Source organism: Pseudonaja textilis, chromosome 2 (assembly GCF_049901715.1).
Source record: "Pseudonaja textilis isolate UNSWEBS1 chromosome 2, rPseTex1.2, whole genome shotgun sequence".
NCBI lineage: Eukaryota > Metazoa > Chordata > Lepidosauria > Squamata > Elapidae > Pseudonaja > Pseudonaja textilis.
In genome coordinates this window covers 92,768,900-92,913,078 of record NC_141991.1, presented here as the reverse complement: position 1 = coordinate 92,913,078, position 144,179 = coordinate 92,768,900, and positions in this window count along the sequence as shown.

Genomic DNA, 144,179 nt, shown 5'->3' with positions numbered 1-144,179 from the left:
ATCTTCAAGGTGTCTCCTCCAACAAATTTTTAAAGGTTTTTTTTTTTAGTCCTCTCCTTCCCACTTGTAACAAAGAGCTTATTTTTACCTTTAAAAAGCAGGTTTTTCTGTGCTCATTTGCTTTCTCCGTAAGGAAGGGGAGTGAACTTTCCTTCAGCACTTTTGCCGCTGTAACAACTTCTTTTGGAAACAAATGTATCAATCCGAAAGTCAGGTTTTCAGGGTATTTTAAAAGTAACTTAATGTCCCGGCTCAGCCAAGAAAACTTCTCCTTCTGGCTCTTCCTCCTGCACAGTCTTATCCGGTTGAAGATTCCTTTGTGGCTGCCATTTCTGACAGCCGCTCCACCGCCTCAGGAAAAAGGAGTCTAGCCAGCTGGGGAAAGGGGGTGTGATATCCCGGATCTCCTCTGTCTTCTGCTACCCTTTCAGGGTAGCGACAAACCCCAAATCAAGTTGGATCGGGGGTACCTCAGCAGCAAGCACAGTAGGGACCTACAGAGAAGCGGATTCCTGCCGCCACCAAAGCCTTGCAACCGGAAGTCCAACCTTGCAACCAGAAGTCTTTTTCTCTGGTAATATTACACTAATAACTAGAGCATATAAAACATTTGCTAGACCAATACTCGAATACAGCTCATCAGTCTGGAACCCACATTATGTATCTGATATTAACACAGTTGAGAAAGTCCAGAAATATTTCACAAGAAGAGTTCTCCACTCCTCTACTTGTTGCAGAATACCTTATGCCACCAGACTTGAAATTCTAAAACTAGAAAACGTAGAACTATGCTGGCTTCGGTCCAATCTAAATATAGTATATAAAATCATACATTGCAATGTCCTACCTGTCAATGAATACTTCAGCTTCAACCATAACAGTACAAGAGCACACAATAGATATAAACTCAAGGTAAACTGCACCAAACTTGATTGCAGGAAATACGACTTCAGCAACAGAGTGGTCAGTATCTGGAATACTCTACCTGACTCTGTGGTTTCTTCCCCAAACCCCAAAAACTTTAACCTTAGACTGTCTACTATTGACATCACCCCTTTCCTAAGAGGTCTGTAGGGAGCATGCATAAGCGCACCAATGTGCCTACCATCCCTGTCCTATTGTTTCTTTTAAAAAAAATTTCTTATATGTATTCATGTATTCATAACTATGTTTTTACTTATACCTATTATCATGTAAGCAATTGACAAACTAAATAAATAAATAAATAAATAAGGTTTAAGCATGATGTACCACCCAAGTACTAATGGAGCAGCAGAAAGAGTGAACGCATCTGAGGAACTTTATCTGAGATGTTATGTCTCTTATCAGTAGACAAATTGGGCAAGTGTCCTCCCATTTGCAGAGGTGGCATATAACAATGCAGTGCACCAGAGTACAGTGTTTAGTCTGTTTAAGGTTGTGTATGGAACAGATCTAGTACCAATACCAGAATGGCCTTAGATGCCGAAGGTACAAGGTACATTAAAGGAGTGGTTGGAGAGTATTCAAAGTACCAGGGTGGTAGTAAAGCAGGCATTAGAAAATGCTGTCAATGTGTACAAGGCAAGGGAAATAAACATAGGGTAGAAGGAAAGCCATTCAATATAGGAGATTATGTGTATCTTTCTACTAAATATCTAAAAAGTACAGTGCTGTGTAAGAAGATGGGTCCTAAATATGTCGGACCATTTCCTATAAGAATCGTAAATCTTGCAACAGTTGAACTTAAATTGCCTCCTTTATTAGGAACGATTCACCCTGTGTTTCATAGTAGCCTTCTAAAGCCAATAGACCAGAAGTATTTTCCACAGGGACAGATCCCACCTGGACCCATTAAAGACAATCATTATGAGATTGATAAAATTCTAGATTCATGGCAAAAGCGAGGCTTTGTACAATATCTAGTAAAATGGAAAGGGTACCCTCTAAGTGAGGCATCATGGGTGACGGAGACAGATTTACAAGCTCCATATTTACTCAGGAAATTTCACACCTGATATCCCACAAAAGAGGGAGGACCATTGTGCCAAAATAATGGATAAAAGATATGCTCATTTATTTGATTGTATTCATTTTAGATGAATCCTTGGTAGCGTTGTCTGCATGTCGAGCCTCACCATGCTCACCAAGAACTGTATTGATCTCCACGTTGCTGAGAGGTTACTCTTTATCGCAGTCTCTCTGATATCTCTCTGTAGCTGGTGGATGACATTGTCTGGAAGCAACTGCTAAGGAATGGTGTCTCTGATGTTTCTCTGTTGCTGGTGGATGACTTGTCTGGAAGCGACTGCCGAGGAGTGATGTCACTGGGACACACTGCGGACCTACAGAAGCAGAGGAAGAGTGCAACTAGCAAACATTTTTTTTTTAATTAAAAGACCTTAATGTGCATAATTAAAGGTGGAGGCTGATGTGAGCAGGTTGGGGTTTGTGCGGGTGGAAGGTGGTTATTTTGGGGTTATTCAGGTAGTGCTGGGAAGCAGATATTCTCAGTGCTACCTTCACGAGGGCTTACTCGGTGTTTATGAGTTGCCCCTTTCTTTGTTGTGGATCTTGTTGGAGATTGCTTCCGATAAACAAACTGAGTTTGAGTGACTTCATTTCCTATGTTCCTATCTACCAGACCTGGCCAAGACATTGAAAGTTTGGTTAATCCAAGGGTCTTCAAACTTGGCAAGTTTAAGACTTGTGGACTTCATCTCCCAGAATTCTTGAGCTAACATGACTGGAGAAGGAGTTCTGGCAGTTGAAGTCTGCAAGTCTTAAAGCTGTCAAGTTTGAAGACCCCTGAGTTAATTTTTTGGGGTAACACCTAAGCAGAAAAAACAGCCTACTGTTATATATTTTATGTAACGTGTATTACATACTCATTTCATACAGATGGGTAAATCAGTACATTTGATGTTAAGTAATTGGTTTGTTTTAAGCACTATTTAATAAGACTGGTTCAGACATAATGTTTCAGAAATTCCAACAAGAGATCCACAGGTCATAGCAAATCCAAACCTGAGCCAAGTATGCAATGGCTTAAGGCAAACAAATATGCTGATTCCAACTTTTTCAAAACAAAATATATGTTTACCAATAGCAACAAACTATCTTCCATAACATCCCTTGTAACATCCCACTCAGGTCAATTCTACTTCCTATAGCCTTTATTTTTGGTTCTTCTGATTCAGGTCTCAACTGTTTTCCAGCACAAACTTCTGAGACGAATCCCAGAAGGCCAGGTTGGCCAGGCCAAATTTGCCTGAAGACAAAACTGGAAGTTTTAACTAACAGGTCAAAGTGTCAGAGCTATTGGTGTGCTAGAGAGATTGATACATTTTCAACACAGAGATGAAATAGTGGGAAACAAAAACTAGAAAAGTAACTTGGAGTAGTGAATTAGCAGCAGAGAAAAGAATGAAAGAACTCTTTGCCCTGACTTTTCAGTTTATGCAAAGTTTTAAAAAGTTTATTATCTGCATGTTTGAAGTTGTATATATTCAATCCAATTAAAAGAAAACACTTTGTTAATTATATAAAAAAGGATAATGTAATATCTGGCAGGCAAAACATATCCTAGTGGACATCAGTGTAAAAATAAAATATATAAAATAATATAGTCAATGATTGTAACAACATTTCACATTATAAAACATTTTCAGCGTGTATTTAAGAAAGCTAGTACTGGTAACCCTCTGATTATGACTAGTTGCTTAGTAACCACTTGAAATTATAATGGACCACCAGTCCTGTAGCTGGGCATCAGTCCTGGTCATGTGATCACATTTTGGGCACTTGGTAACCAGCCTTCAAACCTGAAAGGTCTTCCCCTTAAGCCTTCATTTATGGTCATCTACAGAAATCTGGACTCGTGCAACTGCAATTCATGGTATTTTTTGCTTTTACTTCTGGTTTCTGACCAAAAAAAAGCCCATTGTGAATAACGGGTTCACTTAACGTCCATGATGTTCACTTAATGACTGCTGTATTCACATAATGACCACTGCAAAAAAGGTACTAAAATTGGACACCATCATGTGATTACCTGCTTAATGACCATCATGATTTACAATCATAATACTTTTTAGGGTTCCAGTTAACACACCCAATGGAATCAAAACTCCAAGGCAGACATCTTAATCAAAGTGTAAATTTATTAGGCATGTCATATTGGCACATCTGGGACAATATTGGCACAACCCGACTCTGGAGGACCCGAGGTTTTCCCCACCCAAATCAAACCCGAAAGGTCTTCCCCTCTAGTCCCAGATCCATCACATGGTCCAAACAGGTTGCAGTCATCATCTTGCCTGGCTTTGGTCCACACCTCTCCAACATCTGGTAGAGCGTCCTTGGCTCCCAAGGGAAAGAATATTGTTTTGGCTACACATCCCCAGCTATCTCTATCTTCCCCCTTTAGTTCTTATAGCTCCAACCAGCCTGGATGTGGCAGCCCTGAAGATGCTCCTAAAATGGCTTCAGCATAAAAAATGGCTTCAGAGCTAATTATGGTCATAAATCAAAGACTATCTGTACAATAGATTGCTTAAGGTGTTAAGAATGGCAGTGGGAATACCCTGGATGTGGTTTACCTATAGCTACCCAATGTTTGGGATACCAACTCTTTTATCAGCCCAGCCTGTCTCACAGGAGAAATAGGCGAGGAGGGCAAAGTATATATGCTGCCTTGAGGTCCTGTATAAAATGTGGTCTGCAATCATCCTAATAAATAATTAAGCAAATGGTCATAAATAAAACCAAAGGTAGTGTTTTTCAGAAAAAAATGATAACTCTTATTACTACCTCTTACTGCTTCCTTTACCAGCACTAAAGCTAGATGTTTTATGAATTTAAATTATATTACAGAAGCATTTGATCTATGGAGTAATAGTATTTTCAAAGAACAGGTATATTTTCTAGTTTGTTTTCACCTTACAAACTCACTCTTTAAAATGTGAAGATGTTTATCCACCAACAGTGATAAGCATTTTTGTCCAACAGAATTTCAACTCAGAGATGGATTTTGTTCCTTCAAAGAAGGCTTTACTGAAGAAGAAGGGAGAGGAAAGTAGATTGAGAACTTTATTGAATCCCTATGAAGCACTTAAGCAAACATTTACCCTTGATTTGACTGGTTCCTTTGAGGGATAAAGTAGCTTCTATGATAGTGCAATTGTTCAAAGCAGTCATGGCCCAACATTATTCTGCCTGAAGCAAAGTCCTGATACTCTTTCATGATAAATCTACCCTTTAAAAAAACCTGGATCCATTGTTCAGACCTATATCTGTTTTTTTATAGTAGTACTTTGTGAAAGTAGGACATTTCAATATACTATAAGCTACGGTCAACCGGGTTCAAAGTAATTATAGTGTCAGAGTTAAAAGCACAGCTAATAAAGCAATATAACATCCCAGTGTTTAATAACTTTAACAGCAATAGGAAAACACAATAAAAACTACTGATTCATAATAAATCAACACATGCTAATCCTAACCCTGGAAATATTTTCATAGATCTTCCTGTGTGTCTCTGTGCATATGCACATAGACATGATAGATAGATGATAGATATATAGATATACAAATAAAAGGTTGTGATGTGTTTATTCAGAAAGGTTTCCAACAAATTAACAACTTAACTGAACCAACAAATCAAACTATTTTCTTTCCAAAGAACCATATCAATGTGTTACCTTTTCTCTATCTCTGTTATGCCTACAATGTAAGCATTTTGCTACACTTATCCCCACATCCTTGGGACATAGCACTTTCTTGACATATGAATTTTTCAAGTCATTCTTATTCACAGAATCTTCTTACTTAAAACATTGTTTCATACACCCACACTCATATTTAGACCCTGCAAACATGGTGTGTGTGTGTGTGTGTGTGTGCGCACGCGTGTGCTTTCTTGGTGGATGATCAGTATACAAATATTATTGATTTACAAAGTAAAGAATATAATACAGTTAGAATCACAAATAGAGAGATTAATATACTAGCTGCATTTCAATATCATAAAAGTATTTGAGTTTTGTTCTAGATTATTAGTTTGGCCTCAGTGGAGAGTTTTTCCTTCTGAGTCAGAGAAGTTTTGAGTTAAGGGAATTTTAAGAGTTTCTTTGTTTGGTTTGGTTTTGTAACCTTGCTCAATCCTGTCTGAGCTAGTTTTCTTTTGGTGTCACCTGAGTAGTAGTCAGAGAAAGAAAAAAATAGATGCTGAATGTCAGATCTGGAAGATTATAGATTTAATAATTTTATATTAATGTATCACAAATAAGGAAAATATTAAATACCATAACTTTGAGTTTGTTTTAGAAAAAAAATGCTGGCAACACTTAAAAATCAAACATAAAAAAGATGACATTTGGAAAGATTAAAAACTCAGGTAGATTTTCATATAATAATCAAATCATTTATCCAGGGTTCAAAAACAGTAACAAAAGTACAAAATTTAAAATACCAGGAGGACCAAAAATACTTCAAAATTGAAACAATTTGTGATGAGAAGAGAATATCAACAGGCTTTTACAAGCCATAGCTATCGCTAGAAAGTTAGCAATCTTTATAGATATATAAAGTGGTACAGATATAATTTGGACAATCACTATAAACTTTATAGAGATTTGTCCAAATTAGGTTTTTGCAGAAGGAAGATTTTAATTTCTTGATCAAAGAGACAACTAAAATGTATAATAATTAGATTTATAAGTGCTAGACACCGTGGTTAATAGAATGGGTAGCACAACATTGTTTTGGACCAAACACCCATGTGGTTGCTTTTATGGGATTATAGGAATTGCTTATTATCTCCATAAATTGAACCAATTTGAGTCAAGATTAAAAAACAACAACCTTCCTCTGTATGAAATTTGTAGGTTATCATTGCTAGGAATCATCCATGGAGAAACTGAAACTGAATCATAATAGTGAAGGATGGTTTTAGATATGTCATTTGGTTGATCTAAATCCCAAATCTTCTCAGTTAAGCTCGTGAAACTATTTTCTAGACTAAATGATGATATTGGTGGAGTGAAAGCCTATCAATTTGCTTGCTCGGAGATGAGCAAAATGTATCCAATAGGATGAGACAAATCCAAGAATTTAGTATAGTATATAAAATGAATTCCAGGGAAAAGTTCCCCATGGACCATTATCAGTGGATAAACTGTTCCTAGTGTCTCAAAGTAATTGTCTGATAAAAGATGTCTCCTTTGATTAAGCGATTTTCATGATCTAAATATTTATTTTTCAAAATAAATAACGTCTATTTTCCTAATTGTTCAGAATCAAGACTGGAGACTATATAGTGAAAATCAATATCAACATTTGTGTGTGTGTGTCAGTGGGAGTTAGGTGGAGAAATCTTAGGCAAATCTATTGCAAACATATGACTATTGTTTCTATTGCCTAAGCAGCATAATTCCTCAAACTATATCTTTAAAGTAAAGGAAATAAATTTTATAAAAGTGCTAATGAGGACCACAAGCTCCTTAAAAAGCTTAACTTCTAACCTCACATTTTTAAATGCTCTTCTGCCCATAGTTTTCACTTTCAGTATAAGGAAGAATGCCAGATTCAGGAGCAGACTGAAATTCCAAACAGCATCAAATTATTCTACTGTTGTTATTGCTGCCTGCTGTTGTTGTTAGTATTATTAGTATTATTAATAATGTTTTCAGTTACATGCAACATTGGACAGTTCAGAATATTGTAGAATCTGCCTCTTTCAGATTGACCAAAAAAGAATAAATAGCCTTAGCTTATTTATGTCAACATATATGGTCCCAGTATGATGACACAAATAGTGAACAAGAGTGAAGAAGTATTTAAGCTATCAAATTTAAAATTAAAATTAATTTACTGTGAGCTAATTTTTAACTGCAATATGCTACTTCTATAGATTGTATGCTAATTAGTTTGTATCCAGCATTACATTATATTTTCAATTGTTCTGTATCTTATAGTTAATATATATCAAAGTAAACATGAATGATATATGTCATTTGCTCTGTCTAAAAATCTTGATTAATCAGAAACTTTAATCTGAGTTATTAATTTCTTTCCAAGCCATGACATCAATCAATCAGTCAGCAGCTGGTACTGTCTTGCACTGAAAATTATCTTCTTTTTTTCTATTTTGAAATGTCGATTTTCTTAGCCAGCAAGGGGGAAAATAATAATATAAAACTTGCTTATTATGACACAATACATTAGAGGACTGGTTGTCTGATTTTTGGATGGACATTAAAAGTTACATGGATGAAATCAAGTGAGTTTTGTTACAATACCTTTCATAACTCTATCCGCAATAATATCAAAAATAAGCAACACACATCATTTCGCTATGCATAACATAATGTGACATTGTGAATCTTTCCTTTTTTTGCATCTGTGTATGTATGCCTGTGTGCATATTCCATTTCAGCATTAATAGATGTCATATATCAAGATTATGAATGGAAAGAAATATAAAATTGAACTGTCAAGATCCTGTTGAATAAGACATGCATATAGTGGCAAATCCTGACACACATATGAATGAATAGGAAGCTAAGGATGTGACCCTTAGGAATCAATGTAGAAAATATAATTTCTTCAGGGTGCACATCTTTACTGCCACTTGTGACAAGGGAAGCCCTTGATCTGAAAGCAGTTTTAACTAGTCCACATAGAATTCTAATTCTTATTCAACTAAAAGTATCTTGTCTTACCAGAGTATTTGTCAGTTATTTGCAGAAGGATTGGACCAGGGAGCAAACATTCTGGCAAATAGAACTGCTGTTACTACTGTTCTTACTACGGTTCTTTTCTCTATCATTGCATTTGGTTTTGAGAAAAAAATAGAACACAAGCATAACCAGCCTCCAAAGCAATTTCCTAATTATTTGAAGTATTTTAAAGCTTAACATAAAAGCCAGGCTGATGTAAGAAGCTCACATATCAACCAGTTATTTTTTAAAAATTTCCCTCACACAGATACATACCTACACACACACACACACACACACACAGAGAGAGAGAGAGAGAGAGAGAGAGAGAGAAACTATGATTCAGAATAAATCAGTCTTGAGAGCCTTGGTTGTTTATGATATGGACATGCATCTATATAAAAACAAAACTTCTATGATATACACATGTAGGACATCTACTACATAAAGTTTGAGAAAGCCCCACTGAGAAACTCTGAGAGAGTCTCATTTAAACAATCATCTGAGGTCCTCCTTTGAGCAAAATGGCCTTTATGTGATATTGTCCATATCATTTGCTGAAAATTACCCTGTATTGATTGATTGAAAATAAGAATGTGACTTCAAGAAAGAAAACGACAGGTGACACATTGAATTGAAAATTGCTATATAATGATATACCTGTTTCTAATTCATAAAGTTAGCAGTGGTGCTATTTTCTACCCACAGCCCACAAAATGGATACCATGATGGATTTTTGCTATTCTTTAATGACTTCAATGTTTTCAATATTTTATTTTTAAACCTATTACGTATGTTTTTATGCTAACTTGTTTCAATCCTGTTACCCTGGATATTTTTTTCTTACCATGATTTTTTGTAGCATGCCACATTGAGTCAATTTGTTGAAATTGGTGGTATAATAAACAAACATAAATCAATAAATTCATATTCAATATTTTAACCAAACAATAAGCGTGTATTCCTTACCCTGGAAATTACAATATTATTTAACATACTCTGATTTCCAGGGAGTTCAATTTGTCCCTTATTGTCATGATGCAACCACTAATTGTGCATATCTTCCAATGTTTGCATCAAAGCAGGGTAAGCATTGATAATGGATTAGCATCAATCCTGGCTATTTGCTATGTCTTTTAAAAACAAGTCTTTTATGTTCATATTTTACATTCTTATGCCTAAAAACTATGAAGGGAAGCACTTAGTATAAGAATTGTTTGCAAGGGAAGATTTCATCCTAGTAAGTGAGGTTCCAGAACCATATTTTACAGTGTAATAACTCTCTGAAGTATCTTGGGGTAACATTGGACAGATCATTAACCAACCAACCCCATTTGGAAAAAAACAGCTGCAAAATTGAAAAGCCGCAACAATTTATTGAATAGAAAGGCTGGAATATCTTGGGGTACAAATCCTAACACCCTACTATAACAGCCTGGTTTATTTCACAAGTGAATATTGGGTCAGCATGCAACTTAGCAGTTTCTGTTAAGTCTGGGCGGTGGGTCCCAAGGAGAGACGAGATTCGAAATAGTGACAACAGCTCTTTATTAGGAAACCAGATACTGAGACAAGACTCCCAGCCGAGGCAGCTCCTTTTATAGAGCTGGCTGCGGCTAGGCAGCCTATGACATGCATTTGAGCTTGCTGCGCTTGGTTTTACCCAATCGCGGCATCCGAATAAGAACCAATCAGAATGCTTAGTTTTGTCCAATCACGGCCTGGCTTTTCCAGACCAATAAGAATGCAGGCCTACAAGCCTGTTAGTATGGAACAGTTTCCACACCCAAATGGTCGATGTCCAACGCCATCAGACAATGTGTATCATTTCTGCCACATTGCATCCCACCCCTGTGCACTGGTTACCAGTACTCAGCAACATCATACACCTGACATTAGAAGATAGCAAGCTCTTGTTCGGCTATGGTCAAGGATGCTTAACAAGAAAGCTCTCCCTGTTCACCAGGCTAATGCACAGTCCATCACAAAATTGACATCCCATAGGTCAGCATGGAAAGCAGTTTTCACTTAATATCTACCTAATTTAACCCCAAGAATGTCTAGAGAGAGGAATGGTCCAAGTTTCCTTTTTGCAATCTGACTATTAGTGATCCTTCTACTAAGCCACCTGGTTTTCATTTGCTTCACTCTATCTGGACTAAACTGAATAGAATTAGATGTGATGCTGGAAGAGGTTCCTCTGCCTTATATCAATTGGGCTGAAAAAGTTCCCCTTGTTATGATTGTGGTACTAATATGAAAACTACTAAATATATTGTGCAAGATGTATGTTCTCTGGTTCCTTAGAAGATCTACATGAAGCAACACCAGTAGTGATCACCTGGCTAGCTGAACTGGATATCCAGTTATGAGACCACTTCCCTATTCTCATAGAAGTTTTGTTTATATTATATGTATATGTTTACTTCTCTTTGTCATATTCTCATCATATGAAAAATAATAATTTAAAAAATCATAATCATACTACATTGTTCAACCAGCAGCATTTTTGTCATTAAAGTGAACTGCTAATTTAAGGTTAATAAATAAACAGAATACAGAATTCTTATACATTTATAATCTTCAATCTTCATCATAGGTATCTCAAAGAATGAAACAGTATCTATGCTGGATATATATGTTACACTAAACTTCACATTATTGGCCACAATGCAGAATACTCATAGCTAGTTGGTCTTACATTCTACTTTACTAATAAGTGTTATTACTTATGGCTGGAATGCTTTGAAAATTTGGGAAGTGGATTTTAATTTCTGGTCCAAGGAACACCTAAGCATTCTCAGTTCATTCATTATCAATGCAGACATATGCACAAACTGAAGTACTTAATGATTCAGCTTTTTTCCTACTAACTAGAGTTGATCATGGTAGTTACTGGAGTGATATTGCTGATCTGAAACCCCATTAGGAACTCTCTTATTGGTCAAGTTAGCAAAAGTCATTACTTGACTTGAAAATAATGATTTGCAACCATAGTAACTTCCTCTAATGTTTGAGCAGAGGCTATAGATCAAGGACAAACAGACTCACTAAATGAATGGGAAGACATTGTTTATCAAGTAGGAACAGTTTACTAAGTATTATTGAAGCATCATTTCTCCCTTTTAAGATATAAGATTTATTTTATAAGCATTTGTGTGTGTTTGAGCATTCTGAAACATCCACAGAGTTTTTACAAAAGAAAGTGCTTTTGTCCATCCTTGATGCATAATATATAGTATGAATCAATTCAAATTGCACTTGGAAGCAGACTAAGAGATAATACCAAATGGATGTAGCAACAATACTAGTTTGGCTCTATTTTTCTATGGTCATCCAATTTTAAGGTTTCTCTAAAAAAAAAAAATGATGCTCATTTATTTGTTTTTTATTTTATTTTAAATCTTCCTGCACACTAAAAGATCAAGTTGACTGTATAAAAATACAGATAAAAAGCAAAATTAAATTAAATTATGACACATTACAACTGATACAGCATTTGACCCAGTATTTAAAACACATCTCTAATATGAGATAGATAGATAGATAGATAGATAGATAGATAGATAGATAGATAGATAGATAGATAGATGATAGATAGATAGATAATTCAATAGGATGGATGGGTCAGTGGGTGGGTGGGTGGGTAGATGGATGGATGAGTAGATGGAGTATATATAAGAGTGTGGATAAAAATGGCATCAATTGTTGGCAGCATTAAAGCACAATTGGAATTACAATGGTGTTTCTTAAAAGAATTCCACAACAGGGGGTAGCATGAAGGAAATCAACATCTTGCATTTCCCCCAAAATAAAGAGATAAAGAGAATAGTCTCTTGTGGATATTTACAAGGATCTTGTAAATACCCTGTCCCTAATCTGTTTGTTGTTTTATGCACCATAACCATTTCTGATTTTTGTCTATAAATGAATCAATAGTCTCTGTCAATAAAACTTTCAGTAATAGTCTGAACTAGCTGAACTTTATTAACATTTTCAAAAGCAGCAGCACATTGAACTTGTTATAATAGTCAATATGAAATTTAAAACACATACTCACATCTCACCCTGATAAAAAATAACATAAATCAATGTATTTAGAAAATTAAATATGGAAATACCATCTAGCATGGTTTTGAAATTAGAAAAACTAAATTCAGAGTTTTATCCAGTAGGGCATCCAAGGAAACCTGAATTTGGAAGTTCATGTTAATTGATCAGGATGAAGTGCAATGCTCATTTTGTAATTTGGTCTGCAAACTACATGTAAATCACTCCAAACTATCTACTGAATTATCTTTTTGTTTATTTGTTTGTTTTTGGTCAAGATAAAGAACAACTCCTCCTCCCCACTATTAGATATCAAAGGAACCATTGTTGCAATTCCATTAAGACCATTAATTAAGAAAACAAGGCTCTATTTTTCTACTGATAGTAAGATGATTTTCAAGCTTTCCCAAAACTGCACTAAGTGTATTATTAGTGAAATGTGACTCAACCTGAACAAGTAAAAGACTTTCACACAATAGACACAATATTTATATGTAGCTATAGAAATAGAATAATAAAGCGGTGCTGTGAGTTTGATGTTAGGTAGTGTCAGGTATTTCTTTCTCTTGTCTGCTGTGAACTCTGTGTGGGCATCAGGAAGGACACCTAGTCAGTAAATGCTCAGCTCCAACCAGTCACCCTGACCCTGTCCCAAAGCAAGGGATTGCAGGGTTGTTAAAAGAAAGAGGAAAAAATAGAGATAGAATAATAATTAAAAAATCAATTGAAAAACATTAATTGATTAATTAATTAAATAAATGTGTATATTATCTCACTCCACTGATTCTGGATATTCATAAAAAGGAAAGGAAAAAAAAACAATAATACAATATACTAAGAAAACAAAAAATCAACAAAATACAAAACCCAATACAAAACATAAACTTTATGTAGAAGGGGCCTCAGACACTCTAGCCAAAAGGCTGGGTAATGTGCTGTGTTTTCGAGCCCCCATGAAGCACTAGCAGTGTGGGAGCCATCTGGCTTTCAAGTGGAACCTTGTTCCATAGGACTGGTATTGTGACAGACAAAGTATCTTCCAGGATTCCTCAGCAAACACTCAATTCAAAAGTACTCAGCGATCTTCGATTCCTCCCATCCTTGACCAGCACACCAGAAAAGAACTCATTCCTCAATGGGCACTAAGTTCAGGAGCACTCTATTCAAAAGCGCTCAATGATCTGTGACTCAACCCATCCTTGCTAGAAGATAAGGCGGTCGGGCTCACCAGTACCGGGAAGCTCAACGATCATCCTTGCAGGGTGGTGAGACGGTGAGATTCATCCCATCCTTGCAGGGCTGTGAGCACCAGGAGCTGTGAGTCAGTCTTCAGACATTTGCAGCCAGGTTGTGAAACAGACTGCTTCCCCCTGCTGCCCCTCCTTTCCTCTTCCCTCTTCACCGAATTGCAAATCCGGACTTTCTCTTTAAAAGGACAATAACTTTGGACTTTCAATAAGTAGGGAAGTATTGTTATAACTGAACTCCTGCAAATATTGGAAGCAATTTTATTTCCTGTGATATAAGCAGAAGTATATTGAAGCCAGGAGTGAATGCTCAATACAAATCTGAGCCTACATAGTAAAAATATAAACTGTTCAAATTGCCAGTGCAAGACTATCTTTCTTTCTGTTTCTCTTAAAAGCAACAAACTTTGAAAGTGTATTTAAATTAACTAGGAGGGGGCCAGAAATCCCATTCATCAAGGGAAAACAAAACAAAAAGTTTCCTAGTGCCTCCCAGTGAGGGGCCAGAGATCCCCCCTTCAACATCTTTGCATCTTTACTATCTCAAAAACTCAATCTACAAAACAAGAAAGAGAGTGTAAACCCTTGCTCATTGATTGTTTTCAAACAGCCCAGAAGAGCCCTCCTGCCAGTTTATAAAGGGTTATAAACTTATTCTCAGATATCAACAACAGCTCAGCTAAACAAAGCAAAGCATTAACCCTTTACTTACCAACTCTCAATACTACTTCATACTACTTATTTTCATTATCTCAATAAAATCAATTTTTTTAAAATAATTATTTTTATCAAATGATCAATTGATTTATTGTTTTTTTGCTTAGTATGATTGAATGTTTAGTGCATATAGTGTAATTACTGAATATTTGATTAGTAAAATCAGTGATTTAGTGAATTTAATTGACCAGTGTAGTAACTACTGTAATAAATTATGCTGTTTGTTGCTTAGCAAAATTGGATTAGACTGATTTAAATAACCAATTGATTGATTGATTAATTTTTAGTAATAAGCAACTTTTCTTTTGATTTGTTCTCTAACATATCAATTAACATTTATTAATTACCAACATTCATTAAGTAACTGTCTACCTATCACATTAACTAGGTATTGTAATTGATTACTATACTATTGCCATTGACCATGCCAGCCAAAAACTCCAAACTAAAACAAAAGAAAAATATCTCTACCAATGACCTCCCAGACTCCTGCACAAGTTTCAAATGTCTTGAAACCATCTATGAAAGCGAACTTTACATCAAATGCCACCTCTGTGATAATCTAGTCCACCCTGCCTGCTTAAACGCAACAAAAACCTAGTTGATATGGTTAAAAATTCAGATACACTCTTTTTTCTATGTCTATCATGTCCTCCTAAGCTAAACAAACTGAGTACCCTACCTGACAGAGTTGAAAGCATAGAATCACTCATTCACTCAATAGAAGAATGCTTAGCAACACATTCTGAAACAACTATACAAGCAAGCCTAATTTCTCTTGGAAAAAAAATACAGCACAGATAAGTGAGTGTTGTGACTGGAAGGACCAATCCTGTTAGGATCTTTGAATCTAATGACTGTTTGAATTTCAAAGTGGAGTCTGGAAGGACCAATCCTGTTAGGATCTTTGAATCTAATGACTGTTTGAATTTCAAAGTGGAGTCTGGAAGGACCAATCCTGTTAGGATCTTTGAATCTAATGACTGTTTGAATTTCAAAGTGGAGTCTGGAAGGACCAATCCTGTTAGGATCTTTGAATCTAATGACTGTTTGAATTTCAAAGTGGAGTCTGGAAGGACCAATCCTGTTAGGATCTTTGAATCTAATGACTGTTTGAATTTCAAAGTGGAGTCCTAACAGTTTTGCCTGCAGTTTTGAATGGAAGCTCCAGCGAGGAGGACTTGTATGAATCAGCAAGTTTTAGTGAGTGCAATGAAGAGGAGGAGACCAATGTTACAAGGGAGGACACATTTGATTTGCAGGATCGGCCTGGCTCAGAACTTTGAATCTAATGACTGTTAGATCTTGGATTGACGTCAGATCCAGGAAACGTAATCTGATTGGCAAGCCAGCTAATTAGCACTTTGCCTTGATGAGTATAAAAGGACACAGCTGAGCTTGCGCCTCTCGCCAGGAACAAAATGATTAATGATTGCTTGGGATGAAGACATTTCAGTTTGGGAGCCTCCGGTTTCTTTGAGTTCAAAAAAGGAAAGAGTTCTGTCTATTTGACTTTTGAAGAGGAGTCTTGACCGTTCCTGTCAGCAGTTATAGTTTGATTTGATTGTGAAATGGCTGTTTTCCGTTTGTTCGTTTGAATTTCCAAGAGGGGACATAACAAGTGAGTATCTATCTTCTCAAAATCAAATCCCACAACAACCACAACCACTACCTCAACTACAATCACAACTACAGCCAAAAATAACCACCAAACCATAGCCACAAACAATTACTATCCCTTCAAATAATTCCACAAATAATATCTCCTTACTCGTCAGAGACACCATGGAACGTGAACAGAAATGTCCAAATTCCATCTTATTTGGTCTCGAAGACACCAACGAATCAGATGACATCACCAAAGTTCGTGATATCATAAGCAACTCTAATACAACAAACATTTCCTCTGAAGATATTATTGAAATAACCAGACATGGCCAAGGGTACAAATACAAAGACGGCTCTGTGGCCCCAATATTTTGTAGAGCTGTATGCAAAAATGAGTCCAGAAAATTAATATTCATTCATACAATAAATGCCATTGCAAAAACCAATCCCAAATACAAAAAGCTTCACTCAAGACCAGACTTATCCATACTGCAAAGTATCCGCTCCCATGAACTCCGCACAGAACACAAATAAATCTAGACAATGGAGAAAAGGACCTATACATTGACTACAAAGCTTATTGCATCAAAAGAAAGTCAAACAACCCACAACTCTATATCCAACCCCACCCCGTCCAATCCAACATCACTCAAAACTAGGCATGCATGCCCCTAATTACCTCTATTCCAACTACAACTGGCCTTAAATACAAGCTACTCAATGAAAGAAGCCTGGTACATAAAATGCCTTAATTTCTCCTCTTACTAAATATGGCTAAATTCAACATTATATTTGTCTGTGAAATATGTCTCAGTGCATCTCTCCCTGACTGCATTACCACAGTAAGAGACTATCATGTTTACCAATCAGATTGAGAAATCCGTAGAGGAGGTGGTATTGTTATCTTCTATAAAAAGTCCCTACATCTAAAAAACATACAAATTACCCAGGAGCTTGCTATTCCTGAGACCATCATCTGTGAATTGTCCTTAAATATCACATTTTGGTTCTTACTATGTTACAGAGCCCCTGATTATGACATCGAATATGCAAACAAGCTAAATACACTACTAACATGGGCAGCATCCTGCCCACACGCTTTTATCTTTCTTGGCGACCTCAATCTACCTCATATTAATTGGACCCTTAATGAATGTACAACTGAATCCACACATGTAACCTTTTAAAATGCAGTAATAAATCAGGGACTAGAACAACTAGTTACCAACAACACTAGACTTAACAACTGCCTCGATCTCATCTTCTGCAATAGTTTGAATTCAATTTACAGAATACAAATTAAAGAACCCTTTCCAACAGTGACCACAACATGATTGATTTTTGTCTCAACATACATCCACACAAAAATAATCACAATGATGGAATCCCCAATTTTAACTTCAAAAAACTGTGATGTTATAAACAATGATCTCTCATGATTGGCAATTTCTATTCTCTGGATGCAATACTATAGAAGACCATTACAACATATTTTTACATGAAGTCAAAAGAGTCATCAAACTATATGTACCATTAACAACTCCCAAAACCAGAAAAAACAAATTATACCAAAAAATAAGGAAGCTTCAGTCAAATCACTTTGGTGGAAAAACAAATCAGCTCATGTTGCCAACTTCAAAAACTGATACAAAAAAAATATGCCATCAAATAAAAACTGAATGCACCAATTATCACATTAAACAAGAAGAAAACATTCTATGCACCAATTCCACCTACGCTTTCTACAATTTTATAAACAACAAACTACAAGACTCAAGGTCCCTTCCACCCCTGAAAGGACTGAATGGTAAAGACTGCAATGATGACACTATTAAAGCCAACCTCTTTAACACATTCTTTGACTCAGTATTTGTAAACAGCAATGGATCATGCCCAGTATTTCCTAGTTGAATCACAGACAACTAAAATAATCTAATCCATATCAATTTTACAGAAGATTAAACAAGAGCACCAATTCTACCCATGCTTTCTACAATTTTGTAAACAGCAAACTAAAAGACTCAAGGTCCATCCCACCCCTGAAAGGACAGAATGGCAAAGACTGCAACAATGACACCATCAAAGCTTTAATGATATCTTTAAACACATTATTTGGCTCAGTATTTGTAAACAGCAATGGATCATGCCCAGTATTTCCTAGTTGAACCACAGACAACTACAATGATCTAATACTTATCGATTTTACAGAAGACATTGTTCAAAAAGCACTACACAATCTAAAACCATCTCTATCTATTGGACCAGATGGAATATGTGCCTACTTCTTAAAAAGCTACCCACTGCCATAGCCGAACCTCTAAGCATAATCTTTGAAAAATCTTTCAGGACCAGCTCCTGTCCAAAGCTATGGTCACAAGCCATGGTCATCCCCATCTTCAAAATTTTCAGCCTAGTTGAAAATTACAGACCAATCTCTTTATGCTGCGTCACCTGTAAAGTCATGGAATCAATTATTAACCAATCCATCATCCTCCACTTAGAAAAAAAACCCTACTCTCTAATAAACAATTTGGTTTTAGGAAAAAACTATCATGTAATCTGCAACTCTTACACTGCAAAAACATATAGACTACACAACTTGATCAGGGCAAAGCAATAGACACAATCTACATAGACTTCTGTAAAGCCTTTGATTCAGTGGTACACGACAAACTACTCCTAAAACTAAAATCTTACGGTATCTCTAGACACTTGCATGACTGGATAGAAGCATTCTTGTCAAACAAACAACAAATAGTCAAAATTGGGAGTGTCCTATCAAATTCCATACCTGTCAACAGTGGTGTCCCCAAAGGCAGTGTTCTAGGAACAACTCTCTTCATGCTCTATATAAATGACCTCTGTGATCATATTAAGAGCAACTGCGTTCTCTTCACTGATGATATAAAGCTATTCAATACCACCAACAATACTGCTATCATTCAAAAAGACCTTGACTATGTATCAGAATGGTCAAACAAATGGAAACTTCAAATGTCAACAAATAAATCCTCTGTCCTACATATTGGCAAAAAAATAATAATCAGAAAATAAAATACAAGCTGAATAGTCAAGACCTTGTTAATGATCCAAAATCTGTCAAGGATCTTGGAGTACTCATCTCTAATGATCTAAGTGCCAGAGCCTACTGTAACTACATAGCCAAAAAAACATTAAGAGTTATTAACCTAATCCTGCATAGCTTTTTCTCTGGTAATATCACACTACTAACTAGAGCATACAAAACATTTGCTAGACTAATACTTGAATACAGCTCAACAGTCTGAAACTGGCTTTACGTATCTGATATTAATACAGTTGAGAAAGTCCAAAAATATTTCACAAGAAGAGTTCTCCACTCCTCTACTTTTTGCACAATTCCTTATGCCACCAGATTCAAAATTCTAGACCTAGAAAAACTAGAACTACACTGCCTTCGGTCTGATCTAAGTATAGTATATAAAATCATACATTGCAATGTCCTACCTGTCAATGAATACTTCAGCTTCAACCATAACAACACTAGAGCAAACAATAGATACAAACTCAAGGTTAATCGCACCAAACTTGATTGCAGGAAATACAACTTCAGCAACAGAGTGGTCAATGTCTGGAATACTCTACCTGACTGCGTTTTTTTTTTTCCAAACCCCAAAAACTTTAACCTTAGACTGTCTACTATTGACCTCAACCCTTTCCTAAGAGGTCTGTAGGGGGCGTGCATAAGCACAACAATGTGCCTACTGTCCCTGTCCTATTGTTTCTTTTATTTGTTTTATTTTTCTTATATGTATCCATGTATTCATAACTATGTTTTTACTTATACCTATTATCTTGTAAGCAATTGACAAATATAAATATAAATAAATAAATAAATAAATAAATAGTTAGGATTGTTTAATCCAAGTAACCCAGAATGTGCCAAGCTAAATTATATGAACAGATACTCTGGGGGATGTCATATAATAAAATCACTTCCCAACTTCACACAATAAGGCAATACTAATTTTGAAAGAAAACAAGCCCAGCAACCAAACATATTTCAAACTACGTCTTGTGGTACAAACTATATATTCAAAATTAAAACAAATGTTTCTCACCTAGGAACTGCCAGAGTTAATACATTTATCTACTAATTAATTAAAAATGTCTTTCATCCCCCTCTTTATGCCATTATGCTTTCACAGAGATAGAGGGAAGGAAGTTTATTCCAAAGAACAGAAATAAGATCCTATGTGGAGAGATAAAGAATGAACAAGATTAGTTAGAGAAATAGGACAAAAATATAATGGAGGTTTGAAATCACTTACAACTGTGACTTGTAAACACGTGGACCATTAGTTTAAGCTCATATAGGAAGAGAACAATGGTATGATATATCATAAGAATAAATGAAAGGTCCAGAAAATCTGGAATTATATTATTCAAAACTAAATTCAGAAAATGGAGTGACAAACCATGGATACAGATGGGGATTCAGGATTGATCTCTTGAAGGATGTCATTTGCAGCTATGTTAATCCTGTCATGAGACCAAACCATAGATCCCAATATCACTGTTTACCAAGTGACTTCCAAAAACACTGTTGAGGTAACTCCCATTAGGAGAATGAGCTCATACAGGGAGATGTAGTGAGAGTAATGTTGAATAATACACACACAGCACACAGATACACTGTACAGTAAATGTAGGTTTTTACTTCCAATAAATGTTTAAGCAAAGTTCAATCACAGTCCAAGTCATTCATGGTTAAATCAGTCAGTTTTCAGTCCAGGGATAATCCAATAACAAAGTCCAGTATCAAAAACAGTTCAGGAACAGACTTACATCAAATCCAAGAATAACAGTCAATTAGGAGGAACGGCAATACTCTCCAACAGAAGGAAACAGAGACACACTCTCTTCTGAGACTAAAACTAAATAACCCAGGTTTCTGGCTCCATTATATGGCCATTTGAGGAACCACACCCAATTTTAGCATTCTCTTAAAGTCATAGTATTAAAATGTCTATCCTAGTTTATATATTTCCAACCCAAATAACTGTTAGGTGACTTACATTCCTAACAAACACTAATAGCAATTTCAGAAAGTGCTATTTCAGTTAAATGCCTGCATAATATAGATAGAGGAGAACATTATATCATAAATAAAGAATCCATTATGGGAAGGCAGTTCTCACAAGGAAGGGAGCAAAAAGAAGAAAGAAAACTGACAATCTCAACTCCATTTCCCTGCCATCAGAAATGATGAGGTTTCTTAGATGAGAAGCAAAATGTTTTCATGTTCTTTCTCAAAAAAAAAAAGAGTTAATTTGCCTTTTGAAGAAAAACAACAACTTTGAGACAACTTAGTCCTGGATGACTGAGAATTTTTACAGAAGAAAGGAAACAGACACAAAGTCTGGTAATCTGAGCACAAGAGTCATTACAAGGAGAATTTCTTCAACAGAGGATGAAGAAAGGTATAGTTGTTTATATTATATTATTTATATTTCTATTAGCAGCCAGTGAGATGAACAACATTATTTGAAAAAAAAAGATGTAAAAAACTAGCATAAAAGAGGGAGGGAAAGGTATCAGCAAATAGTATAAAAACAGCCTTGCACTCTTTTGAACTTCATCCTCAAAAAGATAAATGAATTGAAACACAGATGCAGTAGAGGGGAACACCTATTTCCTCCCTATTGCAAAAGAACTAATGAACAATATTTCAGAAGTCAAATAATACTTTATTGTAGAATTACTAAGAACCATCAGGAAACAAGTTTCAAACTCAATTTCATTGAGGGCCACATCAGCATTGTGGCTGTCTTGGGGTGGTGGTGGTTGGATGTTTGGGATGCAATGGGTGGGTGTAACCAGGTTGGGTATGGCCATCTCAACATCGCTCGTGTCAGGTGTGGGGCCTGTGGGGGATTGGGTAGGACTGGGAGGGATCGAGGGATATCTGGCAGAAGGGGGAGGACCCAGTGATGGGACCTGATCTACCGGAGAAACAAAAACAGATTGAAGGGTTGCCACGAGGAAGCCCAGCCAGTTGTCATCATCACCATGGTTTGACCCTGCATGCTGTCCCCCACCATCAAACCGTGATCTTCCACAAGACTGCTACCTGCCACTCCTGCCCACTCACTTGTGAAGGCCCAGCATATGGGAAAGGCAGGCATCCCCCATCCCCAAGAGCCAGATGGGAGACAGCAGCCTGTGCAGCCTGCGCAGATGGGTCCAATCCTGTGACCACCAGGCTGATGCTTGAGGCAGCACATGGAGGCACCAGATTATGCCTGCCAGATGCCCAGGCAGCCATGCGGCCTCCCAGATATGCAGCTTCCTTGCTACATCCCAGCTGCAGCAGCCATGGGAAAAGACAGATTGTGGGGTTGCACTGAGGCAGCCCAGCCAGTCAACGCCACATTGCAGTCCCTGCGCACTCAGCTCTCTCCCTCAGACCTAGTCCTCCAGCAAGCCAGCCACTCCTCTCACCCCCAACGGCCTTGGCAATGGTAAGGTCCAGGAGCAGACTTGCTGGAGGATGAGGTTTAGATTATTAACTCTCTTGGAGCACAGCCTTGAAAAGATCACCACCCTTGCAATCACGTTACAGCTAAATATTACCAGATACCAGTCTGGGCATCATTTAAAATTACCTCCATGTAATTAGGTACAATAACACAAAAATGTAGTTAAAAGATAGGTACATTATACGACATATGCTAACAGCTGCAAGGATTTCGTATGCACAATTTTGGAAGGAGAAAAGGATACCACCAGAGGGCATGTTTATAAAGAAAATAATAGATTATATAGAGATGGACAGGCTAATGTTGAAATTAAAAGACAAAGATTCAATATATTATAGAGCCTGGGATGCCTGGTATGAGTTGTTTAGAAATAAAAGGAAAATAGAATGGCAATTATGAAAAGAATGAGAAAGTATGTAAATATGTATATATGTTATAGAAAAGATTGAAGTAGATGAAATATATTGACTTGTAAGATGTAGTGGTAATGGAATAAGTAATCATATATTGAAAAATGTAAGGAAATGTAAAAGATGTTGATAACAATGCATATAGTATTATTTTATGTTTTTAATCTTTGGAATATTAATAAAATATATTTTTTAAAAAATTACCTTCACCATTATAACAAACAATATTTTCCTCAATGACTTGAGTTAATTGTCTCTTCAGAGAGATCTATGTCTACAGTCCTCTTCAACTCATGCTAAGATAATATCAGTATAAGTGTTGAAGTTTACTATATTCACAACATAGGGTTAAGCACTACCAGAATTAATATTCTCACCTTTAAAACACCTTCAGAGGTGCAAAAAGTCATGCCAAAGCACAGCAAATCCACACCTTTATGACAGAGAAATCCTAAGAATATTTGTATGGCTATGATTTATAGGTTTTTTTTTTAACAATCCCTGATTTACTGGGCATGTAAAGGTGAGGATCAGAACTTATATAGCCCTATATAAGCCCTATATATTACATAATAATTAGAAGAAGCTGTAATCAATGGAATGTGAGAATTTTTAACCACATTTATCAGTCTTTTTTACCAATGGGTTTATCAGTAGAACACATAATATGCTTGAGCTTCTAGAAACTGATATAAACCTTATTAAAAATAAAGATTTATAATTCAACATAAAAGCATCATATATCTATAATAAAAAAAGAAGTAAAATATAATATTTTATACCAATCAACTTATAGTTACTCAAGGCCAGGAGCCTTTCCCAATTTCAAAGGTTACTAGTTAATTACTAACTTTTTTATCTTTTTCTCATCAAGTGGCTGCATTTACTAGATTTTTCTTCCCTTTTCCAATATCACAAATCAAGTACAATAAATATTCAGGTTTTAGATACAAGAAGCTTATTAAATTAATAAGCTTGATAATGTGATAATGAGTTTCTTTATTACTCAAGAGCTGAATAGGTTGCATAAAAAAATAAGCAACATTTTAAATATCTTTTTTAAGGATGTAAATGTTATTTCTTTTTAAAAGAAATATATACAGTACAATAATACTGCCTCACATGTATGACTTTTTAGCATCTTACAACAAATAGTGTCATTTAATAGAATCCTAGCTGATTTAAAAAACTAAAAATATAGACATCCACTTCTATTTTCTTAATAAGCTCACTTAGTCAGAGATCATTTAAAAGATAAATTTGCAATGTTATCAAATAAAATTTAAATGCATAAGCATGACATCTAATCTTGATATGTTGATACAGTTGGAGTAACATTTGTTATGAGATGTTTCCAGTGAATACGATAGCTCTACTGCTAATTTTATTTTTTATCAAATAGGAACATATTTCTACATAATGTTACAAAGTCTTGCATTGATATTATTAAAACTTACAAACCCGTTGAACTAAAGTGCTTACAGGGACTCTTTAAATATTTTTTTACATTATTGCTATTGGTGATTTCAATGAAATATTAATTGTATAGGATTTCTTTCATATATGTATATATTGTTAGACATGCATATATTAATGGTGTATGATATTTTGTAACCTGTTCTTGGTCTGTAAATAAATAAATGGTATTTAAATACTATTTTATCCCTGTAAGTTTGTTTTCAGTCTTCGATCATATTTGACTGACTGATTGATTAGCTGAGCATTGTAATGTCTCCCTTACTTGCTTTCAATTTAGATGCTAAAACTAAGATATTGGAAAATAATCCAGATGAAAATTTCAGTATATGGAGGTAAGGAAAGTGTATTTATTTTTTAAAAGGATTAAAATAATATCTACAAAATTAAATACACACATGTAATCTCAAATAATATTACAAACCTAGGAAAAATGTATATGTTATGTATAGGAAAGAAGGCATGGGCAATCTAGAAATGGGTAACAGAAGAGTAGTAGACCTTCAAACACATAAAGAGTCTTTGGCAGCTTCTACTTTGCAAAGAAGCAAAATCAATACCCAGGATCAATTGTTGATATGGGCAGCCATAGAAAATAAATAGAATGTCTGGCAGACCAATTGGGTCAAAAGAGATTGTCACCCAGTCATGTCAGCCTCCTCATACATGCATCATTAATTGTTTGGATGGAAACTATTGAATTGGAATAAACATGAACCCATGATTTTCCAGACTGAACACCTAAAGCCATTTTCATGCTATAGTGGATGGGCATTAAGATACAATGACTGGGCAATGAGATAGTGGTATTGCTTTATACCTGGAAATGGTTAAGGGGGCATCCTTGTGCACAGCAAGGAGATTGTGTAGTTGTGACTTCAACTTGAATGCTACTTTGGTCTAGACATCTTATTAATTTTTTGAAACAAAATTCTCATTATTTCCATCCATAGATATTTTGTTTTATAAAGCATTTATTCTAGCGTTAATAAAAATCAATTAATGAGTTAAAAGCAAGATAAATATTTTTCATTTTTGTTGGTTATTCTTAGGCATAGATATAATGTCTTCTTCTGTAGCAATTGCAGATTCTCCTTTTAAAAGATAAGATGCCAGCTTGCATTTTTATCATCTTCTGCCTGTCCAGATTAGTTGACACCAGTCTTCTTTGATATGTAGAAGAAAGAAAGAATTGCCTGTTTTTGGCTGAAATGGTGACAATTAAGCAGATATCAGGATAAAACAGTTGTAGATGGATATCAGAATATGTTGGTTCCTTGCCTCCTATATTGCCAACTTTTCCTAAACATTTCAGGAAATTTATTTACAGAATGTTTTCCTTAGATTATTATTTAATCAGTTTTACTATGATTTCTTTCAAAACTAGTTTTCCCCTATTCCCACAAAGCTTAAAGACATGACACTAATTTGATACTAACTAAAATTTTATTGCTGAAGTTCCTAATGGAATTCCTCTTAACAATAATATTCTATTAGCAGAATAAACAATGCAGGGTAAACACACAGTGTAGGACTCTGCCTTCCAACAGCCTTATCAGTAGTGGTGATTTAAAAAAATCTATATTCACTTCCATGTAACAGAGTAATGGTGGCCAGAGAGACAGAGTACATAATTTCCTTCTAACATGTCTCCTTTCTATAGGAATGAGGGGAATTCTGATGAATTTTCTGCAACAGAAGTTCTTAAACCATTTCACTTAGTTACCTCTTTCCTTGGTCTTAATTAAAGTCATTATTCCTATCTAAAACAAAAACAAATAAAAACTTAGTTGTTTTATCCAAACATCTCAACAGCAGCACTCCCAAACAAATAATTACGAATTCTCCATTATTCCCAGGATATGTTCAAATTACTGTCTTGGGAGATATTACCCCAATTTTAAGAATCATTAGTTTGTAATAGTGATTGTTGTTACTGTTTTCATTATACGTCTTCATGATTTTGCTTTCATTTTATTTACAGCTCACATTGGAAATAAAATGGTGTCTTGTAATTTTCATCTTAAAGCTTTCTTTCATTATTCCCACAGTAGTATTGTCTCTCATCCCCCTACACCATTTTTTATTGTGGTCATGATCTATGATGCTTCCATGATTATGAGATGGATAGTGCAGTTAGTGGTTGAGTTACTACTCTGTTTAAGCTGCAGTAACCATGACCCTTCCTTTAAGTTGCTGGGAATTATCCTCTGTGGCTATTTTAACTTTGGAAGCAGGAGAACACATGGCTTCCAAGAAGCAATTGGCTACACCGAGTCTGACAAATGATAGTTGTGAGTTCCAAAATTTGTTGAATTAATTATAGAGATGATGAAATTGAGATTATTATTCTCAAGAAAGTTACTATTAATTATTTAATGTATGGGATAAATAGTTGGGGAACCTAGGTCTCCTCTTTTTCACTCACTTGCAAATACATTATTTTAGCATATTATTTCATGGAAGTAGCACATGAGAGATCCTGAGACTTTATAGCATAGCAGATTTGTGGAAATTGTGTATGACAATCAGCTTACTAAGTAGCAATTCACTATGACAAACTGAAGCACTTGAAGAAGAAACTCTACTAAACTAAATAATGTGTTACTAGAACATAAAATGAAATATATTTCACATATTTATCCCCTGTATCGTAGATTGTCATTTTACTTTATTGGAAGCTGCTTCCATGTGTTTTGAAAGGGCCATCCAGGAAAACAGTGTAAATTCAAAACTAAAATACAATGTTATAGAATTATAATTTGATGAATATAATCAAATATTACTCAGAAATTAAAATTTATTTCAAAGACATACTATTTAGCCAAATACATGCTTCAATCCTTATCTTCTCATTATGTAAATGGATGAAAAATATGTATGCTAGTTCAGACAGAGTTACAAAGGGTTTACATGCAAATGTATGTACCATCTTGAAATTAGTCAATTCTTTATATGGGTTTCCTGGGAGTAACTTATAAATAGCATAACATATTCTCGATTAAGATTAAAAATATGTATCAGTTATCCCTATTCACTATTTTGCAATAAATACAATTTGATAGAGTGTATACTGTAGTAGAAAAGCATTTCAGGATTCTGGAAATGTAGTACTCTGAGAGATGGCTGCAATTGCTGGGGGTTATAACTAAGCCCAAGACTACACTTTTAAAAGAAGACGTGTCTATGTCACAAGTTCTATTTACCTGTTTTTGAGCGTTTTGTTCATGATCTATGAATATGTATGAAAGCAGTACAAATGACGCTGAACTGATTACTTCAAATTCATGGCACAAAAAAAGACTTGAATAGCTTTAGAGAAAATGGCAGTTATTTTTAAGGAAATGATGCTTTAGAAAGTTAGAACATTGTAATTGTTATCAAGAATCTTGGCTTCAGAAGATATTTTAAACAGATCACAATGAATCGTCTTTGTAAGTTTCCATAATAATCACCAGAATGGGACTTGTATTGCAATTATAATGTTGCATTTAATGGCAAAATTCATTAGGAGCAAATAAATGCATTCCTTTTAACATAGCAACAAGGAAGGGCATTTTTCCCTTGGAGGCTGTCTATGGATACATCTGCAAGCATATCTGATTTATATTAAGATATGAGCAAGGGCACCCCATACTCAAGAAATATCTTTCTTTTAGCAGCTTGACTTTATTCTACATGTTGTATCTGAGCATCTGGTATATTTAAAATTAAAACAACAGTAAGTATTTGAGACCAACTTTTATCTTATAACCACATGAGCCTTTTGTTTGATATTGCAAACATTTTACAACACATGTGACAACACATGTTGTCAAGTGATTATAAGATAACAGGTACATGTATAAACATAGTTATGAACACATCAAATGGATACATATAAGAAAAAAACAATAGGACAGGGACGGTAGGCACCTTGGTGCACTTATGCACGCCCCCTACAGACCTCTTAGGAAAGGGGTGAGGTCAATAGTAGACAGTCTAAGGTTAAAGTTTTTGGGGTTTGGGGAAGAATTCACAGGGTCAGGTAGAGTATTCGAGACACTGACCACTCTGTTACTGAAGTCGTATTTCCTGCAATCAAGTTTGGTGAGGTTTACCTTGAGTTTGTATCTATTGTGTGCTCTTGTATTGTTATGGTTGAAGCTGAAGTATTCATTGACAGGTAGGACATTGCAATAAATAATTTTATGTACTATACTTAGATCAGACTGAAGGTGACGTAGTTCTAGGTTGTCTAGGTCTAAAATTTCAAGTCTGGTGGCATACGGTATTCTGCAATGAGTAGAGGAGTGGAGAACTCTTCTCGTGAAATATTTTTGGACTTTCTCAACTGTATTAGTATCAGATGCAGGTCCCAGACTGATGAGCTGTATTCAAGTATTAGTCTAGCAAGTGTTTTGTATGCTCTAGTTAGTAGTGTGATATTACCGGAGAAAAAGCTATGCAGGATTAGGTTAACAACTCTTAATGCCTTTTTGGCTATGTAGTTACAGTGGACTCTGGCACTTAGATCATTAGAGATTAGTACTCCAAGACCCTTGACAGATTTTGGATCATCAACAAGGTCTTGACTATTCAGCTTGTATTTTATTTTCTGATTTTTGTTGCTAATATGTAAGACAGAGCATTTATTTGTTGAGATTTGAAATTGCCATTTGTTTGATCATTCTGATACATAGTCGAGGTCTTCTTGAAGGGTAGCAGTATAATCAGTGGTGTTGAACAGCTTTATATCATCAGCGAAAAGAACACAGTTGCTCTTAATATGATCACAGAGGTCATTTATGTAGAGTATTAAGGGAGTTGTTCCTAGAACACTTCCTTGGGGGACACCACTGTTGACAGGTACGGAATTTGATAGGACGTTCCCAATTTTGACCATTTGTTGTCTGTTTGACAGGAATGCTTCTATCCAGTTATGCAAGTGTCCAGAGATACCATAAGATTTTAGTTTTAGGAGTAGTTTGTCATGTACCACTGAATCAAAGGCTTCACAGATGTCTATGTAAATTGCATCTATTGCTTTGCCCTGATCGAGTTGTGTTGTCCATGTGTTTTTGCAGTGTAAGAGTTGCAAATTACAGGATAGTTTTTTTCTGAAAGCAAATTATTTATTAGAGAGTAGGTTGTTTGTCTCTAAGTGGTGGATAATGGATTGGTTAATAATTGATTCCATGACTTTACAGGTGATGCAGCACAAAGAGATTGGTCTGTGATTTGGAACTAGTCTGGGGTCTCCCTTTTTTGAAGATGGGGATGACCGCGGCTTGTGACCATAGTGTTGGCAAGGAGCTGGTCCCGAAAGATTTTTCAAAGATTATGCTTAGAGGTTCAGCTTAGGCAGTGGATAGCTTTTTTAATAAGTAGGCACATATTCCATCTGGTCCAATAGATAGAGATGGTTTTAGATTGTGTAGTGCTTTTTGAACAATGTCTTCTGTAAAATCGATAAGTATTAGATCATTGTAGTTGTCTGTGGTTCAACTAGGAAATACTGGGCATGATCCATTGCTGTTTACAAATACTGAGCCAAATAATATGTTTAAAGATATCATTAAAGCTTTGATGGTGTCATTGTTGCAGTCTTTGCCATTCTGTCCTTTCAGGGGTAGGATGGACCTTGAGTCTTTTAGTTTGCTGTTTACAAAATTGTAGAAAGCATGGGTAGAATTGGTGCTCTTGTTTAATGTGATAATTGGTGCTTTATCTGGTGGCATAAATTTTGTATCGGCTTTTGAAATTGGCAACGTGACTAGATTTGTTTTTCCACCAAAGTGATCTCTTTTTGGATTGAAGCTTCCTTATTGTTATGGGTAATCTGTTTTTTCTGGTTTTGGGAGTTGTTATTGGTTCATATAGTTTGATGACATTGTTCTTCATTTATCATTTATTTATTTGTTTTTCATGTAGTGGTGTGGGAACACTCATCCACTTTCACCTTTAAAAAAATTTCACTGACAAGAAAGACAAAGATATTTCTAGCAAATGATACAGTTTTTTAAAAATAGTCTGCTTGAGTATCTATGGATTTGTTGTTCACCAATTTATGAAAGGAGTGGCATACAACTTCAACAAAGACTGAATCATTTTCAAGTTATTACTGCTACCATTCCTCAGATTCCTCCTATATGAGAGAAACACCAAGTAAAATAAGGGAAAGGATTTAGTCTGTCATTCAGTTGCCTTTCCGCAGTCAAAGTATGTACCATGAAGAAGACAAATAGACCACAAAAAATAAAAAAGTCCTTTGCTATATGAAGTTAAATCTAATTTACAATTTAAGCAGTTTTGTTAATAGTATAACAAAAAGAACTTTTTGTAGGATTATGCAGGTCTTTTCATTCAAAGATCTTTGAGATGATAGGTCCTTGGTGCTTTTTGCGCTTGCTTGTCTTCTTGCAGATGTTTCATTACCCAGACTAGGTAACATCATCAGTGACTAGCAGAGATGGTGTTACTTAGTTTGGGTAATGAAACATATGCAAGAAAACAAGCAAGCTCAGAGAGCACCAAAGAGTTCTCATTTCAACCCTGAACTACAAATAGTAGTTTGAGGGCTCAATAATGGTGAACTAACATTTTGTTTCTTTGTTTTGTTTGTTTGCAATTCAGGCATTGAAGCAATGACCTAGCAATTTTATGAAACTAAGCAATAGAGTCCAAGATCATATCTTTGGGGTCCAACAATAAATTAATGATATAAAGCTTAAACAAGGCCATGCCAAGTACTTAACTGCTTAAGCAAATTTTAAGTTATTATAGAAAACAGTGGTGACTTATTCCCCATTGTGCAATGCCAACACAGCTCTACAGTGATCATACATACTCTTGACATTTCCTAGCAAATATCCATCAAGCAACCAGTCCATGACTTTGCTTGCTTTTAATACATTTTCTATATTGGTAACCACAGTGCAAAGATTAATTTTAAAATTCTAATATACTTGGTAGAAAGGAAATATAAAAGTATAGCATTAATTTGGCTTAGAAAGTTACTTCCTTTGGGAAGTTATACTCAAACCACAGAACATGTTTCATTCATGCCAAGCAGGTGAATGAGTACACATGGATATACATGTACACACATGAGAGAGAATGAAGGAGAGAGAGAGAGAGGGAGACAGAGACACACACACAGAGAGAGAGAGAGACAGAGAGAAACAGAGTTTAATTCTGTAGGAAATTGTGATCCATGCTGAGAAGAGTTAGTCAATTTTTGTGCTATTTAAACCCCCACTGTTCTTCACTGCACTGATTTCAATGGAGTAGTTGCTTTGGTGGTGCTTTTTGTTGGGTTTTTGTTTTACTGTATATCTATCGGTCCTTCTCTTCCCAGCTGTAATAGAAGAAGAAAATGAATAGGAAGTGGGACAAACTTTTTCATTTTTATTTCTTTGGATAAAATGGAGTGCAAAAGACTCAGATCAGTTTTTCCCAGTTCTATCTGCATGAAGTCACTAGCATTCTGTGAATCTCATTTTGACCTTTCTTTATTGCTGTGCAGTCATAGTGTTCCACAAAGAACATCTGCTGGGATTACCCCCCATCTTTTGTAGGTTGTGTTTCATATAGGTTTCTCATTTAAGAAAAGTCTGCTTTATGTTCACAGACCTGACACTCTGTTATTTAATGTCCTTTTGGATCTTTTTTTCTTGAAGGTCTCCCACAATTTGTATGTTGCCTTCCTTCAGCTGTAATCACCAATTAATCTGCCTCCTCAGTTGTGTATGCTTTGTTTTGATTTGAACTGTGCTTTTTCAAAGTGTCCTATCTATTTACTTTGGATCTCCATTTTGGTTATATTCCTGGATGTTCTGCTTCCCTGATTTGTCACTCAGTCCTTGTGTTTATCAACTTTTCTCTCAGAATATGAAATATTTTAAAGGGATTTTATGAGGATTTTCTAAAGCTTCTTTCTTTGCTTTTAGAGCTTGTTTTCCCAAGTTTTGCACAGGCTAAAACTCAGAACTCTACATGTATTATACTTTTTTGAAATAAATTGCTTGTTTCTTTTCAGATCTGTTTTGTTTAGGTAAGCCAAAAAGCAAAACATGTAATTTCTTTACCTCTTCTTAACTTTCCCTTTTTATTTGTCCTTACACTTTTTTCTCAGTTCTTGTTAATTTGTGTGATGTAATGTATACTGGTAGATTGTGATTATTCTATCCTCCCATTTTGGAATTTCACAAAGCAAATAAATTCAAAATATTAGCATACAAATAATTAATTCCCTTCTTCATGGGAAAGTTAAAACTATACCACATATCACAAGTAAGTGTCAGTATAAAAATAGTTATATATATGAGCCATACATATAAAATAAAGTGCTATTTATCCTGCATTAAATTACCTTATTCTCCAGCTGTGACAGGCCTTTCCCTTCAGATTAAACAAGGTCATCTCTGTATCTCCCTGTTTCCTGGCTCTCATTAGTTTAAATCTGACAAATCTATACTGTTATAGTCACTATAGTCTTAATGACCACTGGCCATATTCTAAATGCAGTGCTAATTTGTTTCTGAAATTAAATATTATTAAGGCAAGAAACATCATTCATGTGGGATTGATCTATAAGGATATATATCCCTAAGTTAAGGAACTGTTGTGCAAGTGACTTCTGTTCTTAGCAGGTTGACACACTTTTGAGTAAGACCAAAGAAGCATTAATGTTATTGTAGAAGAACAAAATTCTCCCTCATTCTTATTGTCCAGTTCTAACCTTTTTGAAGACCTCCAACATGCTGACCTTCCTGTCCTCCTCTCCTTGACATTTTTATTGTAATACATTCATTTGCCCTTTCCTTATACTTATTTTTATGCCTCTCCTTATTAACCTTAGGACTTAAAAAATAATATATTCTCATTTTACATCAGAGATTTTGGTGATTTTTCTTCTCTCTGTGTGTGCATGCATGCCTTTTGAAGCCTCCTATTATTATTTCTATAAACTCTTTGTAAGGCCGAACTTTTGGCAGTCAATTAATGCTGCTCATACTTAACACCAGCCATTTTATTTCATCTTACATGGAAATTATTCTCTAGTTTTGGTATTTTCATAAGACAGCAAAGGACCTTATGACCCTATCAAATGGAAAATTCTTGAACAACAAGTATCATAGTAGTAATAATATTGTGTCTCCTTTAAAAACTAGCTCAATGAATTAAGACATAAAATAAAACTTTCACTAATTTGAGTTCCTGTTCTCCCCCCATCGGCTCCCACTTCATCTTGAAGGAAAAGGCTGTTAATATTATCAAAGAAGAATATGACTATTTTCAAAAGCAGAGAGCAGAAATATAAGTTAGAGTTACATTGCTAAAACCATGTTATTGCTCAGTACTTTTATGAGAAACTACTGGGAACCTTGAGACTGCATTCCTATCGACATGTTCCTTAGAATAATTTGTAACATCTGAAATAAATATTCTTAGTTCTAAGTAGATATGTGTTATATTATACTGTAAGAGTTGGGTGTAACTATACAAATATGTATTGTAACATGTAACAAATCCTCAAAATTAAAATAACATTTAAAATATCTACCAAAATCATTTCTATATATTATGTTATATTTCCAGTATAATATTTTTCCCTTTCCTTTTCTTGTTGAGAAGGTGGAGAACCTACAGAGAAGCATGCATTCCTAGTTTTATCTACATATCCACAGCATGTTATACTCTTAAAGTGTTGATAGTATATTCACTTTATATAATAACAAACAATTGTGAAAAACCAATCCTTTATCACAAAGTTATTAGTCAAACAATGAATCAGAAGTGAATTATTCTAATTATTGTATCTTCCAGCCTAGTTTGATAAGTTATTTTCTTAACATAAAAGCAGCATACCCATGTATTTTCTAGTTTTTAAAACATTCATATGCATGCAAAGTCTATAAGTATCAACAAACTCTTTTGGAACAAAGTAAAATATTGTTACTATTATAATTAAAAACTAACTACAAAATATGATGATGCTTTAAACAGCAATTTTTAAAAATAAATTCTAAGATATCAGTCAATAACTACGAAATATAACATTAATTATAATGTGGTATACAATTGCCAAAATAGTTTTCTCTTTAACTGTAGTTCCTTATTCTATATCTCCCTGGAATATCTTATAAAGCACGCTAATAAACTTTATAAATATATCCGATAGATAAGTGGTGGGATTCAATTTTTTTTACTGCCAGTTCTGTGGACGTGGCTTGGTGGGCATGGCAGGAGAAGGATATTGTAAAATCTCCAGTCAGAGGTGGTATTTGCTGGTTCTCTGAACTACTCAAAATTTCTGTTACTGGTTCTCCAGAATTGGTCAGAACCTGCTGAATACCACCTCTGCTATAGATGTTTTATTTAGTAAAGAACCTGTTACCTTCTCTGGTTCTAGGATATTTTCTTAAGTGTGGATGTTTATATCTAAATGTTCAAAGAAGTTTCAGCTGAAGAAATTAATGTTCAACACTAATAATGAAAACCTCACATCTTGTTAATATGTACCACGCATGTCACATGAAGGGAAGACAGTGCTGTCTAACACAGAATTGCATCTAATATCTATTGCATGACACTCCAGACTCTTCTGTCCCAAGAACATCATTCTGTCAATATTACAATATAATCATGATTACAATGGTTCAGAGTCAGACCTTAACATTGGTTTAGATAAGGATTTAAAATATAAAGACATGAGAAAAATTCTTGAACTCTTACCTCTATGTCTTCAGCTATTACTATATTCAATTAGCATTCACAATCAGAATAAAATTCTGAACTGATTGCAGCTTTAATTTATATGCCAGTTATTTTACAGATGCAAAAAACCAACAACTATATATATATATTAAGGAAAATTTCAGTTTTCACAAAGGAAATTCAGACGTAGTATTTTGTAGTACTGTACAATATGTGTGTGTGTGTGTGTATGTGTATGTGTGTGTTTAAATAGTACATGTTTTTGTAACATCTATTTTCTGTATAAGCAAAACAAACCCAGATAATTATTTTCCCTTTCACATATTTCCACTTCCCATTCAAAGATACAAGATGTTGTATCACATTCATCTTCAAATATTTTTTTTAATATTTCAAATCTTAATTCCCATTTTCTATTTCTAAAACAATTGTTATTTAGCCAGGGTAACATTAAAAAAAAATTGTATTGATGAAATATTACACATTTCCATGATTTGTAGATATTAATTTGTCTACATTTATATTCAGAATGCTTTTTCTAAGCATCCTTCTTTGTAGACTGATCTATGATCTGAACCTTCTGAAGTTCAGTCTTCTTGGTAACAAGATAATCCCTGTACCCTTTAAAGCTGAAGACTGTTTGTCTGTCAAAGATAACAAAGATATCAAGGTGATAATTTGCAGGAACATATTAATCTTCAAGCCCATCTCTGAAGTATTGTTGGCATAATTTTGAAGTGATTTGTCACTGTCTGCTTCCTAGGTATGAAAGATATGACTGACTCAACATTACCCAGATGACTATGTGCCTAAGGGTTAGGATTAGGGCTAACCATTACACCAAAGTTACTTTTGCTTTTTATTAATGTTTAATTATTCTTTTGATAGATTCAATTACTGTAGTGATGAGCACGCCATTGGAATAGCTGAATGACCAATTTGTCCTGAAGAAAATCTGTGTGGTCAGGAAGATTAGACTCTGACTTTAAGGCACATAATCAATCAATCAATCAATGAATTTTTCTATCCTTTTACACTGATTTAGAATTATAACTTTGCACAGAATAGTGTTAGCTAAATTTGTTAGGATACAAATTATAAAATAAAATAAATCATCCAATATTTAATTTTGGCTGAATTGTTTTTAACCTTATTGAAATTTTATCTAATGGGGAATGAAACTTAATTGTTTGATGAGATTTAGTACAAAACTGGCAGGAACACAGAGGAAGGCCATCAAAGAATCAAGATAGCAGTTGTGACCATGTAATTACTGCCTCACATCCAGCAAAAGGCCTTTATGTTATTTTATATTTTGCACAATTATATGCAATGCCTCAATCTTTATTCATGTCTTAATGCATGTCCTAGTTATAAAATATACTGAGGACTTGGGTCTCCTATTATTGTTCAGTTTAACTTTTTTAAACAAGTTTGCTCTTAAAATAGTATAAATGACATCCAAAAGGTATACAATAATTAATTTAAACAATATTATTGTTTTAGCAATGAATGAATTTCAACCTTTAAGCAAAGAATCTTAGCCTTTCAGACTTCAGACTCCTTAACCTTCAACAACTGTGTAATCTAAGAAGAGAACAATGATACTATTAACCAACCTGAGAAAGCAGGAATTTGTCCCTAATTCCAGTACATCCATCTAAGCTGTCCCATAGGGCTTGTTGGGAGGGTAGTATATAAAGATAATAAACCTCATATGATGCTGTGCAATGATTACTCCAGCAGCAAACAAAGTATGAGCTGAAGAGAAAATCTAGGGTTAACTTTCATAAGAATGGAAACACAGAAGTACATAAATATGTTACAATAATAACCTATACAATACCTTGGAGCTCAGTTAAAAAGAAAAAGAAAAGAAAATGTTTCCATAGCTCCAACATGTTTTAAAATTACATTTTCCCTCAAAAAGCTTTCAAACATTTTATAATGGCTTTTCATTTGAACTTGACAGTTTTAACACAATAAAGTAAGGTCACTATATATGCATGTCAGTATGTTTATTAAAATATACTTAGATTGGATTTGGGGATGGATTTTTCATATTTGCAGGTGATTCCCAGAAAAACTTATTTTTTACAACTTCTTCTTTAGCAAATAGCATTTCTTCCTGTTTTTGTTAACTTAGTGCTAAAATATGACATGTTTTGGTTCATGCTGTCATGCACCATTTACCAGATTTCTGTTATAAAACGGCCTTTGAAAGGAAGCCTGCTTAATATCAGGAAGAGTAACACATGCTCTTATTGTAGAATAATGATCATGCAATCTGTTCTTGAAGCTATTATAAATAAGGCTTTGCAAGCAATTTTCTTTGCTGCAGTTTCAGGAAAGGCTACATTGAGTGTGACTACTGTAAGCCATCTTCCTCCCTTTTTCTTTATCTGTGATTTGAAATAATTTAGTATGATTGTTTTGTAACAGGCTTCCACATACAATTATAATTGCTCTGTTGACATTGATAAATCCATTGCCATACCACTAGTTGTTGCCAAACTGCTGAGTGGTATGATAAGTCTATGGGTCAGCTTTGCTGTCCACCAGCTTGCAAAATTCCAGAAAATGTAATAATCATTCTTATGAGCTAATATGAAGCACACTACAGTCTATGGTTCTGCTTAAAGTGACATGTTCCCTGCTGAGAAGGGAGAGCCCCAGATATATATTTACAGGGGCATTGTGAAACACACTTCAGGCATATGTTGGAGTCAATTACACCTAAACTCTGGGCAGAACCAATTTTGTTGACCAAAACACAATCTTGTCTCATTATCTGAGAAATAGAATAGACAATAACAGAGTTAAAAGGGACCTTGGAGTTCTTCTGGTCTAAACCTTGCTTAAGAAGGAGAACCTACACCATTCCAGAAAAATGGCTATCCAATCTCTTCTTAATAACTTCCAGTGATGGAGGCAAGTTTTTCCACTGATCTTTGATATAATTATTTTTGAGGAAATGGACAAGACCCTTGAGACTGTTAATCCAGTTTATTTGATCCATGTTTCCTCTCATTGGTTAAGATGACATGTGGTTGATTCTATTTCTTGGGAAAACCATCCTTGATTGAGGGAATGGTTTCCCTGTCTGTATTACCACTCCTTCAGAAACCATTGCTGGACCCACTAATTCTGCACAATTTTCTTGTAGTCTCCAACCTTTCTTTTTTTAGATAAAAATTGTAAAGTCATCAATATATAGATTATACTGAGCTGCGTAATTTTAGGCCAGCTGAACCAGTTCAGTTCAGTATGCTGGTTGTCAACTAGAAAGTTCTGCATAGCTTACAACTTGTCAGAAGAATCATTTTTCTCCCAGGATTTCTGCTTGTACCACATCTGGCACAGTAGATGTGCTTCATGACCTTTCTGATAAAAATATCTTTTGATAATACCCATGAAATAGTCTTCATCACAATGACTGTACCCTGGAATAGCATACCTCCAGCAGTTCAAACTTTCTCAGCTTGCAATCCATTAAACCACAAATTTATAAACACACACACACACACACACGTATTGTCTCTGTGTTATATAATTATTCCCAGTGTGTTCTTCCTCCTTTGTTTAAATAATCTGCTTCTTTTTTATATTTTGTACAGTGTGCGAAGTGATTATTAACTGCATAGCTTTAAAAATCTCGTGAATAAACAAGCAATGGAAAACAACAGTGTAACTAGCCAAGTCTTCTAATCTTCTTGTAAAAGTGACATTTCTGATGTATCAAATGCCTTCTGAAGGAACTTTTCAACTTTATATTTATTGTAAGATACCTTGCCTGTAGTCATTATTTTCTTCTTCAAGGAATGTTAATTATAAAAACTAAGAATATGGACTATTAAACCCATATTAATGACTGCTACTTTGGCGTCTGGATGGGTTTTTTTGTTTGAGATCAATACTTTACCTTGATACTATATTGACTGTTCTATGTGCATTTTCTTCTGTAGGAGTCACTGAATAACAGTAGCATCTTTTAAGACATATCCACAGGATAATCAATGTTATATTAATCACTATGCTAACTTCGAATCTTGGCAACAAGAAAGATTAGTTGCTACCAATGATGGATACACTTTCAAATGATTATTTGCTTTCCATGTTATTCCAGTCTATGGAACTTCTGAACATATACACAAGACAAATGATAAAACCTTGGCAGATTTCTACAAAGAAAGAAGGAAGAATGAATGTTGGGATTTTGGTATAGCAAGAAATGTTACTTCTATCTGTAATTACTAATTCAATTCAAGTACTAATGAACTTGAATTGCTCTCTTCTATCAGGAGTAAATGAAGACCACAAATATAATTTGAGATGGACTAGTTTTGAACAGTTCTGCAAAAATAAGCTTGATCCTGAAAGTGAGAAATCCATGTTGAATCCACCTCAGCTCATGTGGAAAATCATTTGAAATTTCTTTACTTAGTTAGACCAACTGTAAAACAGAGCTAATAAAACTTAAGAACCTTTGAAAATTGCTTTGACATCTGCATAGAAAGCTATGGCATAGAGAAATTGGATGTACTCATTTTCTCTTCCTTCACTCAGGAATCACTCCATGCAGATGCCAGTGGGTTATCATAATGTGAATGGTGATGATGCAAAATGCAAGAGACAGTTAGGTGCCTAAAACATTTAAGAAACACATAAAAAACATGTTAATTAGCAATTAAATAAAAACGAACATCATTTAGACATCTACAAAAAATATCCTCTTTTAATCTATAACTTTCACTTTACTAAATGTTCGCCAACAACAGAATGTTTCTTTATGGATTATTCAAAACCTTTGATGCCTTTTACTTATAGCATGGGCCAAATTTATTTGAAACATCATCTTGCTCTGATGGGATTGATTCACTTGCTTCTGTGGAAGGGGCTTGCTGCAGATCCTAACTGTCAAGGAACTTTGGCTTCCAGGAATAAGGCAAGGGCTTTTTATGCTGAAGCAGCCATTCTGAGAAAAATTGTGAAGATCTTTCTGGCCTTCTAAAAGGGTCTTACAGCCTGGTTTTGCTGACTTCCTTGGGGCTCTGATGGGGTGCTTTTCACTGGAGGTGGATGATACAGTAAGAGAAAAGACTTCACTCCTGTGTTATCCATTTCCATTAGATGGATGGATACAGTGGTGGAATTCAATTTTTTTTACTACCAGTTCTGTGGGTGTGGCTTATTTGGTGGGTGTGGCTTGGTGGTCATGTGACTGGGTGGGCATAGCCAACTCAATGTCACTCACATCAAGGGGTGCCTCACCTGGGCCCTCCCCTCCCAGCCATTCCTTGTCACCCAACTTCAACTTATCTATAGTTCTGTAAAAATGTTGTTCACCTTTTTTGACTTTATTATCTGCATACTATAGATGTACTTTCATGGACCACTGAAAAGAAGAAATGGCTCACATGCTTTACTCAAGAGTGTGATAGGCAACAGGCTTTTAAGGGGCTGCCTCAAAGAAAGGGGAACAATGTATTTTCCAAAGAAGCAGAATGCAAACAAGAAGCAATGGATGGAAACTGAACAGAGAAAAGCAACCTAAAACTAAGGAGAAACTTCCTGACAGTGAGAACAATTAACCAGTGGAACTGCCTGTCTCCAGAAGTTCTGGGTGCTCAATCACTGGAAGTTTTTAAGAAAAGACTGACAGCCATTTCTCTGAGATGAAATAGGGTTAACCCCAAGGTCCCTTCTAAATATTATTCTGACACCTTTCCCAGGATTTCTACTCAGAGTTTGGCATCCTCAGTTTTCTTGCCTGAGCTGGGGGTTGGACTAGAAGACCTCCAAGGTCCCTTTCAACTCTTGTTAAACACAGGTGTATTTTATGCTCTGGATTATTGACATTGAATGCATGTAAACCCTGAAAAATATGTGGTAGCCCAGGGCAAAAGAAAGGCAGCAAAATCACTCTAGGTGTAGGGACAGTGTAAAATATTAACACATGATAAATAATGGAACAATTAAAAATAATAGCACAGAGTTTTATATCTCTCTCTCTGTTCCTATTCTTTAACTTTCTTTCTCTACTTTCCTATTTCTTTCTTTCTTTCTCTCTCTCTCTTTCTCTTTCTCTCTCTCTCTCTCCCCCCCCCTCTCTCTCTCACACACACAGAGAGAGACACACACAGACACACAGACACACACACACACAGAGAGAGAGCACTTAACAGATAAGCATTTTGGAAGCAGCTCCTTTCAATTTCTCCAAGGCTTGAGTGGATTCTTTTACGTTGCAAAAGTACTCCAAGGCTCGATTCACTCCCACCCCCTCTGTCAGACTGCACTCCTTCTCACTCCAGCACTTTAACTCACAAGGGGAAAGCAATACTTGCAGCCAGTGGTCCCCAACCTTTTTTGTACCATGGACCGGTACAATACATGGACCGATCCAGGACCGGTACCAGCATCAGCACACACGACCAAGGCAAAGTGAACTGAGCGACCAGCCAGCCAGCTGTCCCCTGCTTCTCCCCGCCACCTTCAACTCCTCCTTTGTACCTTCTCGGGGTTGATGGGCTTTTCTTAATCTCCTCCTGAGTAATGCGAGACTCCACCACCATCGGGATGGCTCTTCATTTGAAGCTGTCCCCCCTTCGACAAAACTAAGGCGTGAGGATTCCTTCAGCACCCAAACGCCACTTTCCAACTGACGACCGACAAGCTCACCCGGAAGCACTTTCTCAAGCGCCGTTGAAACAAGATGGTGGCGCCCAAGAAAAATAGGTGGCCCGGTACAAAATGATCCACGGACCGGTACCGGTCTAGAGCCCGGTGGTTGGGAACCACTGCTTTTAGCATCCATGGGAAATCCTTGGAAAAGTTTTTTAAAGACCTGCTTCCAAAATACATTTCTTTTATGTTGCAAAAGTGCTCCAAGGCTCGATTCGCCCCCACCCCCTCTGTCAGACCGCACTCTTTCTCACTCCAGCACTTTAACTCACAAGGGGAAAGTGATACTTGCAGTGTCCATGGGGAATCCTTGGAGAAGTTTTTAAAAGACCTGATTCCAAAATGCATTTCTTTTATGTTGCAAAAGTGCTCCAAGGCTCGATTCACCCCCACCCCCTCTGTCAGACTGCACTCCTGCTCACTCCAGCACTTTAACTCACAAGGGGAAAGCGATACTTGCAGCATCCATGGGGAATTCTTGGAGAAGTTTTTAAAAGACCTGCTTCCAAAATGCATTTCTTTTATGTTGCAAAAGTGCTCCAAGGCTCGATTCGCCCCCACACCCTCTGTCAGACCGCACTCCTTCTCACTCCAGCATTTTAACTCACAAGGGGAAAGTGATACTTGCAGTGTCTATGGAGAATCCTTGGAGAAGTTTTTAAAAGACCTGCTTCCAAAATGCATTTCTTTTATGTTGCAAAAGTGCTCCAAGGCTCGATTCGCCCCCACACCCTCTGTCAGACCGCACTCCTTCTCACTCCAGCATTTTAACTCACAAGGGGAAAGTGATACTTGCAGTGTCTATGGAGAATCCTTGGAGAAGTTTTTAAAAGACCTGCTTCCAAAATGCATTTCTTTTACGTTGCCAAAGTGCTCCAAGGCTCGATTCACCCCCACACCCTCTGTCAGACCGCAGTCTTTCTCACTCCTGACACTTTAACTCACATGGGGAAAGCGATACTTGCAGCATCCATGCCTTTTTTCCTTTTCCCTGAGGAGAAAGAGGACGTGGGGAACGGAAAGCTAGGAGAGCGATCACAAGTGAGCAACCGGGCAACTGGGTTGGGGGTGTGGCCAGCCAGGGATTGCCACTGGTTGGCAACCCATGACAAATAACCACTACCAGTTTGCCCGAATAGGTGCGAACCAGTCAAATAGCACCTCTGAATGGATAGATAGATAGATATTTGTTTTTGCATTCTTGTGGAGTTTTGTATATTCAATACCAAATGAGACAAACATAAAGATGGTTCTATTCTTGTCATTTTATGCTCATGAATTTCTTTCCTTATGATGAAAATACTAGGTTTTGAGAAGCAGACTGAAGATATCATCTATCTATCATCTGTCTGATTGTCTATCAATAAATTTCCTAATTGTGATTATGAAGACAGGGAGTAAATTTTTAGTATTCAAGAGATTTAGGACTCCCTTTCTATAGATGGCTTATTTGATGATCATTGGTACAAATACTTTCATTAAACAAAATATTCACTTAAAACTTTCTAAAGTAGTACTTTTGAATTGTTTTATTTGCTAATTGCATTAATCATATTTATTTTATTTATTTTAAAGTTGTAAGCTGTCTTGAATTTAATTGGAATGACAAAATAAAACAATAAAACCAAAAGGTGAAAACTTTTGAATAAGAGAGATAGAAAAAGAAAGTATTATGCTTTTTTTTTTTATTTAGTAACAAGATGACTACAGAAACAGAAATTAGGACTATAAGACTTTATGGAAAAATATGCTGCTTTTTAATGTGTTAAATGTGTACAAATATTTATTATATATGTACACACTCATCCCCTTTTTAATATTTTGTGGCACAATTCACAATTAAAAATGCAGTTTAAAAATGTCTTAAAACTGCATATGTTACAGAAGTGGCATAAATTTAATTTCCAAAGCAGTTATTTTATAATTAAGTACAAAATTTCATGTAGTGAAAACCAGAACAAAATTCACACAAATATCTATGTAAACTTTTTTTATCAGAATAAGTAGAATAGGATGGAACTGTCAGCTGAGATGAAAAAAAGATTAAATATGAAATGAACAAATTTCTCATTCTAAAGAAAAGATGACAATTTATAAAATTATAAATAAAAACTTCTTGATCTCTTTTCAAAAGATAATGCATTTGGTTATGTCTGCTATTTAATCCTGCTATTCAAAAATGCCAACAAAATATGGTTATTTTCTTATAGAATATTTCTCTAATATACATGTGCAACTTTATGCCAAATACCAAATCTAAAGAATCCAAAAACTGCAGAATAACTGTTTTCTGTTCTTCATATAAATCTGGGAAATGTGAAGAGGACCATTTGCTTAAAATGAGACTAACAAAATTCTTTAACATTGATAGGATATGCATAAATGTAGAGATGAATCTAGTTTTCTTCTAATAATGAGACTGAGATAAGTACAGAAGAAGGAAGGAAGGAAGATTGTCTTAGTGGTTAGGCTGTAGTACTTCAGGTTAGTTCTGCTGATCACTGGCTGCCAGCAGTTTGGCAGATTGAATATCACCAGGCTCAAGGTTGACTCAGCCTTCCATCTTTCTGGAGTCAGTAAAATGAGGATCCAGATTGTTGGGGGCAATATGCTGACTTTGCAAACTGCTTAGAGAGTGCTGTAAAGCACTGTAGAGTGGTATTTGAGTAAAGTGGTATATAACCTGACACTATGTGCTATTGCTATTTGGTCAGCCGAGTGTGGTAAATTCCAGTCTTTTCTTAAGCACAAAGTCACTTGGGTGGTCTTATCCAATTCTATCCAACCCAAGAGACAGTTTTAACTGTGGCATTTTAAAGCAGGTAATTGCCTTTCAAAATATTTTATCTATTCGAAAAATACCATTTTTAGACCAGAAGAAATTTGATTTCTTAGCAGAAATGGCATTTAAAAATCTGACACTTTTATGTTAATTATTCTTGCTATCAGGTTACAAAATAATTTGCATTTTAGGTGACAGTATCATTGTGGTTTCTACAGTTTCTTTAATAAGAAAGGAGGTAAGGACTACTATATGAATAACCATTTGCTAGTCCATATTGAATATCAGGGAGAAAGTATAGTAAAGCTTCATCAGTACTGAAATCTTGGGCAGATATTTTAAATGTACAATTTCAGTGAACATCAGTGTTAAATAATTGACTATGTGCTAAATGATGTACGCTTTCACTAAATATATAAATAATCTACAACTGGATTAGAAATTTTCACTGTAGGTTAGGGTCTGTGCTATAAATGGTTCCAGTATTACTCAGGTTGGAGCAGTTTGCCTGAGGCAAATCTATGCATTCGTAGTAAGACAAGGTACTGAATTTAGGATATTTTCTTAAAAATATATATATTTTTAATGTTAATGCTTTTTGTCCCCTATTTTTTTCAAGATACCTGATTTATTTATTTACTTATTTTTTCTGTAAATACATGCAATGTGAAAAAGAGAATAAAGCAGATGAAATTTATGCCTTTTTTCCCCCTATTGTAAAATCACAATGACAATGGTAGATAACACCATTGTAGACTGTAGTTACATCTGTCCCCTTTTGAGATAAACCTGTTAACAATAATTGTGACCTAATAAAGAATTGTCAAGAAGCACAGTATGTTTTACCTTCATGAGAAAACCTCTCTAATTGGAATCGCTGGACCTTGACTTAGTTGTCATAGCTACATTCAGGATGAGGGTGAAATCTTTGAGAAGGCTTTTCATGAATATTAGACTACAGCATCTCTGAACAAAAAGAAAAAAGGGCACATTTATATGCAAAAATAATAATGAAAAAATGTTCTGTACTAACTTCTCTTTTTCTTTATTATTTTTGCATAATATATAGGAAAGAAAAGTTGGAAAAGCCACAGTATTTTGTGATTTATTTTGGGTAATATTAAAACTATTATTTTATATTACTAGTGCTAGAATTGGCCATGCCCTTGCTTTTAAAAGGCAGGAAAGAGACTAGTGAAGAATACCATAGAAATCAATGGCAGGACAAACTGAAATTATGCCAAAATACAACAAGCTGTCATATCTACTTGTTTAAAATAACATTGAAGTAAAAAACCAAGTATTCATGAAAAACCAAAAGTTTACTATTTCCTTTAGTTAGCACATTGTTTTGAAATTCATACCTAGCTTTTGATAGATTATTCCTACTTTTTTTCTGAAATTCAATGCAAAGTACACAATACCCATCATCAATTTTCCCCTACTACAAACCTGTGAAATAATTTGGATTGCGAATGAACATCTGACTCAAAGTTGCCAAGTGGCCTTCTGTATATGTAAGTAGTTAAAATCCTTAATTGCTACGCCACACTTTCCAACCTGCAAAATAATGTAGAACAAATAATGCACTAGGTTTATTTGTTCTAAACTAAGAGAGATAAGAAAACAGTTTCAAAATTGAATTGCATATGTTTTGGTTACTTATTTATGTGGCAATTTATTTCTAAGTCCAAATAAGGGCTTTCAGCTATGATGAAACCAAATTTCACAGAATGTAGGAGAAAATTCATAATTTTTATCAAAATTACAAATTTTAAAAAGTGACATAATTTATTATAAATCTTATATAAGATTGAAGATCATTTATATGAAAAAGTTTTTGTCAGCAAAAGCCATCCATAGATAGTTTCATTTGGGAACAATTTAATGTGCTGGTGTTCACCTGTAAATCCTTTCATACCATAGAATGTTTTAAGCCTAGGCACTAATTACCTTCTTCAAGTAATATATATCAATTCAATAAAGTCCAACAGGCTGGGCTATATGTTTTCTTTGTTAGAAATCTGTAGATCTATGCTCATCTGTAGACACTTGTAAACTTAATTTTTTTATTGCTCTGAAATAGCACTCTCCTGAGTCTAGAAAGTTGTAATAGCCTTCAGACCTCTACATATTATTATTAATGTTCTTAGATATAATTCCTTTTTCCATTTGTTACTATTAAACTGATTGTACAGTTTTACATAACCCCAATTACATATTGGGAAGTTCTACATCATTTGGCAGATTGGCCCTTTATATCAATCAATCAATCAATCAATCACTCAATCAATCACTCAATCATTGTCCACTAATCAACTTGTGAAGCTTTTGCTATTCTGTGTATATTCATGTAAACATCAGTGCCAATTTGATTAATGCATCCCTAGGGCATCTTATAATTTGTTCTATATCTTATTGAAGTAATTATCATAAATTAAGTTCAGATTTCAACAATGTAAAAGTTCAGACATTACAAAGAAAGAAAGAGTTGACTCTCAGCAAGGCTGTCTAAATGTTTTTGCTTTGACATTGTGCTTAGTCATTCAGTAGAATTATCCATATAGATAAAATGATCCATGCAATGATCTCATTACTTTTTTATTTATCTCAAAGTACATCTGGTCAATCCATAATTCCCTTGAATTGACAACTATACAGGATAAATGTTCCTAAATACTTATATATTCAGTTTGCTTATAGAATGCTTATAGAATGCAAGTTTTCATCTTTAACATGAGGCTATTCAGCCTGCATATTTTCTTTCAACTAGACTGCAAATGATCATATAGAATCTATCAAAGAGCACCTTTTCAATGTTTTTTTTTTAACAATTATCTCCTTCCCTCTCCAGAGCCAAGAAATGTTGTTTATTTTCATTCGAAGACAGGACAAAAACAATTTATGTAGTGCAACCATATAGATTTTGAATATAATTTTTGGAATGTGTGGTCTTTTACCAGAAGCAAATATATTGTTATGTAAAATTAGTGTTATGCTAGAGTTACACTGGTAGAGTCTCTTGATCTGAAAGTTCCTAGAATCTTAGATTTGTTAGCAGGCATTGAAGTCACTGGGTTCACTATGATACTGTTTACATTAGCAGGATCCCCCCGCAAATAAGTAGTTGCAATACTATCACCATTGCTATCACAGTTGCAATACTATGTCACCATTAACTTTGTTCCATTTTTTTTTTATTTATTTGTCAATTGCTTACAAGATAATAGGTATAAGTAAAAACATAGTTATGAATACATGGATACATATAAGAAAAATAAATAAATAAATAAAAGAAACAATAGGACAGGGACAGTAGGCATGTTGGTGCACTTATGCATGCCCCCACAGACTTCTTAGGAAAGGGGTGATGTCAATAATAGACAGCCTAAGATTAATGTTTTTGGGGTTTGGGGAAGAAACCACAGAGTCAGGTAAAGTATTCCAGACATTGACCACTCTTGCTGAAGTCGTATGTCCTGCAATCAAGTTTGGTGAGATTAACCTTAAGTTTGTAACTATTGTTTGCTCTTGTGTTGTTATGCTTGAAGCTGAAGTATTCATTGACAGGTAGGACATTACAATGTATGATTTTATATACTATACTTAGATTGGACCAAAGGCGGCATAGTTCTAGATTTTCTAGGTCTAGAATTTTTCAGTCTGGTGGCATAAGGTATTCTGCAATGAGTAGAGGAGTGGAGATATTGCTTTTACCTATGTTTATCGGGATAGGACCTAATGTTATATGAAAAGTTTGAATAACAGAATAAATAGAGAAAATATTTTCTGTGTTTTAAAAACTTACTTTATGTGATGCTCCCCCCGCCCAAAACAGTAAATCTATTCACTTTATTTAGGGACATATACTGTTGGCTTGTATTGTTTCAGCTTCAGTTTTGATACTGTAATTTTATATAACATTCTTAAGTAAAGTAATGGTTTTCATGAAACAATTATATCATTCTACTATAAAATTTACATAGAAAGGATTTCATGCATTTGCTAAACTATGGTTTATTTATTTGGATTGAATAAATCACAATGAATTAAATGTACACATCATTAAACCACTAATCTTTACACTAGCTCCAGCCAATCATTTCTGGATTTATTAAAGATTAACACATTTATTTCATAAAATTAGTACATGAAAATGATAATTGGAAACAGTGGGAAGTTGTAAACATAAGTAAAAACATAATTTGATAAAGTCAGCATTTCCATTTAGGTGACACATATTCAGTATAGCATATAAAATAATCTGCAAAAGACAAAGATTAACGGTATAACCACAATATCTGGTTTCATAATTAAATATTTGTATTATAAATGAAGTAGTTGAGATGATATGCAATCTTTATTATTGTTAATATTTTAAAAATATAATTATATGCTAAAATATGGTAAGAATAAACCCCATTGAACTGTATATTCTTATTCTTATATATTCTTATAAATACAGTCAACATTGTACTTGACATATTTGATTTGTTTTGGATACTATTGCAAGCTATTATTTCTTTAACTAAGATTTATTAAATAAACAGCAGTTAATTGGTTCGCACAACAGACCAAACTGTTAAGTTTGCTTTGCAATCGTATTAGTGGGATCACATGACACTCTCAAAACCAAAAAGCAGATTGTGAGCCTAGATTTACCAGCAAAGTTAACAAAGAAGGCAGAGGATAAAATAAATATCTACTTGGATAACATATAGTAGTTTCTGTGACTAAAACAACTAACACATTGAGCTAATAGCAGATATTTTCTATAGACAGATGGATGTTTCTGCTTGGTATAATTTTTTTAAAAAAATCTGGAGTCATGTGCATAAATATATAAGCATCATTAGTAGATACTAATTACTAAATCCCTATGGTGTAAATTGATTATTTAAAGAGATAAATTTAAGGAAATTAAAAGCATATAGTGTTTACATCAGTTATTGCTGCTGAACATTTTAGGCAGATATATACCACCAAGGTGCTCCATCTGTGAGGCATTTAAAAAACAAGAAAAACACAGGACCAATAAGATTTTTTAAAAAGAACAAATGGAAAGCATCCACAATGATCACAGGTATCTACTTTTTAAAGTGTAGATAAAATTAGCTAAAGATGATACAATAAAGATTTGTAGGCTTATCTCTTATGTGAATTAACATAGTATCCTTCTTCACACAATAAAGGGCAGCCACTATGTGAAATTAATTGGTTGGAACTTCAAGAGACAATTATGATAAGATATAATGATGAACACCACCTAAGTTGGTTCTAAAAGATACATATTTGTGAAGCATAGAACTATATTTATCCGTATTTACATCTACTGTTTAAAAAAAAAATCAAAAACCCAAGACAATTATTAGCAATTAAGATTGTTCAGAAAGGTATATATAATGCTATAATTATATGATTTGGAGAATGGCAATCTCTGTCATAGAAGATTGTACACACATTGAAGAAAAGAACAAAATGTAAACTACAAAAACTTTACTTCTGTCTATACCTTTTTGTAGGATAGCTATTTAGATCTTTGCTCTGTTTGCTTTTTAAAGTTTCCTAGAATCATTGCACTGATCATTATCAAGGAGACTGGATAAAACTGGATTTTTTTATTTGATCCAGCAGAAAGTTTTTAGGGTCTTGTGGAAAATTAACCCACTAAAATTAGTGCTGGCTTTTGGTAGTCTGCATTTCTTTTATATTTATTTTTTTGTTTCTAATATTTCTAACCTGTCCCAGACTGTGATGGCTCTATATTCTTTTGCAAGTTGCTACATTTAAATGCATAAGAAATTAGCAATAAAATATGTCATTTCTTATAATATAAATAAAGGATGCAACTCAAGCTAAACAGTAATGAATAATGCCTATTAGAATACAGAATAAATTATTTTTCCAATTTTATTGTCATTCTTCATTCTTCAGCTTGAAAATATTCTTCTGCATAATTATTCAGAAAATTTTCATAGGTTTATCTTCTCTGTAAAAAGTGTTAATAACATTCTAGCATGTAATATTTTACTCTTAACTTTTGTTCTTAACTACATCTGAGATTTTCATGTCACTGAAAGGAGAAATTACAAGGAGAAAATTCTTCTATCATCTATAAATGTTTTAGCTAAGAGGAGTTCTAGGAACTGAATATTTGACTCACAATTACAAGAACATATTATTCAACAGAACTGAATTCAAATGAAGAAAATTGTATGGTTTGATATGCAGATACTAAGATTCTAATTAGATTTACACTTCTCTAGGAATAAGATTTCTTCAAAACCCTGCACATGTAAAGGGTTATCAGTGGATAATAGCGCCTTACCATCCAATGGTGACAACAGAGTTAATAAGTGGGGTAATAGGCTACAGCTGAAAATCATAGTTGGTTTCATTTGGGGATTCACATTGAGCAGAAGGTGGCATCATTCTCACACCACACTTATCCTTGCTTATCTTAATTTAATTAAGACAGCAAATCCTTAATAAAACACAGAAATATGTTGCTTTTCAGGAAAGTATTTCTTCTTTCTCACTGTGACAATAGTGGGGAAAAGAGGCCACTGATTATGGATTTCAGTGTTTTCCATGATAGTTTTGTTATTCTCTTTTCCATTTGTTTCTTATGTCCACTTCTCCCACTCACCCATCTTTCTCTGATTCTGTACCTAGTTGCAACTGCAAAACTGCTGGATACCGGCAGTCAGTAGAAGTAGCCTGCAGTACTGCATTCTAACCACTGTGCCACCACAGCTCTATATGAATAAAAAGTATATTAAAAAAAAAGTTGAAAAGTCAGTCAGAAAGCAAGATAAAACATTAGGGAAAAGTAAAGGAAAAAGGGGGAAAATATTGTCTCTGACTTTCTTGGGTACAGATTTATTTATTTATTTATTATTTATATAATTTATTGGCTGCCCATCTTACCGTAGAGCAACTCTTGGCAGATTCTGGGGTACAGATATACATCAATAAAAGTACAGCCAATTCTTACTCTAAAATTGGCAAGAGTATACATTAACTTTATAATCCCATATAGCTCTAACAATCAAATCCCAAAAATAAAGTTGCAAACATTTCTTGAAAAAAGTCCAAAAATGACTTTAACTAGAAATAAAATTAATCAAAGTCCTTTCTCTACTCAAATCTGTCAATTTTGCCCTCTCTGACAATTTTATCAATTTAATAATCCATTCTTCCATTGTAAGTATTTGCAAGTCCTTCTGCCTTTGTGCATATAAAAGTCTTCCTGCTATTATCATATATAAAAATGAATTTCCATATAATCTTTCAAATCATTTATCTATTAACTCCAAAAGAAACCTGCTGGTTTCCATTGCAAATTTATCTTTAAAATTTCCTGAAACAAACAAACAAGCAAGCAAGCAAAGAAACAAACATATTTGATTCCAATATATGCTGACTTTTTTTACATGTCCATTGATGGAAAAAGTATGTTTGTTGCATTTCCAATAATATTTGAAAATCTATGATACATTTTTTTAACAATTTATCCAGTGTAAAATATGAGCAATACATTGTTTTATAAGAGTTTTCTTTAAGATTATGATTATAATTTCAAGCCTTTCTACCACATATTATCCCATTATCCCAGTACACTATATCTAAATAAAAACTTCATAAACCTTAGCAATAATGTGAATATTTCATCAGCTTTCTAGGGTAAAAGTAATACACACACACACACACACACACACACACACACACACACACACGAATATATATATAATTATATTGTTGGCTTCCTGCTGATGTTGCAGCAAGATCAGAAATGAGGAGTGGGTCTCTGCACTCCCACACTGAGGTTTCCAAAAGGAGCTCAAGCATCCTTTAGGGGTGGTGAAGAATAGTGGGGTGCCCTGCTGCAGAGAGAAGCAACTTTTCTGCTTGACCCAGGGCTTCTTCCTCTCATCCACAATGAGAAGAGGCAGCCATCATGGCTGCCATGAAGCTGGGATAGCCAAGGCAACAAAGAAATGTGCTGTAGCAATGTAGATAAACAGTGACTGGGCCTGGGGGAGAAGATTCCTTATTTTATTTAGATCCTAACTTTAAAAGAAAAAAAAAAGAGGAAAATCCAGGAAAAGAGACTCTTACAACTATTTCTTAAACAATCATAGAGAGGAAAATCCTAGACCCAAAAGAAAGGAACTAAGGGAAGAAAAGCTAAAGACTTTTTAAAACATAGAAAATTGGATTTTTAAACTGGGTAGGTGTTGTTCTGGAAAGGCATTATAAAATGCTGGAACTATCTACTTGAATAACCAACTTTGCTTCCCTACATTGAACTAAATTTGGATTAATCAATATACCAGAATTGAAATAATGCTGAAATTCAGCTGAGGATGCTATCTACTGGTGAATGGAATAATTATACCCCAAGTCTAGGAAATTCTTAATAAGAGAAATAAAAAAAAAAAACATTCATCTGGAGGACTGTGGTGATACTTACTGTTCTATAACTATCTACTTTATGATTAATGGAGACTCTATTGTGAGAATAAGGAAGATTCAAAAATAAAGAAAAGTGATTTTTGATTTTTGGAAGCTGCTTGGGCTACCTAAATGGACCTTAATAATCCTAAGATGTAAAGAACTATGATTATTGAACTTTCTGAGGAGCAACATTGGACTTGGATATATTGTTTTTGGACTTGAGTAAGAGTGGGACTTATTAAAATAAGACAAGATACTCCATCAGGGGGAAAAAGTGAAATTTCAAGAGAAATGGCATTGATGTTTCAAAGCATTAGGGATGACAAAGAATCATAGAGAGATAAAGAACCTAGTTTGGCACAAATGGGAAAATGGAAAATAAGCTACACTAGTAATGAATGAAGATCAAAGAGTTCAGGAAAGAGAGGAGACAGCAATAAGAATGGGGTAAAAGATAGAAAAGACAAACCAGCAAACAAAGCAGAAAGATGAGAAGGAAAGACAATAAAGATAATAATGACTGATGAAATAAACCAAGGGAAAAGTACTTTAAGAAATTTAAAAGTGGAATTGGATAACCTGGAAGATACTTTTGAAAAGGAGATAGTGATTTGGGTGAATACTCTGGAGACCTGGTAGCTTAGGAGGATAAAGATTGGAGAAATATTCAGACTAAATAGGGAAGACACAGATGCTGATAGAGACAAAGATCGAAGAAAGGAGTATGAGAGGCAAGCCAAAATATGAATAAGAATTGAACTATTAAAACAAACAAGAGATGGTGGATAGAAAGGAATTTTTTTCTTTTTCTTGTCTAATACAATGATGGCCTGATTAAAAACTAGAATAGAGGTAGAAATATGAATACATACCTTTATATGAAACAATAGTTAGATAGAAAGATTGGAGGTTGAAAGATGGCATTATTAGGCATGCTTTAATACTAGGATCACTGATACTTGAATGTAAAGGTAATGTGACTTTTAACAACCAAATAATGAAGGATTATGTCTTAATATAAACATGTGTATAATAGTAGGATTAGTAATAGTGACCTGACTAGAAGCTAGAAAAGAGGTAGAAATAAGAAATAGGTTAGGTAACCCTAACACTAGGATTATATAAGTTTGATTAATGTAACAACTAATTATTATTATTATTATTATTATTATTATTATTATTATTATTATTATTGTTGTTGTTGTTGTTGTTGCTATTTGCATCAAAATGAATTATACCCAAAGGCCATACTGTTCATATATAGATATTGTTGTATGTTTAAAAATAAAAATGTGATAAAACTTTTTTAAAAAAAAAATCTTGTTGCCTAAATTCTTTGAAATTCTTAAAAATCCATACCATTTCTCTGTCTCCAAGTCCACCAGGACTACCAAGCAGTGGTGGGATTCAAATAATTTAACAAACAGTTTGTGATGGCCAACCTGACCCTGGGTGAACCGGTTGTTAAATTATCCCCCTTCTGTTATCAAAGTGGATCCTGGGCTCTTTGCTGCAATGGAGAAATAGACAATGGAGTGGCCTGCACAAGGGAAGGAGGAGGAGTAGGGAGAAGAAAAAGAGAAAGTGGCCTTGTTCTTCTCTCATGCCAACTGCTTTGTTGCCCATTTCTCCATTCCAGCACAGTGCCCAGGATCCACTTTGATGTGAGGGGTGGATAATTTAACAATCATTTTGCTTGAACCAGTGAAAACTGGCTGAATCCCACCACTGCTACCAAGAAATACTTAGAAATCCACACCATTTCTCTGTGTCCAAGTCCATCAAGAAATATTCCTCATGTTCCCTGCCTCTGATGGGCAAACTGTCCATCAAAGGCAGGGAACATGAGGCATATTACTTCCATCCCTCCTCCCTATCACTCACCCACCCTCCATCAAATTCTGGCCAGCTTCTCCATTTATTTTGCATGTGGGAAGCTTGCAGCAAGAAAGTCAGTGGGGAAGCCAGTAGGAAGTTGCAAGTCCAAAGCTAGCAGACAGGTAAATGGCAGGTGCTGCATGAGCAAGGTTTATTTTATTTTATTTTATTTCATTTATTTATTTTGTCAAATGCTTACAATACAATAGAAATAAGAATAAACGTAAGTATAAATACATGAAATGGGTACTAATAATTGGGGACAATAGGGCAGGGACTGTAGGCATGGTTGTGCGCTTTGCACACTCTTTACAGACCTCTTAGAAATTGGGTGAGATCAATAGAGGTTAGTTTGAGGGTAAAGGAGGGAGGGTTTGCGCATGTGACAACAGAATCAGGTAGTGAGTTCCAGAAGTTGGCCACTCTGTTGCTGAAATGGTACTTCCTGCAATCAAGTTTGGAGTGCTTTATATTATGTTAATATCTGTTGTGTGTGCTCTTGTGTTGTGTTATTGTGTTATTGTGGTTAAAGCTGAAATATTCATTATCTGGTAAAACATTGTAACATATAATTTTATGTACTATGCTTAAGTCCAATCTGAGCTGGCATAGTTCAAGGTTGTCCAAGCCTACAAACTCAAGTCTGGTGGTGTAGGGTATTCTGTGGTAAACAGAGGAGTGTAGTACTCTTCTTGTAAAATACTTCTGGGCTTGCTCAATTGTATTAATGTCTGATATACAGTGCAGATTCCAGACAGCAAAGTTGTATTCAACTATTGGTCTAGCAAAGGTTTTGTATGCCTTAGTTTGCAAATCAGTATTGTCAGAGGAGAAGCTTTGTAAGATTAGATTTACAACTCTTAAAGCCTTTTTGGCAATGCTGTTGCAGTGAGCTCTGGTGCTTAGCTAATTCAACATGAATACTCCAAGATCCTTGACAGAGTGGGGGTCGTCAACGAGGTGATATCTTCCCACCCCTTTTTTTTTTTTTTACCAGTGTGTAGGACAGAGCATTTGTTGGTCAAGATTTGGAATTGCAAACTGTTTGACCATTCAGACACATAATTAGGTCACTTTCAAGGATGGTAACATTGTTGGTGGTGTTGAATAGTTTTACATCATCAGTGAAGAGGGCACAGTTGCTTATAAGGTGATCACAAAGGTCATTTATATAGAGTGTAAAGAATATGGGTCCTAGAACGCTCCCTTGGGGGACACCACTGTTAACTGGTATAGGGTTTGATAGGGTGTTTTGTATTTGTTGCCTGTTTGACAGGAAGGCAGTAATCCACTTATGAAGGGATCCGGAAATGCTGTAAGAGTTTAATTTTAAAAGTAGTTTGTCATGTACCACTGATTCAAAGGCTTTGCAGAAGCCTATGTAAATTACATCTATTGCTTTACCCTGGTCAAGTAGTGTAGTCCATATGATTTTGCAGTGTAGAAGTTGCAAATTGCAGGACAGTTTTTTTTCTTAAACCAAATTGTTTATTGGAGATTAGGTTGTTTGGCTCTAGGTGGAAGGTAATACATTGGTTAATGATTGATTCCATAATTTGCATGTGACACAACACAATGAGATTGGTCTGTAGTTTTCAACCAGGCAGGGGTCATCTTTTTGAAACTAGGGATGGCCGTTGTTAAAGACCATAAGTTCAGTAAGGAGCTGGTTCTGAATGATATCTCATATATTATGCTTAGGGATTCTGCTATGTCAGTAGAGAGCTTTTTTAAGAAGTATGCACATGAGCCATCAGGGCCAATACATAAGGTTATGAGTGGATGCATGGGGATATGGTAATGGAACATGGAGGTATGGAAGAAGTGTCATTTGGGTAAATAAAAATGTGTGGAGGTGGCACAGATTGGGAAGGGTGCATCAAAGGCATGCTAGAGATGCTATGAAGGTCAAGGAAGGCATGCAGTGGGATAGTGTGGATTGGAGAAGGCATACAGGAAAATCAGCATAAGTTGGGAAACATGCAGAGATATGGAAAGGTTGCACAAGGAATCCTTACTCCCTGTTCTTCCTGTTTTTTCCTCTCTCTCTTTTCCTTCCCCCTTCTTTTTCCTTCCTTTTCCAGCAGGCAGCTAAGTGCATGCTGTTGGATGGTGGAGGGAGAGAGGAAATGGGAAACTGTCACAGAATGTTGAAAATGGAGATCACAAGACAGCAGCAGCACACCAGCAGTACAATATCTGTCAGTAGCACAGAAGTAGTCACAATATCCCCAAATTTGATTCCCTTGGGAATCATGGGTTTCAGTGCTTTGGAAAATTTGAATTTACACTGTTATAGCTTAAACATTATTACAAAGTTTTCAGAAAATGTGACCAGTGTCAATCAAACTAGTTTGACATGTTCATGAAATTCCTAAATAATAATAATAATAATAATAATAATAATAATAATAATAATAATAATAATAATAATAATAATAATAATATTATTATTATTATTATTATTATTATTATTATTATTATTATTATTATTATTATTATTATTATTATTCAAGCATGAATAAGTGTCATTTCTCTAAACTATAGACAAATAAATCCTGAAAATCCTATTAAGATATACAGTAATGATAGATAAATTAATATGTGGCTTTATGGGAAATAATTTAAAGTAGCATCCTATTATTATAACATTCAATTATTGTCTTGCTGAAAATGTAGTGATGTGCATGCATAATCTTTATTGGGAAAATATATTTTATTGGGTAAAATGCTAACCCTCATATTAGGACCATGAAGAACATGCTCAAATTCTCATCATGAAATGTAATGTGAATTTGATGGAGGATAGACTTTTACCTCCTTTCTTAGGGAATCAGCAAATGTGAAATGTATTTCTCTGACATATTTTTTCAAAGCCTTGGCATGAGTGCATTGTCAGAGAAGCTGTTCATTCTAAATGGTTTAATAATGAAAGATTTGGTATAACCATTATGTACATGAGGTGGGAAATTACTATATTAAACAGCTATGGACCTGTGAATGATTCATAGGGGGAATTGGGAATAGAAATAAGGGTATATAGAACATCAAGTACTAACTTGTCTCCTACTTTGTGCACAGTAGGAATCTTTTTGAACTAGCAGTTACTACTCAGAGTTGGTTAACACTGAGTCCAGCTGCTAGCAGTGCATCTAAATCAAAGCTCAGCTCATGGAGACTGGCTACCAAGAGATAGTTTCTCTATAGTGGCAATGTTTTTTAATGGAAGCCACTCTACTATGGGCTAATGTGAATCTGCAGCTGAACATCACCCTAAAAGACTGTTCTTTTACACACACACACCCCAAATAGTTTGTTTCTTTTGCAATTAAGCAGTTGACAATAACTTATCAACCCGTGTTCTGTACCGTTGGGCGTACTGTTCAGCTGGTTTACAAATAGCTGAATAATTTAGGGTCTTTAAAAAGAAGTTGCTTCTATACTGATTTATTTGAACTTCTTTCTATAATAATAAATGATAAAATATCAATAAGTAATAAATCACCTAAGTGGGGAAAGGATGAATTTGTGGATTACAATGTGTAATGTCATAAGATTTCTTTTTCAACAGAAGGTATGAAATAATGGAAATCCTAAAATATATTTTAAAGTATAACTTTTAATGAATTCTCTTCTGGGCGAATGTCAGAAATACTTAATGGCTGAATATTGTATTTCCAGGTCCATTTCTTTCTCACTGTTCATATATGTATACAATGGCCTTGGTCATATGCTCAATGTTTGTTTACTAAAGGATAAAGCTTCAAAAGACCTTGTAGCAATAATGACAGCATTTCTATATTTTATGAATGATCTTGTTTGCATTACAATTGAGTCGTGTCTTTTGCATGACATTTGTAGCTTGCATGGCATTAAAAAAAACTTGTAAATGTCCTCAATCTGTTTATTAGAATAGAAGGGAGGAAATTCTTTGTAAAGACCTCGATTCATTTCTGAACATTGTCAGGTTCCCAACAAAACAAAACAAAGTCACATACAGCATTGCAATATTGCATCTTCTGATCAATGCTTCAGAATGAATTTTAATTTAAATAAAGCAAGGCTAGCAGGCCTGATCATCTTTATTGCTCAGCTTTAGGGCCAGTCAGTAGCAATTTAAAAACATGATTTTGGATTTTAAACACATTAACCTTGTATCTTGATTTTAATCTTTATTTATTTCAAACACTAAGTTGAAATAGCAGCTCAAATAAATGCCATAGCATATTAACTTGGGTTAATAGGCATGAGGAAAACAATGAATCTGTGGTGAATTGATTTTCCAACCACAACATGGAAGTTTTTAAAGTAGCATACTGCATGTCCAAACTTATAATTAACCATATGATTTCTATCCCATTATGTATCAAGTCATATAATGAAGACTAACTTCATGCTTCTATCTGATTTGCTAAATTGCTCAGTGTGCCTGTTTAGTTAAAAATATGTTCAGCAGAGCCACACACACTATAATCACTGGATTCTTGTTTAATTCCAAAAGCTGTGTTGAACCAAAGCAATAGATGAAAGTGACAGCCAGACATTTTATAGTAGAACCTCCCTGAAGTTTCAGTTTAAGCAAGAACAATTGCATGCCAGCTGGAAAAAAGAAGCATACTTCTTTTTTCTACATATAAAATTATCTACATATAAAATTAGTAAAAAATTAAAATAGGACTATTATTCTTATGGAATATCACTTTTGATTTCACACAGGCTCAAGGAAATACAACTGACTGATAATGACCTTACAACCTTAAAAATATAGTATATTAAAATTTGTACAAATATTGATTACTTGTAACATGCTTTCTGAACTGGCTCATTCTAACCTAGAAGCATGGAAAAGAACTACAGGAGCAGTTCTGTAAAGTTCTCTCTGTCTCTCTGTCTGTCTCTGTCTCTCCCTCTCACATACACAAACCAGGGAGTCTCTAGTGGCTTTTAATTATATCTAAAATTATACTGTAGAATGGCAGAAAAAGCTATTATTATTTTTTAAAAAACCAGTGTGTTATTTATACTATTCAAATGAATCCAACCAAATAAACAATGAAAATATGGTTAATCACCAGGTGTTTAGACTAAGATCAACCAGGTGTTTAGACTAAATTTGGCATTTTTATAGATCTATCAAGTCCTTCCAAGAATTCAGGATAGACAGATGTTACCATTTGATGGTGTTAAATATGGTTTCAGAATATAAGCTGATCCAAGTAAACCTGCCTTTTCAATTGACTGATAGGGATTTTGTCAATGCCAATAGTGTTGAAGTGATGCTCCAAATGTTTTAGGATTACACTGAAAGTACCAATCACTATTGATACTATTTTTGCTTTTTCTGCCACAGTTGTTCTATTTCTATTTATAAGTCTTTGTATATTTAGCTGAGAAAATTAAAATATTTCCAATATTGTTTTCCTACATCCTGTTACTGTTAAAACTTAGACATAAAATAGCAAATGTGCTCTATTATATGTGCAGACACACTGTGGTGGCTCCATGGTTAGTACTCAGTATTGGAGGCTGACTCTTCCCACTGCCAGCAATTCAGTCCTGACTGGTTTCAAGGTGGACTCAGCCTGACTTCCGGTTGTGTTTTCTTCGAGGACAGACTAAAGACCACAATGTGCATGGCTTTGATCTGTGTTGTACCTGTTAGAGGGCTCCGAATGTGGCTAGAACCATCTTGAAGGGGTGAAGAAGAAGGAGACCATTTGTCAGGCAAGGGAAGCCACATCTCCTCTCCTTGGCTAGATAAACTCCCCCCGAAGACAGGCTGCAATGGTGGTTAAATATGGCCACCCTGAAGAAGGAGATCTACCTGGGACAAAGATCGTGCAGGAGTGATGAAGAAGCAGATGGTATGGTGACCAGGTAAATTAAGTGCAATATCTGAACACAAAGTACCCCAGATTTAAAACTTTAAAGAGACTTTTAAAAAGGATTGGAAAATCAGTGATCAGAGGGAGTGGGGAAAAAATAAGAGATAAGTGAAAGTGCTTTGAACAGTAAAATAATTAAGTTGAAAGAGGAAAACATCTGTGTAAATTGGATTATACTACATTATACAATTGGCACTGAATAGGCATATGTAAAAGCTGAACTTGAATGTGCCAAAAAGAAAAAAATATACAATAATTGGATTTACTGGATGTTTCAATTTTAAAAGCCCTAAAAGGGAAAGGAAAGTGAAAAAGAAAAGGTGGAACTTGGATATAACAGAGAGCATCACCTAATAGTAAAGGCAAATTTTCAATGACTTTTAAAAAGTGTTTGGTTCTGTAAAGATTGGAACTTGATAGTAAGAGGATTTTTGAAACAATAAGACAGAAACCCTGAAAAGTGAAATTACTATACTATGAAGGAAGAAGAAAAAATCCTGAACCCTGGAAATAGCAGGTGACTTTGAGGAAAATTTAAAACTCAACAGAAGGAACTTAACAATAAAAATATATGAACATTTGACTATTTTGACCCTGAAAACTCGAAATAGGATTTAACAGAGTGGATGTTTAGAAGCTGGATTAAAATAACTACTGGAAAACTGGACTGGATTTCAACACTGTAGAAAAAGGTAAAAGAAAAATTAAAATTAAAAGAGGTGCACAAAAATGGCAGAATACTGTCTGGAAATAAAATCAGACTTAAATTAAATTACATTAAATTAAATTAAATATATAGCTAAAAGACAAATATCAGTTTCCTTATTTAGCTGAAAAGATTAATGTGTTAGAAAAAATAAATGTTTTAGAATAAAGGTGGATTCAGTCTTCCATTCTTCCAAGCTCAATAAAATGAGAAGCCAGATTTTTGGGCACAATATGATGACGCTGTAAACCTCTTAGCATTTACAGAGACCTGTAAAGCTCTGTGAAGTGGTTCATAGGTCTAAGTGCTATTGCTATATACAACTTTTGAATATTTATAGTACCTTTTTGATATAATGCAAGTCCAAGGCTGGTATTCTGTTTCCATGATTTTGTACATATACTCCAATCAAATAAACAGGATTTTTTTTTTTTTGAAGATATATGGATTGGCTTGTGCTATCAAACCATTGGTTTTACACTGCATTATACTTTAAGTACTCTATGTAAAATAGAATGCTTTCTTAGAGTTAATTTGTTCATGGTCCTTTTTTTATTTATGCAGATACACCATTCTCTATTGTTGTATTTTCTCCCTTCCCCTATGTATTGTTTGTAACAAGACTTCAGCTGTTGCCAGTTACTGTTGCCAGCAAATGTAAGAAAATACAGTAATGAAGAAATGGCAATTAAATAATCATCTTGTCATGATCCTCATTATCTCCATCATCCTTATCAAGAAGAATTACAATTTAGGCACAGATGGCAAGCTGGGGTGGGTGGGGGTAGAGTATTCATGTACTGCTATCACCACTACTGCTACTAGAAACAAACAAACAAAAACTTTACATGTACTTATTAACACCATGGGAAAAATTGCCAAAAAGCTTTAAAAGAATCTAGGCTGTTAGCAACATAATTTTAAAAACTGACCTAATTTTAAAGTCTTGTGAGATGAAGCTATGTTTTTCTAATAACATAATTTCACTGAACATGTTCCTGGTATATGAGCTATGAAGACTATGCAAAAGTTTATTACAACATTAAAACAGCAATATCACATTGCTCTGTCTTTTATCATGGTTTGGTAGAAGGCAATGTTGATTATAGGTTGCACCTTCACGAGTTCACATACCATTTATGATAATATCTCAATCTTCTACAAGTTGTCTTGGATGTCTTTCTTTAAACAATTGTTATAATATAATACTAGATACTTTTATGCATAATTGTTTATTTAAATTGTTTTAAATCAATATTTAAATAGTAATATAAAAATAGTAACTAATGAAACTTTACTAAATACTGCAGAGACTAAACTGGTCTATAAGATAAGATTATGAACTAGTGAGAAAATATCTGCCTAGCCCAGTGTCTTGAGGAAGGACTGAATAGGTGGATAAAAATGCAAATACAATCTGATAATGTGGCTGCTTGTGCAACCAATGACAATAAATCAACTTAGATAACTAAATATGAAATAAATAAACCAATGGTTATAATAAAAAGCACTATGAAGAATTCTTTTTTATCTTTAGGATAAGTTAAAAATAGAATGATATTGAAAGAAGTCCTACATTGAAAGAAGTCCTAAATTGTCTTATTTTGGCTACCTTATCAAACATCTGAGCCTATTGTGTTATTCTCCATTTACCACAGAATGCATTCGTTGGAGAATCATATTGTCAACCCTGAAGGTGGCCTGACCAAAGCCATCTTGGAGCTTCAATCTTGCCACACTGGAGCTGAGGGATGGGGAGTGGTTTGCAGCCAAAACAAAATACTTTCTCTTGAGAACCAAAGACATTCTCACCCCTGGTCAGAGGAAGGGGGTGTGATGTCTTGAGGCAACCCGACAGTGCCTTGATTGGACCATGTTACTAATTGTTTCGGGAGGGGGAAAACTTTTACTTTTAGGTGAAAACCATGGGAACCTTCAGAGTTGGTTTTTATCATAACTGTGCCAATATGATATATACAAATAAAATTATTCTTTGAAAAATTTACTTGCCTCAGAGTTTTGTTCACCATGGGTGTATTATTTGGAACCCTGACACATATATGAGGGATCATCCCAATTGCTACTAAAATATTTGGCTTTCAGAAAAGAACATTTTTTAATGTTGTAAATTCCAAGCTAGAATAACCTTGTGTAGGTCATTTATTAATAATCAAGGTCTTCCATAACAAAAGAGACTCCTATCATAACAGCTAGTATAAAAATAGATATTGTTGTTGTTGTTGCCATTTTGTTGTATATTTTACATAGAAATCCTGCTCCATAAATATGAAAAGCATCCATGTAACACGAGGTGGGAGATGTTAATATTAGAGTTTTCAACATGTTCTTTGCCTACCATTTTGACAATAAAATTGGTAATGTATAATTTGAATTCCTTTTCATTAAGAGCAACTAATTTCATATACATAAATATCTCAGCAGGCCACAGATTGTATCTTAAAAAGAAAGACAGCTAAAAAGACTAAATAGGATTTTTCTCATCACATTTTATATTACAATGGCAAAGGGAGAGAAGAGACGTTCACACCATCGCTTTCAAAAATCAGCAAAATCCTGAAAGACTGGCATAATCATTAATTTCACACCAATATAAAATGTTAGAGTTGATATTGCTTCGTTCATAATGTATCTGCTTCCATTTCCGTATTTATATTAAAGTTTAGTTCTCTCTGTGTCTATGTGTGACAAATGAAAGTTCAAGCTGGTGACTCACTGTTATGGAATAGGTTACTAGATTATTAATATTTTAACATTTTCCCCTGGCAAACATTAAAGCAATTGCAGTCAGAATGGGCCTTTGGAATAAACCTGGTGCTTAATACAGGAAACGTAATTGTTCATGGATCCTATAGTGTTATTTTGAAAGTCTTCTATATTTAAGGCAATAATAATTTTTGTGTTGTTAAACAGAAACTTCTATGCAACAATATGAAACCAAAAGCCCTCAACTGCATGAAGATGAAATAAAATTGGATTTTTTTTAGAACTAATATACTACTGGTATTTATTATGACAGGCCATTATTTCAGAAAGTAGCACTCCTTTTATAAATATGAATAAAAATGGTGTATTTACAGACTTAAGAAGTAATCAGAACAAATGTTTTCCTCATCTAATTATGCAATGCATATCATGAAGAAAGTTGACTTCTTTTTTCCCCCTAATTTAACATAGTTATATCAAAGTGGTTAAAATTATGCATGCTGTTTTTATTACATTACTCTCATATACTGCGGGAAAAGCCTTTGTATGCACTGTAAATGATAAATTAACTGAAGATATTCATTTGCAGAGAACTAACTTTTCAAGGCTCAAAAATTTAATTCATTTTTGTTCTATGAAAAAAAATTAAAAACATGATTTTCCCAGAGGAAAAATATTGCTTAAATCCTGTTATATACTCACAAATACATCTAGGCACTCATACAAAGATAATTGAAATAAGAATTAAAGCAAGAGGTAATGATGAGAGAAACTAGATATCTCAATATTTTGGGGGTAAAGTGGAATTTTATTTTGATTTGTTTCTTTGTTACTAAATTTGATGGGATAGAATTGATCCCTATCATCAAATCAGCATGGATAGGGCTTGGCCCAACTTAATTTTGTCAATTAATTATCGAATAAGAAGCTTTAAGTTACAAGCCTGTATTTGCCTTATACTATAATTGGACTTCTTTAACACAATGGAAATTTGTTACAAAGAAATATTAATGTTATATAGTTGGTTAATGAAAAATCTGCAAGTAAACAACCAAGTTTTGAGAACAATAAGTCCACAGCTTAATCCCAAGTTACAAATGTTCCCTTTTATTGAAATATTAATAACATTAAGCTTAAAATGGACAGGGGAGTAGGTGCTACAGACCATCATGGATGCAGGTGGGAGAAGGAGTGCTATGTACTACTCATTCAGCACTGTCACAACTTCAAACAGTTGCTGAGTGAGTGGTCATTAACTAAGGACCAGCTGTATGTGTCTCAAAATTCTTATATTGTTGCATGCTACATCAAGCAAAATCAAATTATTATTAAAGACAGACTTTGCTTACCAACTACCTTGTGCGAGGGAAAGTTCACTATTATAGTGCTGAAAGCAATAACTTTCTAACCATTTTTGACCTGGTTTGCTATCAGTGCTTATGATTTTTCCAGTGCTCAGGGCTGTCTTAACAGCATTATGGGCCCCATGCAAAGCAGTGTACTGGGGGCCCTACAATAACTACTCACAGGAATAAAAATGTAAATGGTCAATAAAATTAAACATATATTTATTTTACTGGCACTTCCAATAAAATCTGTGTTGAAACATTAAAAACATGCTGCGCAGCAACAACTAACCAACATGATAAACACTTGAACAATACACAGGGCTTGAAAAACACAATAATACTCAGTAAGCCATATAGTTGCTGTATTTATATGATACAAGGTACATTGAAGGCTTAACATACAGATATTAGTATGGAGAGCCTATGGTTGTGAGGCCCACGGGAAAGTGCCCATCAGGCCCATGTGTTAAGACAGCTCTGCCAGTTTTCATTGTTTGTTTTGAGCCTAATATAAAGCTAAGACAAAAATTGTGCCTTTTTTGCATTATAATGATGTGATTCACATGTCACAGTGATACAAAAATGTGCCTCTTTTGTGATTCTTAGAATAAATGAAGTCAAAATGCTCTTAAAAAAACAAAACAAAAAGAAAGTGACTTGGGATTTTAAAAAGGCAATGTGGATAGTTTAAGCCTTCCACAAGTTCAAAGTCCTCTTTCTATTTAAGAAACAAAAACAAACAGAAAAAATTGATCACCTTGTCCTGACCTTGACCCATTTTGGAATGCAGCTCACAATTTGTCATGAAAAGCTATGGCAACCTTCTGTTGCAGCCCTTGAACTGGCAGAAATTGTGCAGTTTTAAGATAGCGTGTTAGACAATGAGTGGTCAGTTTTTGGATAGGTTTAGATGCATTGGGGTCAGGGACAAAGATTACAGGGGGTGATGATGTTAAACAAATCCAGCTATCCTATACACATAGGTAAGGCTGTAGAACTAAGATTTAATGTTTTGTTTCCTAATATGCTAAATGACATTTTAAACTGAGATTTTAAACTTGTTAAGGCTAATTTAGGATTTATAATATAAGATGATGAGAAACAGAACCACCAATGTTTAATGCAAAGAGGCCATTAAAAAGAACTCTACATAGTGATTGCCCTACATAGTGATCAGATTGCCCTTCCATGTTACACTCAAACTAAACCTTATGGCTTAAACATTGTATGAATAAAGCAACACAATTTTCATATAAATTCACTGGTGTGATTCCTCTTGTGTCCTTCTTTGAAAAGTGGAATGACTTTAACTGGGAGAGGGGACAGGACAATTGACTGCACATTTGGCAGAATATTAACTTTACTGCTGGCATGGGACTATTTTTTAAAACTACATGGATTTGAAATTCTTAATGAAATGTAGATCAAGAAGACACCTTCCTTGGCTACAATCCAAAAGAAATTAAGCACTTTTAAATCCAATATGGTTTAGATAACTTAAGTCTACAATCTGTGTTCACTTACCTGTGAATCCCATGGAAGTCACTGAAGTTTACTTTTTAACAGATAAATGTAAGATTGAGGCATTCCTATTTAAATATATAAAGGACATGTATAGAGAATCCACAAACTACATACTTTCCTCCAACTATGTATTACTCATCTGTGTCAAGTTTTCTTTGCAGGACAAATGGTCTGTGTTCCAACACACCTTGAATATTCCATCTTCTGTAAAATGTATGTTGACAATGCATAAGAGCTATTAATGAACCTTTACTACTACTACTACTATACTACTACTACTACTACTACTAATAATAATAATAATAATAATAATAATAATAATAATAATAATAATATCATCACAGTGTGAGGCATAGGAAAAGTAATCTGGGAGTTTATACTTGGCCCTCACACATAATCTTCTGTTCCCTCCTATTAATTTTCTACAGCTTTTATTGCTACAAAGCTGTAGACTAAGAAAACTAGCTAAAGGTAGATGGCTAATATTTATTAATACTGCAAAAAGTGCATATTTTTATAAATTTACTGCAGGGGTGTCAAACTTGATTTCATTGAGGACCACATAAGGTTATGTTTGACCTCATGTGTGTGTGTGTGTGTGTGTGTGTGTGTTTGTGTGTGTGGCCAAAGTGTGTGGGGCCAGCTCAACATCACTCATGTTGGGGCACTTGTGGTGGCCAGAGCACTTTGCCAGTGAAAACGGGCTCCCAAGTTTTGTTTTTGGCTATGACGGCCTCCTGTGACAGTGGAAATGCAGAGACACTGCACGCCAGTTCTTCCTTGTTTCCAGAATGGCTCTGAGGGCTGACCTAAGCACCCCATGGGTCGGATCTCTCTCCCGGGCCTTGAATTTGACACGTCTGCTTTACTGATATGCAGATACAGAATACAGAATAGCAGAGTTGTAAGGGACCTTGGAAGTCTTCTAGTCCTTTGCTCAGGGAGGAAACCTACACTGTTTCACATATATTGGTTGTCCAAACTCTTCTTGAAAACTTTGAGTGTTGGAGTACCCACAACTTCTGGAAACAAGTTGTTCCACTGATTAATTGTTCTAACTGTCAGGAAATTTCTCCTTATTTCTAGGTTGCTTCTCTCCTTGATTAGTTCCCATTCATTGCTTCTTGTCCTGCCTTCAGATGCTTTGGAGAATATGTTGCCCCCTTGTTGCAGCCCATTAGATATTGGAACACTGCTATCATGTCACCCCTAGTCTTTTTTTCCCGTTAAACTAGACGTATCTAGTTCCTGCAATCATTCTTTACATGTTTTAGCCTCCAGTCCCCTAAACGTCTTTGATGCTCTTCTCTGTACTCTTTCTAGACTCTTTTTTTTTTTTTACATTGTGGCAATCAAAAAGATGATACATTCTGAACTGATGATTTATTGATTGGCCCAGTAATCAGATATGTTGTTTTTTAATCAGAATTACACTCCAAGTTAAACTAAATTCAAACTGAGGAACACAATTTTGAAATGGCATGGGTTATGAATTATAGACACAAGTCTTAGAAGTCCTCATCCACTTATTCTTGCAGTTTGGGGATACACAATAATCATTCTTTATCTATTCTATATCATCAGGAATAGTTATGTATGCCTAATATGGACCATAGATTAAATTGGTGCAGCTAATAACTGGGGATGTGCTCTTCTGGCCCAACACATCACAGATGAGGAAGAGGAGAAGATAGTTCATGTACAAGGAGATTATTCCATTTTCCTTTTTCAGTCAAATGCTGAAAACAATATTATTTATTGTTAATGGAAAGAAAGTTTATTTTAGAACTGCAGTATTCATAGTTGACTTTATGGGGACAAATGACTGAAAATTAAGCCAGAATACACATGTCGGGAAAGAAACAAAATCAGAAATTCAGATTCCAAGTATTTGCAATGAATTGGGGGAGGCTAGATTTAATGGCACTGTATGTTGCTGGTGTGGGTCATCCTTTTACTGAACATGAGGAATCTGACTAAAGTAATATCTGACATAATTATGTCAAGGTTAGATTAGGGGAAAACATTCTATATGGATATAACTTTGAAGAGTCTTTGGAAGCTGCAATTAGTCCAAAATGTAGGTAATAACATGTTACTTTTCAAATGCCATACCTAACTCAGAATGTTTCTTCTGATTATCAGTTTGTTTCCAGGACAATTAAAAATATTAGTACTGAACTTTGGGGATTTAGGAAACTTCAAATGTGTCTCCTTTCATAATGATCTCCTCTGTGTCCCACTTTATTTGAAGATAACTTTGTTGGTGAAAGCAACAGATCCCTGTAAATGAATAAAAGCAATCCCCAAAGTTCATTGAAATTTTAGCTGAATGTTGTTTTGGTCTTCATAAGTATCCAGTAGTTCAGCCTGCAGTTTTACTTCATTCAGAAATATATGCGCATATCATAGCTTTTATATGTGTTTAACTTTAACATGTTGTTTAAAGTTCAACTTTCCCTGGGTAGATTTCATTTATAAATTTTTCTTGAATGATTTTAGAATCATTAAAAACTAACATTCAGAATAGCAAAACATCTGATAACATTTCAAGCATTTTGGAAATGAAAAAGTGATTGTCTTGAATAAGAATGGCTACTGCTTGTATTCATTTATTTCTTTTGGGGTGTGTGTATGTGTGTGTGTATGTGTGTGTGAGAGAGAGAGAGACAGACAGACAGACAGACACAGATAGAAAGAGAGAGATCTTTGAAATAATAAGGTAATAAAATAAATTCAATGACTTCTTGCAACTCTTGAAAATTCTGCTGTGGAAGAGGAAATTTCAAATTTCATGGGGAGAGATTTTCCTTAATCCAGTTCTTCAAGAGCTCAATGTCTCTCTTTTCATAACAAATTCCCATCCAAACCACTGCCAAACTTTGGTGACTTAGCTGGCAGAGGATCCAAGTACAATCAAGGGCTAATAAGCAGAGCATATTGTGAGTCAAGATCTGCTCAAGAACTGTTAACAAAAAGATGCTTTGCAAAAGCCTTAAGTGATTTGGGCTCTTAGCTTATGTTTGTTTCCTGAATGTTGGAATATAGATAAATATAGATTTGTTAACTGTTTGTTTGGCTCACACAATTACTGTCTTATTGGGATCTTTATGCTTAACATTTTGCATCAATAGATTTTTACCAGGTGCAGTCTTATCTAAAATAGGGCATTCTTGAGATATTTCTGGATTAGGAAAAATAAATATTTACATAATGTTTATTTTTTTTTAAAAAAAGATGGTATTTCAAATAGCTGTTCAAGGACAATATCTTTATAAACAATTTAATGTCTGAATAGATAGTGTGTGCACAATGTCTATCTATATAATGAAACAAAAACTATGTAAGAATGCCACAATAATTCGGGGTGACAACTAAACTAGTTAAATATTAAATTACCTTATGGAGAAATAACTGTGTTATACCACTACATTATTACTTGATAATCCCATGTTCAAATATAATCATATAGAAAATAGAATGAAACCATGTATCACTTCTTATCATCTTCAGATTGGTGAATAGAATGGTAATAGTTCAAAAAAGGGGTGCCCAGAATGAGATGGATTTTTGAGAATGTTTTGAACTTTCTTAAGGCAGTGGGAACTATAAAAGTCTTCCAAAGAGGGGAGAGGGCAACCAATGATATTCTGGGCAATGACATTAACATTCTGGAGTGCTGTCCTATCTGCCACTGTGCAATTGACAAACCATACAGAGATGCAGTAAGCTAAGATACTCTCTATGGTGCAACAAAGGTCACCAGCAGTTTTTCATTCAGTTGTTGTTTTCTGAGAAGTCTCAGGTTGTATAATCTCTGCTGGGCCCTTTTGACCAGTGATGCAATATGAGCACCCCAGGTCAGGTCCTCTTTTATGATAACACCCAGAAACTTAAAACTGGCCACTTGCTCCACTCTGTCTCCATTGATAAGCAAGAGCTGGATGTCTGATCTGTTCCTTCTATAGTCCACTATAATCTCCCTGGTCTTATTGGTGTTGAAGACCAAGTTGTTGTCTCCAAACATGAAAGCAACCATCTCATCTCGGAAGGCAGACTCATCTCCCCATGAGATGAGTCCCACCACTGTTGTATCATCTGCAAATTTAGTAATAGTATAACTATTGTGAGTGGGAATGCAGTCATGCACATAAAGAGTACAGAGTAAGGGACTCAAAACACAACCCTGTGGTATACCAGTGTTAAGAATAAGGGCTGAAGAGGTATGATAATCTAATTTGAACCTATGTGAGCGGCCAGACAGGAAATCCATAATCCAAAGGCAGATTGAATTAGAAAGTCCAAGGTCCAGAAGTTTACTAGTCTATGTGGAAGAATTGTGTTAAATGCAGAACTAAAATCTATAAAAAGCATCCTCACATAGCCCCCCTGCTATTCTAGATGAGTCAAAGCAGTGTGAAGAGTGATGGCTATAGTGTCCTCTGTATGCAAACTAGTGTTTATCAAATGTATGTGGAAGACCAGAAATTATGTGCCGGCAGACCAATTTCTCAAAGCACTTCATGATGATAGGAGTGAGTGCCACTGGTCTGTAATCATTGAGGTTATTGATAGGGAACTTCTTTGGCAGCGGAACGATGGTGGAAGCCTTCAAACAAGATGAAATAGTGAACTGGGATAAAGACCGTCTGAAGATCCTGGTTAAGACTGCAGCCAACTGATCAGCACAGTCTTTAAGCACTCAGACAGAGATACTGTCAGGATCATCAGCCTTTCTAGAGTACACCACCCTCAGAATGCTCCTCACCTCCTGTTCCTCCACAATGAAAGAGGTGGGGGCTACAATTGACTGGTGACTGTATTTTAGCTGTCTCTGATATTTCCACTTCAAAGCTAGCCAATGAAGCATTCTCCTTAGCAGGGAAGACATTGGTCAGTTGATGGTTGGCAATTTGTTGAATTCCCTCACCACACCTGCCTCATGTTATTGCTATAAAAATTATCCTCAATCTTCCTCTTATAATCAGTCTTGGCTTCTGAATACCTTTCTTCAGATTAGCTCTGGCAACATATCTTGCCCCATCACCGGATCTAAAGGCCTTGGTCCTGTAACGCAAGAAGCACTAGACTTCCTTGGTTATCCAGGGTTTCTGACTGGGACAGATCCTGATACGTTTATCCACAGTGACAGTATCTATGCAGTGTTTGATATAGCACAGAACAGTTGCAGTGTGCTGTTCTAGGTCAGGGTGGTAAAAGATGTCCCACTTTGTGTTCTCAAAACAATACTAAAGTTGTTGGGAAGCAGCTTCTGGCGAATATTTCACTGTCTTTATTATAGGCAGAGCCTAAGAGGGATGTATGCTGGTGCTAAAAGGAGTGACATATGGTCTGATTGTCCCAAATGTGGTACTTGTATAACCTTATAGCCATGTTTGATGTTGGTATATACTTTGTCCAAAATGTTTGTTCCTCTAGTAGCACACTTAACATGCTGATAGAATTTAGGGAGCACTGTTTTTAAACTAGCTTGATGAAAGTCCTCTGCTATGATATACACAGCACCAGGATACTTATTATGTTGATTACTAACAATGTTATACAAAAATTCCAAAGCTATGGTAGTATTGGCATCAGGTGGGATATAGACTGCAGTAATCAAAACCACACTAATTTCCTGTGGAAGATATATGGGTCTACATTTAAGAGTCATATACTCTAAATCCACGAAGCAGTGGCTGCCTACAGTCTTTGTATTGATACACCAGCTTTCGTTCACATAAAGGCTTAAACTTTCCCCTTTGCTCTTGCCAGAATCTGTACTCCTGTTGTGCCGGTGAGCTATGTAGCCTTCCAGCTCAACAGCTGCATCTGGAATGAGTGAATGAAGTCAAGTTTCTGTGATTAGCAAAACACAGCAATTCTTGATGAATTTAGTCTTTGCAATCTGTAGCCTTAATTCATCCATTTTGTTAGTCAGAGATCTTGCATTGGTAAGAAATATACTTGGAATTGAAGGCTTGTGTGGAAACTTACTTAGCCTAAAGAGAACCCCAGCATGGCATCCTCTCTTCCTCTTCCTGTTCCTCTTTCTCCACCTCTTCCTCCTTCCTGCAGTGATTCATGGTTCCCCCAGGGTCCTCCTTTGGTATGTTATGAGAATGTATACAACCATCCATAATAGCCTTTTCACAAATCCAATTTATAACGAGTCTTGCCAACTATAGATGCCCCTTGCCCCACAGGATTCAATCAAGGAAAGAATCCAAAAGGAAAAAATAATCACACACACCATACACTATATGGGTAATGGATGGAAACTGATCAAGGAGAGATTCAACCTAGAAATGAGAATTTTTCTGACAGTGAGAACAATCAACCGATGCAACAGCTTGTCTTCGGAAGTTTTGAGTGCTTCATCGCTGAAGTTTTCAGGAAGAATTGGGTATCCATCTGTCAGAAATGGTAGAGGGTCTCCTGCTGAGCAGGAGATTGGACTAGATGATCTACAAGGTCCCTTCCAACCCAAGGTCCCTTCCAATTCTTTTTATTCTTTTTTATTGATAGATAGATATGATAGATAGGCAGGCAGGCAGGCAGGCAGGCAAACAAGGTAAAGATAAAGGTAAAAAAATTCCCCTCTCCAATTGTATCCAACTCTAGGGATGGTGCTCATCACTGTTTCTTAACCAAGGGAACCAATCTTATCCTAAGATCCTTCCATGACCATGTGGCCAACTTGACTATATACCAGTGTTCACAGAATGCTGTTACTACGGTAGATAATTCAAGACTGTGTCCAAGAAATCTCTACAAATGTGTCCATGAAGTAATCGCCAGTCTTTACTTTTTACTTTAAGGAATACTATAGGAAAATTGGCCATTACAGCTTAGCTTTTGGAGGAAGTATGAGTGATTCAGATGTTTTTGATCATCCTCATTTTTTTTTTAATATTAGTACTCATTCCTAAAAGAGTTAGCAGGCAATTAATGTCAACATTTATGTTGAAAATTAATGTGTTTCCACGGGTCTTATTTGTATGATTCCTTGCCTTATTTCAGGGCTGAGCATATCCATTTGCTTTAAAGCAGTATTTGTCTGTTTATTGCTTCTGTGTGTCAAGGGAATGGCATATCTATTGTTCAATTCCTTGATTTGTTAGTCAAGTACAACAATCAGTAAGTGAATTGGTAGCCTTGACTCTATCTATTAGCTGGTACAGAAATAATTTGATCTCAGCAGTATTCATATAATAAAATATTCCATTTTGTTTATATTCTTAAATGTTCAGAGAGAGAGAGATTGTTTCTACTGTAGCATATTCTAAACTTTTATTGCAATTCATATTACTGCTACCTCAAGGCCAAAGGAGCCAAACAGGCCACATTATTATTTTCCTCTATTTTATTATACATTTCTAATAAAAAAACATTTTAATAAATCCCAAAGAGTGCAACAGTTAAAATAATTTACATCTTAAATATCTTTAAGTAACAATGAAGTGATAAATTTCAATACTCTTTAAAACCCACAGATTTAAAAACTTAAAATGTATTGCAGGAAACTTAAAATGGTTAAAAAGAAAAGCAGGAATCATTTGAGTGTTGGTCTTTATGATAAAGGCAATTGGGATGAAATTATTGAGAGTACTTGATGAGATATATTATCCAGATCTTTTCAGTCAGGTTTTAGGCAATGTAACTGCACACTGTAGTCACACTTGTTCATTTCCTTTCACAGAGCAAGGAGGTGGGTGATGCAACATTCTGGCTTTCAAAGTTTGATCAGAGTTTTTATATGATATTCTCCTGGACGAGCTAGGGACAAGAATGGTAGGACAGTTGTCAGGTAGTGCTCCACTCAAAATCCAAGAAAGACACTCAGACTCCATTAATATAGAGAAAAGAACTTTTACTGGAATTCAAGTGGTAGCATCAAAATAATTCTAGATCTGAGGAATTACGCACGAAAAACACACATACAAAGTGATGGCAACGTTTCCACCCACAATAGTTCAAACTGTCCATCCAACTGAAGATGTGTATAATGTCATGTGGGGAATCTTCAGGTTGTGATGCAGACATCAGGCCATTGATCTTGGCCAATTTTGATAAAGACTCACAGTTGCGTAGTAAGCAAGCAAATAAACACGAACAAAAAAGTTTTTTCCCCAAGTTATGCAGTTCATTCTCCAAAACCTCCAGCACATTTCCCATACCCACAAAGCCCAATTATTTCTCCTCCCCCATTACTATGGCATCAGAAAGATGCAAGAGAAAGGAAAGGACTTTTGAAGGCTGGCAACATTGTTGCAGTAATTCTCCACAGCTGATTCAGTCAATATTGTAATGTCTCCCACCTTGCCAGTTTTAAAAATGTGGTAATTTGCCTAGACTTGCAGCTAAGTTTTTTAAATAAACACACCCAGTTCCCTTATAATATTTCACTTTGTTGCCCATCTATGGATGTTTTTTTTTCTTTTAAGTCTTATTGTAGATGCCCAGAACAGTGCATACTATTTAAACTGGAGTTTGATTAAAAGAAATAAAATGAAACAATTAATTCTTGGGCTTTTGAAAATAAATGTGGATTGAAGTAACCCAAAATCACATTTGCCTTTTTGCAGCCACTCACACTAGTGATGTACATTATGTTTTCAATCTACTATGCTAAGATATTTTCCACTAATACCATTACACTAAATACCTCCCAACCTATATTGTGCATTTGATTTTTATTTCCTATTTGAAGATGGTTGACATTTTCTTTTTTTTAACTCCAACGTTTATTGTTTTATCCAAGTATAAAATATAAAGGAAGGAAGGAAAAAGAAAGGGAAAAAGAAAATATGGGGTATAAGGGAAAAAGAAAAAAAGTGTTTACTTCAAACTCTTTTTAGCACAGTAGAAGATAACATTATAGCCTCAGCTTTTTACTTTTTACACATTAGTATATACTAGCCATTTCTATAAATACAAGTTTATCTAATTGGCAAAACCAAAGTCAATATTTCATTTTTTATCACAAGCACAAAATCCAGAAGTGATTTCCAAATAGAAAACATAATTAAATATATTCTTCTCTTTGAATAAAGCAATCAGTATAACCATTTATGCTTTTTCTTCTTTGCTGTGGAAACAATACATATTTCTATTCTATAATACATATTTTACTTAATAATACTTATAAACTATCACCAGTTACCAGTGAATAAAATTCACTGTATTCTTTCAGATTGTTTAACCTTAAAGGAAAACAAGTATTTTTTTCATCTTTTAGAACACTAAACTTTTCTTTAAAAACATTTATAAGATCAAAAAATTCTAATACATCTTTTAACTTCCTCTTTTAAAGTTCACTTTCAGTTAGATGAATAACATTTCAACTAACTCCAATCAACTCATTAAATTTAAATCATTCCAAGTTACACTTTCTTGTTGTATACATCCTTTTTAAAACTCTAAATTTTTCTTTAAGCTAATACATCCTTTTCTTTAAATATCTCTTAACATAGATACTTTCAAATACACTTTATACAAATACATTTTATGAGCATTAAGAATTATTTAAGCATTATACATAAAGGAATCTTAATGCCAATTGACTCATTAAACTTAAGTCACTCCTTCCAGTTTATCTTCATGAAATAGAATCTTTTTCTTCTTTGGAATGTTTATCAAATAGTTATAAACTTATCTTTTTCTTGGGAATTTCTCAACCTTGTTAGTGTCCAAGAATTGCAAAAAAAAATAATAATCGGAAACTTTCAAAATAACAGTTGTTTAATAAGGAAGTTCCAATTCAGGTTGTCAAAAGCCTTCTGGACATCTAAAAATACCGATGCCATTGTCTTGGTTGAGTGTACTTCATAATATTCTACTATATCCATAATGGTTCTTGTATTTGTTTTTATTTGCCTATGGGGGAGGAAGCCATTCTGATCAGTGTGGATAATTCTACTTAATACTCATATTGTAGCCATTATTTTGTAATCTACATTTAAAAGTGATATTGGTCTATAATTTTGAATTTTTTTATGGGTCTGATTGTTCTTTATAAATAAGGGTAATATATGCTTCCAACCATGATTTAGGCATGTTAGCATTCTCCAGGGCTTCATTGTACAAGTCCACCAATATCTCCTCTATTGTTTCTTGGAATTCCTTATAGAATTCCGAAGGAATTCCATCTGGGCCATTTGCTTTTTGTGTTCCAATTGCCTTCCTAATTTCTTCTATAGATATTTTATTATTCAAATTTTGTTTCTCTTCATCAGTAATTTTGGGCAAGTTCTTTTCATTCAAATATTGATCAATAGATCCTTCTGGTATTTCTTCCTGTTTATACAATTTCATAAAAAACTCTTTAGCAATTTCTTTCTTTTCTTGGGTCTGCATGCATAATTTCCCTTCCTGATCTTGGAGAGCTACGATCGTTGTCTTTTCTTGTTCTTTTTTAATTTTATGGGCTAACCACCTCCCTGGCTTATTTGTGTTTTCAAAATATTTTTTTTTTCTAATTTAATTTTTCAGGCCAAATCTTCCTGTGCATTTAAATTTATTTTATGTTTTACCAGATCAATGTTTGAATTGTTTGAGTCCTTTTGTCTACTTATTTCCAAATCTTTCAGTTTCTCCCTCCATATGTTTTGTTGCTGTCTTTTTTCTTTATTCTTTTTAATACTATAAGCAATAGTTAGACCTCTCACATAGGCTTTGGCCGTATCCCAAAGATTCTGCAGAGAGGTATGTTCTCTTTTGTTTATTTCAAAAAATACATTCAATTCGTTCTTTATCATTTCAATATATTCTTTATCTCTTAATATGGTGTTGTTAAATGTCCATCTTCCAATTTTTCTCTTTCCTTTCCATTTAATTTGAATGGGATTATGGTCAGCTCATAGATTTGGTAAAATCTTGATCCTTTCAATATTTTCCATTAACCCAGGATCCATCCATATCTGATCTATTCTGGACCAAGAGCGGTGGGGGTTCAAAAAAAAGTGTATTGTTTTTTATTTGGATTTAATTCTCTCCACACATCTTTCAAGTTAAGTTCTCTTACCATATTATTAAAAGATGGAGTATTCTCTTTTCCTTTTTTTTTTTGGGGGGAGGGGAGTTCTTTAATCTTTATCTTTGTCTGAGTCTGCATTATAGTCTCCTACAATGCATACATTAGCAAACTCAAATTATATTATTTTATGGTGAAGCCTATTCTAAAAGTCTTTTTGGTTTGTATTCGGTGCATATATTGTGACTAATAACATCTTTTTCTGATTTACATTTATTTTTATTAAGAGCACTCTCCCTTCTTGATCTTTGTATATTTGTTTATGTTGCAACCAATCCTTTACATATACTACAATACCCCCCCCTTTTTTTTTTTTTTGCAAGTGCCGAGTACATTTTACCCAAATTTATATTCTTTAAGAGGTCTGTTTGATTGTCTGAAATATGCGCTTCTTGGATACAAGTTATGTCAGCATTTTGTTTTTTAAGTTTCTCAAATATTTGTTTTCTTTTTGATGATAGGTTTAAACCATTGATATTGACTGAAAATGAAATGATTTCTCTATCAGTGTCACTGACTGTGTGAGGCATTTCTCATTTCATTTCTTGTTCTAGGCTCTTTTTTTGTTAGTCTGTTGCCTTCCCCTTCTTCTCTAAGATTTTGGGGTTCAGAGTGTGAATCAGATTCTTTTTCTCCAGAGAGTTGTTCCTCTTGGCTTCTTGTATTTAGGTTGTCTCTACTTTCTTGTTCTTCCTCGGGTCCTAGGTGTCGTTCATGAAATTCCTGTGCTTTTACAATTGTATCAATTTTGTATTTTTTGTCCTGCCACAAAACTAAAAGCCCCTCTGGGGTGAGCCACCTAAACGGAATATCATTTCTAACAAGCTGAGTTGATAAAAATTGGTAGCCCCTTCTCTGTTTTCTGACTCTCTTAGGTATTTGTTTCAGTGTAACCACTTCATGATCTTTGTATAAAAGTGGTTCATCTCTGGTCTTACTATAGAGCAGGTCTCATGTTATCTTCCTCACAAATTGAATATGAACCTCTTGGGGTAGTCTATGTCTCCTCACATAGTGTGTTTATACTCTGTAGACCCCGTCTACATCATTTTCAATTTCCAGTTTGGGTTTCTGTAAAGCCGCTGCTATCAGATTCATCATAATTGCATGTAAATCTTCCTTTTTGTCTTCCACCACATTTTGGAACCTAAGATGAAATGACACCTTCTCTAATTCCATGTGTACCATTGAATCCCAGAGTTCGCAGTAAAGCACTTTCCAATTTTGTTCTGAATCCTCTAATTTCTTCTCTACCATCTCCATTCTTGCCTCTACTAAATTTAATTTCTGTTAATTTTTTATCACTTTTTCCTGCATCTTTCCAATCTTATTATTCAAATTTTGTATTTCATTTTTCACTTGTCCTATTTCAGTTCTCATCTCTGTTTTCACATCTTCATAGTACCTCACTATCAATTTGTGGGTTTTTGCCATCATTTCCTGCATCATAGTAAGCATTGCCTGTGCTGTCTGCAGGCTTTGAGCTGAACTAGTTTTTTCTGCCAGTAGCAGTGCATCTATAGATCTCTGCCCCATGGGTGAAGACATCGTTGTTGTAGTTTTCTTTCCTGATTTTACATTTGTAATTGATGTTGTCACCATTTTAACTATCTGTAGCAGCTCTTTCCAATCTACCATCAACTATCCCTAGTAGACCACTATTTTCCTCTCCTTTTCAGTTCAATAGTAATATTAATACATATATTATTATATTATTAATTACCAAAATTCTATTATGGAAAATCACAATCAACTCTTACTTCTATTTTTTTCTTATTGAACTTATTCAACTATTACAATACTTAAGAGAATTCAATATTAATCAAATGCAGATATATTTACTCACAAATCAACAGTCTTATATACTTAATTAATTAATTTAAAGCAGCCAATTCATTAAAGTAATTAAATTCTTATCTATATATAAATATCAATTAATCTATTTCTTTAGAGTTCTTAGTTATATGCTTACCTCAGAATAAAAATACCTCAATTTCTGACTTTATGATTATTATTTGAAGGTCTGAGTTCACATATTTATACAATTGTCCAGTTATTCAAAAATTATTAACCAGTATTCTTAACTCAATATTCTAACACATATATATCTATTAAGATTATGTTTTACCAATATTATTTATTTACATCTATGATTGACCAGTTGAATGATGTCAATGGACCTCCTCCTCCTCCTCCTCCTCCTTCTTCTTTTGATAAATACCTTATTACAGTTCTTAGTTCAAGTTCAAAATGTCCTCTTTAAATTTGCATGGTCACTTCCACCATTTCATTTCTCCTTTCTATTTTGGCTTCTTCTTCTTCTTGCTCCTTTATTCTTTTTCTCCACACAGTCCTAGTTCCACTTATAAATCTTAGTTATCTTATTTCTTCCTTCTTTCTTTATCACAGCTATCAGACAAATATTCTAATTATAAGGTTTCTTTCTTCAATCCTTTCTTTAAATCTTTTGAAGTGTCAATTGTTCTCTTTTCAAGTTTTTACTCTCAGCTGTTCTTCCGGTCTCTCTGCCTCACTTGGACATGTCACTGTCACTTTCTCTTTCTTCCCACAATTCTCAAACATCAATCGCCAAAAAATATAGTTATAAAACCCCCTTTTCAACTCCCAAAGTAAAAGTAAACGGTGTTGTCTCACCCTTCAGCTCCTCCGTTTTCAGCGCTCCATTAATCAGCACAAATTACTGCCATTTCTATAGTTAGTACTCCTTCTGATATTTCTGCCACTTCGCTGCACTGTTCAGTTTGGAGTTTCAATTTTCAATTTTCCTTTGTATTTTTGTAATCAGTATTCTGGAAATCTTCTTTAAGTTCACCTTTCCACTACTCAATTTGCTGTTTTCCACTCTTTGCTTCCTTCCTTCTTCTTTAAGCTGCTGGGCTGCCATGTCTATGGTTCCAATCTGTACGATCTCCCTCTTCTGCTTCTTGTTTTTGGGGGATTCTCTTGTAATCTCTGGGATTGCGGCATCTCCCTGAGATCTTACCTGGAGAACTTTGTTATGTGAAGTATTCTGGCCCAGGCCTTAATAGCCCACCCATTAACAAAGGTAAGCTTCTACTTCTGAGGTGAGTTTCTGCTTCTGAGTTTCTACTCTTTTTAGATGAAATATTCTGCCTTTTTAATATTTCCTAGGATATTTCAATTTTTCTAGGAGAGGTGTGGGTGCTAGCTTCCTACAATCATATTACAATCATGAAGGGACTCCAAGCTAACCTAACCAATGTACGAGGCCCAGGTAAGATTCCCTTGCCAGCAAACAGATTTGTGCCTTCCCCAATTTAACTGAGAATGATCAGTGTGTGTGTAAACCTCAGAGTTTTGTTTTCTTCTCTGTGTCCCTGTTTGTGTGTGTGTGCATACATGTGTGTGTGTGTGTTTGTGAGTGAGTCTTTGTGTGTCCTTGAGATAACTGTTGCAACTCTTAAGTGTCTCTGATCCCTTCAGATATTAATTTTAAATTGTTAAGAGTTAGAGACACTGAGGGGAAAAGAAAATGTCTTTGCCCAGTCTGGTCAGGCCAGCTAGACTAGATGAGAACAGAGTTCAATTTTCTTTCCTCTCTGTGCTTTTAAGAAAAACCCAAGGTTATTAGTGAATGTTCTAAGTTCATTTACAAGAAAAATTTCATCCTTGCATTTACTGTGTGTTTAAATGATTTTACCTGTTCATCTTTTTCCTGAGGTATGCAAATCCAGTTTTTTACTTCCTCATCTGTTGTGTCTCCATTTTGTTGAAATTGATTTATGTGTTTAGTAACTGAAATACTGATGTGTTATTTTTCTTCTTCCTCAAACCATGACTGCAAGCTATCTACACACACCCCATCTCTAATCCTTTTACAATGCCTTTCCTGGTAGAATTACCAGCAAAGTGGGGTGGGGATCCTTGTTCTTTGTTTTTCAGTCCTGCCACATGTGGAAGCAGATGCTGCTCCCTAGAGACATTCCATCTATTGGAGCCAAAGAATTGGGTTTGGATCCAGCCTCCACTGAAAGTCATTATAGCAAACCAAAGTGTGGCAGACCTTCCCAAGCCTGACTGACCACCCATGCCACCAGGCCAAGCCTATGCCACCCAGAGACATGAAGGACTCTGAGATGGACCTGTAAAAGACTAAAAGACTCTTTTCAATCCCCAGAAGACAGTTAGAAAGATTATGGGGGGAAGGTGGACATTCATTGTAATTGAAAATTCATTGTAATGTGAAATTCATTGTAATGTTTTCTTTCTTATATCATTTATATTGTAATCAGTCTAATGTGCTCATGTAAGGATTGTATTTGAGAGTGGCTGCCCCAGCAAGTTCTGAACACCATGTACTTCTGTCTGGTGGGAGGGAAAATTGTCCAGATGTTTGTATTGTCTGTATTGTAAAAGTAGCTGCATACACAAGCACACAAAGAGAGACACTCCATTCAGAATTAGACAGATGTTATCCCTTTCACCTACCTCCACACAAAGCTGCTCCTAGCTTTTTCTTTTTTTGCTGCTCGCAGCTTCCTTTTTTGTGGTTTTTTTTTTTTTGTGTTTGCTGCTCTAAGGCACTAAGGCCCAAGCAAAACTCCCTGTTAATTCCATGGGGGAGAGGGCATCCCCCTCAGGCAATTCCTGAAGAGATAGCAGACAAGAGATCTCCAAACACCAGTCCCTGACTGTGACTCACAAATGATGCTGCCCAGTTGCCCAGTAAAGCAGGATATGTTGCACTGGTGGTCTCATGAGTAGAAGTCCCAGAGGTCATTGTGTATAACTTTAAAAATACTAAATAGCCTAGATTGGATACTGGCTAACCTCAATTTGGCCTCACAAACCCTGGAAGCTAAGAACTAGGCAGGTAGTAACCATAACTTTAGAAATGGGCAGCCTGTAATTTAAAGGTTGTGGAGAATGTAGAGGCTTGTGCTTACAACCTGACTGTAAGCTCACAAAAAGTACATTGACAGATCTGAAAATTAATTGGCATGAAAAATTGGATACTGGTTTTTTTTTTTAAAAAAAATCCAGAACTTCTCCCAGGCTGCTAGATCTTCATGGTGGAAAGGTTTTGGGAGCCATTGAAGGAATCCTTTTCTGTTGCCTCATTCTCTGTGGCCTCTTTTTCAATGCCTTTTGTTTTCCATCAGAAAAATTAAAAGCACCGGGGACTTCCGGTTTGTAAGGCTTCGGCGGCGGCAGGAATCCGTGATTGTGCATGGTTCCTGCTGCGCTCGCTGCTGGAGTGCCCCCGATCCAGCTGGATTTGGAGGCTATGGTTACCCCGTAGAGGTAACTGAAGAGAGGGGAGATCAGGATAGGGGTCCAGAGGTATTGCAACCCCCCTCCTCATCTGGCACAACTCCCTTTTCCAAAGGCAGTGGAGCAGCGGTCAGCAATGGCCGCCACAAAGAAGCTTGCAGCCGGACAAGATTGTGCAGGAGGATGTCTGAAAAAGTGAAAGTTTTTGGCTGAACCAGGACAATAAGGAACTTCTAAATACCCTGGAAATTTAATTTCTTCAATGATACATTGTTTCCTAAGAAGATCGTAAAAGCGGCAGAAGAAAGTGGAAAGGGAGAGTTATATTTTCTCACTCTCCTTCCCTACGGAAATAGCAGATGGAAATCTGAAAAATCTACTTTGGCACTGAAGGTAACTAAACTTGAAAATTAAAGCCAAGGGGATATTAAAGATCTTTGAACATTGGAACTAAAAACTATTTTTTTTTTTTTTGCTATAAGTGGGAAGAGAGAGGTAAAGAACTTATATTACGATTTTACTGAAGAAGACTGCTTGAGTTTATAAGACTAGAAATAAACGGCAATAAGACTTCTAAAAAATCATTTTGGATCTGTGTAATTGAATGTTACCCCAGGAAGAGAAAATATAAAAAGAAGAAAGTGCTAAATGAAACAGTTTGTTCTGATTTAGATTGCTTTGTGACTTTGGGACTTTTGGAAACTATTCCTTGAAAAACTAAAAACATTTGGCTTGTTTTTTTTAAAAAAAAAATCTTTATAATGGCATTATCTGTTGAAGAATTGCAAATGGAATTCCAAAAGTTAAAAGAAGAGGAACAAGAAGGCATATGTTAGCAGCTGCTATTCAGAAAGGACAGCGACCAAATGGTAACTGTTTTAAGTGTAAGAAGCCTGGCCACTTTCAGAAGGACTGTCATTCTACACCTTCTATGCCTCAGAATCGTCCTTCTAAGAAGTGCCCTATTTGTAAAAAGGGATTTCATTGGGCCAATCAATGTCAGTTTCAGTCGGGAAACTTGCCAATGGGTGTGGTACCCACCCAGAATCCAAAGCGTGCCTTTCCCATCACTCTGACTCCTCCAGCAGTCTCTCTCACTCTCCCCAAGCCACAGCTTTGCTGGGATCGATTTAATCACTCAAGAGGAAATTGAGTTTAAATTTCCCATGGAAGTTAAAATAGTTCCATCTCAATTTAAAGGACCTCTTCTTTTGGATTAATTGGCTTAATTTTACCTCATTCTTCTGCACACAAAAGGGCTATTTTGTTGTGCCTGGGGTAATAAATTCAGATTACACTGGTATCCTCATGATTCAGATTTGGGTGAATCTTCCTCAAGTTCTTTCTTGTAATTCTTCTGTTGTTCAATTGTTTCTTCTTCCATATGAAATTCCATCTCCTGGTATAGGTAATCGTGAGGATGCAGGATTTGGATCAACTTCTTTATCTGTAGGTTACTTCATCAGCTGAACTCCTCTCTCTTCCTAAATAAACAACCATTTCAAGGGTTATTGGATACTGGAGCTGATGTTACTGTCATCTCTTCTTTACAGTGGCCAGTACAGTGGCCAAAAACAACAGTTTCTTCATTGTGGGGAATAGGAGGTTCTACAGCTGCTTGGCAGAGTGTTCAAGAAATTAATGCTACAACATCTGCTGGTAAGTCCTTTTTCCTACAACCATACATTCTAGTTATTCATACTAATATTTGGGGCCGTGATATCCTTTCTCTTCTTAATGCCCATTTGATTCTTGATGATGGCTCTTCTGCTTAAATGGCTCTGTTCTACGCTGGTTTGGGTGGAACAATGGCCATTATCAAGGGAAAAACTCGCTGCTTTACAACAATTGGTTCAAGAACAATTGGCTGCTGGTCATATAGAACCTTCTACTAGTCCTTGGAATACTCCTGTTTTTGTTATAAAAAAGAAAAATGGGAAATAGCATTTCCTTCATGATTTAAGAGAAATTAATAAATGTACCCAACCCATGGGTCCTTTACAATGTGGTCTACCAAATCCTAACTTAATTTCTAATTTTTATAAATTATTGGTAGTTGATCTTAAAGACTGCTTTTTTACTATACCTTTGCAGCCTCAAGACAAAGAAAAATTTGCATTTACTGTCCCAATTTTTAATAATAGCATGCCCACAAAACAATATCATTGGCGAGTGTTGCCTCAGGGAATGCTTATTTCCCCTACACTTTGTCAATATTTTGTGGATAATGCCCTTCAACCCTTTTGGAATAAATTTCCTTCCTATTTAGTCTATCATTATATGGATGATATATTGATAACAGCCCCGGATTTTGATGAATCTAAGTTGTTAAAAGAGTTAACGGATATTGTGGAACAACAGGGATTGTATATAGCCTCAGACAAAATTCAAAAGGTAGAACCTTATACCTACTTAGGATATAGAATGTTGCACAATTCCTCCATTCCAATTCTTCCTGAACTACAAGTACAGAAATCATATACATTAGCACAATGGCAAAAATTACTTGGCATTATTAATTGGGCATGCCCATTCTTCTACATTAAAACTGACAATTACCCCCCTTATATTAGTAAGGAATTTCAAACCTTTTTCAGAAATGGAATATTACTTTAGTGCACAGAATTCCTTACAACTCTCAGGGTCAAGCTATAGTTGAGCGAGCTTATCGTATTTTTAAGGCATTGCTTCAGAAACAATTACAAACTGAGTTTGGCCCTTACCATCTGCGAAAGATTCAAAATCTCATTGCTGTAGCATTATATACTTGGAATTATTTAACCTTTTTAGATTCTCTTGCAGACTCACCTGTTAATTTGCATTTTTGAACTACTGAATCTTTAGCAAGGCCTTTGGTAAAGTATCGCCAAGCTCCAGATCCAACCTGGAAAGGCCCTATACCGCTGATCACCTGGGGTCGTGGTTACACCGCCGTGGAAGATCCTTCTACTCAACAAGCAGTGTGGGTTCCAGAGTGCTGTGTTCGTCCATATCATGGCATGGCATCAGGGCCTTCACAACCCAATTCCGGATTTCAATCTTCATCTGAATACAGAAGTCCGTCTTCCAAGGTCGACGCGCCTGCAACCCATCACTTGGGCCAGGTTAAATCTACTACATATCAAGCTCAACAACAACTGCAACAGGCCTCATTACCTCAGACTCCTGAAAATGTTGTTGCTGCTGTTTTTGCTATTATTACTGCTAACTCTGTTACCATTTTACTTTGTATTTTCTTGTTTATGATTAATGGTGTTTCTGCTCAAAATGACACTTCTGTGGTTCGTCTTAACCCTAATTTGTGGCTTTGTACTATGAGCCCCCAATGGCATTTGGTCAAATTTCTTTTACCCCTAATTTAACCATGTCATCTACATTTATTGTCTCACAACTACAATCTATTTCACACTCCTGGCTATTTTCTACATCCCCTATGCAATTGAATTCTGTCTGTTGGCGTTACTTGAAAGTTAGTCAATTTACAAGGGGTCTGTGTTTCTGTTGTCATGCTAAGCACACTTGGCTTCATAATTGGTCTGATTATGATGCTGCTCAGCACATGTTTAAAAAGCTAGGGAATTATAGTTATTGTTCTGACTACTATTGGTTGTCAGGTACCTTTAATTCTTCTTTACATGGAATTAATATAGCTCCTGATATGTATTCTGACAATTTTCCTATTTTTAATGCCTCTGATCAATCTAACACAGGATCGATATGTGCTGGTTGGCAGCTTAAGGATCCTAATATGTGGTTCTTTTTTTGATAAATATGCTACTAATGTTCATCCTCAGAATTATCAATGTGCAACTATAGGTTATTTTACTCTACCTGTTCAAATAGGTAAGCTCCCATCAACTCGACAGCAGCGTTCCTCTCTGGGGCCTACATGTAATGATGAAGTTATTATTGACACACAATTGTCTTCTGGTTCTACATTTGGCCGTGAATTGGCAGGGGCCATTACAGGAGTCCTTACTCTAGGCTCTTATCCTGGCATAATTGCTCAAGAAAACAGACAATCTATTCTTGGTCTCACCTGCAGACTTGAAAAATCCACCAGTGCTACTGCTGCTATTATTTGTGATTTGCAGCATGAAATAGAAGACTTAAATCAAGATGTCTTACAGCAGCATTTTGCCATAGACAATCTTTTAGCCCATCAGAGAGGGTTCTGTACGTTAGTTGGATGCCGTGCGTGTGCTGTGCATTTTCATTCGTTGAATAAAACTATTGAGGATGAGCTTGCCAATTTATAATCATACAGTCAAAATATTATCCATGCTCATTACTCACCTTTTGAGTAGCTAACCAATTGGCTCCCTGATTGGTCTTGGCTCAGACAGTTTTTCTTTTATGCTATAATTATTATTATTGTACTAATTGCAACCTGTTGTTCTATTCAATGTATTCCAAATTTATTTGCATTGTTTCGTCCCGCTTCCCCCTCTCTTATAACCCTCTTCAATTGCGATACATTTATAATTCTTTGAATCCTCCATTTAAAATAAAAAACGAGGATATGTAGAGTTGTAATTGCAGGAATGTTCCAATCTTGGATGGCAAACCTCAGATAAAGAATGTTTCCAAGCAAATACAACTCAGGCAAACAAAGTCACTAATCTATGGATAAAGGAGGATTAGAGAGGGGATATGTTAGATTTTAACTAGAGATAATTAATTGTATGGATTACTGTACCAAAGTTAACCAATGATGGTGGATAACTAAAAATGTATATAAATGCAAGACTATACTCCAATAAAGATCATCATAATTCAGTTGTTCATGATCAAACAACTCGACTGCCTCAATATTACAACAAGGCCGAATATTTTCTCTAAAAAGAGTAGAAACTCAGAAGCAGAAACTCACCTCAGAAGTAAAGCTCACCCCCACCTTTGTTAATGGGTGGGCCATTAAGTCCTGGGTCAGAATTATTTACATAACAAAGATCTCCGGGTAAAGCTATAGCAATTGCTCAAAAGCCTTTTCAGTGCATAATCATCCAGCAAGGCTCAACCAAGCCTGGAACTCAGGACAGCATACAGACTTGCCCCTGCATGGCATCATGGGAGTCTGACAACCAATTAGAAACAAGCTTCAATTCAAATCTCAACAAAGGTTATAAAACCCAGGCACTCTCAGCACCTCAGCCCTTTTTTGATGTCTTCCTTCACCTTGAAGCATGTGATCATCCTTCCTTTTCACTCTGGAGCTCCAGGCCATGTGGTCCTGTCCACCATTGAACCTTCCAGACAGCCTCCATGTTTCCAGTGTCTTTTTCCCCACTTGGAACTGAACCCAGAAGGATTTTTCTTCCAACAATACCATTACCTACAATCTATTAAGGTGCCTAATCAAAAAATAAAATGAAGGTGATTTAGCAGGGCATTTTTTTTTTTGGAAAATCCATTCTGACTTCTGGTAATTATAGCATTGTTTTTAGGGTAATTAAAGATATGTTCTAAAATATTTCTTGGTGTCTGGCTGACTGGTTTTCATCTTAGAAATCTCTTTTTCTCCACTTGTTCAAGACTGATGCAAAGTGTTTTTCCAATCCTCAACTTTTGAAGCAAACATTTATATTTATTTATACTATTCTATGGTGTTTTTTTCATTAATCCACCAAGTAGCCTTTTCATACTTACTATTAGCATAATTCTATGCAGTTCTGTGATCTGGTTTACCTAATTCTATTCATTCTTATTCAGCTTCTGCACCATTTTTCTATATATTAAATTTTCATTCATCTTGTTAGGAGACTAATATGACTTCTAATGCATTTTCATACAATTCATATTTTCTTTTCTTACAATCCTTCACCTTTTTCTCAGTTATATCTACTTTCCATGTCTATTTTTCTCAAGATCCACTTTGATACCAGTAAATAATGGACTTTTCCACATTCATAACCTGATGTCTTCCTTGTATTCTTCATTAATTCTTCTAGTCTTTCACCATAAACAATCACATCAATCTTGCTTCTCAGGTCATTCACTTGCTATGTATATGCATGAACAGATTTAAGCTTATTTGAAATAGAGTTGAACAGAGAATGCTCATCAAACAACCACAATTCTTATTCATTATTCAAAATACAACATGGGTAGAAAACTATGTTCTACCCATGTTTATTTGAATTCACAATAGCAAGTAATACATAGCAAAGTTTAAAGCAGTTTTCTGTTTTTATATACCTTGCAAGCATTCTGTATGGTCAAAAGCTATACAATTTCTACTGGGTATTCTGCAAACATCTGTGCTGTGTGTTGTAAATGCAATGTCAGACATCATCTGCTTTGATCTGGAAAACCTGGCTGAGCATAGGCAAATCTTCATGCCCCATTGTTCCTATGAGTAAGATATTTAAAAACATTTACTTACTGTAAATGTACTGTAAGGATCTATGGATCCTTTTTCAGTGGTTCATCTATTTCAGGTACATCGATGTATTTTTCCTTCCTTCCTTCCTTCCTTCCTTCCTTCCTTCCTTCCTTCCTTCCTTCCTTCCTACCTACATTTAAAACAAAACAAACAAAAAAAATGAGCCATGGAAGTTGTGTCACTCATAATACTGTTTTTAACCTCCAATAAGGTTATTATACTTCTTTTTAAACATGAAGACTATTTTCATCTCTATAATATTCAAACCATTTTGTTTTTCTAAAAAAGAACCCAGCAACTTTCAGCTTGGTTACTTCTCATCATCTCTTCATCATTTAACATCTGCCTTAACTTATTCATTTGTAATTTGGAAAAGGGAGAACACTTAAATTTAATCTACTAATGCAGAATAAAACAAAACTTTTTAACATTGGATATATGGAAAGAATTTTTGAACACCGGACTCAGGAGTTAATTTTAAGGGTTTCTGCCTTTATTGATATACTATATTTCAAAGATTCTATAGAGGAGGAGCAAGTTTTACCTGACAAGATTGACCCTGATGTAAGAATGAATTTAAAAATCACTATAAGAATGAGGCTATAAGAATGAAAAAGACAATAAAAAAAAGAATGCTGTATTAATAATTAAAAGGGATATATAAATAGAAAACCAAGAGAGTTAAATGAATGATTTTCTTATATTTTTTCCATATCTCCTTGACTTACCTGAGTGAAAACTAACTGGAAAATTGTGAGGAAGAGGTATGGAGCTGGGAGCATTTTATTGAATGTCCCATTGTAGAAGGAGTAATATATGATACATTATTTGCTTGGTAACTTTTGTTAAACAAGATGTGTCCCTTTCCATTACTTCAAGATAAATGTAACATTTTTAATTAAGTTATTTGTTGGTGTAAACTAATATGTTTATTGTTGCAGTTCAAAAAGAATTTTTTCAGGGATATTTTGAAATAATTTGAATGTCAAGATTCTGGCAGTTAACCCCATTTAAATCATGAGTCTCAAGCCAAACTTCCAAAACTTCAAAAATGATTTATTGGGAATTAAAAAGGCTGGCACTGCCTGGGTGTATCATAATTCATATTCTCCAATGGGATACATCCAAGAGTCATCAATCATGCTCTCCAGGTAGAATTTTGTGTGACAGAAACTTTAGTACCTAGTTACTATCTTTGAAAAGATTTGTGGAATACACTTCCAGTTTGCAAGTTGCTGCACTGCTCCCCCCTCACTTTCTGTTGGCAACTCTAAAGACCATACAAATATTTTATGAGTTGACATTGAATAGATATATACATTTTGGGGTACTATCATCTATGCAGCCAAAAATTCTAATATAACTCTTGTTTCACTTTTCATCCCTTACTGATTCCCCCCCCCCAATTGTTATTGACCTGATAAATTGATTGATTAATTTTCCAGACATTAGCACATCAAATCAGTGTCAACTCTTAGCAGCCATATAGATGGATTTTCTCCATGACAATCGGTCATGGCTTCCAGCAGTATGCCCATCAATGCAGTGATTAAGTTTATCAATTTTGCTGCTGGTCATTCTTTTCTGTTCTTTCCTTCAATGTTATTTAATAACTTTATTTATTTATTTTATTTATTTATTTTGATTTATTTTGATTTGTCAATCGCTTACAAGTTAATAGGTATAAGTATATACATAGTTATGAATACATGAAATGGGTACATATAAGAAAAATAAAAGAAACAATAGGACAGGGACTTATTTAAATTTAAACTTATTTAAATTCATCTCTCTCTCTCTCTCTCTCTCTCTCTCTCTCTCTCTCTCTCTCTCTCTCTCTCTCCCTCCCTCCCTCCCTCCCCCCCCCCTCTCTTTTCCCAGATATTTAAATGGTTTATCTCAAGAGGAATCCAAATTGGCTGAATAATTCTCAACATTCTCTGTCATGACTATGGCTGGAAACAAATAGAGTAAAACAAATTTGGCAAGCCTGGTGGGGTCTTTAGAGTATACTAGTGTATAATTTTCAGAATTTGGCAACTTTTGATTGAAAATATTAGCTTACTAGTTTGAATAATAAGAAATGAAAAGAGAGATCTCTATTATCTCATTTTATTTAGATTATGTTTTATGGTGAAGAACTGCTTTACATTTTTATATTTCTGTTTGACAAAATAAGCTAACATATTCTTTAAATATATACAATACTTATCTATTAAAAGAAAAAGTTATTCAAAGAAAAAAATAGTTCCCATTTTTGTTTTTTTGTTTTTTTATTTCTATAATGAAGAATAATGTTTACAGATCCTGCAGGGAAAAAATAACATGTGTGAAGTGCTTATTCTCCTTCTCTTCCTCTTTCTCCTTCTCCTCCCACTCCTCTTTCCTCATCCCAAACTATAATTAGAGGCTTCTTCTCCCTGATATGCTCTTAAGAACTTAGGATATCCAAAATTTACAATAGCATTGGGACTGTAGTCCATATTGTATAAATGAATATCACCAAATATTGAGCTGAAATTCTATACATTATTGAATATACTTATTGGTAGTATTTAGTAAAGTCTCTCTTTAGATGATCTTAGTTCCATCGGACTTCATGGATACATTTGTATTACTTTGCCTGATATCACAAAAATAGCTTGCTATTTCTTTTTTCTGTTTTTTCCTCTTAAAAAACAAATGAACATTTGCAACCCTGGGATCTTCTAATGGTCTCCCATGTTAAATAAGTCTGACCCTGCTTAGCTTTTCAACATTAGGGAAGGTTACATAGTCACTTCCTGTGGCTAATTGACTTTTTATATGCAAATCACAAAGACTGATAGGCTGATAATTACACTTATGGTGAATCTGAACTTTCTTCCAATTTTGGACATCAAGACAAAATGTAATTAATGGGCCGGGGGGGCGGAAGTGATGTGCTATGGTTTGTTTGAAATCTAAATAGTTAGGAAGAAAAAAATGAAAGATCTGTGTTTATATTTTTTTTTACGTTTTATAGACATTTGCTATTAAAAATAAACAAATGTAATCATGTCAGAATTCCAGGTATGTTATTTCTTACTGGATTTTTAATATGATTTAAACTACAGTATATTTTTAGGCACTGATACATAGCCTTCGCGGTGATATGATTAGCATCAAAAGCTTAATAGGTTTAACACTTTCCGGCACAAGGCTTCCTTTTTCTAGTTTGAGGTTGGAATCTACTCTGTGCCTAGACCACTAATGAGAAAATCCACGCTTATGAATTCAGTACAGAATGGAAGATCTCCCCCGCTTTTTTTTTTTTGCATAATATTTGCTTTGAAGTCAGGCAGTCCAAGAAAATGATTGATCTCACACAAGTTCATAACTTTTTCAAAGTGCTGCCGATATCATTAAATTTTAATTAACCCTTTGAGCTCCTTCTATGATGTAAAGATGAGGGAACATCAAAGGACTGTGTGTTAGAGCAGCAGTGAAATCTTTTGAGCTGGCTTAGCCTTATTGAAGATATGTAAGCCTAAAAATATTCCAGCTCTGTAGTCAGCGCATTTCTAGTTATTGCCTTATCTCTCTTCTGCTACACTCTGAGCTAGGGCTCTTTATGTACTCTAGTAACACTTCTTCAACCTTGTTCTTCCCCTATCTTTAAAATAATTAATAATTAAATATATATTCTCCTCTCGTGATTTTTTCCCCTCCCTATATGTACATCAGAACATCAAAAGTTGTTCCTGTGAGATGCTTGGCAGCACGATCTTTTGAACATTTAATTTGCAATTAAACAAGGACATTGCTGTGTGAGTTCATCAAAAGCCTACAGAACAAAAAATGCAAACTGCTTGGTTTTCCGGCTTTCTGTTTTCAACCAACCTGCCAGTATTTGGGAAATAATTGATATTCAGCATAGATAATACAATTTCAAGACATACTGGAAAGATTCTTGAAAATATTACAAATTTTGGCAGTATTATTTATGCTGGTGCCATTAAAGAAGAGGGCCTAAAATGGCAGATAACATGAGCTGAGCTATTCTCTACTTTGTGCAACCTCCCACAACTTGAAGTCATCTGTCAGCCTCAACTGAGTTCTGGAGAATCTTGCAGACAAAACACTTTACTCACAGGCTTGTATGTGAATTTCAAAGGTTTATTGCAGCAATTCCAATCCCAATCGGCAACAACGGAGATCCCGAATAAAGCTAGTGCTGAGAGCAACAGCCTCTCAGCGCTCTTTATTTCAGTTTCCCAACCCCTCTCAACAAACCCAACATCTGCCCATTGAGCTAATTATCCCCTGAGCCTCCTTCATGCCTAATCCTCCTTCCCTCAGTCCAGCCTCCCACACAGCCCTCGTGTCAGTTCAGTAGACTCTCTCTCCCCCTCAGCTAGCATGGCAGTCCCGTTTGTCCCATAGTTTCCTAATGTCCACTCCAACATTTCATCAATGTGTCAGGCTCTAGACATGTTCCAGGATACCGGATGTATGGGACTGTGGTCACCCAGAATTCTCATCCATATGACAATTCTAGAAATTATCAACCACATCTGAGGATACCCAAATGGAAAAGAGTGACACATGGAATGAGAGTAAAATAATAAAATCTTACCCTAGAAAAAATAAAGAAGATGGTGTAGTTTTATCCATACATGTTGAGTTTAAGTTATGAAGATAAATTATTTTTGATTGAATAAACTTTGTGACTTTAAATGCACATATATGGTATATTTTTATACATTTATTTTAGGGAAGGTTTTTTTTTTTTGCATATTTTACAATCTTACATTCTTTGGATAAACTTGATGAAATAAGTTATTTGAATGCTTTCTTAAGAAAATCAGTGTATGACCTTTTAAAGTATTTTTGGATTTAGAAAATTACCTTGGATATGAAAAGGAGGAGCTGCCTCTTGTAAATAAGAATCATATTAATGCTTTCTTACAAAATACTTGACTAAAAAAACATTTCAGTATACTGAAACAGTATTAAAAAAACATTCTTGTCCTTCAAAAGGAGAAAATCCATGGAAAGCATAGGAAGTTCATTAAATTGTCTTAATTATATTCAAAGAAGATTGGCTAGGTGAAATATATATATTTAGTTCTTTTGATTTTTTTTAACCTGTGTATTGCACAAATCAGAAGGAAGGATGACAAAAATAATCTACAGACCTTTTACATCCTGGACATAAACTGTTCCAAGTCCTCTCCTTAGGACACCAATAATTATATGCCAAAACAACTAGAAACAGAGACAGTCTTTTCCTCCCCTGCTATCACTCTGCTGAACAATTAATCCACACAATACTAATCTCTTATAACTAAATATGTTTACCCATGTAGTATGTCTATAGTATTGTCCTTTTCATCTTCTTTACTATCTCCTCTTATTGGTATCATTATTGTGATTATTACTCTGTTGTTTTGCAATATATATTGAGAGCTTCTACTATAAATTCCTTGTGTATCTAATCACAGTTTGCCAAATAAAATATTCAAATAAAGTATATTAAAATTTGTATAATGTTCTAGTAACAGTAACACAATACAGGGCTAATACTTTTGATGCTGTACAGAAGATATCTATCTATCTATCTATCTATCTATCTATCTATCTATCTATCTATCTATCTATCTATCTATCTATCTATCCATCTCTCTACGGACCAGAAGCCGCACTGCAGCTGCATCACTACCCATTTCAAACCCCTCCGAGCCATACATGAAGCAAACCGACACCCACTATGAAGATGCAGCACGACCACGAACTCGAAGCCAAACAGCAAGATCACAGCTCACCAACTCAAATCCCCCAGCAACTAAGACTAACCTGAGCACAACCAAGCCCCCACCTGAACAGAACACGCCTCCAACCAATCAGAACACGGCCAACCCCCCAACCAATCAGAACACAGCCAAACCCCCTACCAATGAGAACACACCCCCACCCAATCAGAACACAGCCAAGCCCCCACCCAAACAAGTCACACCCCCACTAGCAGTTAAAAGGAAGAAGCAGCTGCAATCTCACATCACTCAGAGAAGCACAGAGCTGAAGACAGAAGCCTGAAGATGATGAATGAGACTTCATCAAAATGTTGCCTAGATACTTCGAATCTTACGCGGGAGAAAACCCGAACAACCAAAGATCCACATACAAATACCCGCGAGAACCTCAGAAAATATATATATATATATATACACACATACATACACACATACATACATATATGGCATTCAGCTTTGTTCGGGTATTTTTCCATGTCATTGTAGTTGTGCTTTTAAAGTTGTAGCAACGTTTCAGCAGAATCTCATCTGCCATCATCAGGCTTCTGTATAGTGTTCATCTGTGAGTCAGGCTTTTATAGTGGTTTCAGATTTAAATTTGGGGCAGCCTATTGCTGTGCCAGAATGGTTTTTTCTTCATCCTGATTGGTTGGGAGTCTTGGTCTGTGTTTATTGGTCTTGGAGTTTGCTGTGTTCTGCTTGATTGGTGTTTCTAATATCTTCTGTCTGTTTTTTGGCTCTTTTTGTCTCTTGATTGGCTGGCAACATTGTGTTACTTTATTGGAGGCCTTTAGTGCGGCTTGGCTCCGGGTAAATGGACGGCTATCATTAGTTATATATTCATATTCTTATTCATATTCATATTCTTATAGTATTCAGCTTTGTTCGGGTATTTTCCCACATCATTATAGTTTTACTTTTAAAGTTGTAGTGACGTTTCAGCAGAATCTCATCTGCCATCATCAGGCTTATGTGCTGTGTTTATCTGTGAGTCAGACTTTCATAATCATTTCTATTTTAAATTTGGTACCAGCCTACTGCTGTGTTAAAATGTTTTTTTCTTCATCCTGATTGGTTGGGAGTCTTGGTCTATGTTTATTGGTCTTGCAGTTTGCTGTGTTCTGCTTGTTTGGTGTTTCTAATATCTTCTGTCTGTTTTGTAGCATTTTTTGGTCTTGATTGGCTGGCAACATTGTGTTCCTGTATTGGAGGCTTTTAGTGTGGCTTGGCTCTGAGTAAACAGATGGCTATCATTTATTAGGAAGCTAGGTTTCATCTGGCTGCCTGGTTGGGGTGTATTTGAGCTGGAGGTATTGGGGAGGTCTGTTTGTGCCCAGATGTTTGCCTGGCTTGTGGTGTGGAGATTTTTTTGTTTGAGAGTGCAGGCTTCCAGATAATTGACAATCTGGTGAAATCAACTCTTCTATTCATGCTTTCAGGTCTTTTTTCAATCTCTATGGCTTCTCTGATAATTTTTTAGTTTTGGTGCCATTGAAGTCAATGCTATGTCCTGTGGCTTGCATGTGTTGGACCAGTGAGGAAGTGTGTTCCAGCTTTTTTACTGCATTTTTGTGTTCATCCAAGTGGGTAGTTATTCTTCTATTGGTCTCTCCGATGTATGTGGCAGGGCATGATGCGCAAGGGGACTTGATATATGCCTTGGTTTTCCTGGTCAATTTTATCTTTGGGGTTTCTTAGGATGGCTGCTATATTTCTGTCTGTTTTGAAGGCAGTCTTGATGTGATGTCTGTGTAGTATCTTATTGATTTTGTCTGTAGTACTTGTTATGTAGGGCAGGACAGCTGTTCCATAGGTCTGTTCATCTTCTAGGTCTCCATTATGTCTCAGTGTATTTTTGTGGATCAGGCCAGTGATTTTGCTTTTGTGGAAGCTGTTGGCTGTCAGTACTTTAGTCAGGGTGCATAGTTCAGTCTTTATGTGTGTCTTGTTTGCCAGGCATTTGGTTCTATCAATTAGTGTTTTGGCCACAGAGTTTATCTGTGCTGGGTGGTGGTGGGATTGGGCATTGAGCTAGCGGTTGGTGTGTGTTTTCTTCTGGTATATGGTGTGTCCTAGTGTGCCACCTGTTTATTTGTAGATTAGTACATCTAGGAATGGCAGTTGTTTGTTTGTTTCTGTTTCCATGGTGAATTTGATTTTGGGGTGTGTGCTGTTTAGGTGTGTTAGGAATATGTTTAGGTTTTCTTTTCCATGGGGCCAAATAACAAATGTACCATTGATGTATCTTAACCATAGTTTGGGTTTGTGGGTGGCATTGGCTAGGGCTTTGGGTTCGAATTCTTCCATGAACAGGTTTGCAATGACGGGTGACAGTGGTGATCCCATAGGGGTCCTTCAATTTGCTTGTATCTTCGTCCTTTGTATATGAAATATGTGTTAGTTAAGCAGTGTTCTGCTAGTTCCTTGAGGTGTTTGGGCGGTTGGTATTTATTTTTGATGATTTGTAGGGTTTCTTTTATCGGAACTTGAGTGAATAGTGAAACCACGTCGAAACTTACAAGCAGATCTTCTTGTTCCACTTGTAGATCTTTGATCATTTCCAAGAGATGGTGTGAGTTTTGTACATTTTGTACATTGGACAGACCAATAGAAGAATAAGTACCCGCCTGGATGAACACAAAAATGCTGGAACACACTTCCTCACTAGTCCAACACATGAAAGCAACAGGTCATAGCATCGACTTCAATGGCACCAAAACCCTAGCCACTATAGAAAACTCCAGCCACAGAATTATCAGAGAAGCCATAGAGATTGAAAGCCAGGCAAACACCTGGGCACAAACAGATCCCCCCGATACCTCCAGCTCAAATACACCCCAACCAGGCACCCAGATGAAACCTAGCTTCCTAATAAATGATAGCCATCTGTTTACTCGGAGCCAAGTTGCACTAAAAGCCTCTAATACAGGAAACACAATGTTGCCAGCCAATCAAGACCAAAAAAGCTACAAAACAGACAGAAGATATTAGAAACTCTGATCAAGCAGAACACAGCAAACTCCAGGACCAATAAACACATACCAAGCCTCCCAACCAATCAGGATGAAGAAAAGGCCATTCTGGCACAGCAGTAGGCTAGCCCCAAATTTAAAACAGAAATGGCTGTGAAAGTCTGACTCACAGACAAACACTATACAGAAGCCTGATGATGGCAGATGAGATTCTGCTGAAACGTTGCTACAACTTTAAAAACACAACTGTAATGATGTGGGATAATACCCAAACAAAGCTGAATACCATACATATAAATACCCGCGAAAACTTAAGAAAACATATATATATATATATATATATATATATATATATATATATATATATACACACACACACACACACACACACACACACACACATACAGAGAGAGAGAGAGAGAGAGAGATGATAGATAGATAGATAGATAGATAGATAGATAGATAGATAGATAGATAGACAGATAGACAGACAGACAGACAGACAGACAGACAGAAAGAAGAGAGGGGGGGAGGGAAGGAAAGAAAGAGAGATCATGGAACAGTAAAAATTGATAGATTATAATATCTGGCTTCCAAAAATGTATATTACAGGAGATCCTCAGTTTATAACCACAACTGAAACTTTATGGTTGTAAGGACCCCAAATCAATGAACCCAATTTTTTACTGATTTTATGACAGTTGTTACATGAATCACATTATCATTAAGCAAATCCAATCTACCGAATGGGTTTATTTTGCTAGAAAGTAGCAAAAAGAATGCCACAAACTGGCACAAAATCACTAAACAGTTTTGTAACTATGGGATAATATAATTGGTCATAAATGCTGGTTACCAAGCATCCAAAAATGTGGTCATGTGACCAGAAAGAGGGATATCAACATTTTGTAAGACAGTAGATGCATTATAAGGCTGTATTTTATGGATGTTAATCTCACACACATGTACAAAAGGGGAGGACTTGGATTACATGTAGTTCTTAGACTTACAATAGTTCATTTTGTGACTGTTACAATGGCACTGAAAATGTGACTTAAGACTGGTTTTCTTATGACATTGCAGCATTCCTGTGGTCACATTATCAAAATTTGGATGCTTAGCAGTTTGTGACAGTTTCATGGATGATCATGGGATGTCATGGGATCACGTGGTCCATTTTTGTGACCTTCTGACGAGCAAAATCATTGAGAAAGCCAAATTCACAACCATGTTACTAACTTAAGAACCACAGTGATTCACTTAATAACTGTGGCAAGAAAGGTTGTAAAATGGGGCAAAATGCACTTTAAAAAATCCACTTAGGAACAGAAATTTTTGACTTAACTGTGGTCATAAGTCAAGGAGTCTGTATAATTCTGTATTCACCCTTTTACAGATTTTCATACACAGTCCTATATATATTCTTGTCTAAATACTGTACATGTGATCATCCAGATTTTATGCTCTGAACAGAAATGTGTCAAATACTCGATAATTCCCAGAAGCTTGGCATTCAAACAAATTGACCATCCAAAGAAAAAGATAAACAACCAATAAGCATAATTCAAAAAAGCCAATAAAAAAGCTGAAAAGGTAACAAAAATATCAACGTCTAGAAATTAATGCCTACATAAGCAAAGATTGACACCAGGATTAATAGATTCAAGTAGTGAACAATTCTTTGTTCAAGGAACTACCAAGGAGAAACCACTCTTCCATCAACACTGGCAGAACTAGCTATTGTATATGAATGGACAGCACTTCCTTCTAGCAATGAAGATGATACCTAGTCTAAAGAAGCATCTGAAAGGTAGCGATCAAGTTCAGAGAATCAATTTATTTCCTTTTCTAGAATAATGCTAATGTCTCTTTCTTCCAAGCATTATTCCTGCAGTATGGCGGGGTCTCCAAAGCTATCTCCATTTGGATTGATCTAAGGCATCTTCAGGGGTGACACCCACATATGTCATGACCATGATGCGATCCATCCACCCTTTCTTGGGTCTGCCATAGGGTTACTGGCCATCAGGGTCCAGACCCGTGGAATAATGCTATAGTAATTTTTTAAAAAATTATCATTTTTTGGTAGAATTTATTTTTTGATAGAATTTATATATGAGCCATGGTGCAGTGGTTAGAATGTAATACTGCAGGACAGTTCTGCTGACTTCTGGCTGCAGTTTGGAAGGTCAATTCTCACTGACTCAGAGTTGACTCAGTCTTCCCACCTTCCAAGGTTGGTAAAATGAGGACCCAGATTGTTGGGGGCAATATGCTGACTCTGTAAACTGCTTAGAGAGGACTGAAAAGCACTGTGAAGTAGCATATAAGTTTAAGTGCTATTGCTATTGCTATAATGCTAGCATATACATGTTTATATATGTAAATATATAATCACATCTTGAACTTATGGCTCAGTTATTCTCCTTAAGCTAATGTAAAGTTTTTGAGTTTTGCTAACTTACCGATTACAGACTAGAAGATCAGAAGTATGATGTAAGTGTTTCTAAAAAGGCTTGTATCTCTTCTGTGCCAATAACTTCAAATAATTTGCCCACTGAGAACATCTCAGTTTGATGTAACTAGTTTCACAGAAACTGAATCAGGATTTAGATACCTACAGGGTCCTCACAAACTGAATCTCAACTAATAAAAAAAGGAACAGTCTTAAAGATTTAATACAAAGAACAATTCCTTTCTGATAGAATGCTACTGCTTTCCCCTCTTAATACAAAGAAGCTACACTTTTGTGTTTAAGTGATCCAGGTGAACAATAAATCTCAGCAGGTTTATGGTCACAAAGGATTCTGCATTAAACAGTTGAAAGCGTCTGCTTCAGTCATGTGACTTACATTAACTACAATTTTCTGAAATGCTACTAAAATATTCTGCTAGCTTTGGATATGAAATTAATGCTAGACAGGTTGGTATGATCAGTCCTGTTCATTGCTCTTAAATTTTCTCTAAATTAAAGCTCTCACATTGTCTTATAAATTATAACTGCCAGTTTTTTTTTTTTCTGAATTTAGATTATATTCCCCATAATGGCAATAAATTCTGGAACAGTATGATTCTGAAACATATGCTATATAATGCATTTTTACAAATAGCACAATAAATGCAGAAAAAAGTAGTAATGGTATGAAGGTTTAGCTCATACAAGAAGACATGGGATGACCTTGTTCAGTGCTCTGATAGTATGGATGTTTCTTCCATACTTCCATATTTGGTATTTGTAATAAATGTCGGAATTGTTTGGAATAACCCTATACATCCGTGGTAGTCAACCTGGTCCCTACCGCCCACTAGTGGGCATTCAAGCTTTCATGGTGGGCGGTAGGGGTTTTGTCCCCTACTTTATAAATCACCATTACTGTGGAACCGGTGGGTGGTTAGAAAATTTTACTACTAACAGAGATACAAAGTGGGCAGTAGGTATAAAAAGCTTGACTACCCCTGCTATACATCTTTATTTTACACAAAGACATTTGAGCAAAGTATTTGGAAAAATAGCATGTGCTCTACAATTTCTTTAGCTATCATTAAATCAGTATCTTTAATATTTCTCTTTTCCTGTGGTGGAAAGAAAAAAAAAACTTGTAAAATGACTATGTAGATTATATATTAGTGTTATTGTTTCTATGCCCAGTGGTGTATTAACCATTAAGCAGACTACGCAGGTGCTTATGGCACCAGGCCCAAAGGGGGTACCACAAAACATTTATATAGCCTAAGCTTGGCTTCAGTTGTACAGTATGTACAAAGGAGGGGGGCACCAAGATTTATCAATGTTTAGGACACCAATAAGCCTTAATCCACCACTGCCTATACCTTCAACATTGGATTGGGTAATGCCACATACATACCCACCAGAGACAACCACCTTGAAGTCCTCATGAAGAGTAAATATCTGTTGCACTTATTAAAAATAATCTTTCCAACTCAGAAATAAAAATAAATGCATTTTGCATTGATGTAGAGAGCATACAAATTAAAATAAATAAAATAATAAAGCAAAACTGTGCCAATTATCACTCTTGCAAATTTGGAGAACATATAAATTATGCCATTCAAATCTGCTTCAAAAAGTGAATTGCAGGTCTTTTGGAGATGCACAAAGACATAATGATTGAAGGTTTTAATTAGATGCAACCTTCCAAGACTTTCTATGAAAGTTCTACCTTGTCTCAGTGAGAAAGATGTGACATGACTGCAAAGCAGGCAAATACAATTCCAAATTGCAAGTAATTGTCTTATACTATTCTAGGCTGAGCAGATCCCATTGAAAGCACCAGGTCCACTACCCTATAAAGAAAGAGAGAATGGGAAAAGTGGATGTTTAAGAGATAAGTCACTAAGTCCTTATGAAGAGAGATAAAAGAAGTGGGATACATTTAGTCCTGACAAGTAACGATGGAGGTAAAACATGAAAGCAATCTTAAAATACCCAAACATTTGTTATAAAGATGAAAATGAAAAGGTACTTTCTTTATTTCCACAGCATAAAATACATAATAATGGACAGAAGTTACAGAAAGACAGATATCAACTGCACAATAGACAACAAACAACAGTTTGACCACAGAATGAATAACTCAGAGTGCCAGCAGAATCTCCAGTGTTCAGTTTGCAGTTTGCTTGCTCTCAGCTTATGGAAATGGGGAAGGGTTTTTTGGCATTTGGGAAGAGAGCTGGTGTGAAGGGTTCCTGTGATAATTGGAAGGGAGATTTTCATCCATAAACTGAGTGGAGTTGTCTGAATTTTTTCAAGGCCAACCGTCCTGGGGTTCTAGAGGCTGAACATCTTCCCATAGCATCATATTAGATGCTGATTGGTCTTTCTGTGCTGGACCCTGGGGAGAGGGATTTGAGATGACTTTCAATGTGTAATTTTTACATGGATTTTTCCCACATCTTGCTTTCCTTTTATCAGTTCATTTTTAGTAAAAATACCTCTTTTCTAAATCAATGGAGTTAGAGATTTTCCTTCTTAGGAAGAGCTGACATAGATAAATGGTGGGCTTCTCTTTACTGCTTGTGTTCAAGTGGAGGCATCTGAAATGGTTTAATTTGTGTTGAGGAAAGTGATTCACCTTGATGACCTAGTAAGGCTCTTCCTGTGTCTTGTTTGTGTCATACAATCTCCTCTCTTGATGGAGGAGGGATTTTATGATATAATCTCATACATACATTCAGGGAAGCGGAGGATGATTGATTAGAAAACATGTGCCTTGGGGATCTTTCTCAGATTGGAAAGTATATCTGGAGAAGCTGAAAACAGAGTGAAACATAACTACAAAATAATAATAAACCTTTGTAATCTTATAATAAACAGTATAATACAGTAGTTAGAATTGAGTCTTACTTTTTTTTCCTTAGGCTCTAAAAAAATATATTATTTATTTTATTTATTTTTCCAGAACATGACTCAACAGTTGATTGAACCAGTGGCTTATCTTGTTTGTTTTTGGTTTAGCTTTTTTTTCTTTTTAGAACACCCTATTTTGTGAATTATATTTAATTCATTTTTGAAATGTCCTCTCAGAAAATACTGAGTCAATAGTAAGAATTGGTCCAATAACTTTAGTATAAAGACTTGATACAAAGAATTTATTTATTTTATACTCTTTTACTTTAGATAATCTTTTCACTTTTTTGTTATGTAGCTGCTATGCCATCTTGTTGACTCAGACTAATAAAAGCAGAACAGTTTATCTATTTTTATTATAGGTAATTGTTTTATTGAGTATCTTTTTGTCCCAGAAATGAGCTGTTCAGTTTTTTTAAAAAAACTTGCTTTATTGTTGGCAGGTATTTGATTTGCTAGAATGTATGCATTTTCATGTAAGGAGGAACTTAAAGTTTATAAAAGAAGGTTTTTGTCTCATAGCTTTCTTGACTCTGCTCATTAACTATACCATCAGTCTCTTACCTATTTTCACTGTTCATTATTTCATTGTACAGTATAAGACCTCTGTGTTATCTGGGGAAAATCTACCTTGCCTCCAGAATATCTATAACTAATGAATACTATAGACTAATGATAAAGTGACAAACCACTTTTTTTTTTTTTACATTTCTAACAGAAGTGGAATTCTTGAAGACAGAAAAAAAACCACTTGGATCTCTACTGTGTCTATTTTTATACCACAAAGATATGGTGATAGAAATGCAATTAAAATTTTAAAAATTAATATCCACGTTTGATAGTTTTATTGAAGTTTATCACCACTGTATGGAATAATTGGACTAGAAGCTTGTTGTATATTTGCAGTTACCTTGTCACAAGTAGGATCACCAAGCCCATTTACACCTGAATTTTTTTTTTCTAAACTGAACATTATGATATGACAAAAAAATATGCTTCTTAATTAGGAGCGTAATGAAACGTGTTTAGGATTGCAATGTTCCTCTTTGAATTCCTCTTTTCTAAATCACAGTTTTGGTAAATCTTGTGGCTAATTTATCTGTACAAATTAAAAATCATTTACATGTAATTGGAAGAAGTATGAGTAGGAAGTTAAATAAAACTAAGACTGAAACTGCACTAGGCAGAGGTCAATATCAAAATACAGATTTACATAGGCAGTAAACTTTTAAAAGCCCCTTTTTTCTGCAATTCTTTAGAGCACTTTTACCTTCTATGAGTTATAGTCCATTTTCATAAGATATAAGTTGAATCACTAACTAATTATTAAAAATATTAGTAAGAACCTCTTTTTTATTTGTATAGTGGTATTATGCCATTTTGAATTTTTCTCAAGGGCCTACGGAACTTACTATAATAGGAAAAAGAAATTAAATTCCAATTATTTTTCTTTCTTCTCCCTTTTCCTTGCATTATTTTGGTGTGGAAACAAATGCATCTGGCTTTCTGCTTTAAGTACTATATTCCCCCAAAGAACCAGATTTTATTATTTCAACAAATAAAACCCATCAATTTTACACAGTTATAATAGCTTAAAACACTTTATTAAATTGTTCTTTTTTGTGAGCATATTTCAGAATGTTACTCACACATTCCTTGTACTAGCTGATACTTGGGAAAACATTATTAATAGTAAATTCCCAAGAAACATTGGGAAAAAGTAAGAGGCCATTTTCAAAATAATAAAAATACTTAGCCTACAATTGATCTGATAAAACACCTCGTAAAATCAGTAAGATATATTACTAGAATTGATTGTTTCAATGGGAAATTAATATCTGGAAGTTCATTTAAAAACCAAATCATACCAAACAAACAAAAATCTACACTTTGGCCATCTGCTTACATTTGGATATGCAAAAGATATTTTTTATAAAAGTAATGGGAATAACAGTTTGTACTGATGGCAGCATTGGTTGATCTTGTTGGGGTTTGGAAGACAGGAAAATGTTGCTGCCTGGTTAGGACTTGGACAGTGGTCCTTTGGGGAATACCAGAACAGTAAGACAAACTAGAAACTTTTTTTAAAAAAATCAGAATGCTCCATGACACACTAATTCCATATAATTACCAAAAAGTATACAAAGCCACAAGGAGTTTAGCTAACTCAAATGACATGTTAACTTTATAATAGGCACAGTTTCTGGCTGCCTTTATGAGTGATTCAGATGTGATAAGCCTATCTATCCAAAACAGGATTAAAAACAGTCCCTAATCTGTCCAACAGAAATGACTGAATGTATTTTATGAAACTATTGTTTGGTTTCATTTCTCTTTCATTCTGACAAACACCCATGTGTGTCTTCTGGTTTGGCAATGAGAATAATACATGGCAAGTAATAAGATCCATTCCAATTTACTGCAAATGACACTGAGAGTGAAAAAGAAACTTTTTCACAATGGACATTTCAGACCCACCATAAAAGAAATTCATCAAAATAGAGCACATATTACTCCTAAAATATCTGTCTGATCTGCTTGCTATATTGTTGAAACTTAACTGATTCTGAAGAGTTCAATGCAGATAAACATTAATGGTTCATATTACAACTTTTTAAAATTTTTATTAACAAATGATTCTCAAATAAAATTTCATGAAAAAGGACATCTTATTTGACATGTATGCTATAGTAATCAGATCAACAATAAATAGAAAGTGGTAAATTGTGAATTATGGCACATGTAGTTCTAGGAGCATATCATATTTGTTTACTGTGTTCATTTTTTTTTAAGGGTATTGTGATGAAAAGTACCTTTATAGCCATTTTGGTAAAGTGTTTTTCTGACTTCCCGAGGACTCCAACAGCAATCACCACCAGAAGTTGTGTTTTGAAGTATAAACTGTATAGAGACCCAGGAATGACAGCATTCAAAATATCCTGTGACATAGACCTCGAAGTGTTTTGCGCTCTCTCTCTCTTTCAAAACAATAAGAAAAATATAAAATCTAGCTTTATTTCAGAACCCATAATATGGGGGGAAAACAACAACCAGGGACCTGCTTTCTGTCTTTTAGCCTATTGGCCTAATTTAGCATAATCTTCACAGGTTGACAGTGGCTCTTCAGAGGTTCAGGAAGATTTTACCATGCCTATCTCAATCAGCTGGGATTTGAAGATGTATAATGTGGCAAGTCCCAGCTGTTTCTGCAAAGCTTTATGTATCAACTGATTTATATGCTCAGATTAATAGGCTTTTGCTGTTGCTTAAGTTTTACAGACTCCCATCTAGAATGGTGGGTCCTTTTGATGGCATTGACAGATAATATAAAAATAGTTTAATAAGTCTACTCTGTTTATTTTCCTGCTTTTTAATAAAGCAGATTTTGGAGCCAGGAACAGATTTGTGGTCCAGGACTTTTAACTTGCACTAAGTGTGCTTTAAGCAGTAGAACTTACCAATACATTAGGAGTAGTGTTCAAGAAAACCATAAAGCATGAGTTTGCTTTTTCTATACAGTTTGAGTGCCAAAGAAGGAGATTAGGGGTAGACAGGCACTGAATGATTACAGATATAATATAGTCTGTAACAGCCAATATTTTGCCATGCTTGCTGTTTCCCCCTTTTATTTTCTTAATTTAAAAAAAAGTATTTATTGCTTAACATAATTGAATTAGTAAAAAGCAACACAAATTTTAGGAATGTAAGTCACCTAACAGTTATTTGGGTTGGAAATATATAAACTAGGATAGACATTTTAATACTATATCATTAAGAAAATACAAAAACTGTAATTGCGTGTGGTTTCTCAAATGGCCATAAGATGGAGCTAGAAACCTGAGTTGTTTAGTCTCAGAAGAGAGTCTCAGTGAGTCTCTGTTTCTTCTGTTGGAAGAGAGTTGCCGTTCCTCCTAATGACTGTTACTGATCGTTGATGTAAGTCTGTTACTGAACTGTTTTTTGATACTGGACTTTAATATTTGGATTATTAATATTTGGATTATTATGAACTGAAAACTGACTGCCTTACCTGTGACTGGGACTGGGAATTGGACTGCTTGTTTGGACTGTGCTTAAACGTTTATTGGAAGTAAAAACCTACATTAACTGTACAGTGTATCTGTGTGCTGTGTGTGTATTATTCAACATTACTCTCACTACATCTCCCTGTATGCGTTCATTCTTCTAATGGGGAATTACCTCAACACTGGTTATGGGCCCAGGCCACACCAGGTGCTGATAACTGAGAGTTGATGTGAATACACAGTACTGTATACAGACAGCTGTTTACTATTTAGTTGTGGGTTACTATCCTGGTAAAGATGGCACAAGACACTTCAACAAGTCTATCACTGATAACCTGGTTGGATGGAACAAACTATGATTCCTGGTCTATGAAGTGCAGTCTACTTCTGCGTAGAGAAGGGGTTATGGAATGTAGTTCAAGACCCACTGGATGTAAATGCTTGGGATCCTGAAAATGAGGATGATGCCAAGAAGCTTGCTGACTTTAAACAGAACAATGAACAAGCTCTTTGTATAACTGGACTAACAGTGAGTGACCAGCAGCTAGTCCATATTCGTGGAGAAGAGTCAGCTCTAATTGTTGGGAGAATTTGAAGAGGATTTATGTTCGTGACAGTGTAGGTGCCCATATACATCTTACACGTAAACTGTTTAGAGCACATCTTCTGAAAGGTGGAGATATGTTAGCTCCTTTAAACTTCATGAAAATAACTTTCCAAGAGCTACATGAAAAGGAACTGATATTTTTAGAGCTGCATCAAGTTTACATCATTCTTTCCTCATTAGATGAAAGTTATGATGATTATGTATCTTCACTGGAAGTTCGGACCAAAGATAAACTGACATTGACTGACATAACTGGAAGGTTGTTAGAAGAAGCAAGAAGATGACTGGATAGGGAACAACTGAGAAAGGAACAACCACAAGAAGGGGATTTGTCAACTGCCTATACTGTTAGGAAATGTTTTTCTTGTGGGACTAGAGGACATATAGCTAGATTCTGTAAGAAGGGAAAATGACAGAACACTGGTAATCACCAGAAGGCTAAGAAGAATGTTAGTTTAGCTATGTCTAGCAATTCAACTGTAAACCATGATTTGTGGGTTGTTGATAGTGGAGCATCGCAGTGCATTACTAAAGATAGAAAGAGGTTTATAAAGATGTCCATGAGTAAACAACATGTATCATTGGCAAATGGATGGAAGATGAAGGCTTCTAGTGAAGGTACTGCATATTGTTCTTGTATAAATGAACATTTAACTATGTTATATGTACCTAAACTGAAATTTAATTTGTTATAAGTAAGGGCTTTAATTAATATTGGTTATGTAGTAACCTTTAGGGGAGATAACTGTATAATAGAGGAAGAGGGTAAAAGTGTTTCTGCTACTTTAGAGAATGATTTATATGTGATACATGATGACCAGATGCAGATGGCTAACTCAGTTTGTAACAATGTTAAGCCACATGATGAATGTATACATTTACTGCAGATGTCTAGGGCACATTAATTTCAAAATGCTCAAACAAACTGTTGAATTGTCAGAGGGAGTAAAATTGAAACCCTGTAGCAAGTATTTAAACTATAATGCTTGTAGACAAGATAAAAGCAAGGTTATTCCTGCAAACAGACTTAATGGGTTTTAGACCAAAGAACCTTTAGAGGTTGTGTTTGCTGATATAATTCGTCCAAAGAAACCTAGTTTATGAGGTGCCTGCTATATTTTGAGTATTATGTACCATTACTCATGATACGGTTTCTGCTATCTCATGAAAAACAAAACAGAAAATTCCAACATTCCTTTAACTGGCTAAAGTTTGCTGAGAGAAAAATGAAAAGTAAAGTAATTACTTTAGTTACTGATAATGGGACTGAGTTTGTTAACCAAAGATTTCAAACTATATTGAAATTGGCTGGTGTTGAGAATAAATGTTCTGCACCTTACAGACCACAATATAACTCGTTTGTAGAATGAAGAGGGCAAACATTACAAGCCATGGCTCGTACTATGTTATCTGATTCAGATTTGCCTGAAACACTGTGGGGTGAGGCCATAATGTGTAGCAACCATGTTTTGAACAATGGAGTTAATACAACAACTGGAGAATTGCCATTCACTCATTGGCATGGCGGAAAACCAAATTTAAGTTACCTACACACATTTGGAGCTCCAGCATGGGTGCATATTCCCTCACAAGTAAGACTGAAAGGGCAACATAGAGCTAAGAAGTTATTTTTTGTAGGTTATGGGGCCAACCATAGATTGTTTAGATTCTGGGATCAAGGCACAGTTCATGTTTATTGTAGTGCTAGTGCTAAATTTCTTGAACACGTTGGGTGGGATAAACTGGAACAGGAATCCAGCAATGATATTATTATTGACACCCAAATAGTCCCTAAAGATGAAATAAGTAAACCATGAATAACCATTAAATAGGAAGCACAGGAGGAAGTAGTAGAACAGGCACAGGAAGAAGTAGAAGAACAGGAGCAGGTGGCACAGGAAAGTCCACCAGTTAGCCCTGTATTACCAAGACGTTCAACCCATGTATCACAACCACCTCATAGATATCAGGTTAGTGTTGTATGCCAAGTGAATACAGTTCCAAGTAACTATAGTGAACTAAAACTGTATCCTGCCAAGGATCAGGCTGCTTGGCAGGAAGCAATGGATAAGGAACTGGAATCATTAAAAAAGTTGGAAGTAGATGAAAATGTCAGGTTACCATCTGGTGAACATGCCATAGGATGTATATGGATTAATAAGCTAAAGACAGGTGTAGATAGGACTGTCATCCATAAAGCCAAATTAGTGGCACAAGGGTTCAATCAGACAACAAATGAGTATGATGAGGTGTTTGTGCCTAGTCTGAAGGCTACTACATTAAGGGCAGCATTAGTGTGAGCAGCTAAAGAGAAATACATTGTAAATTATTTGGATATAGAAACGGCTTATCTGCATGCACCGTTGCAACACACTCTATATTTGAAGAAACCTTTAGGTATTAAAAATGATAATACAACTGATTGCTGGAGATTGAAAAAGAGTCTTTATGGCTTGAAGCAATCAGGATATGAGTGAAACCAGTGTATAGTTAAAGAATTAACTAAGATAGGCTTTGTAGCTGGCATAGCTGATCCATGTTTGTTTAAAAGAGAAAGTGATGGTGTAATTTCATTGTTGCTATTATTTACTGATGACATAGCATTAATCACCAAAACTGAACAAGAAGCTACTAAAATAATCTCACTATTGGAAAATAAATTTAAGATAAAACAGTTAGGAGAAATCAAACAATATCTTGGTTTAAAGAAAGATAGAACTGGGGGAGGATACAAAATCTCACAGACAGATAAAATTAACCAATTACTAAAAAGTTTTAAAATGGAACTTTGTAAACCATCTAAAACACCAATGAGCCAGGAGTTTAGCTACAATGATGTTCAAAGTCCTATTTTTGATAAGAACATTTATCAGTCCTTGATTGGTAGTTTATCTTATCTCAGTAATTGGTCAAGGCCAGATATAGCACACTGTGTTAAACAATTAGCGAGTTTTAATGCTGAGCCAACTGAAAGGCACTGGCAAGCTGCTAAATGTGTGTTAAGATATCTGAAACAAACAATGCATTATGCATTGTATTTGGAGCCTAAAGATGAACTGAGTTTAACTGCATATGCCGATACAAGTTTTGCTACAGACATAAATACACAAAAATCTACATCAGGTACTGTAGTATTATTGGGAAAAGTGTTGATTCTATTAGACAGAAACATCTAAGTTTGTCAACAATGGAGGCTGAATTCTCACGTTTATCTTTATTATGTACAGATTTAGTTTTGTATAAGCAACTACTAATTGACATGGGAATTGATGTAACAGATTCTATTATTGTTTATGAAGATAACCGATCAGCAATACGGATGGCTTCAAATATTGCTGTTGACAAGAATGAAACACACAGATTTAAGATATTTAAATGTGAGGCAATGTGTGCAAAGTAAGATGATTAAGCTAGAATACTGTATGTCAGAAAACAACATAGCAGATCATTGTACAAAGGCCCAAGGCTCTATAAAGCATAAGGCTTGCTGTGAGGATTATGGACTTAGAATGTAAGGTTGTATATATTGTCCTACCCAAAAGGGGAGAGTGTTAGGAATGTAAGTCACCTAACAGGTATTTGGGTTGGAAATATATAAACTAGGATAGACATTTTAATACTATATCTTTAAGAAAATACAAAAACTGTAATTGGGTGTGGTTTCTCAAATGGCCATAAGATGGAGCCAGAAACCTGGGATGTTTAGTCTCAGAAGAGAGTCTCAGTGAGTCTCTGTTTCTTCTTTTGGAAGAGAGTTGCCGTTCCTCCTAATGACTGTTACTGATTGTTGATGTAAGTCTGTTACTGAACTGTTTTTTGATACTAGACTTTGATATTTGGATTATCTCTGAACTGAAAACTGACTGCCTTACCTGTGAATGAATTGAACTACTTGTTTGGACTGTGCTTAATGTTTCTGGAAGTAAAAACCTACATTAACTGTACAGTGTATCTGTGGGCTGTGTGTGTATTATTCAACATTACTCGCACAACATCTCCCTGTATGCGCTCATTCTCCTAACGGGAAATTACCTCAACAACAAGCAACACATTAGTTGTGTTTCTCAGGGTAGCAAACAATTTTTCAATCATTTTGTGGACACAGAGAAAAAAATTACTAATATATATTAGGGAAAAAAGAAAAGGAAAGAAATCAAGAAAAAGCAAAAAGTGCAAGAGAAATTTGTACGTATGTATGTATGCATGTATGTGCCTCTTGAATGACATCATATTAAACATTCCAGACTCTTCTTGAACCATTGACAATTATATCCTTCTGCTATTCTTGTCTCTTGATTCTTGACTCTTGACGAATGTATCTTTTCTTTTATGTATACAGAGAGCCTTTGCACCAAGACAAATTCCTTGTGTGTCCAATCACACTTGGCCAATAAAAGAATCCTCTTCTTCTATTCTATTCTTCTATTAATTGTTATTTGATTTGATTTTTAATTCTTTGATAATTTTCTGACAAGATCCAGTATGTCAAACATTTATTTTTATCAGTCATTTTTCTTCTGTAATATGCTTTTTGAGATGAGATCCTTAAAGGTGTTGGGCTTTATACTATAATAGGTTTATATCTGTTCTGCATTCTTATGTCTAATGAATTGATGATAAAGTCCACATTAATTATAACTTTACCATACCATAAATATCCAAGCCTCTAAATCTAACCCAAACCTCAAGAAATCATGGGCACTCCATCACTGGAAGTTTTTAAGAAGTCACTTGTCTGAGATAGTATAGGCTGTCCTGCTTTAGCAGGGGGCTGGACTAGAACATCCCTTCCAGCTCTATTCTATTCTACTGTATCTCAGGTCTTTTGTGGATTTTTTTTTAAAAAAATATATTTGCTTATTTAATAAGCTTCTCTGGCTACCCCACCTTGCAAACTGCATCCTTGGATTATTTAAAACGGGAAAAAAACCCCACCAAGAAACACAAGAAAGAATACAGTACAGCTGCAGCCAACCACTGCCATCTTTTCAATCATAATTAAACAGGCTCATCCAGTGCCTGGGGGAAGAGCCAGGTTTTTAAGGTTTTTATGTTCAGCTTTGCATATAAAACAAATACATATAAAACCAATGCCTTAGGAACAAATCAAAATCAAACAAGTCCACCGCCTTTAAGCAAGCAAAAGAATGTTCATGCTGTAAGTCCAGAGGATAGCCCTCTGTGCTAGTAGTGCCTCTTGAGTATCTCACATTTAAGTGGGACCAATTTACTTCCAGCTGCTCTGAACTGCCTGATGTTTGTAGTATACTAAAAAGCAAATCTTTACCATTAGTGAAGCAACTTCCAGGGCCTGGAAGAAGAAGAAGAAAAGAAGCCTATAGGTATGTGTAGATACCCAGGAGTCTTATTTAGAAAGGCTTTTTTCCAATACTAGAACTCAGTGAGTGAATGGTGTTAAATTAATGACTCAGGCAGGCATAGGAAAAGGAGAGAATGGGGAATGCCACACACAGAGAAGAAATCTGATTTCCTGAGGGGAATCCCATCCATAGTTTCAGCCTCACTAGCACCATTTGTCACTTGCTGTGAATTAAAAATAATTAAAGTGTGTCCTGAGTACATACAGCTTGCTTGATCTTTTCTGTGGGACAGCATTAACAGCAGTCAAGTTCTACCTGGCATTTTAACTTGAAGGAGGGGAAAAAAAGAGAGAAAAACACCATTAATAATCATTAATGCATATTTTAGAAAACCCCAAGCAGATTCTACTTCATTTGTAAACACACACACACACACACACAGGGGAGGGAGGGAGGGAAACAGACTGCTGTTGATATATGAACCTAAAATTATACTTGATGTGGCTTTTTATAAAGATGAGAGCAGTATCAGAATTACTCTGTTATAGCTCTGCAGATAGTTTCAGAGAGATGCTTGCAATTTATGGGCTTTTAGAAACACCTTTATGTGTTAACTTTGCACTTGGACTACCACAAATGCATAAACAAGTTTCAGCTTGCTCTCTTTTTCTTCAAGGCACAGTATTTCCCATCTGTTCTAGTATGACATAATCTGAAGTGTAGAATACGCTCCGTAGGAAATATGGGGAAGGAAAAAATAAGGACATTCTAAAGCACCCCTCCCGCACAAAACAACAACAACAACAACAAAAATAAATTGGCTGTGCAGATGGGAACACACACATTGGCATTTCTATTCTAATACAGGGTTCCCCTCCCCCCCCTTTTTTACAATTTTTTTTCCCCAAGTTTCTAAGCAATTAAAATTCATCCAACCATGTAACCATGGGGCAGAATATACAAGAAAACAAGCTCTACATCCTTAAATGTAAAGGTGGAACTGAACAAAAAGATAAAGGAAAGATATCAATGACATAGGAAAAATCGAAACTGAAGGAATGAATTATTCACAGACATTTAAATCCCATTTGGATTAACCAGAGTGATGTTAAATACTGCTGTAAAGATACACCTATGTTGGCGAACCTATGGCACATATGCTGGAAGTGGTACACTGAACCACTTCTGTCGGCCCGTGACAGCTCACCTGGAAGAGCCCCACTGCGCATGTGCGCACACCACCGCTGATTGTCGGGTATCTGGTGCACATGCACAGGGGCTGCACGGGAGAAACACATGCATGCACAGAGATGTGCAGCATGCATGGGGGGTCACGTGCACATATGCAGAGACACACGGCACACGGGGGGCAGATGAATGGAGTGCGGGGGTGATCACGTGCTCATGTGCAGAGACGTGCGGCACATGCAGAGGGTGATCATGCATGCATGCACAGAGGCATGGTGTGAGGGGGGGAATTGCACACATGGGCACAGAGGTGTGCAGCATGCAGTGGAAGGAATCAAATGCGCAGATGCAGGTGCACGGTGCATGGTGGGAGATTGTGCGTGCATGTGCAGATGCATGGCACTCAGCAGGGGGATCGTGTGCACTTGTGCTAGGGGTGTGGGGCCCCCCAGCATGCACTGCATTCTGGGTGCTGGCACTCAAGTACAGGCGCGCATGCACAATTATTGGCATGGGAGCTGAAAAAGTTAGCCACCACTGAGATACATTGTCATATATATATATATATATATATATATATATATATATATATATATATATATATATATATATATATATGGATCTTTGGTTGTTCGGGTTTTCTCCGCGTAAGATTCGAAGTATCTAGGCAACGTTTCGATGAAGTCTCATTCATCATCTTCAGGCTTCTGTCTCCGGCTCTGTGCTTCTCATGAGACTTCATCGAAGCGTTGCCTAGACACTTGAATCTTACGCGGGAGAAACCCGAACAACCAAAGATCCACATACAAATACCAGAGAACCTCAGAAAACAAATATATATATATATATATATATATATATATATATATATATATATATATATATATATCTTACGTTTTCTGGTACTTACTTGTAGGGCATTCAGCTTTGTTCGGGTATTTTCCCACGTCATTGTAGTTGTGCTTTTAAAGTTGTAGCAACGTTTCGGCAGAATCTCTTGATTGCTGTGGTATCCTTGGTCTTGTGCTGTGATTTCCTGGGTCGTTTGCTGTGTTGCAACTTCTTGAGTTCTTGTGGTGTAATTTCCTGAGTTTTCTGATGTGATATCCTGAGTGGGTGGCTGTGATGCAGCATTCTGGGTTTTGGTCTGGTTTCGAGTTTGGTGTCTGGATCTGTGTTCTTGGTGCATGTCAGTTTGTTTGGTTTTGGGGTCAGGGGTGCAACAGCTGGTGAGGCAGCTGTGATCTAGTTTCAGGATGGTGATTTTCCTTCATTTATAGGATGGGTTTGGGCCCGGGTCTGGTGAGGGGGATTGGCGGTGGTGTGCCGTCTTTTTTTGGATCTGGTGTTGGTTTTCGTGGCTGGGACTCATTTGTTGGTGAGGGCTAGTTTCCAGATGTCTGGTAGACGGGAGGTATCATCCCGTTTATTCATGTTATGGGGGTGTTTCTCTATTTCGATGGCTTCCCTGATTATTCTCTTGCTGGAGTGTTCAGTGTTGGATATTAATTTGGTTCCTTCAAAATTAATTTCATGTCATGTGGCTTTAAGGTGCTGGAAGAGGGAGGAAGTATTTTCTTCTTTTCTGACTGCGTTTTTGTGTTCTGCGATACATGCATTTATTCTTCTGTTGGTTTGTCCAATGTATGTGGCTGGGCAATTGTTGCATGGTATTTCATAAACTCCTTGGTTTTCTAGCTGGATCTTGTCTTTGGGGTTTCTTAGGATGTTGGCTATTTTTTGGTCAGTGCCAAAGGCTGTCCTGATATTGTATTTGTGGAGAATTTTGCTGATTTTGTCTGTGGTGCCTTTGATGTAGGGGAGGAGTGAGATACTGTTGTCTTGTTCTGTCTTGTTTTTTGGGGGGATATCTCTCTTCGGATTAGGTTGGTGATTGTGTTTCTTTGGAATCTGTTGGAAATTAATACGTTAGTGAGAGTGTGTAGTTCTGTTCTAAGGTGGTCTTTGTTAGCTAGGCATTTGGTTCTGGAGATGAGGATCTTGGCTACGGAGTTGATCTGTGCAGGGTAGTGATGGGATTGTGCATTCAGGTAGCGGTTGGTGTGTGTTTTTTTCTGGTAGATGGTGTGTCCTAGGGAGCCATTGGGTTTTTTGTAAATTAGGATGTCCAGGAAGGGAAGTTGGTTGTTGGTTTCTGTTTCCATGGTGAATTGTATTTTGGGGTGTAAGTTGTTAACATGTGTGAGGAAGTTGTCCAGTTTTTCTTTCCCATGTGGCCAAATTATGAAAGTGTCATCTACATATCTGAGCTAGAGTTTGGGTTTGTGTTCGGATTTGTCTAGAACATTGGTTTCAAAGTGTTCCATGTATAGGTTAGCGATGACGGGTGAGAGGGGTGGTCCCATGGGTGCTCCTTCTATCTTTTTGTATCTTTGTCCATTGTGGATGAAGTATGTGTTGGTTAGTGGAAGGAGTTTTGTACATGTGAGGTGATGGATTCTGTGTAGGGCTGGAGTTGTTTGGTGAGAAATTTGGCAAGATTCTGTAGAGGTGAGCCTATGGAGCTGACTTTGGGTCTGAGTAGTGTTCCTTCTTTGTGTATCTTGGGGAGGCCATAGAGCTTAGGGCATCTGGAAGATTTTTCTCTGGGGATGATTCTCTGCTGGATCTCTTCACTGATGGGAGATGCTTTTATTTTGGATTTGGTGGTTTTTTCCTAAGTAGGTGGTGGGATCAGTATTTAGAGGTTTGTAAGTGGGGTCTTGGAGTAGGTTGGATAGTTTAGAGTAATCGTCCGATGTGTTCATTATGACTGTGGTGTTGCCTTTGTCTGCTGGGAGAATGACTATGTTGCTTCTTTCCTCAGGTTGGTGAGGGCTTTTTGTTCTTCTCTGTGTAGGTTGCTTCTGGGTGAGTTGCTGGAGCAGAGCACGTTGGTGACTTCAAGTCTAATTTTGTTGCCTGCATCTGGGTTGATTTTGGTTAGGCTAGCTTCAACTCAGCATATAATGTTTTCAGTGGGGATGTGTTTGGGGGCGACTGCAAAGTTGAATCCTTTGGAAAGGACATTGCTTTCTGCTATGGTGAGGGTTCTGTCTGACATGTTGTCTACTGCTTGTTTCATGTGTTGTTGTGGGGGAGGGTTGGGTTTCTGGCATTTCTCTAGTCTGTGGAGTTTTCTGGTGTGTGTCTCTGTCTTGTGAGAGGTTTCTGTTTCAGCTCTCCAGAGGGCTAGTTGTTTGGATTTGTCCCAGAGTGCTGGGTGGATTTTGTTGCTGAGTTTGAGATGGAGTGTGAGTAGGTCTCTGTTGGTTTGGTCTAGCAGGAATCTTTTCTTGTGGAGTTTGTTTCTGATTAGGGCTAATTCCGTTCTTTTCAGGATCCTTTCATTGGCTGAGGTGAAAATCTACAAAAACAAATATCGTACATTCTACGGGGAGGAAACCTTCTGGCAAACCAGGACCTACGAGAAACTCAAAGTCTGAAGAGCCACCATCTTATGTGACCTCACATTTCTACGCAATTGTCAAGACAAAAATGTGATCCCCACAAGCTTCCAATTCAAATTCCATTCCAAAACCTCAGCTTGTCTCTCCCTGCTATGGACCATGCATATCCATCCTGTTTTTCATCATTCCCTGTTAGTTCCTGCCTTGGCTGACAGTCCACATAGACTGGCTCCATTACAGCCATCCCCAGTAGCCCCTCTGGGAGAGGAGGAGTATGAAGTAGATCGCATCCGAGATTCACGCCAGTTGTGGTGTTGATTTCAGTATTTGGTGGCATGGAAAGGTTATGGATAAGAGGACTTCACCTGGGTTAATGCCACTGATGTTCTTGCTCCTAGTTTGGTCCAGGACTTTCATGATCGGTTTCCTCAATGTCCTCATCTGTCTGGTCCTGGGGGAGGGGGCCATTCCGGGGGGGGGGTAGTGTCATGCCCCTGGTGGAGACTGACTTTGAGGAAGAGGAGGAACAGCCAACAGGGAGTGGGAGTGTAGCTCCAGAGGTGGTGGAAGAGGCTGGGGAAGGGCAGAGGCCGGCTGACAATCAGAGGAGGAACCAGGCCCATCCCCTATCCATCCTAGGTCACGCAGGGAGGAGAGGATCAGGGAAAAGTGAGGTCTACTCAAAAGGAGATTACCATGATCCTTCTGGTGGCTTGTAGTTGGGAGCTATGTATATAAGTTTGTAACTGCGCAGTCAGAATTGCTGGAGTCAATTTAGTGTTTACTTTGGAAGAGGTTTTCTTTGCTGGCATTCTTCCCATGGACTCTCCTCAATTATTTTCCTTGAGTTTATGATTAGTTATCTTGGCTTGCTTAGGAACTCTAATCAATGCAGTTTGTTTTGGTTTTCTGTTTGCCTCATTATTTACTTTTGTGACTTTAAACTGTGCCTAATAAAACAGTGAAGTTAAGTTGAAGGCCTTACCGGATTTTAATGTATGTTTTGGGTTTTGGGTTATTTTGAGAGACTACGGGTCATCACGGCATTGTTTAATTGATATTTATTTATTTATTTAGCAAATGATTGCTTCCTTTTATGATTATCAGTTAGTGGAAAACAAAAACAAGTTGAGTAAATAGTCTGTAGCCAATATACACCTCATAAATATGTTTCTGGTTGACTGTCCCTAGAAATTGAATGCAAGCAATTTCTGCTCTTATCTAGGAAAATGTTTCCCTTATTTCACTTCCTTTCAGAGGAAGGGTGGAGACACACCACTTATTTATATTTCCCAAAGAACTTGAAATGATATTGCTAAAATTTGTCATCAATCATTAAGTTTGGGTGGTGTTTTCCTTTGATTTTGGGTGATTTATAAAGTGGGACTGGTGGCACAAAGCCTTCTCATTCCACTCTCACCTTGCACAAAAACCAAAGAAAGCATGGTTAAAAATATTCAGCTCCATCACTTATATTGACTGAGCATTATAAAGAAAGATGGTTTGATTTGGAAGTTAAGTTATCAGGCTAGAAACTGGGAACCATGAATTCTACTTCTGACTAAGGCAGAAAGCCAGATGGGTGATCTTGGTCCAGTCACTTTTCCAACCCCTGGAATTGTCCAGTGGGTTTCCATGAATTTAATACAATTGAAAGGAATTTAAAAAGAGAGAGAAATTGGCAAAAGAATTTTTGTAGGCAGGAAGACTAACTTGAAGCACCAATCCAAAAGGAGTTCCAATTCCTGCTTTAGGAAGATACTGTTTGCATTTGTACAACATCCAAGCAAATACAAATATTACCTTGCTATGTGTTTCCTTCTTTAGTATTTATAAGACTTTTTTCTTTCTAGATCCAATAATGTAATTTTCTGTTCCTTATACAGCATAAGGTGAGTAGACTTGCATATTAAGGAATATGTCTTTCAAAAAATACATGAAATAAATATTGTATTTTTCTTAAGGGATGATAAATGTAATGAGGAATAGAAAATAAATTATTGCAAACTAAGTCATATAAGTGAAGTTGTTCTGTTCATTCTTAAATGATATGATTCACTTATTAAGGCACTTCTTTAGCAATGATTTCAATTATATTCCCATTTTAAAAAATAGAATTTATAACCCATGAGAAATATTTAATTTTGATTTGTTATTCCCATTCATTTACTATTATAAATTGTCTAGTTCACAATGTATTTTATTGCTTAGTTCATTTTTAAGAAGATATACTATTGACTTGACCTAATGACTATTGAATTTTCCTGAAAACCCTTTAAAAATTAAGGTATTAAATATGAAGTGGGTAGTGAAAATGATGTCCTACTTTTTCAGTTGAAAATAATTCCCAAAGACTTAGAATAAAAATCCACACAAAGCTGCAATATTTATTTTGACATATATCCATTGAACATGTAATCCAGATTTTTTTCTGAGAGATGTAGATGTAGAATCATCTGATAGCCAACTGATACAAGCAACACCTGCATTTTTAATATATGCTTATGTAGTATAGTTATATATTCTTGCAGATGTCCATTGATTAAAATCATCAATTGAATGAATTTTCCTGCATAATTTTGTGAGACGAAAGAGAAAGAGATGTTCTTAATCTCACACAGTTGTATTCTTGATTATTAATACTCAAATTTCTGAAATAATTTAACATAGAGTTTAGAACCCATGTTACTGGGAAAATATAAATAAAATAGATTGAAAAATAAATGCTACATTTGTCTCTGGGGAGAAACTCTACTCATATAACTTGATTTTTTTATAGTAAGATCTAATTAGAACTACAAGTATTTGCATATATTTCCATCTATTCGATTTTCTCACAAAATTGCTGTGTGGAATTGCACACTTTGATATACAGGCTTCTTATTGGTAACTTGGTTTTTCATATATTAATAAAATTTAGTAAATATATTAATAGTTATTCATTTTTATCTAGCTATTTCTTGATCTATTTTGTGTGCGGTATACAAAATTAATGATATTTCCTCACTACAATTTTCTTACTCAAAATATATTGGATGTGTTTGTAATTTTGACTGTATGTAGTAAGAAGGAAACTGGACTTTTTACCTGTGAGGCCTAAATTGTTAGTAATTCTCAGATAGTACTGAAAAGAGCTAGCATCTTTAATTAAGCTTTTGTTCTGAAGAATGCAGGTTGGTGTGTGTAATGTGAGGTGCTATATTCAGCATTGCTTCCTACTGAGAAAAATAAATCAATTTCAGACTAGAAATAGGAAACCAACATCTGATAAGGCAAGTTTAGAAATTCAGATAAAGTACTAACCAAGAGAGTATTTTAAATGCAATTCTATTGAAATGTAATTTGTATTATATGCAATAAGAATCTACTTTTACCTCAAGGATCTCTTCAGTAAGGGAAAAAAGAACTGTTTGCTTGCTTGCTTGCTTTGTTGATGCCATGAAGAAAGCCTTTTGGAATAGGCTCAAGAACTTGATTTCTCTCCAAAACAAAAGTTCATTTTGTCATCACAATTTAGTCCTTGCACAAAGCATTCAGGTTTCCCAAGGACAACTAAGTACCATTTAATAATGACAGTTGAAGACACAATTCATAAAACCATAGAAGTGGAAGATACCTCAGAGGTACCTCTGTCCAACTTTTTATTCATTCGAGCAGTTACTAGTAAATCTGTCCAGCCACCATGGATTACAGGAGCCCTGGTGGCACAGTGGTTAGAATGCTGTATTGCAGGCTAACTCTGCCCACAGCCAGGAGTTTGATCCTGACCAGCTTGATGTTGACTCAGCCTTCCAACCTTCAGAGGTTGGTAAAATGAGTATCTAGATTGTTGAGGGCAATATGCTGACTCTTAAACAGCTTGGAGATGAGTATAAAGCACTCTGAAGATAATTCAGCCTCTATTTCAACACCTCTAGTGAAAAACTCAACAGTTCTTATGGCAATGGCACCTTAACATAACTTAAGTGAACCCCATGCCATCCTTAATTAATCACTTGAAGGATAAGTATTTTATCTTTTCTTTAAAAAGAAATATGAGTAGCAAACAAAGGCAACTCCTGATCAAGTTCACTTTACAGCTTGGCAACAATGCAGCAAAATGTCCTTTTCTGCTTGCTAGAGATACAAAGTTCTGGCAGTAGAAGTATTTTCAGAAGGACTCCTGCAGATCTTAATAGAGAAGTGTTGAACATTTTTTTCTTTAGAACATGATTTGTGCTATATATTTCTTCCCAGCCTAGCATGAGATCTAACAAGTTTATTTGCATCAGCACTCAATAGGAAAAGGTAAATGAACAAAAAACTTGAATCATGCTGATCTGTAACTATAAACTGTGTGGGCCATTTGTAAATCTGTTTCTGGTAATGTTTTACACAGTATAATTGTGCATTTGCCTTATCATAATGTTTCGTGAGATCGAAAGGGTTTCATATATGTACTCAGCGTGCTTCCACACTCACCATTCCCACTTAGTCCTTCAAAAGAAGTTGAAGCTGACCTGCCATTGTTTTTCAGCCATTGACCTTGAAATAGAATTTAAATGGTACCACTAATGGAAGTTAGGAAAGTTTCCACCAGTGAGTTATTTGAAGTGGGATGAGATGAAAAGTACTGCTGTGAAGTTCTGCAGACCTCAATACCTAAAACAAAGCAGCTTTATTGCCATTTCACAATACAGAATTGATCAAAGGATGACTGAGTTTTAGACTGCCATTTATGAGAACAGTCTGTGATCTAAAGGGAATTCCAACCTATCATTTAAAAAAAAAACTTCTTAAAAAGGAAACAAAATTAATCCAAACCCCAGTTTGGAAATGTGCCAAGAATTTGGGTGGTGGAGATAAAAGGAAAAAAACTGTGCAATGGAATAAAAGGAATGATTTAATGGATTTCAAACTCTCATCAGAAATCATATTGGTAATATTTAATGGTCCTTCTAGTTATTGTTGTTCACTTACTAAATCATGCCCGACTCTTTGATAACCATGGAGCCATGAACACCAGCCCCCTGTCCACCACTATCTTCCAGAATTTGCCCAATTCATGTTCATTGCATTGATGACACTGTCTCATCCTCTACCAGCTTCTCTTTTTCCCTTCAATGTTTCCCAACATCAAGGTCATTTCCAGTGAGTGTCTTCCTAGTACCTCTTTGTTTTTTCAATGAATATTTGAAATTATTCTGATTTTAAATATGTTACTTTATAATTATTATTGATTGCTGCTAGAATATGTCATCTATATTTAGAAAATATAAATTTTAGATACCCAAATACATTTTAAGCTCTCATAACACTTTCATTTCACAATTACCTTTGCAAAAAAGCTCTAATATAATCTCAAATCAAGAGTCTAATAGTACCAAATAGTTTTTGTTTTGTTTTTAATCTGTAAAGGTTAGAACTGTTTTATATCCTTTCTTTTCTAACATTTATTTTCTAACATCTGGAGTAGGAAATATCTTGATATACACATCTTGTTTTTCTTGGAACATTTTCTGGGTTTTGTCCAACTTTTTATCTCTTGCATTCCAGCTTCCAGGTATCTGTCTCTTGACAGTAGAGATGTTTAAAGGATTAATAGCTTGATTGGCAGGTTGGCTCACATTACTGTTCTGTTCATGAAGAGATCTTTCTTTAGATTTTTTTTTAAACAACAGGCAATTTTTGAAGAAGAAAAAACAGAGAGAAAAACAAAACCTGCCTCCCTTGTCAAAGTATTCAACTAAACATAACTTCAAAACATAATTTGATCTTGGATAGCTTTTATTTTGGGCCTGAATCTTAGAAGTACTATGCAAGTAAAAAATGTTTAGTTCCCTTATCTAACAGAATCTTGAGAGATATCAAGCTGTGTAACAAAAAAGAAAAATGCTGGTAGCTGAAAATTTTTCCTCATTATTTGTTCCTACGTATGTGCAAAGACTGAAGGAGAAGGAGAGAAAAGGGGAAAAAATAAAATAGCTTTTTGGAATACCAGAATTTAACTATTGTGATAATTGATGTCATGTTGGTTGTAACTGGTTTACTTCTTTGTTTCAAAAGCATGTTCCTATTTTTTCTTTCATTTTCACTGTATTAAAATTATCATCCTTGTGATTGTCTATTTTTCTTATTTCTTGTTCTTGTAACCAGCATGATTCTTCTCAATTTCTGATCTGATGATTCCCTCCAAAATCCTCCTTTATTGCTTCAAGCACAAAATTTTGGGGACGATGAGGAAAATGTTCAGAACTTCTTCTTCTCTGTCTGGATGGAGTCAAAACTTTATTGTAGCAGCAAAAACATAAAATGAGAATGGGATGGAAAACTCTTGTGTTAAAAAAAAAGGGAGCGAATAACAGGGTATTACTCATAGAAACCCATGTGGAAAAAGTTGCCAAATCTTCAAACTAGCATAAAAAAACCCCCCAAATATGATAAATAACTACATGCTTCATTGATTATAGGAAAAGAAAAAAATGATTCTATTGATAATTCCAAGTTGTGGAATATGCTCAACAAAATGAAATCCCTAAACATCTCCTTGCCTTCATGAGAAACTTATGTACAAGTTAGGAATCCACTGTACATACAAAACATGATGAAACAGACTCTAGGTTGGTAATAGGATGTAACAAGGGTATATATTCTCCCCTTATTTATTCAATATGTATGCTAAAAATATATATTAAGGGAAGCTGATTTGGAAGATGAGCATGATTTTAAAATTGGAAGAATATCAATTACCTGCACTGCTCTGATAACACTATGGTAGCCAAACATGCAAAGGATCTGCAAACCATAATCCTAAAAGTCAGGATAGTAGAAAAAAAATGTGACTGAAATGAAATATAAAGAAATCCAAACTAATGGCAACAGGTAGAATAACCAGACTTTGTTGTAATGACAAGGCAGTCGAGTTGTTTGATCATGAACAATTGTTTGATCATGAACAATTGATCTTTATTGGAGTATAGTCTTGCATTTATATACATTTTTAGTTATCCTCCAACTTGGTTAACTTTGGTTACTGCTTAATATCATTGCTGTTTAGTACAGTAATCCATACAATTAATTATCTCTAGTTAAATTCTAACATATGTCTACTTCCCCTCTCTAATCCTCCTTTATCCATAGATAAAGTGACTTTGTTTGCCTGAGTTGTATTTGCTTGGAAACATTCTTTATCTGAATGTTTGCCATCCGAGATTGGAACATTCCTGCAATTACAACTCTACATATCCTTGTTTTTTATTTTAAATGGAGGATTCAAAAATTTATAAATGTATCGCAATTGGAGAGGGTTAAGAGAGGGGGAAGAGGGACAAAACAATGTGAATAAATTTGGAATACATTGAATAAAACAACAGGTTGCAATTAGTACAATAATAATAATTATAGCATAAAAGAAAAACTGTCTGAGCCAAGACCAATCAGGGAACCAATTGGTTAGCCACTCAAAAGGTGAGTAATGAGCATGGATATTATTTTGAATGTATGATTGTAAATTGGCAAGCTCATCCTCAATAGTTTTATTCAAAGAATGAAAATGCTCAGCACATCCATGGTGTCCAACTAACATACAGAACCCTCCCTGACGGGCTAAAAGATAGTCTATGGCGAAACACTGCTGTAAGACATCTTGATTTAAGTCTTCTATTTCATGCTGCAAATCACAAATAATAGCAGCGGTAGCACTGGTGGATTTTTCAAGTCTGCAGGTGAGACCAAAAATAGATTGTCTGTTTTCTTGAGCAATTATGCCAGGATAAGAGCCTAGAGTAAGGACTCCTGCCAATGCATGGCCAAATGTAGAATCAGAAGACAATTGTGTGTCAGTAATGACTTCATCATTACATGTACGCCCCAGAGAGGAACGCCGCTGTCGAGTTGATGGGAGCTTACCTATTTGAACAGGTAGAGTAAAATAACCTGTAGTTGCACATTGATAATTCTGAGGATGAACATTAGTAGCATATTTATCAAAAAAAAGAACCACATATTAGGATCCTTAAGCTGCCAACCAGCACATATCGATCCTGTATTAGACTGATCAGAGGCATTAAAAATTGGAAAATTGTCAGGACACATATCAGGAGCTATATTAATTCCATGTAAAGAAGAATTAAAGGTACCTGAAAACCAATAGTAGTCACAACAATAACTATAATTCCCTAGCTTTTTAAACATGTGCTGAGCAGCATCATAATCAGACCAATTATGAAGCCAAGTGTGTTTAGTGTGACAACAGAAACACAGACCCCTTGTAAATTGACTAACTTTCAAGTAACACCAATGGACAGAATTCAATTGCATAGAAAATTGTGTAGAAAATAGCCAGGAGTGTGAAATAGATTGTAGTTGTGAGACAATAAATGTAGATGACACGATCAAATTAGGGGTAAAAGAAATTTGACCAAATGCCATTGGAGGCTCATAGTATAAAGTAATATTTGTGCCATGTGTCATAAACATGTATTGGTCATGACAAAACCACAAATTAGGGTTAAGACGAACCACAGAAGTGTTATTTTGAGCAGAAACACCATTAACCATAAACAAGAAAATACAAAGTAAAATGGTAACAGAGTTAGCAGTAATAATAGCAAAAACAGCAGCAACAACATTTTCAGGAGTCTGAGGTAATGAGGCCTGTTGCAGTTGTTGTTGAGCTTGATATGTAGTAGATTTAACCTGGCCCAAGTGATGGGTTGCGGGCGCGTCAACCTTGGAAGACGGACTTCTGTATTCAGATGAAGATTGAAATCCGGAATTGGGTTGTGAAGGCCCTGATGCCATGTCATGATACGGACGAACACAGCGCATGGGAACCCACACTGTTTGTCGAGTAGAAGGATCTTCCACAGTGGCCTAACCATGACCCCAGGTGATCAGCGGTGTAGGGCCTTTCCAGGTTGGAACTGGAGCTTGGTGATACTTTACCAAAGGCCTTGCTAAAGATTCAGTAGTTCGAAAATGCAAATTAACAGGTGAGTCTGCAAGAGAATCTAAAAAGGTTAAATAATTCCAAGTATATAATGCTACGGCAATGAGATTTTGAATCTTTCGCAGATGGTAAGGGCCAAACTCAGTTTGTAATTGTTTCTGAAGCAATGCCTTAAAAATACGATGAGCTCGCTCAACTATAGCTTGATCCTGAGAGTTGTAAGGAATTCTGTGCACTAAAGTAATATTCCATTTCTGACAAAAGGTTTGAAATTCCTTACTAATATAAGCGGGGTAATTGTCAATTTTAATGTAGAAGAATGGGCGTGCCCAATTAATAATGCCAAGTAATTTTTGCCATTGTATATGATTTCTGTACTTGTAGTTCAGGAAGAATCGGAATGGAGGAATTGTGCAACATTCTATGTCCTAAGTAGGTATAAGGTTCTACCTTTTGAATTTTGTCTGAGGCTATATACAATCCCTGTTGTGCCACAATATCCGTTAACTCTTTTAACAACTTAGATTCATCAAAATCCGGGGCTGTTATCAATATATCATCCATATAATGATAGACTAAATAGGAAAGAAAATTATTCCGAAAGGGTTGAAGGGCATTATCCACGAAATATTGACAAAGTGTAGGGGAATTAAGCATTCCCTGAGGCAACACTCGCCAATGATATTGTTTTGTGGGCATGCTATTATTAAAAACTGGGACAGTAAATGCAAATTTTTCTTTGTCTTGAGGCTGCAAAGGTATAGTAAAAAAGCAGTCTTTAAGATCAACTACCAATAACTTATAAAAATTAGAAATTAAGTTAGGATTTGGTAGACCACATTGTAAAGGACCCATGGGTTGGGTACATTTATTAATTTCTCTTAAATCATGAAGAAAATGCTATTTCCCATTTTTCTTTTTTATAACAAAAACAGGAGTATTCCAAGGACTAGTAGAAGGTTCTATATGACCAGCAGCCAATTGTTCTTGAACCATTTGTTGTAAAGCAGCGAGTTTTTCCCTTGATAATGGCCATTGTTCCACCCAAACTGGCAAAGAACAGAGCCATTTAAGCAGAAGAGCCATCATCAAGAATCAAATGGGCATTAAGAAGAGAAAGGATATCACGGCCCAAAATATTAGTATGAATATCTGGAATGTATGGTTGTAGGAAAAAGGATTTACCAGCAGATGTTGTAACATTAATTTCTTGAACACTCTGCCAAGCCGCTGAAGAACCTCCTATTCCCCGTAATGAAGAAACTGTTGTTTTTGGCCACTGTACTGGCCACTGTAAATAGGAGATGACAGTAACATCAGTTCCAGTATCCAATAACCCTTGAAATGGTTGTTTATTAAGGAAAAGCTTTAACAAAGGACAAGAGGAGTTCAGCTGATGAAGTAAGCCTACAGATAAAGAAGTTGATCCAAATCCTGCATCCCCATGATCACCTATACCAGGAGATGGAATTTCATATGGAAGAAGAAGCAATTGAGCAACAGAAGAATTACAAGGAAGAATTTGAGGAAGATTTACCCAAATCTGAATCAAGAGGATACCAGTGTAATCTGAATTTATTACCCCAGGCACAACAAAATAGCCCTTTTTGTGTGCAGAAGAATGAGGTAAAATTAAGCCAACTAATCCAAAAAGAAGAGGACCTTTAAATTGAGATGGAACTATTTTAACTTCCATGGGAAATTTTAACTCAATTTCCTCTTGAGTGATTAAATGGATCCCAGCGCTACCTGCTGTGGCTCGGGAGGAGTGAGAGAGACTGCTGGAGGAGTCAGAGTGATGGGAAAGGCACACTTTGGATTCTGGTGGGTGCCACACCCATTGGCAAGTTTCCTGACTGAAACCGACATTGATTGGCCCAATGAAATCCCTTTTTACAAATAGGGCACTTCTTAGAAGGATCATTCTGAGGCATAGAAGGTGTAGAACGACAGTCCTTTTGAAAGTGGCCAGGCTTCTTACACTTAAAAAAGTTATCAATTGGTCACTGTCCTTTCTGAATAGCAGCTGCTAACATATGCATTTTATAAGTTTGTGATCCAATATCCTGGCAGACTCGCAGCATATCTGCCAGAGTGTAATGAGCAGTAGCCTTTAACAGCTGTAAAGCTCTTTTACAATCTGCATTAGCATTTTCAATAGCTAACTGGCAAAAAAGTTCACCAGCAGCTTCCTGATGATCAAACTGCTGTCTAATTGCTATGGACAGATGCTCAACAAAGTCAGCATAAGGTTCATTGGCATTCTGTCGAATGTTTGAAAAATTTGCTCTAGGTTCTCCAGCTTGGAAAAGCACGAAAGGCACATTCAGAAACAATAGTTAACGTAGCTGGAGGAAGAACAAGTAGGAGGAATTGAGTAGGAATTGTACCAAACAGTCCAGAACCAAATAGCTGCTCAACTGTATATGCTCCTCCTCCTCCTAAAGTAGCAGCTTGAGCATATCTCATATATTCACTCTCCCAAACCATATATTGCATGGATGTTAAAATCTTGTGAAATATTTGCTTCCAATCTTCAGGGATCATTGTATAACCATTTTTTATTCCTTCTACAAGTCCTCTTGGAAAATTACCACTGATCCCATAGTCTGTAACTGCCTTTTTAAGCTCTCTTCATCGATGCCATTTCAGGTTTGTCAAATTGTTTTGAAATGACCTCAGAAACCAAACAATGATAACATGAAATCAGAATTGGATAGCAGCAAAAAATTGCAAAAATAATTGCAGCTATTACATCTGTAACTGATGATATGAAAAAAATTCTGTAAATGTCACATATGAGTAAGATGTAAGTTTTAACTGGAGTTAAAACCAAATTATCAGAGGAAGGAAAGAAGTTGTAATTTTTATTAGATAGGACAATTAAGCAATCTGTGTATACAACATGCTGCTCATCTATAGTGAAACGGGTAAAAGATTCAGTTAGAATCAAGTATATAATCAACTGATTACAGATAGACCTCGACTTATAACCATTTATTTAGTGACCGTTCAAAGTTACAACAGCACGGAAAAAAGTAACTTATGACTTCATACTTACAACTGTTGTTTAACAACATGGTCACGTGATCAAAATTCATGTGCTTGGCAACTGGCATGTGCTTATGACTGCCCAGGGATCATGTAATCACTATTTCAGACCTTCCCAGTCAGCTTCCAACAAGCAAAATCAATGGGGAAATCCAGATTTGCTTAACAACCACATGATTAACTTAATAAGTGCAATGATTCACTTAAAAACTGTGGCCAAATAAAGGTTGCAAAAAGGGGTTACAACTTGCTTAACAACTTTCTTGCTTAGCAATGGAAATTTTGGGCTTAATTGTGAATTGTAAATTGAGGACTATCTGTATAATAAAGTTAAGGATGTGTTTATATTTAAACCGAACACTGTGAGCCACACCAGCAATAGTCAAAATTCCTACTCTCTCATGGAATTTAGCATTTTGTATGAAAGAGTCATAAAAAGAAGTTTAAAATAATTTTATTTTTGTGTGGTAGAAAATACCTGACTTCATAGTAGATGAATCAATGATTAGGTATATTTCTTTGCAAGTGATTGACAGTACATTTACTACCCTGTTTCTCCAACAATACGACCTCCCCCAATAGGAAGTCCCAGGATGTTTTATAGGCATGAAATGAAATTAAGCCCCTCCCCCCAAATTAAGGCCTATATTAAAACATGTGAAATGGGGAATGGTGGGGGGGGGGGGCTTGCTGTTAGGAAGTACTTTTGTTGCACACCCGGATATGGTGCTGCCTGTGTTGACCCCGATAAGAAGTGCCCCAACAACGCTGAGGCCAACATACAAGTTGTCACTGCCCGCCCACCCAAAGATGCAAGGGGAGGGGATTAAGTCACCCCCAAAAAGACGACCTAGCCATTTTTTCAGGAATCAAAAAAAAAAAAAAAAGACCCAGTCTTATTATATGAGAAACACGGTATTTGTGTAGAACTTAAAAGAGAAAGTAATATCCAAGCACTTCTACAGTAATATAGTTTCTTTTGGATTTTACAAAACAATATCAGTCAATTTATGTTCAAGAAAAAACAGTGTTTAATCTTGACAGAAATTAATTACTTGATATAGAATAGCTGCATTTTGCCTGATACTCATTGGTAGAGTTTCCTGGAAGATGAGGAACTAACAAATAGATTTCGTCAAAATCTGAGATTGAAGGAAATGAAATCTTAGAGATGAAAATAATAATGCTTCTGAAATGTATTGAACAAACACAAAGCCCTACTGGATGACAATCCAGTGTTAAATAATTTACCTACTGCTAAATACTCCTGGACTAGCAATTAGTTTATTATGATATCCATAATAAATATCAATGTTTTAACATAGAATAGAATAGAATAGAATAGAATAGAATAGAATAGAATAGAATAGAATAGAATAGAATAGAATGCTTTATTGGCTAAGTGTGATTGGACACACAAGGAATTTGTCTTGGTATAAATACTCTCAGTTTGCATAAAAGAAAAGATACATTTCGTTAAGAATCAAGAATCATAATGTACAACACTTAATGATAGTCATTGGTACAATCAGCAATCAAATCATACTAGGAAACAGTCAATATAAATAGTAAGGATACAAGCGACAAAGTTACAATCCTACAATCACAAGTGGGACGGGATGGGTGATAAGGAGTGATGAGAAGATTAACAGTAATAGTAGTGCAGACTTTGTAAATAGTTGAACAGTGTTGAGGGAATTATTTGTTTAGCAGAGTGACGGCTTTCGGGGAAAAAACAGTTCTTGTGTCTAGTTGCTCTGGTATGCAGTACTCCATAGCATCATTTTGAGGAAAGGAGTTGAAACAATTTATCTCTGGGATGTGAGGGGTCTGTAAATATTTTCACAGCCCTCTTTTTGGCTCATGCAGTATACAGGTCCTCGATTTAAAGCAGATGGGTAGTAATTGTTTTTTCTGCAGTCCTAATTATCCTCTGAAGTCTGTGTCTGTCCTGTTGGATTGCAGAACCAAACCAGACAGTTATAGAGGTGCAGATGATAGACTCAATAATTCCTCTGTAGAACTGCATCAGCAGCTCCTTGGGCAGTTTGAGCTTTCTGAGTTGGTGCAAAAAGAACATTCTTTGTTGTGTTTTTTTAATGACGTTTTTGATGTTGGGTGACATTTTAGGTCATGTGATATAGTAGAACATAGACATTTGAAGGTCTCTACTGTTGATACTGTGCTGTCTAGTATTGTAAGAGGTGGTAGTATGGGAGGGTTTCTTCTTAAGTCTACCATGATTTCTACAATTTTGAGTGTGTTCAGTTCCAGATTGTTCCAATTACACCATGAGGCAAGTTGTATAACTTCCTGTCTGTATGCAGTTTTGTCATTGTCTTGAATGAGACCAATCACTGTTGTGTCATCAGCAAACTTCAGTATTTTAAAAGATGGATCATTTGAGATACTGTCATTGGTATATAGGGAGAAGAGAAGTGGAGAAAGCAGACAGCCCTGGTGGGGCCCTGTGCTGATTGTACAGTTATTGGATGTGATTCTGCCTAGCTTTACCTGCTGCTTCCTGTTAAAAATATCAATAAATTCTTGCAATTGCTATTGAACTTTTTATTAAATAATCCAGATACTCTGCGTAATATTATTTCTGCTTAATATAACGGTAATTAAATAGCATTCCTTACATTTAGAACATACTTCACATATAACTTAATCTCCAATACTGAATACTTCAACAAGAGAATAATCAGGGAAGCCATCAAAATAGAGAAACACCCCCACAACATGAATAAATGGGACAATAACTCCCACCTACCAGACATCTGGAAACTAGCCCTTATCAACAAATGAGTCCCATCCATGAAAATCAACCCCTGACCCAAAACAACACATGACACCACTGCCAATCTCCCTCACCAGATTCAAACCCAAACCCACCCCATAGACGTAAGGCAACCACTGTCCAGAAACCAGACCATGACTATATCACCAGCTGCTACACACCCCGACCCCCAAACCAAGCAAATAGACACATGCCATGAATACATAGCCAAGCCTCAAACTCAGAGCCAAACCAAAACCCAGAACTTCACATCACAGCCACCCGCTCAGGATACCACATCATGGAACTCAGGAGGTTACACCACAAAACCTCAGGATGTTACAACACAGCCAACTACCCAGGAGATTACAGCACAAGACCCAGGATTTCACAACAATAGAACTCAGAAGTTCATCACACAGCCCATTACCCAGGTCATTACAACACAGGAGGCTGATAGACATACAGCCAATACCTCAGCCACACATGTTCTTACCATAAAGCCAGCCAATCTGCAAAGATCAACTCCATCAACCAATCAAGAAATGACAACACAGCCAACCTTCCCACCAGTATTTATAGAGAGACGGAAGCTCAGATCATGCTTTGCTTGCACAAGCACGAAGCCAAAAGCACCAGCCTGAAGATGGCGAGGGGACCTCGTCAAAACATCACCAAGATTCAGTCTTACATGGGAAAAGACCCAAACACGCCAAGACCTGCATATCTGTACCCACAAAAATCTACAAAAACATAAATACATATATACATACATACTTACATACATACATGGTATTCAGCTTTGTTCAGGTATTTTCCCATGTCATTACTGTAGTGCTTTTAAAGTTGTAGCAACATTTCAGCAGAATCTCATCTGCCATCATCAGGCTTCTGTATTGTGTTCGTCTGTGAGTCAGACTTTTACAACAGTTTTAGTTTTAAATTTGGGGCTAGCCTACTGCTGTGCCATAATGGTTTTGTCTTCATCCTGATTGGTTGGAAGACTTGGTCTGTGTTTATTGGTCTTGGAATTTTCTATGTTCTTCTTGATTGGTGTTTCTAATAGCTTCTGTCTGTTTTGTGGCTTTTTTTGTGTCTTGATTGGCTGGCAGCATTGTGTTCCTGTATTGGAGGCATTTAGTGCAGCTTGGCTCTGAGTAAACAGACAGCTATCATTTATTAGGAAGCTAGGTTTCATCTGGGTGCCTGGTTGGGGTGTGTTTGAGCTGGAGGTATCAGCGGGGATCTGTTTGTGCCCAGGTGTTTGCCTGGCTAGTGGTGTGAAGATTTTTTTGTTTGTGAGTGCAGGCTTCCAAATAATTGACAGTCTGGTGGAATCATCTCTTCTATTCATGCTTTCAGGTCTTTTTTTCAATCTCTATGGCTTCTCTGATAATTCTATGGCTGGGGTTTTCTATAGTGGCTAGGGTTTTGATGCCATTGAAGTTGATGCTATGACCTGTGGCTTTCATGTGTTGGACTAGTGAGGAAGTGTGTTCCAGCTTTTTTACTGCATTTTTGTGTTCATCCAGGCAGGTACTTATTCTTCTATTGGTCTGTCCAACGTATGTGACAGGGCATGATGCACAGGGGACTTCGTATATGCCTTGGTTTTCCAGGTCAATTTTATCTTTGGGGTTTCTAAGGATGGCTGCTATTTTTCTGTCTGTTTTGAAGGCAGTCTTGATGTGATGCCTGTGTAGTATCTTTCTGATTTTGTCTGTAGTACCTCTTATATAGGGCAGGACAGCTGTTTCATAGGTCTTGTGCTACTAACCTGGCTTTATAGGTAACAGTCCCATCCATACCTGTCTTCGGTTTATAAATCCATTTACATCCTATGGCATGTTTACCTGGTGGTAACTTAACATTTTCATATACCTCCAGTCTTTTTAATGATTCCAGTTTCTTATTCATTGCCCTTCTGCCAAGCAGCCTGATCCTTAGCAGGATACAGTTTTAGTTTATTATAATTACTTGGAACTGTATTCACTAGGCATACAATACTAGCCTGATATCTATCAGGTGGTCATATTACATGGGTTGAACATCTTGGTAATACAGGGCTTACTGGTGGACTCACCTGTGCCATCTGCTCCTGTTCTTCTACCTCCTCCTGTGCCTGTTTTACTACTTCCTCCTGTGCTTCCTCTTTAATGGATATTTGTTGTTTACTGATATCATCTTTAGGGACTATTTTGGTTTCAATAATAATATCATTGCTGGATTCCTGTTCCAGTTTATCCCATCCAACATGTTCAAGAAATTTAGCACTAGCACTACAATAAACATGAACTGTGCCTTGATCCCAGAATCTAAACAATCTATGGTTGGCCTCATAACCTACAAAAAATAACTTCTTAGCTCTATGTTGCCCTTTCTTACTTGTGAGGGAACATGCACCCATGCTGGAGCTTCAAATGTGTGTAGGTAACTTAAATTTGGTTTTCTGCCATGCCAACGAATGAATGGCAATTCTCCAGTTGTTGTATTAACTACATTGTTCAAAACATGGTTGCTACACATTATGGCCTCACCCCACAGTGTTTCAGGCAAATCTGAATCAGATGATATAGTACGAGCCATGGGCATGTTTTTCATGAGATAGCAGAAACCGTATCATGAGTGATGGTCCATAACACTCAAAATACAGCAGGCACCTCATAAATTAGGTTTCTTTGGACAAATTATATCAGCAAACACAACGTCTAAAGGTTCTTTTCTTTGGTCTTAAACCCATTAAGTCTGTTTGCAGGAATAACCTTGCTTTTATCTTGGCTACAAGCATTACAGTTTAAATACTTGCTACAGGGTTTCAATTTTACTCCCTCTGATAATTTAACAGTTTGTTTGAGCATTTTGAAATTAATGTGGCCCAGACGTCTATGCAGTAAATGTATACTGGCTTAACATTGTTATAACCTGAGTTAGCCATCTGCATCTGGTCATCATGTGTCACATATAAATCATTCTCTAAAGTAGCAGAAACACTTTTACCCTCTTTCTCTATTATACAGTTATCTCCCCTAAAGGTTACTACATAACCAAGATTAACTAAAGCCCTTACTGATAACAAATTAAATTTCAGTTTAGGTACATATAACATAGTTAAATGTTTGTTTATACAAGAACAATATGCAGTACCTTGACCTGATGCTTTAATCTTCCATCCATTTGCCAATGATACATGTTGTTTACTCATGGACATCTTTACAAACCTTTTTTATCTTTAGTAATGCATTGCAATGCTCCATTATCAACAACCCACAAATCATGGTTTACAGTTGAATTGCTAGACTTAGCTAAACTAACATTCTTCTTAGCCTTCTGGTGTTTGCCAGTATTCTGTTGTTTTCCCTTCTTACAAAATCTAGCTATATGTTCCTAGCCCCACAAGAAAAACATTTCCTAACATTATAGGCACTTGAAGACAAATTCTCTTCTTCTGGTTGTTCCTTCCTCTGTTGGTCCCTATCCACCCAGCTTCTTGCTTCTTCTAACAACCTTCCGGTTATGTCAGTCAGTGTCAGTTTATCTCTGGGCAGTACTTCCAGTGAAGCTACATAATCATCATAACTTTCATCCAATGAGGAAAGAATGATGTAAACTTGATGCAGCTCTGAAAATATCAGTTCCTTTTCATGTAGCTCTTGAAAAGTTCTTTTCATGAAATTTAAATGAGCTAACATATCTCCACCTTTCAGAAGACATGCTCTAAACAGTTTACGTGTAAGATGTATGTGTGCACCTACACTGTCACGAACATAAATCATCTTCAAATTCTCCCAACACCTAGCAGCAGACTCTTCTCCACATATATGGACTAGCTGCTGGTCACTCAGTGTTAGTCCAATTATACAAAGAGCTCGTTTGTTGTTCTGTTTAAAGTCAGCAAGCTTCTTGGCATCATTTTCATTAGCTGGATCCCAAGCATTTACATATGGTGGGTCTTGAACTACATTCATAAACCTTTACGCAGAAGTGGAATGCACTTCATAGACCAGGAAACATAGTTTGTTCCATCCAACTGGGTTATCAGGGATAGACATGTTGAAGTGACTTGTGACATCTTTACCAGGATAGTAAACCACAATTAAACAGTAAACAGCTGTCTGTATACAGTACTGTGTATTCACACTAACTCTCAGTTATCTGAGCCTGGTATGGGGTGGGCCATTAGGAGAATGAGCACATACAGGGAGATGTATAGAGAATAGTGTTTCAATAATACACACACAGCATACAGATACACTGTACAGTAAATGTAGGGTTTTACTTTCAATAAAGGTTTAAGCAAAGTTCAAAATAGGCAGTCCAAAGTCATTCACAGGTTAAATCAGTCAGTTTTTCAATCCAGAGATAATTCAATAACAAAGTCCAGTGTCAAAAAAACAGTTCAGTATCAGACTTATATCAAATCCAGGAATATCAGTCAATTAGGAGCAATGGCAATACTTTCCAACAGAAGGAAATAGAGACTTACTCACACTCTCTTCTGAGACTCATACTAAACAACCCAGGTTTCTGGCTCCATCTTATGACCATTTGAGAAACCACACCTAATTACAGTTTTGCATTTTCTTACAGATACAGTTTTAAAATGTCTATCCTGGTTTATATATTTCTAACCCAAATAGCTGCTGGGTGACTCATATTCCTAACAAGTTACAGATTACAGGGTAGTTTTTTTTTTTTTTTCTGAAACCAAATTGTTTATTAGAAAGTAGGTTGCTTGTCTCTAAGTGGAGGATGATGGATTGGTTAATAATTGATTCCATGACTTTACAGGTGATGCAGCATAAGGAGATGCTGTAATTTTCAACTAGGCTGGGGGCCCCCTTTTTGAAGATGGGAATGACCGTGGCTTGTGACCATAGTTTTGGCAAGGAGCTGGTCCTGAAAGATTTTTCAAAGATTGTGCTTAGAGGTTCAGCTATGGCAGTGGATAGCTTTTTAAAGAAGTAGGAACATATTCCATCCGGTCCAATAGATAGGGAGGGTTTTAGATTGTGCAGCACTTTTTCAGCAATGTCTTCTGTAAAATCAATATGTATTAGATCATTGTAGTTGTCTGTGGTTCAACTAGAAAGTACTGGGCATGATCCATTGCTGTTTACAAATACTGAGCCAAAGAATGTGTTAAAGAGCTTTAAAAGCTTTGATGGTGTCATCGTTGCAGTCTTTGCCATTAGGTCCTTTTAGGAATGGGATGCACCTTGAGTCTTTTAGTTTGTTGTTTACAAAATTGTAGAAAGCATTGGTGAAATTGGTGCATAGAAGGTTTTCCTCTTGTTTAATGTGATAATTAGTGCATTCAGTCTTTATCTGGTGGCATATATTTTTGTATTGGCTTTTGAAGTTGGCAATGTGACCAGATTGTTTTTTCACCAAAGTGATCTCTTTTTGGATTGAAACTTCCTTATTGTTATGGGTAATCTGTTTTTCCTGGTTTTGAGAGTTGTTATTGGTACATATAGTTTGATGACTCTTTTGACTTCTCGTAAGAATACGTTGTAATGGTCTTCAACAGTATTGCATCCAGTGAATAGAAATTGGCAATCAAGGGAAGGGAGATTGTTGATTATAACATTATAGTTGCCTTTTCTGAAGTTATAATTGGGGATTCTGTCATTGTGATGATTTTTGTGTGGATGTATGTTGAGACAAAAATTAGTCATGTTGTGGTCACTGTTGGAAAAGGGTTCTTTAATTTGTATTCCATAAATTGAATTCAAACTATTGCAGAAGATGAGATCGAGGCAGTTGTTAAGCCTAGTATTGTTGGTTACTAGTTGTTCCAGTCCCAGATTTGTTACAGCATTGTAGAAAGTTGCATGTATGGGTTCAGTTTTTACATTCGTTTAGGGTCCAGTTAATATGAGGTAGATTGAAGTCACCAAGAAAGATAAAAGCATGTGGGCAGGATGCTGCCCATGTTAATAGTGTATTTAGCTCATTTACATATTCGATGTCATAAGGGTTCTTCTTAATGCAGCCAAAATTCAAGGAAAATCTAGTAGAGTTATCAAAAGAGAATGACCTTAGTACTCTTTATGCCTTCTAGGAACCATACAGTTGTATGCTATGAGCTAGGAGAAAAAATAACAAAATGTTTGTTCATTGGTTCAATGTATATAACTTTCTGCTGCATGTGACTGCTGCGAGAAAAGTATTATAAACTTTAGCATAAAGGTTAGCAAAGAAGGCAAAAGAAAGAAAAGAAGGTTTTGATCTCTGAAACTGATTGTGAGAAAATTAAAAAAATGAGGTAGATGCAGTGGTGGATTCAATTTTTTTTACTACCAGATCTGTGGGCGTGGCTTGGTGGGCATGGCAGGGGAAGGATACTGTAAAATCTCCAGCCAGAGGCTCTCCGAACTACTCAAAATTTCCACTACCGGTTCTCCAGAACTAGTCAGAACCTGCTGAATACTACCTCTGGGTAGATGTACAAGTTATTGTCAATAACTCTAGCTGGTTCTTCTGCTTTTCTCTGATTATAAACAATCATAGTTTCTTCTTACGTCCACAAAATAAATACAGCTAGCAAAAGATGAATGGAATTAATCTTATTTCCAGATTTTATGTAGAATTAAAAGAATATGCAGGAAGTGGGAATTAACAGCCTCAGGCCTGCATGCAATTCTCATCAGCTTTGACTCTAGCAGAGAAGAACAACCAGGATGATTAGGGGACTGGAGACTAAAACATATGAAGAACGGTTATAGGAACTGGGCATGGCTAGTCTAGTGAAGAGAAGGACCAGGGGAGATATGATTGCAGTTTTCCAATATTTGGGGGGCTGCCACAGAGAGGAGAGGGTCAAGCTATTTTTTAAAGTGCCTGTAGGCCAGACAAGGAACAATGGATGGGAACTGAACAAGGAGAGATTTAACCTGGAAATAAGGAGAAACTTGATGACAGTGAGAACAATCAACCAATGGAACAGCTTGCCCTCGGAAGTTGTGGGAGCGCCATCACTTGAGACTTTCAAGAAGGGATTGGACTGCCATTTGTTAGAAATGGTGTAGGGTCTCCTGCTTGGGCAGGGGGTTGGACTAGATGATCTATAAGGTCCCTTATCTGTCCCTTATCTGTTATCTGTTAGCACTATTTATTGCTTGTTTCAACCAACCCTAGCATGCAATACTTATTAAATTATATCCTCAGTCTAAAAAAAGCACTGTCCCATTATTTGTTGTTGATCCAACTGATTGGTCCAGCATACCTATAGGACACTAGAAGGTAAAGAACATAAACATTGCTTTACTTTGAAAGGGACACTAGCAATTCAAAGTGATGGTCTAAAATATTCAGAGGGAATGTAGAACCATTGCTACTTTCCTATTTAATTTCATATTCAGGTCAAGCAGCTCTATTTAATTTGGCTTTCTGATTATTTTAAGGCTTTGTGGGATAATATAGACTGAAATGAGTAAAACTCTGATGATCCTAGCAATCTGTTCTGAAGCATGTTTTGATAAAGAGCAGAGATATCAAACAGTTCTTCAGGGAACACGTTGATTTTAATAGTGGTTTTTCAAAGAAATAAGTGAGTGTGTTTCTTCAGCATTAGAAACCTTTTTGAACAGCATGCAGCTGGGAAAAAATGTGCAGTGTGCTGCACAATGGCCAATTCAATGTGTGTTCCGAGACCCCAGAATTATCTGATTTCTTAACACAGTTTAGTAAAGAAAGGTTTTGTCGAAGGTAAGAAAAGGTATTGCTATAAGCCTTTAAAGGTATTGCTATAGAGTGACTTTCACATCTGGTGTAATGGCATTTCTTGCTTGTTAGAGATCTCATTATTCATTTGCATTATGCAGTGTAAAAATGTTACCAAACAAAATTGCTGCACTTCCACATAATCTTTAGATCCATTATTTATTTGTATTTCTTGTGATGTGAGCCTGCTAAAGGGGAGCTTTCTAAGAGCTTTATATTTCTTGATATAGTTCAGTTCCTGAATTTTTATTTTAAAGTAAAAAAATATTGTTTTGAAAAGTGGAATTCTATAAAGCTCTTTAGACTGATTACATTTGTATCGTTTTGTTAAAACACAGTTGGTAAGTATAAGAAAAGCTACCCTGATAGTCATTTGTTTTCTTTAATTTCATTTTCTCCAAATCAGTGGCAGGCTGAATAACAGATACAGTTTTTCCCTTAGTTTTTAAATGTAATTTTCCCCTGCCGTCTTAATCTTTGGAGAGTATTACACAGTCACATTTTGTTTTGTTATAAAAAGAAAACAATTTCTCATATTCATTAACACATAAATTTTGTCAATGAAAAGGGTTGTTTATCCTTTAGTTCTTTAGAAATGACAGTCATTTCCAGGTTTTGCTGTTTTTTTTTTATAAAACCTCTTTACTATCATATCAAAAGCATAAGCAATATCATGGCAAACAAAACCTGTCAGAAACTATGACTGAAACTAGTATGGCTGTAGTATTTGACTATCTAACTGATTTCAAATGTCCTGAATATTTTATATCATTTGTAAGAAATGACAAAATTGTAATCATATTTATTGAGTGTAACCATAAACTGAAGATGTGATAGTTAAAACAAATAGGAAATAAAGTTCTTTTGATGCCAAAATTCTTGTGTCTAACAACAATCTTCACTCCGGTCTGCTCTTTGTATAAAAGCAGATGTCAAACAGAATCAGGTATCTCTCTCTCTCAGCTGGCTACCTTGTTAGCTTGTGGCTAGCGGTGGCTGAGATACAAGTTAGCAATAAAGCCTTGTTAGAGTTAACCTTGCCTCTGCTTCTTCTCTCCCACACACCAACTACCCAACTGGCGACAAGGGTGGGATCATTAGTGAACTGAGGCAATTCTGAGGTGAAGAGAGAGAGAGTACCACAAGGCTGAAGTCACTACAAAGAGCTGTCACTAAGAGCTGTCACTAACTAAAGCGGCAAATGGCAGCACCACTGAACTTCCCGCCTTTTCATCCAACCACTGAGACATGGACATCATACATCAATAGATTTGAATGCATCGTGGATGCCATGAACCTATCCGACATTCCACCAAACAGGAAAAAAGCCTATTTCCTAAGTTTTTGTGGGGCAACTGTCTTTGACATGGCCACTGACTTACTGTCACCCCAGACAGTCAAGGCTGTCACTTGCGAAGAGCTGCAGGAGGTGCTCGGAAACCGTTATGCCCCAAAACCATCACACATTGCCCGCCACCATGCTTTTCGGTGAAGAAGTCAAGTGGAGGGAAAATCCATGAGTGAGTATATAGCAGCCCTTAGGTTGGCCGCCCTTCAATGTGGTTTCCGAGACCACCTGGATGATATGCTGCTGGACCAGCTCATCTGTAGGGTGAGAAACCTTCAGCTGTAAAGGCAACTGCTTGCAAAAGCTGATCTCAACTTAAAGCAGGCAATCAAGGAAATACAAGCAGCTGAATTGTCAACCCTATCTGCAGCAGAGATCCAAAAAGCAAGCAGCCTTCCCGGGGTAAACCTGACTCCACAGTTCACTATGAAGATACATATTTTGAAGATGAATACTATGAAGAAGAAGAGCAGTAAACCTCCTCAAAGTGCCTCAAACCATGCAAAGAAGAAGTCTCCCTACAGACAAGAGACAGCCTATAGCACAGTTGATTTGCCTCAGCTGTGGAGGAAACCATCAGACAGCCACTTGCCATTTCAGAAATGCTGTGTGCCTAAAGTACCAAAAGAAGGGTCACCTGGCTAGAATCTGCCAAGCACCTAGAAACACAACCCTACCTAGAGGTTTCAAACCCAAAAAGGAATGGTATGCCATCAACAAAGCATTCCCAAGAGCTGAGTCATTGCCCTATTGTTTCAACATTAATAAAATTAATGTTGATCTTCTCCTAGAAGGCAGCCACTGTTGAATGGAGGTGGACACCAGGTCCTCCTTATCCCTCCTTTCCTGTAAAACGCTGAAGAACTTGGTTCCAGACATTGAAAAGGATCACCTGAACCCCTGCACCCTGGCCTTGATCAGGTGATCAAGGACCCACAGATGGCTCCTATATTGTCATACCTTTGAAACAAGATGGCTCTATTCAAATTTGTTCAGACTACAAGTCTACAATTAACAAAGGGCTCCAACCGAATGCTTACCCTGTGCCAATCATACAGCACCTGCTGCACTCCCTAGGTAAAAGTTCTATTTTTACCAAGCTGGACATGACTCAAGCATACCAGCAATTTCTGGTGGACAATAAGACAGCAGAGGCCCAAACTATCATCACACACAGGGGTGCTTTCATGTATAAGCATTTGCAATTCGGGGTCAGTATTGCCCCTGACATCTTCCAAACCATTATGGAACATTTACTGTACAATATCTCAGGTATCATCCCATACTTTGATGGCATCCTTATTGCTGCTAACAGCCCACAAGAACATTTGACATGATTACAAAAAGTACTCCAGTATTTTCAGGACACTGGTCTGAAACTACACAAAAATAAATGCATTTTTGCAACCTCCCAAATATCCTTCCTAGGGTATCATATTGACTGTGAGGGAATCCACCCCATGGAGTCTAAGGTATGGGCCATACAGGATGCCCCAGCTCCTCATAACAAGACTGATCTGCACGCCTTTTTAAGGTTACTTAACTTCTACAGCTCTTTCCTGCCCCACAAGGCTACTGTGACTGA